Below are 144,179 nucleotides of genomic sequence, written 5' to 3'. Positions count from 1 at the left end.
GATCTGGATGATGTGGATCTATAAACCCTTTAGGTTGTTCAACATATACTTCTTCACTCAAATAGCCATTCAGAAAAGCACTCTTCACATCCATTTGATAAAGTCTGAACTTCAAGAGACAAGCAACACCTAACAAGAGTCTTATAGATTCCAGTCTAGCTACTGGAGCAAAGGTTTCATCAAAATCAACTCCTTCTATATGAGTATATCCTTGAGCCACTAGCCTTGCTTTATTCCTTGTGACTGTTCCAGTTTCATCTGATTTGTTCTTGAATATCCACTTAGTGCCAATGATGTTTACTTCTTCAGGCCTAGGCACTAACTCCCATACTTCATTTCTCCTGAACTGCTCTAGCTCCTCTTGCATAGCATTTATCCAGTATTCATCAGTGAGAGCTTCATTTACATTCTTGGGTTCTATCTTAGAGATGAAACAACTGTGAGCAATCATACTTCTGGATCTGATAGTCACCCCTTCTTGAAGATTCCCAATAATGTTTTCTTGAGGATGATTCTTCTGAACCCTGATTGATGGAGCTTTGTTTGATGTGATATCTTTGTCTTCCTTTTCATCAGCACTTGTTTCTGACTCATTGTCGAGGGCGGTTGCTGAAGCATCGGCTGGAACATCAGCACCATCATCATCTTCATTCAAAACTGTTTCTTCCTTCTTGCTTGGTTCATCATCCACAGTCACATTCACAGATTCCATAATAGTCCTTGTGCGAGAGTTAAAAACTCTATAAGCTTTGCTGTTCATAGAATACCCCATGAAAATTCCTTCATCACTTCTAGGATCAAGTTTCCTCTTAGGATCACGGTCTGCAAGGATATAACATTTACTTCCAAATATGTGAAAGTATTTTACAGACGGCTTTCTACCTTTCCATAGCTCATACTGTGTAGTGGATGTCCCTGCCCTGATGGTGACTCTATTATGTATGTAACAGGCAGTACTCATAGCTTCAGCCCAGAACTGGTGCGGAATCTTCTTAGCATGTAACATTACTCTAGCTGATTCCTGGAGAATTCTGTTTTTCCTTTCAACTATTCCATTCTGCTGTGGAGTGATGGGGGCAGAAAATTCATGACTAATACCTTCTGTTCCACAGAACTCCAAGAATTTTGAATTCTCAAACTCCCTTCCATGATCACTTCTGATTCTCACAATCACACAGTCCTTCTCATTCTGAAGTCTCATACATAGATTCTTGAATATTTCAAAAGTCTCTGATTTTTCTCTCATAAATTCAACCCATGTATACCTTGAAAAATCATCTACACAGACAAACACATACCTTTTTCCTCCCAAGCTTTCAACCTGCATGGGACCCATGAGATCCATGTGAAGCAATTCCAGAACCTTTGTCGTGGTCTGATGCTGGAGCATTTTGTGTGGCACCTTGGTTTGCTTACCAATCTGACATTCTCCACATAGTTTTCCTTCTCCCAAGCTCAAATTGGGCAATCCCCTTATTGCTTCATCTGCAAGAATCTTTTGCATGCTCCTGTAGTTGAGATGTCCTAGTCTTTGATGCCATACATTCACCTCATCTCCTTTAGTTAACAAACATCTGGAAACATGAGCTTTTTCTTCTGATGTCCACATATAACAATTGTCTTTTGATCTGACTCCTCTCATCACAACTCTCTCATCATCAGTGGTCACAACACATTCTATCTTATTGAACTTCACATCATATCCTTGATCACACAGTTGACTTATGCTGATTAGGTTGGCTGTTAAACCATTCACAAGTAACACATTGTTCAAGTTAGGAGATTCTGTGCTAACAAGTTTTCCTACTCCCTTGATCTTTCCTTTAGCTCCATCTCCAAAAGTAACATAGTTGGTGGAGTGACTTCTGATGTCTTGCAAGAAGCTCTTGTTTCCTGTCATGTGTTTTGAACAGCCACTATCAAAATACCAATCTTCCTTTGATGATGCTCTGAAGGACGTGTAGGCTACCTGACATCTGACTTCACCCTTGGGCTTCCATTGCTTCCTCATCTGAATAGACTTTTTCTCGTGCATCTGAGGATAACCATATAACCTGTAACAGTAGGGCTTTATATGACCATTCTTACCACAGTAGTGACACTTCCAAGGTACAGTTTTGTCAAGCTTAAGCTGGGGTTTCACATGCAGAGGTACATGTCGAGGCAATGAATCTGACAACTGATAATTTCTGGGCTTCTTGAATTCAGTTTGTTTTGCAGCAGACACAAATTTCTTTGAACCTTTCTGATTTCCTTTGTTTGCTGTTTTATAGTCAAAGCCAATTCCCTTCAGACTCCCTCCTTGCTTGCTAGTTTCTTTCAAATTTCGTCAAGCATATCAGAACCACTGTTCAACATTCTAACAGATTTGTGAGTAGCTTCAAGCTTTCTTGTCAGAGTTGCCACTTCCTCTTGAAGTCCTGCATTAATCAACACTAGATTAGCCTTTTCAACAACATCAGCATTATTGAACTTACTTTGCCATTCCTCCATATCTTCCTTCAGCTTTGTGCTGAGCTCTTTCAGCCTTTCATTTTGAGAGACAAGTTGATCTATCTCACTTTGCTTTTCTCTCACAAGTTTACATGCTTCTTCCCACTTGATGTGTAGCAGCTTGTAAGTCTCAGCCAATTCCTCATCTGTAATGTCCTCATCACTTGTATCAGACTCATAGATGGTTCCAGAGAAAGCATTGACTTTGTTTGCAGATATCTCCTCCTCATCTTCAGTGTCTTCATCTGACCAAGTTACCATCATACCTTTCTTCTGCTTCTTTAGATAGGTGGCGCATTCAGACCTGATATGACCATATCCTTCACATTCATGACACTGCACTCCTTTATTCTGACCAGATCTTTCTTCTTCTTTGGTCTTCCTCTGTGAATTAGAGAGCTTGGGTTTGTTATCGAACTTCATGTCCTGGACATTAGGCCTGGTTCTTTTGTCAATCTTTCTCAATGCTCTGTTGAATTTTCTTGCTAGCATGGCCAAAGCCTCAGAAAGATTTTCACCCTCACAATCTTCATCATCACCTTCATCAGTGTTTGACACAAAAGCAATACTCTTATTCTTCTTCTCAGATTTTCCACTAAGTTTCAACTCAAATGTCTGCAAAGAGCCAATAAGTTCATCAACCTTCATGTTCTCGATGTCTTGAGCCTCCTCAATTGCAGTGACTTTCATAGCAAACTTCTGAGGAAGAGATCTCAAGATCTTCCTTACAAGCTTCTCATCTGACATAGGTTCTCCCAAAGCAAATGAAGCATTAGACAAGTCACGGACACGCATGTGGAATTCTGAAATAGTCTCTTCTTCAGTCATCATCAAATTTTCAAATTGAGTAGTGAGCATCTGAAGCCTTGACATCCTTACTCGAGTAGTTCCTTCATGTGCAGTTTTCAGAATTTCCCAAGCATCCTTTGCCACAGTACACGTATTGATCAGCCTAAACATATTCTTGTCAACTCCATTAAAGATAGCATTTAGAGCCTTTGAATTTCCAAGAGCAGCTTCATCTTCAACACTGGTCCATTCTTCTTCAGGTTTTTCCACAACAGTAGTAGAGGTGCCTTCAACCTCAGCCTTAGTGGGGTGCTTCCAACCCCTGACAATAGCTTTCCAAGTCTTGTTGTCAATTGATTTGAGAAAGGCTGTCATGCGAACCTTCCAGTAGTCATAGTTAGTACCATCCAGAATGGGTGGCCTATTGACTGATCCTCCCTCCTTGTTATCCATGAGAACTTGAATAAAACTCCCTGGAGCTCACCCAACCAGAACAGGGTGCCTGCTCTGATGCCAATTGTAATTCAGGTTCCCTCTGAAACGATTGTCCTGCACGATGCTGGGACAAGAGGTTCGACAACCGCTTAACAGTAAAACAAAACTTAACAACAAAAACAATAACACACAGTAATTGTTAACCCAGTTTAGTGAAAACTTTCACCTACGTCTGGAGGGTTTGCACCCAAAGAAAGGAAATCCACTATCTCAAGATTCAGGAATTACAGACACTCATGAACAACTCAGTTCATAGTTCACTTCCTAATCTACCCAGTGTATTTCTACTTAGAATCTCAACCTAAGTATGAGAGCCCCTCTCACTTTCTCTCAATCACTGCCACAGTGATTGGTAAACACAATGAACAAGTAGAGTTTGAACGCAATCAAACACACAGAATCTCTCTTTGCTTTATAGAATCAGTGAGCAAAGACAGATTCACAACTAACAAAGGACAAAGCACAATAACAAATCCTAAAACACTCGATCTCTCTCTATCAGCTTCGACCGTCTTCATGTTTTAGGTCTTCATCCTTTTATAGACTTCAGCAGCGGTAGCATGGGCTTTAGGGTTGGCACGGGCTGAAGAAACAGATTACAGTAACAGCAATTCAAAACGCAATCTTGATAGATTCGGTTTCTTATTGCACAAGTAAAGATAGAAACCAATCTTTGAACAAAGATTGTTTCAACAAATAACAACCCAACAAATAAACCCTTCTGGAATAGCTACTTGCTCCTCAAGTAACTCAAAAACATATCATCAGTAAATCTTCAGAGGGCCCACAACAGAAACACAAACTGAGGACTGATGCCCTAGTTTCACGAGGTCAGAAGCCACGGCATCTGCTTCGACAATCGGTTGTTTTGACAAAATGCATGGCAACATGTTCCAACAAGATCCTTTGAGTTATGTCGCGTTGGGCCAACAAGGCCTAATCTCATGCACGTGAAGACCAACGCCTTACTAAGCTCTTTTCCACCTTCATGTGAAGTTTGATATATAAACCTTTAGAAGACTCATCACATAGGCAATGTGAGACTTTTGAAATACACAAAGTTTTTCCAACATAATTTCTCCCATATTTATCAATCGATCCCCTCGGTAATTCAATCATGTCGATATCGGATATGGGTAGTAAAAGAGATCACTTTGTGGTTGGGTTCCTACAACTGAAGCAACTACCACAACCACCATATAAATTTTAATTGGATTATTCTAATTTGGTGTATCAAAACCCAGCCACTAACATGGACGAAGGAGATTCTTCTTCTTTTTTTGTTGCTATTGTTACTACATCAGCACCAACACTAGCACTAGGTGGACCTTCAACGAAACCACCATTGAAGAGGAAGAGGAGAAAGCCTAGGAAATATGGCTCTGATGCGGTCATATCGCCAACCATGACCTCCATCACCACCACCCTTCTCGTTAGCCAGTCCGGTGGGCCATTTCCTCCTTTTGATGATCTTGTTACCCAGCCCGATGAGCCATTTTCTCATCCTTTATCACTAGCTTTTGCGTCCTCAGCTGGTGGTGCATTCGTGAAGAAGCCTAGAGGTAGACCTCGTGGCTCACTCAACAAGAAATGCTCCAAGTCTTCAAATGGCGGTAACTGTTATTTCCCTCCCCTTTTCTCTTATGATGCTAATGCCATACTTTTGTTTTAGTATTTGTTAATTTTGTTTCTTAAAGCTTTCAACTTTGGAGCATTTTTTAAAAATACGAAAAGGTAAAACATTGACGAATTCCGACCATAACATGTTTGTGTTTGTTTTGACCTGATGTCTGATGTCTGATTAAGTTTTTCGGACATGTCCAAATTTTGGATTCTCCATCTTGCAATTTAGGTCATTGATCATAGTCATATATAATGATACACAGCTTAAGCTTTAGTCTCAATGCGGATCACAATAAATTTTAAGTCGTTAGTACAATAGAAATGATGGATATTTGATATATTTAATCTATTTATTTGTTGGATCTAGAATTGTAGTGGACCTGATCCATCTAGATATCGATTACCTGATTTTTAAAATCACTCATTTCCCCATGGGACATGTATAAAATTTATTTTGATTATTTTTGTTTTAGCTCAAATTTTTTACATTCTTACATTAATATTACACAAAGCTAACATTACATAAAATGTATCAATAGAAATTGGTCTCATTTTATGTAATCTTACATATAATGTAACATTACCTTTATGTAATATTAGTGTAAGAATCTAAAACATTTGAGGGATACATTATATGTTATTACTTTAATATTATTGGTGAATCATATATGTAATGACATTTTCCCGGGCAAGGGAACAAAAGATACACAAAATAAATTGAGCAACACATGTCTCACCAGAAAAAGAGTGATAGGAAAAATCAGGGAATCGATATTCAGATGGATCAGGTCCACCAGAATTCAAGATACAGAAAATAATAGATTAAATATATTAAATACCCTTCATTTCGATTGCATTTAACAATTTAAAATTTGTAGTGACTTTCATTGAAACTGAAGCTTAAGCTCTGTATCATTATATATGACTCATCAGTGACACAAATTGCAGGATTGAAAATTCAAAATTCAAAATTTGGACATGTCTTAAAAAACTAAATCAGTCCCATACCAAGTTAAATCATACAGTAACATGTTTTTCAATTTCTTATAAGGTTTGACGTTTTAAAAAGGTCGGAATTCCATAGTTTTTTATCTTTTTATATTTTCAAGAATTTGCTCTAACGTTGAAAGCTTTAAGAAACAAAATTAACAAATACTCTATAAAACAAAAGCATGGCACAACAACATAAGATAAAAAGTGAGAAAGGTAAGGGAAATAACAGTTACCATCATCGAATGACTTAGAGAGTTTCATGTTTAGTGAGTCGCGAGTTTTGCCTTTGGGCTTTTTCACGGAAGCACCGTCAGCTAAGGTTGTAGAATCTAGTAATAGAGGATGAGGAAATGTCTCACCGAGCTTGGTCACAGGCCCACCAAATGGAGAAAACGACCCACTTGACTAGCTAACGGGAGAGGTAAGGATGTTGGTTCTGGTAGACGTAATGGTCGACGATGCGACCGCGTAGAAGCCATATGTCATGGGTCTTCCCTTCTTCTTCTTCAATGGTGGTTGTGATGAAAACCCACCTGGTGTTGTTGTTAGTGATGGTGTAGCAGCTGCAACAAAAAAGAAGAAGAAAAATCTCCTTCGTTCATCTTGGTGGCTAGGGTTTGATGCACTGGAGCATAATAATCCAATTGAAACTACTACGATGGATGTTGTTGCTGCAGTTGTTGAAACCCAATCATGAAGTTCTCTCTGTTTGTTACTACCCATATCAGATCCGGACATGGTTGAACCACTCAGAGGATCGAGTAATAGATATGGGACAAAGAACAATAATGGGGTTGGTTGCACTCACCATCTGGCTCTGAATTCAATCGGAGTTGTTGCGGTAGTTATGATTTTTGCTGCGGTTGATGAAACCCAACTGTGAAGGGTTCTTATTACTACCCATATCAGATCCAGACATGGTTGAATCACCGAGAGGATCGATTGATAGATATGGGACAAAGAACAAAAACAAGGTTGATTGTACTCATCACCTGGCTCTGAATTCCATGCCTATAAATACTAATCCAGAAACCCTAATCCTGAGATGATAACGAGTAACATAACCTTCCTTTTGTGCTCATCCTTATCATGCCACGCAATGATGAATGGGATTTCCTCTTTGTTCATCCAAATCCACGTTTGAAATTCAAATTTCAAATCTATCCATCAATTAAAGAAAAAACTGCGAATTCATTTTTTTTAGTTTCAAATTATGCATTCGCGCTCCCGGTTGAAAAGTTGACCTTTATTAAAAAATAAAATTGGTTAAATATGTTTTTCATTCAAGTAAAATAAGGGTGAATTAGATTTGATCCATCAAAAAAATATTCACTGTTTTTAGTCCCTCGTTATGGAATTGGTAAAATTACTACCTCGATTCATTTTGTGGCGGTTCAAAGTCATTGCAAATACATAAAAACCGCCCAAAAATTATGACAAAGACTAAAATCACATATTTCAATAAAACACATGCAACCCAAATAAGACAAAGATCATGTAGCCATGGACATATTACACTATTACCAAAACGACAATGCACTTGGATTGCCAAAAATATGTAATTTTCAATGCACATACAAGTTATTGAAGATAACACATATTAATATATGCATGAAAATAAATTATGAAATTACAAAAGAAATGAAATAAGTTATGAAATTACAAAAGAAATGAAAAATAGCATCACATGGATCATGTCGTGCTAACACGTTTAACTATGTCCTATATCGATGATCAACTTTTCGTTCCACTGCTCGAGCAAACTCTTGAGATTGTTGTAAAATGTACAGTGGGAACTCAATGACAGTACAATAACTACGCCAAAAAAGTTGTTCTACAACGCTTATTTTTTCCATTTTAAAGCGTATATAAAGCGATGTAGAATCCACCGCTTTAGTACTGTCCAGTGCTTATTTTACAAAGCGTTGTAAAACATGAGATATACTATAATATTGATTCTTAAAAGAGAGGTAGTATGCATGCATTCTACATCGCTTTCTTTAGAAAATCATTTTAGCATCTATGCATTCTACAACGCTTCTTTTAAAAATGTGTTGTAGCATGAATGCATTCTATAAGGCTTTCTTAAATAAAAGCGTTTTCGAATGAAACATTCTACAACGCATTCTGAAGAAAAAGCGTTGTAGCATGTACACATTCTATAGCCCTCTGAAAAGAAGCGCTTTACAGTGGCATTTCCTTTTAAAACAAATTTGTAGGTCAATCGACTATACCTAGGTTTATTGACGTGCACAATGCACGGGGGATATTCATTTTTGAGTTTTGTGTTTTTTTTTTGGGTTAAATCTGTTCTATTTATTAAATGTTTGTTATTGTTTTTTTGTGTTGTTGTTTTGTTTTTATCTTTTGACTTGTTGTTTTAAATGGTAGATTAATATTATTTTTGTATCTATGGATTAGTTTATCTCAGCTAGTTGAAGTAACATTGATGTGCTAAGAATAAGTTTTTTTTTTTTGCAATTGGCATTATTTCATTGAGAATAAAACTGAGAACGTAATATTTCACATTTTTTGTCATATTAGATTGCGAAATACTTATTTGTAAACTACATTTGAAGTACAATTAGAATTACTGCCATGACTATTGCAAATGAAGATTTTTAATCCTTTACGATGAGTGACTCTAGAGAATGCTACATATAACTGGCCATGTGAAAACACCGGTTTTGGCAAATATAACCCCACCATTTTTAGAGATTGTCGTTGACTTTTGTTTATTGACATGGTAAAAGAGAGTGCTATAGGGAATTGTCTACTTTGAAATTTAAAAGATATTCTCCTATCCAATGAGGTTAATGTTATCTGATGAGAGAATTAATTTGAAGTTGGAGTTTCTAAACAACTCATTTTCATTGGATATCACTATATCTTATTAGCTACCCTTTTAAACAAATTTATTTTTCACCTTGAAGTTATATTTTCAAGGAAAATATATGTCAAACCGGTGGTTTTAAAATATTGCATAAATTAAAAAATATATATAAAACAGTCCCTTTTGTGTTAATGTTGGACAATCAATATTTGATTGTAAGAGGTGATTTTAGGTCTTTTGAAACAGCCTATTTCTTTATTTTAATTAATCATTTAAATGTATTTATTGTTTATATGCGAATAGTAAGATGAGGCTAGATTGAAATCTAGATTGGGACATAAGAGAGATCAATCCACTCAAAATGCACCTTATGTTTTCATTTTCTTGGATTGTGATCTGTATGTCAATCATATTAATTCTATAAAAATAAATTTGATTGAACTTATGGAGTATGTGTTTTGAAAATTAAAATAGAAACTACCAATTGAAGGATTTGAATCGTTAATGACACTCATAAAAAAAATTAGAATCTTAATTATTTTCAGTTCCTTAAACAAAAGTTGAATAGGCTAATCGGTATTTAACAATTGAAGAATTTGAATGGCTAAAACCCATTGCTTCATAAAAAAATTCCATGAATCACATTTAATCTAGACCCGTGATAGTACCATCCTTGCTTCCTTAAACTCATTGCCCAGCTTGACATACCCCTCTGCCAGTTTCACGGAACCTATCTCCACATTGCCTTCCTCTTACCATCTCAGCTGAAAACCTTTACCCTCTGCTCATTCAGCCATAACCACCCATTTCAATAAATAGTAACCACAATCTCTTTGAAATAAGCCACTTGTCATAGACTGATTTTATTTCATTGCTCTAGACCATTTCAAAAATCCATATGTGAGACCTAAGTTTTTAAGCTTAGAATAAATTAGTGAAATCTCTTATTCACGAATAAATTCGATGTAACGTGAAGTAAGGAAACTGGATAAACGGTTACTAAATGGAATAAATGTATGGAGAAGATATTTCACGAGAAGGTTAAGGACAAGATCCGAATCGACGAAACTTATGACGCAAGTATTATTCGTTTACGCCTAGGACAAAAACCTTAGGAAAAGATTAATTTAACCCTTGGAACACTATAGGAATAAATTCCAAAAATCTTCAAGAGGAATATAAGAATTTCTCTTATTCCTTTCCATGACAAGCGTTTCGATACGAAACCCTGGAATGTACGAAGGTCAAATTCCAATACTCGGAAGTTTGCCGAAACTAAATCACTGATAGTTCAAGAAACTTAAAATCAACGGACGATGAAGACTTTTTCTATTCGGAGCTTCAAACGAAGATTCCACACGCGTATGCCTATTTCTCTTGATATTTCTAATCTTTCTTCAGAACGAAGTTTTCTCATCCGACATCAACTACAAAAAGCAACTTTTCGGGTAAAATCGATTTACACCGACTTTGGATCGTTTGATTTAATTCCAAGAAACCTGTTTTGAGTTCTGGAATTCTGTCGCCAGAACCTATCTTAGAATTCACGGAGGAACGCGCAGGAAAAATCAGAATCGCGAAATTTTCATTTTTCCGCATTTTTCAAAACCTATAAATAGCAAGAAAATGAAATTTTTTCAAAAACTCACCCCATTTGAACCCAAAACCCGCGAGCATAAAAGGAGGAGGAGGAGGAAGTGATTTTCGCCGTTTCTTGCCCGATTGCTGCACCGTTCGTTGCTATTCGAAGACTTCGAGGTATAAATACTATCTCTCACTTCTGATCGTCAATTATGTCGTTTTTCTCTATGTCTTTCTGTGCTCAAAGTTTTGAGCTTTTTGTAAAACTGTCCAAATAACTTGATTTTAGTGTCTAAACATATTCCCTACGTGCCCAATAGTACTTCTAGCGGATTACATTTTGCCGAATATCGCCGAAATGCCGCCGAATTCCAATTCTGCTTGAAAAACCCATTTTGAGGCAAAGTTTCGTTCTTTCGGTTTAAAACTCTCGACTTAGCTTAGCGCTAGTAGGATTAGTTGTCATAAACGTCGTTGGTAACGTCCCCATCCAATTTGTTTTTCGAAAATCCAGTTTTGAAATTCTGAGCTGGAAATATTGACCAAAATACCCCTGCGACAGTTTTCGATCCGAAAATTTTTCTGAGCTTAGATTCGTCTTAGTTACGACTAATGATAACCTAGGAACCAAGTTTGATCGAAGAAAAATCGGCGCACACAATTATGATGTGTGGCCGAGAGCTCCTCATTAGGGGGGGGGGGAATTTCGTTTTTCGAAAACTTGTCTTAACGCGTTAGATTGTCGTACTTCGAAGTTTATAATGCTTCGTGTAACCCTAGTACGTATTGTTTGCTGAGTTTCTGACTCATTGTGATTGATTTCTGTGAATTTGCTCTAAGGTTCGTTTGAGGAACTTTGTGGAGTCGGAGAGGAAGATTGTGAAGGAAAGTCTGAGGAACACCCTGGAGGAACTACAGGTGAGGGCTACTCACTGAATACTAGATAATGCTTTAGGTGTCGACGAATTCGACTTGATTTACTGTTTATGCACTTGATTGTGTTTGACTGGGAAAAATGTTTTCTGAGGCTACGGCTGACAATTGATAATCATTTATCGTTTGAAGTGTTTTTGAGATTGATTCACATGTTATGTGCTAAATGGTTAATCTAGGATGTGTTGATATTGATTCACATGCTATGTGCTAAATGGTTATTCTACAATGTGTTGATATATGTGCCAGGACTGTTGGATTGTGTTACTTTGATTATGCAAATACACATATATCTGTTGTTCGTCAGAGTGAGGATAACGGACAGTTATGCCAGAACTTATCATGAGACTTTGGGAAAGATTGACGGGACAGACCGAGGTTCGGGCCCTTAATGATATTTTAGTGGATCGAGACCTTCTCTGGGAATTAATTGGGATTATGGGATCTTTTCAACTCATAAGATTAGAGACGAAACTAAATGTAAACCATTTCATAAGGAAAATTCATAATACATTAAACAACCTCTGAACCCTTTAAATAATGATAACAACCTCAGATGAAAGCTTAGGGTTTGGATATTAGCTTTGGAAAATGAGAAGTGTCGCCGAATCAAAGATTTAGGAAAACTAATAAGTTTCTGAGTATTTTATACTCTTTGCTTGATGAGCAGTATATTAATTGGACTATCTAAATGATAAGTCAAGGAACTATAAGTTTCCAAGTACATTGTTACTCTTCGCGCGCTGAGCAGATTTGGACCATCGGATGGAGATGAGTCAGATGACTCGAGAAGTTATCATGAGTGATTACACTCTTTTTATATTTAATTGTCTTTTGTCGCAGAATCGACTTTTACCTTAGGGTATTCTTTTTAGAGACAATAAGTTAGCTAGAACATGTGACGACATGACGAGTGAGGTCGGAGACGTTGTTTGGCTAATCACGTTGCATTCATTCACACATTTTGAGGTATTAACACGGCAGAAAGTCAGACCTCGATGGATTCCAAAATGGTCCTAAGACCCGGATTTCCATATAAGAACACTACGGTGATTCTTAGTAGCAGACGGAAATGGCAGACCTACGGGTTCACTGCTGATCTGACTACATTTTGTTTGGTATAAGAGACGCCCGAGCAGAAATGGTCCCACCTTGGCCGGTGTTAGGGCTGACTCGATGGTGCCCATCCCTTCGAATTGCATCTTGTTCCTTAGCATTGCATTCATGCAACATGCATACTGACTTAGTTGTCGAGTGTGATTGATACTTGTTAAACTTACTTGATGCATGGTAATTGTTATTATTGTCATTCATATTCATTGGGAGATATACAATGTTATGACGCTATTGCTAACTATTAAGCCTAAGTAGCTATTCCTTAAACTTTATCTACTGGGTGTATTACTTATGTAATTCTTTGGAGTTGACCCTCGCGCCTTCTGTGTGTGTTTGGGCGGACTACGCCTTTTGTCAGATGTTTATGCCGGATTGGTTCGAGATGGTCGTCCCTTCGGGGGGGACTAGGTTCGAGATGTTGGATCAGGACACCCCTGGCTCATGGGTGGTCGGCCCCGCCGGTCACCAAGCTATCTATTCGGGGCGAATAATGGAGGACCGCGTCGGAAGAATGGGAAACTTGACGCATGGAGTTTTGAGACACTACACCATCAACTTCAACCTACCACCGGGCGTGCATTGTGGCCCTGGAGTTGTAGTACCACCACCACCGTCGCCTGAGGACGAGGAGGACCCTTCGGAGGAGTTTCCTGTAGGAGGGACTTCATCTGACTCTAGCTCACCCACCGTCGCGGCAGCTGTTGATTTGGGATCGGGTACGGTACCCGCAGGACCAGCTATGAGGACCGATGCAGTCATAGACCTGATCGTCTTGGATTCAGATTCAGACGACGACCATGGTGATGCGTAGCTGGGAGTGGTGTGTTGTGCTCCTCTAGTCAGGATTAGGGTAGGAGTAGCGTCGTGGCTCTGATCTTCAGTTTTCTTATTTTGGGGCAGGGTAGGTCCCCGACCTTTAGCTTTTTGTGTGGTTCTCTTTACAGGAGTCACAGGGAGTTGGTCGGACTAGGAGGTCTTCGGGCTGTTTTGGGCTGACCTACTTTCGTTGGAGGACTGTATTTCAGAATACTTGACCTTTTGTTTCAGTTTGTACATATTTGCCCACGGGCACTACTTTTCCGTCATTGGAGGTTACTCGTGACGTGACATGCTACTTACAGCGGGGGCTGTAAATATATCTGTACATTAGTTGTTTTTATTTTTCGTCGATAAGTTTTATTTCGTCAAGTCTTTATTTACTTAGAACAAATATCGAAAAAAAAATATTCACGTTTTTCCGTTTTATTTTCTTTTTGGTTACTAAAGTAACGCCACCGAAATCGGGGTGTTACACCATCAAAATTAAATTCTAATACATCATAGGTGGGTGGTAATACCCTTCAAAATTTCATGATATCATCTCTTGATTGTACATGCAGTCCATGCAAGATTTCCGCCATTAGAAGCTCAGGTACATGTGCAACATCATAAAAGCCAGCCTCCTCATCCCTTTTAGCACACCTTCAGCTTGTAAACATAGAAACTTTAAAAGAGATGTAATTCTATACACCTGCACAACAAAGTGTTTGAGAAGCATGTTTTTGGAACAGAATCTGTACACCCAACTGCTTGACTCTAAGAGATAAATAAAGCAGATAAGAAAGAAGTTCACCTCTCCAAAATTAGTAACCTATTTCCCTGTGTAAGATCGAAATCAGGGAACCTGTTGAAAATGAAAAGGTATTAAAACACTCATTATGAGGAGCCTTCAATACATTCGGTGGCTAGCCATAACTCCACAGCTAGCCTCCTTAGTCATTTTCACAGCTTCGGAACTTTCAGCTACACTGTTGATAAGTGCATAATTTACCTAATTTTCCATAGCAATTTAGGAACTTATCATGAGAAATTTCTATCAAATTGACTCTCCTTTAATTAGATTTGGTAAATATATAGTTCTTAGTTGTATGTAATATGTTTAATTTAGTTAGAATATGCTTTATAAGTGTTTTAATAGTGAGCTTTTGATGTAGGAAAAGACTTAGAGAAAATTCAAGCCAAGAAAATGGTATTTTGAAGAAGAGAATTTCGCTTAGCCATGAAATATATCGCTTAGCAAAGGAAGCAAACCTTCTCATGAAGGAAAAGGATTTCGCTTAGCGAGAATAAGACTCTCTAAGCGAAATTAAGGTGGTTCAAAGAAGATTTTCAGGATTTCGCTTAGCGATCAAATCCTTGCTAAGCAAAAATCCACGACTCTGGTTCATTTAAATAGCAAAAGCTCACCACGTTTTGGACAGATTGGAACTTCTTAGATAAAAACTTCAGAGGGAACGAAGAGGGAAGTTGTGCACAAGGATTCTTGACCCTCCGACGAGCTGGACCGGTTCACGGACGTCACGAATCATCACCGTCATCTTAGTTCTTCTTTTGTAAGCTTGAAGGAATCCATGAACATGGGTTTCTCAGTTTCTTTCGTTGGATTTGGATGTAGCCTTTAACTATGATGTGTTCCTCTTGATCTCTATATGTAATATAGTTTCTATCACATGATTCAATGGTTGACTCTTGTTCTTAATGCTATGTTTTAGTTTGCGCACCTAGAACATATCGCTTGATTCGGCGTAAGAGCGGAAGCTACGACGTCTAGAGTCCGACCTAGGATTAACCATCTAATAAACCTAATGTCTAGGATTGGAATTAGGCTTGTTAGTCATTTAAACACCTGAGTTTAAAGAAAACTTAGCTTTTCTATGCATGTGAGGAATCAATGTTTAGGAAAGTGAGTTATATATATCCACTCATGTGAGGAATCAATGAAGTAGGGTAGAACTGGTGAAGATGAATCATAGATAGGAATGAATTTGCATATAGAATCATGAGACACTAGTAGTTAAACGGTGAACTCCAATTCCAACAACTTTCTCATCTTGATATCCAATCGCTTTTTATTCTCACTTTTTTTAATTTACATGTGCATTTGTTCACTAAAAATCATCAACCTTTTGAAAATCTATTGCTTGAGTAACTTTACTAGAGAACGACATTTGTATTAGCAATTTCTTATAGATACGACAAAACCCTATACTATACTGCAATTGAATCTTGAGGATTTTAAAAGTAGTATCGGTGAAGAAAAATCTCTCAACAACTGCCAATTTGATTCATCTAATAGTAAAAAAATGAAAAATTTCTTCATCTAGTTAGTATAGATATTTCAGATTCAAAAAAGAGGAAGTTCTTTAAGAAGGAAGTTTTGACCCTCAAGCAAATAAAAAAAAGGCAAAAGATAATTTATGTCCTGTTTTATGGGAGTGAAAGGCTCATCAGTGGCAACCTCCATCTTTGCACTGGATTCTTTTGGTATTTCAACAACGAAGTTGAAGACACCCCTTCCTAACTGCAATGGATGCCAGGGAGAAACCTGCATAATTTAAAAAGAATCCACTTCACGCTCCCTTGTTCGTCGAGCAACGCCGCACCGCCCACCACTTCCCCTTTCTTTGAGTTGCTTCGTGCTCGTTCATCGGAGGTTGTATCGCGTCAATCGTTTAAAAAGTGCCAGATCTAATTCAATTTCTATGCAAACCCCTGCTCATATCCTCACGTGTGCTATTCTATTTTTCCACGTCTATAAAGATCAAATATGACCAGCATCCAAGTTGAATTGCAGTCCCTGTAACGTTGTGAGATCTTGTGTTTGTCTTCAATTTGAATTTGTGCCCCAAGGGATCTGAAATTACACAAATAAATGGGTAGAAAAGAAGAAAATGACACAAATAACTGGATAGATCTGAAATTGCTTTTATTTTCATGTCATGATGCTCCTCGAACAAGGGATGCATGCTTCCAGAAGCGGTGCTTGACAAGAACGTGAATGGGTTTTTTTCCCGAAGAAGGGGATTAGGAATAGCCGAACAGAGAATTAGGATTAGGAAAAAGGATAGAAAGCACCTGCACGTGACTCACTTAAATGAGTCATTTAATCAAATCCGTTTATTTTGATCTAATGACTCAAAATCTTTCTTATCATTCTCATATAAGAAAGACTTTCTCATATGATACATCCCTATATATATAACAAAAAAGGGAAAACACACAGACAAGAAACGTATCTATCAGCTTCTGAAGTGTATCAAGATCAAAATTAATCAACACCATACCAACACTATCTGATAGCAAATTAGCAAAAAAAGTGATGATTTTTCATTTCTTGAGCATTTGCTTGGTGTTCAAAACACAGAAACCATACACCACCCTCTTTCCATTGCAGTGACAATGATACAAAAAGAAAGAAACTTTGATGCCCCAACATCATAAAGATCTAGTTCTAAGCAAAACCCAGCAGCAGAATCCTAAAAAATCCCAAATTTTCGATGGCCATTTAATAGTGATATGCAAATTTTAACCCAATAAAAAGAAAGGAATGAGAAAAGTACCTCCTTGCCAGATTGATCGATGAAGAAAGCTCTGTAGATGGTAGTCCTGGAGCAAAACCTGAGGCTAGTTCTTCTTTTCTAATATATATTGATATTGATTCCAAAATATAAGTTGTTTTGCAAAACTAATGCATTTTTTCTTTCTTTCTTCCTTATATACCATCATTTAATATTATATCTCTTACCACCTTCAATTTTCTTCATTATATACCATCATTTAATATTATATCTTTTACCTATCTAGGGAAACGTTTGAATAACAATGTCTTAGTTAAAATGATAGACTAAATTTTTCCAGCTCGGAAAAATTATCTACATGAAATTTCTTAACAGACTTACAATTTTTTTCATTATCAAATAATTTAATTTTTTCTTACGAACTAAAGTTGAACTAAGTATAAGAAGTTTCACAGCCCTTACACTAAATCTTCTATTTAATTAAGATAGTCGCAATTCAACTACAGAATATTCTATTATGATGTTTCATATCTTCATCTTGTTTCTTATAACAATCATTCCTTAACAAGGGGATTTCAAGTTAGGAACTTCTACCTAATGAGCATGAAAAAATTATATAACACTCTAATAGTAGTTTAGAACCATTGTCTCTCAATTCTAAAAGAAAATATTAGTTGTTGACCCAAAGATTTAAAGCATTAACTATATCTTGAGAACGTTGGTGTAAGGTCCGACAAAGAGTATCATTAATTTCCAACATTTCTTTCATCACATGTAAAAAAAAATTTAAAAACTCATCAATTTAAGTGACGTTGCACTCTCGCATTTCTTAGTTGTGAAGAATTAGACCACATCTCTTAAAAGATAAATTTAATCAAATCTTATATGCACTTCAGATAGTTTTTTAATATTGAAGTTTCGTGATAATTGAGAGTTCGGATAAATTATGCTAATATATGGGTGGACAAACAAATTTTCTAGAAATTCTACAAAATCTTTGAGGGACTGGACTAAGAATAAACTTTTTATATATAAAAAGGGTTGTCTAAATGATCCTAGGTAAAAAATGGGTTATATAACCCAAGCCTAGGTGTTCCAATGATATTATTACATGTATCATTAAAAAAAATCTAACTCATCTTACATGTGTCATAATAGAATCCAACTCATTTCATTATTTTATTTTATCTTTTTTCAAATTTATACTTTTAACCCATCAATTAGGATAAATTACAGAACGAGCCTCTTTTCTAAAAAAAATCAATAACCCTAATCCCCAATTTTGAATATTCTGTTTCAATTTAGGATTAGAAATTCAACCTCTGGAAATTTTGAATGTTGTGTTTCATGGAAGTGGGTCTCGGAAAAAACACCTCCTTCTTGCACGATTGGAGGTTTGTTGAAATAAAACTAATAACCTATTTCCATGGACTTCTGGTTTGTTGACATATTTTTATCGTATTCTTATCCTTGTGCAGATAAATGATCAAGGCTTAAACCATAAACGGATGGTAGATTAACCACGCCAAGCAATCTTGGCAAAGGCACGATTCAAAACTCCACCACGATTGGAAGTATGTTGAAATAAAACCAATAATCTCTTTTTATGGACTTTTGATTCTAAATTGGAACAAAACAATGAAAATTTTGAAAATTGGAAATTAGGGTTCTTCATTTTTTTTGTTTTTGGGAAAAGAGGTTTGTTGTATAGTTTATCATAATTAATGGGTTCAATGTATAAGTAAATTATTTTTTGGTATGTAATAAAATGAATATGAAAAAATATATAAAAATATAATAATGAAATGAGTGGGATTCTATGATGACACATGTAAAATGAGTTTGATTTTTTTAAAGACACATGTAATAATATCATTGGAACACCTAGACTTGGGTTATTTAACCCATTTTTTACCTAGGGTCGTTTAGACAACCCCTTTAGTGATAGCTATCTTTTGTTAGCTTTGGAAATAACGAAATAATAGTGTTTCTAAGATTCGAAGCTCCAGATTCACCTCACAGTCACATTGCACCAACACACAACAACATTATGACTGGTTGACTGCAGTGGTCTAGCATTATGTGGATGGTAATTAGCTACGAAATTGTGTATCCCCAGCTCCAAGCAAGTGAAAGACTATCCCTAAGTGCCATGCCATGGCTTCCGCGAGTAAAGCACCCCCCCCCCCCCCACCGCAAATGAGTGGAATCCAAACAGTCTATTCCCTCCTTCATCACGGGCTACATTGTCACTGCCCATACAGTTTTTGGTGGCTCGTAAACTCCCATCACTATTGATTTTCACCATACCATTCCCTAGAGGTATCCAACGACCTAGCATGAAATCAAAACCACGTTCCAAACTTTAAGGATCAAGGAAGGTAGTAAATTCATCATGGTCATGGCAGATTCTCCTCCATGCTTCATGCATGGACCAAGACAGTGACTCAAAAACCATATTATTTCTCCACTTTCACACACCCCAAAGAGCCACAACAAATCGAATTATGTGGTTGCCCCAAGCATGCCTCATAATCCAACCTCTCACCTCCTGATACCCGAACCCTGGCCAAGCGACTGCACCTATCTTCCTCCAAATTTCCATGGAGTGAAGGCAATCTCGAAGACAATGGAGGATACTCTCTGATTCTTGGGAACACCGCGCACAGGCTTGATAAGGCGAAAAATTGCAAGCGAATCTATATCCCTTCACTTGAAGCGATTCATGCAAGATAATCCAGATGAATACCTAACTTTTTGACGAACTGACAATTTCCATACCCAAGACCAATTTACTGTCGTTTCACCTACCCTGCCCAGGGATTGAAGCCAAAGATAAGCCTCCCTCGTCCTGTAACATCCCTTCGCGTTGCTCTCCCAAATTCAAACGCTCTCTCTGTTCTCGCTGATCACAAGATTAATCTGAAGGAGTTTCTGTTTCACTGCTTCGGGGATCTGAGTATGTAACCTCTCCAACGCCCAACTCCCATCTCACACTAAGTTGTGGCGCAATGTCTGATTTTCCTATCACATCATTCATTATATCTAGGGGTGGCAAAATTGGCTTGGCCCGCTGGGCCAGTCCGTTTGGCCCACCTTTTTTGACGGGTTGGGTTGGGATTTTGAACCCAAATTTAAAAGTGGGTTAACCCAACCCAACCCGTATTTTGGCGGGTTAATGACGGGTTGGGTTGGGTTAGCCCGTCAACCCATTTTTCACTTTTTTTTTGAAATTTTTAAAAATTTCTTTCTATTTTTATTCTTTCATTAGATTATTTTAAGGTGCGCATATAATACGACAGACCTAAACTAAAAAAAAAAATTATTTTGAAAACTCTCTTCAATTGATTCACCTATATAAGTTGCTGCTCTTATTCGTAGGTTATGTTTTGTCTAAAACTTTCATGACTACTCGACATTATATTTTATAATTGTTGATTGACTATTATTGGCTAAAGTAAACTCTTGTTGCTAGTGAGGTTACAGTTTTACAACTTTTAATAACCACACATGATAAATAATTTTTTGTTATTGCTATTGGTGAGACTTTCTAGTTGAACTCATAACATTTAAAGATAAAGAACAAGTATAATTCTACTTTTTTCATGTGTTAACATATAAAAAGTGAAATATTGCTTAAAATTTCTCATTGCATTTCTTTTTTTATTTCACTACATTTTCTAAGTGGGTTAGCCCGTCAACCCGTTTTCCCGTCAAAATATGGGTTGGGTTGAGACTTTGAACCCAAATACCAAAAGTGGGCTAGCCCAACCCAACCTGCATTTCGAAGGGTTAGTGGCGGGTTGGGCCCAACCCGCCCCGCCAACCCATATTGCCACCCCTAATTATATCTCTCATTTTTCACTCTTTCCCGCTAGGCTTTTTAGAATTGTAAACTAAACTTTATTTATAACAAAAAAACACAATGGAAAAAAGTGAAGCAGCCACAATCAGCTGGCAAAACCGCAAAAGCTGCATGCACCCACCGACGCTGCTCCATTAAACAAGGCCTTATATGGTTCCTTGAAGGAGTGAAAAGCAAAATCAATTAATTAGTTGACTAAACTACAATAAACGTAAATAATTTATTTATTTAAAAATAATAAAGTGTGTCTTGCATTGCATATCGTTTTAAGTTATGTTTGGTTGGCGCCTATAAGGTTGAGGAGGACCAGCGGTGACCAACGCTATTGTCACAGCTCACACAGATTGGACCGTTGCGTTGCGTTGTCGGGTCGTTTTTCCAAACCCGCGTTTGGGGGTTTCTGATTCGACCACCGACGAATCTCAATTTTGTCTTCAGGTCAGTGATTTCTACAATGTAGCTGGTGTTTGGTGTGATTTTCAATTCTGGATTATGCTGCTGTTCCTATTTGAATTCGTGTTTTCTGAATTACCATGATTTGAATTTCGGTGTTTGTGTAATTGAATTGTTGTTTAATGTAATAATAAGAATCTCAAATTGGTGTTCAATGTATGTTGTTAATAATTTTTGTCTACTAGTCAGATCTGTTGATGGTGTAGTGTCATTTATATGTTGCTGGTTTTGATGTTGCGTGTGTGTGTTGAATAATCAGTTTGCCTATTCAGTACTTTTATGCATGTTTGGATTAGCATTGTTAGAATTGAGTTCGGTAAAATTGATTATGGTAAAAGTGAGTTGAAAGTGAAGAGAATTGTGATTGAATATATTGATATGGAAAAATGATTTCTGTAGGATAATCTTGAAATCCCATACAATTGATTATGATTCACCACACAAGCTAGTTTTGTAGCTTCATCCTAAAAATTGATTTTGAAGCTAGAATTAATTGTGAAAGGAAACTTGTGAACACCAAAAAATTGATTTTGACTGTTGAGAATCGATTCATAGATTTGTGATAGATACTCACGGTTAGAGGTTGGTTAGTTTAGAAGTGTTAGTGAGTTTGTTAGTTGGTTAGAAGGTTAATAAGGCTTGTTGCCTATAAATAAGAGGAAGTGAGTGAGGGTGGGTATCTTTGTATTCATTTTGGAATTAGGGTTTAGGGAGAGTGTTGGGTCACTCTCTTGGTTGGTTAGGGAGAGTGTTTGGTATCTCTCTCTTGTTACCTGCTAGGGTTTTCATCAATAATATTTCCATATATTTTGGGTTCTAGCATTGGTATCAGAGTGCTTTTAAATTCAACCTTTTGGGGCATGTGGGGTAAAAGTTATTGAAAAAAATTACTGCTGCAATTTGTGGGGCAGTGTATGAGATTAGAGGGTGCAAGTTTGGTATTCAGCACTGTCTTTAAGCACAATCAGTCAAAAGCTTTATTTTAAAATGTTGATAAAAATACATCAAGCTCATGTTAAAGTTAATCAGACTCAAGTTTTTGTTTGATGTGTGTTTGTTGGCAGAGTAAGCAATGTAACAAAAGGTGACTGTTTGCAATTAGTGAATTACTGTTATTTTACTGATTTCTTTCCTTAGTAGTGATTCCAAGCCTTTTCCGGATCTGTAGCGTATTAGGTTCTATAATGCAGAATTAGCGCATGACCCTTTACTTTGAACGCTACCTAAATGGAAATTTGTTGTTATAAAACCTATGTAGGAAATAGTAGGTTTAAACTTTTTTTTTGGCTAGCTAACTAGTTTCCTTAGAGGGCTTTTGAAAATAATTAATGATTATTTTTTAAAATTAAGCAGTAATGTTTGTTTGAATATAACACCATTTCGGATCAATCTTCTGCAGGAATGAACCGTTTTTGTCATTCTCATTAAACGCTAGTATTGATATATAGCTGGATTTTTGTCTGTGTTTTCAGATCCGGCTAAACCTTACGTCTTAGTTCTACCTTCCTTACGTCTGTGTTTGATCTTTCTGTTGCTTGTTATGGATGAATGTTAAGCTTTCGGGGACTTATGCATTAAGCTTCTTTGACAGAATTTTTATCTGTATTTTCTTTTGAAGTTACCATATTTATCCGAATCCGTGTCGCACTCTTCGAATTAACTGCCAGCTGCAGCGCAAATTCTTTGCCAGTTGTTTTATTTTTACAAATGTCACTAAATTGTTTCTTGCAAGTTCTTTCTTCTTCCTCGGCATTCGCATATTTATAGGAAGCAGTGGAATTCATTTTCTCATATCTTGCATTGTGTTCTCTGCTGGCCATTCTTGATCTTCTTCTAAATTTTTAGTTTACAGGAAAAGCAAAGGGTGTATCACCATGAAGGCTCTAATTCTTGTTGGAGGGTTTGGAACAAGGTTGAGGCCATTGACACTAAGTGTTCCTAAGCCTCTTGTTGATTTTGCTAACAAACCCATGATTCTGCATCAGGTAAGGCTTTTTGATGCCTATTTTCTTGAACTCTTAGATCTTCTATGCTACATGAGTACATTAGGGATAGGCTTTGTTTTTTAAATAGCCTCTATGTTATATTTTGTTCTAGATATCGTGGATTAGTCAAAGTTCTGGGGAAATGCTGCATAGCCAGAACTTTTGACTGAATGAGTTGGCTTGTTTATTGACTCTTCTATTGATGAGTCATCTGCAAAATCATATCCAACAACCAACCTTGAATACAGCTGAATTCTGTCAAAATTCAGGCTATATTTTTTTGGGAATGAAACACTATTATCTATATATTTTACTAAAAAATGCAACTCCTCCTGTTACTTGAATCAGAATCCTGGTGCCAAAACTGGTTCTAAAACTCGATAAAATAATGAAGATCAATTATTAGATTCTCTTAGTTTGAGTTAATTTAGATTGCCTCCATTAGCTGTTTTCAGTTGATGGAGTGGGGTTTTATTTGTATCTATTTATTATAGATCTTTCCCTTTTAATTAAACAGTTGGGAAAAAAATTTCTTGCTTGCTTGAGAAGGTATTTGTATTTTGTTTTCCTAACCATCCTATCTCCATCTATGAATATGTGCCGGTTCATGACTTGAACATTGGTTTATGCGTGTCCTTTATGTATAGTCTTTATATGGCTTGATAATTGATATACCATCCTACCTACTTTCTTTCAATTTATACTTGTTGGACAGATAGAGGCTCTTAAGAACATTGGAGTTGATGAAGTGGTACTAGCTATCAATTACCAACCAGAGGTGAGGATTGTGCCTCTCCTTACCAAACCTTAGTTATTCTAAAAAAGATTTATGTAAACGAAGTCGTATTCGGAGTTTCTTAACTCTTCTTCTTGCAGGTGATGTTGAATTTCTTGAAGGATTTTGAGGTAAAGCTCGGCATCAAAATCACTTGTTCTCAAGAAACTGAACCGCTGGGGACTGCAGGACCCTTGGCTCTTGCCAGGGATAAGCTGATAGATGAATCTGGTGAGCCATTTTTTGTTCTCAACAGTGATGTTATCAGTGAGTACCCACTAAAAGAAATGATTGAATTCCACAAAGCTCATGGAGGCGAGGCTACCATAATGGTGACAAAGGTAATAGAATTGGAAAAGAAAAAAAACAAAAAAAACTATTACAAAATATTCAAAATGTTAATACTTCATCTACATGCGTAGGTCGACGAGCCTTCAAAATATGGCGTCGTTGTGATGGAGGAGACTACCGGGCAGGTTGAGAAATTTGTAGAGAAACCAAAGTTGTTTGTTGGTAACAAGATCAATGCTGGAATCTACTTATTGAACCCCTCAGTTTTGGATCGAATTGAGTTGAGGCCCACTTCTATTGAGAAAGAGGTGTTTCCAAGTATCGCTGCTGATAAAAAGCTGTATGCAATGGTCCTACCAGGATTCTGGATGGACATTGGACAACCAAGGGACTACATTACTGGCCTGAGACTCTACCTGGACTCACTGAGGAAAAAGTCTCCTTCTATGTTGGCCAGTGGCACTCACATTTTGGGGAATGTCATTGTGCATGAGACTGCCAAAATCGGTGAGGGATGTCTCATTGGACCTGATGTTGCAATTGGTCCTGGCTGTATTGTCGAGCCGGGCGTCAGGCTTTCCCGCTGCACTGTGATGCGCGGAGTTCGGATTAAGCAGCACGCTTGCATATCCAGCAGTATCATCGGGTGGCATTCCACTGTTGGGCAATGGGCTCGCGTGGAGAACATGACTATCCTTGGAGAAGATGTCCATGTGTGTGATGAAGTTTACAGCAATGGGGGTGTTGTTCTGCCCCACAAGGAGATCAAGTCAAGCATTCTGAAGCCAGAGATAGTGATGTGAGGTTATAATGTCGTTTGATTGGGAGGTAGCATGGTCTTGATTCTGAAATATGTTGGATCGTTTCATTTGTTTTACCTTTTTTTTTTTTCATTTCAATCCTTTAGTCGTACCTGCATGTTGTAAAAGTCAGTTTCATTTAGTGTGTCGTGCCATATTTTAAGATGTTTGAAGTCAGTGTCTTTTGTAAAGGGTAATATTTGGTCTTTCTGTTCCAAAAGTGTGTAATTTTAAGTGTTATGTTATGTATATATAAATTAATTATGAAGTTGTTCTCTCTAACTATTGGAGGTATATTATGCTACTAGGGCTATTCTGGATACCCATTGACGCTAATGTGCACAGACAAGCACTCTGAACTAAACTCTTCTTGTAGATCGGGATGAAAATTCGTTCACGTTACACTCAACTTATATTCAAAGACACTAAATAATTTGCGAATAGATGTGCATATGTTATGTTCTTTTTTGTTTGCATTCATATCAAACCCACCCTTTGTAGGAGCCTTAGAAAAATGAAGACTCCTTTATTGCTTTATTCCTCTATGAAGAAACAACTGGAAAAACTACTAGCCAAGAGGCCATAGAATCCAGAGTATATGTTTTTAAGGGTTGAATGAGTTTTGATTGTAAAGTTAAGAAATCATCGTTTAAAAAACACTCCAGTTTTATAGTCAGAGCTCTGACCACTCTGTAATGTGTTCGGCCAAAGCTTACTAGCATGCTAAGTGTAATTTTTATTAAATATTTAATTTACACGTGTATAATTATTAAGTAAATTATAATTTATTAATTAAAAAACAGGAACTACAAAAAAAAACATGTTAAACTCTCTAAACTCTGATTCCTAAATCATAATCATAATCTCATCTAATTCCTAATCCAAATCCCTCATCTTTTTTTCTTCGTCATTTCCAAAAAAAGATCCTTAATCATTTTCCATTCCCAAATTCAATCAGACCTTAAAACACAACATAAATCTCAACAAATGCAGAAGTTTAAACATTATTAATTTGTGTTTTTTTCTTTATTATAAGAGCAAGCGTACATTCATATCTTATTCGTTTCCTGTCTGAATAAACCACATGCATTCCAGCTAGACTCTGCTTCCTGATTGATGATATTCCCTGGTTCTTCTTGAATCCACATTATTTTGTTTAAACTTTCATAGACAAAAGTAAAAATCTGCGGGAAGCTATGTATAATAAATATATACTGCTCTCCTTAGTCCTGAGAAACTAAAGAACGTTAAAACCTCATGCTTGAGAACGAGGTTTCATCAGTAGTTGCTTGTTTGTGTGACAGTATATATAATAGAGCCTTGATACTATTCAATTGTGTAAGTTTCCTACTAAGCTTTAACCTGTTTAATTTAAGGAAATCGAAGTTAAGTATTACCATGAGCAAATTTGTTTTCTTCGTGCTGCTTTTGATCATCGCCTCTGCGGTGGTTACGGAATCGGTTCTTGAAAGAGATGGTCCTTGCGGCAAGTTCAGCATGCTGAGAATGTTGACGCATAAGCTGCGTCACTGTGAGAAAGCAGCACGAGACGTGAGAGCTCCAGTTTCTTCACAGTGCTGCAAGGATCTCGCGAAGGTCACCATCCCTTGCATCCATGCCGTCTTCTCTTCCGACTCCTTCAGGAAAGTAGGCATCAATCCTCAAATCGCAATCACAATTCCCAGGCGTTGCCATCACACCAACGTTCATGTCTAAAAACCATGCATCAGGTAGCTAATTTCTTCAACTTAATTTGGTAGAAATGAAGTTATGTGTTTATTATTTTTAATTTGTTTCATCCTATTATCTGCAGGGCTTATGGTGCTTGTGTTGTGCTGTGTCTGATGTAAGTGAATAATTTGAGCTCAGAATAGTAGCTCATAAATAAGTTCTACTGTAACAACTATCTTTTATATTGAATAAATATCAGACTCTGTTCCTTTTGAATAAAACAGGCATGCTTTTAGTCATTTTACTTGGTATTTAGGATAATAAACTTCAAAGCATTAATCTGATATTTAGTTAAACTCTTGTACTTGCTAACTAGTATAATAAATTTTAGAGAATTAATCTGAACATCTACCTATATTTGTCCATACAAGCCATTGGCTGAGACTTAAGATTCATGGCAGCAATATATATTTATATATATATATATATATATATATATATCAAATAGCATAAGCAATTACATGGCAGCAATAAAAAAAATTGATCATTTACTTTTTAGCGGTGGAGAAGTTTTTCATTTGCGTAACTGTAGTATCTGACATCACTTAAAAAAAAGTTCCTGCACAATGGATATCAATTTCCTAATGTAGGGAAGGTAGGAATTCTCTTGTAAAATACCATTGAATGGAAAAATAACAGCTATCACTTACGGGTAAGATAAATACCCATCTCTTTACTGAATTGTACAATATTAACCCTCTCAAAACCAGTGTTATCACATATCCTCCATGGTGCGGCTGGTGTAATCTCATGGCCGCCATTAACAACATTGCTCAGAACAAAAGAAAAGGCTAAAGAAAAATAAAACACAGCCAAGTGACTTTCCCTGCCCTCCCCCTCCTTTCAGGAAGAGTTAAGAGCAAGGTCTCTGTGGGTGTAGCTAACTGCTTTATCACCATCTACTACCTGTCCACTTCCTTTGAGAATCCTGCACACACAAAAGAATAGTTGTTAGTGTAAGTTATAGCTCTTCTAGTAAGCCTCTTATCAGCTTTACAACAACAACAAAAGCCTATCCCAAGTTAAGTTGACTATATGAATCATCCGACTCCATTGCACTGGTCAAAACCCAAATTTTGTGGGATATTATTGACGTTTATGAGGTCGCTTTTAATAATATACTCTAACGTCTTTTTTAATACCCTTTACCCCTCTTTACAGAGTAAGAACCATGTTATCAACTCAAACCACCTGAACCAAATTATTGTCATCTTAACCGAATTATTGTCATCTTCTCCATATTATCGCTTTAGGTCCACTCAAATCAATTCTCCTTATTAGAAGTTAGTAGGAGAAGCATCTCCAGAGCTTCAATCAAAATAAATTCTGGTTTGAAGTAGAAACAAGTTAGTTCTCCAAACATGCACTACTACTACATTGGTTATTCATAAGAGAGAAATCAGTTTCACACAAATCATGTGATTGTGACTAGTTAATGTTATTCAAAATGAATACATCCTAACTAAATAAGAGACTAAAAGAAGTTGCTACTTGCATAACAGTATAAGAAACTAAAAGGTTTCTAAAGTACTAAAACCATTAGCTCATACCATCTGGTTGTTAATAATCCATCAACTCCTACTGGACCCCGAGCATGAATCCTGCTTGTACTTATTCCGACCTATTAAAGACCATATGAGAGTTATGAATTAAATCAACAACATTAGCATGAGCATTGATCAAAACGCAATGCAAACAGTACCATACCTCCGCGCCTAGTCCAAATCGTGCCCCATCACTGAATCTTGTACTCGCATTGTGAAAAACAGCAGCACTGCCAATACAAAAAACAATATTTACATAACTTCCACTGCGCAATGAGCCATAATCTTTTAAAGGGTTAATTGCTTAGAAGAAAAAAAGGATTTCTGTGATTATTAACACATAACTTTGTCAAAAACAGGAAATTCAATTGCACAAAATAATGAAATGAATCAAAGGAAAATTTGACTACAAAAAATTGTTATATTTCAAATGTTACCTGTCTACTCGGCGTAGAAATACATCCGCTACTTCATGATCTTCTGTGACAATCGAATCCGTGTGTGCACTGCCACAAAGAGAAAATATGATGAATTTCCATCTAAGCTCACTGCACAACTATACATGTAAATTGAAATATAGCAGAGAGAGGTCAATGAAAGGAAAATATGCTTCAACAAATTTCTTATCCAGAAATATTAGAGTAACATGCCTTCCATATTGATTTATATGATCAATAGCTGCATAAACATCATCCACAATTTCAACAGTGCAAGCCAACGAACTGTACTCATGATGAAATGAACCAGCCAGTGGAATATTTAACAGAGAACTTGCCTTGGGTCCTCCATATAATGTAACGCCTACATAAATTTTAAAGCATTTAACCATTCACTAAACTTGATAATCAGCAATAGTAGTTCATTTTACTTCAAGAAACCACTCTTCAATCTAAGAACAGAAACAAGACAGATAATAGACCAGTTAGAACTCTTTGCCAAAGTCATACCTTCTATCCGTAGGTCAACAATAATATTGTTGAGCCAACCTTTCTCTATTAAGTCCTTATGAACAAGAAGAGTTTCCTAACATTGAAATTAAATTAGCATATAAGTTATTTGTGGTAGTGAAAAGTAAGAAAAACAAGCCAGCAAACAAAGCTTGCATTGTCATCCAGTACATATAAATTTACCATGGCATTGCAGCCTGCTGGGTAATCTATTTTTGCATCCAGCACGATCTGCTTCGCCATCTCCAAATTCGCAGATTTATCAACATAGACATGACAAATTCCATCTGGTTTCGCAAAAATGTGGTTTATTATGATATTCACGGTTAAATTCTTAAAAAATGATTTAACATACCGACTCAAGCACCGGTTGCATGTTAAGCAGAAAGGTCTTACCAGCATGACCCAGAACAGGAATTTTAGTGGAACTCTTGATCTGAGACACAAGTTTGTTGCTTCCTCTTGGAATCACCAGATCAATTACATCATCCAGCTGAAAGATAAATTGAACTCAGATTCTATCTTTAGCTAAGGGTGCCAAGCTTAAAAGTGAGCATTTTTTATGAATCAGGAATTAACTTCTACTGTTATATTCACCTTAAGTAGCTCAGGAATTTCTTCTCTTGACGTCACAAGTCCAATAAGTTTTGAACCAACAGTATCTGGTATAGCTTCAGTAATTACCTGAAATTTTAGATGTGATAAATTACCTAGAAAAGTGTTCACTGTTGAGTTTCAGACTGCCAAACCAAATATAAACTAAAAAGAAAAGGGTTCACAAATCATCATTTAATTTGAAACCAGACTTTGTGCAAAATTGCATTTGATCGCTTAGCCTCCTTGCCTCCTTTCAAGAGAAGCCCATTGCCACTTCGGATTGCCAAAGAAGCTATCTGTTCAGATTACATGAAACCACTGGCTTAGAATGCAGATGAAAAGCATGTAATTCATAGACAAACAATCTAGAATTTTTTTCAACTGCAATGTAGACAATTTTCAAATCTAAATAAGTTCATTGGTACAGGAAGAATGAATTCATTTTATTATTTTTAAGGCAAGGCCTAATCCAAAGCTTAGTAGATAAAGTCAAAGGTGGCCAAGCATGTCATCTAGACAGGTAACTACTATATATATATATAGACACACACACACACAGCAGATGTTTGATTTGAGTGTTACTTGTATCTGAAAGTGAGTGGAGAAAACCTTGACTACTAGATTTATCAATAAATGGTCATGATTTAGACATAAAGACTTGTGACTTTTTTAAAATGTAACACGACCATAAAACAACTTTTAATCTTGACCAACCATCCATGTATGACCTATAGTCAAAATTTAATATTCTCAAATAGGTCTTAAAAAAAGGAAAACAATATAAAAAGTTGAATTTACCTGTACTAGTGCATCGGGGCGGGACTCAAACACAATTAGGAGAACTCCCAAAGGAGCTGATGTTTTCTCCAAAATTAGCCCCTCTGCGAGCTAATAAAAAGATAGCTGTCAGAAATGTTAAAGTTCAATAACTAATATTAAAAATTCAGTACAATCAGACTATCAGAGTGAGTATGATAGAAACTGGATCAGATGGAAGTAGATGAAAAGAAAGGACAGAGGAGAGGAAGTATTTCTCTAATTGAAGAATGAATTTGATTACACACACTAGCATTCGAGAAGCTAGTTTCTCCCTAAACTGATTCCATTCCAGAATGATCTCTCTAACTACCTCCCCATTCCTCTAATAGGAATGCTAGCTAACTAATTGTTACAACAGCCTAACTAACTATTACAATGGCCTATTAATTCAGGCCCAAACCCATTATCTTCTAATTTCTTATATCATTTATAAAACACTTTATTAATAGGTGATCTAAGTCTAATTCTATCAGAGCCCATGATAAAGATGTACAGAACATCATAAACAATGTACTCTATGACTAAGAAACAATTGCACTCACATATTTTGGAGTTTGGATCCTATACAAAATTGGATGTAGTACAAGTCATTTCCTTCTACTTACTGGTATGTTGTAAAACTAGAATCTGTAATAAGTACAATAAGTGAAAGGGAAATTAACTCAACCTAGACAGTGGCCTCACCTACTGTTATTTTAAGACTACAACGATCAATAATATATAAACAGTCAGAATAAATTTTTCATTACCTCCGTTCGTTTTAATACTCGACCAATTGGATCTTCCATGTTTGCAATAATTCGTATGTTGTTGGCAATGCTTGCAAGCTGTCAGTTATCACAATTTATTATTTTATCATCAAAAATTTGCAGCTAGTTAAAAATAATACTAGTTTCTTCTTTAGGTGAACTCTTGCCTTTTCATTCTTTAAAACCAGCCTAGCAACTAAGGATTTTTCATATCCTGCTTGTTGTGCAGCAGCAACATCAGCTTCATTTTCAACCCTGATCTCCTTTTGATGTGCCTCCAGGGCATCAGCAATTTTTAGCAAAATTTGTTTCCTGTCTTCCGAAGATAACGCCTGTAATCATGTAAGATTAGGATTTAGGATATTAGCATGTGTGAAGTAGGAATGATCCGCCACACATTCTAAAAGTTTTAAGGTATAAAGAGACCTGAAGCCGTCTGGAACAGTCCCTAGCTGCTACTGCCATCTCACGAGCATCAACCCCTTTTACTGGGGCCCACATATGCGCATCTCTGTGGAAAAGGGTTCCAATACGTTGTCCTTGGAGGACTTTCATTATATTTTCAGCTGCATAACCACTGAAAGGAGAGAGAGAAAATGTACCAGAAGCAACATGAGACTCAAATAAAGCTGGTTGCACAGATAATGGACTTCATTGTATACTTGAATTTATAATTTCTAACTAGTATAGCAACAATGGAAAAGGAATAAAAAGAACATGGGTGGTTTCATAGGCTGTTAAATTTAATGACTAACTGCATGCAATTATATAGATCTAGCTTTTTAATTTAGATTTCTCAAAATTGCTTGTGGATTAGCAAAAATAGTGAGTTCATGTGTCGCAGCCTAAACAAAAAATTTCCAACTGAAAACAGTTATGCGGAAAACAGGTTTAAATAAATTCTAAAAGAGGGGATATCAAAATGCCTTCAACAATGGTGCTTTTGAAAATGGCAATAATAAAGCTACATTTTCAATCTTAATCTTTCTTGGTAACATAATATAATAGAGCACCTGGTAATGACAACAGGAATGCCAGCGTCAGCTGCATGAACTGAAGCTTTTACTTTGGCAGTCATTCCCCCTCTTCCTACCCTAGACTTGTCTCCAAAGGTAATTTCACTTTGATGCTGTTCCTTAATGTATGTATGAATAAGCTTAGAATGTGGGTCACTTGGAGGGCCACTATAAAGACCATCTACATCACTCAACAAAATCAGAAGATCAGCTTTTAATTCTAAGGCCAACAAAGCTGATAAACTGTCATTATCCCAAAATATGCCAGAAGAATCCTGCAAAAATTGAGTTGGCGAAACTTTAAATTCATAAATAGTTAGAAATGGAAAGAATAAGTAATCAGTCAAGGAAGTAAACTCCCAAGTCTAAACTCTCAACTTTCAAGCTGAAAACACAAGTTGATGTTCAAATAAAATTATCAGAGAATCCTACAGCCAACTCCAACCAAACAACTAAGAAAGATCATATATAAATATATATATATATATATATATGTAAACTGAAGCTGACCTATAAGTAAACATCTACTTGTACTTTTTTAGTCTATTCTCAATTTCTCATACCTGCTCTTTTGGCAAAATCAAACATTGAAACACCATTTATATAACACAAGTTTAAAGGAAGAGTTTTAACAAATGCCGGGAATTCTGTACAGGCAAAGGAGAATCTTTTACAAGGATACAAGCAGTCAAATTTACTTAAGTAGGTTGAGTTAGATGATGTATGTTAGAAATATAATATAAAATCATTCATGTGTCTTCACCCAACAGCTTAAACTTTTGGGATAGTTGGTTCATAACTTGGTATCAAAGTCTATCATAGATCTTTTAATCGGGTCACCCATAATTGAGCTACCCGCAGATGTCCACCCCTGAGCATGAGCGGGGAGTGTTAAGGTCTCACATTGACTAGAGATATGGCTAAATAAGTCCATATAAATGGTACAGCAGTCTTGATCTCATAGTTAACTTTTGTGACAGAGTTAGGCCTAACCTGAATTCCTAATATGGTATTGGAGCCTCTATGACCAAGTGGTCTAAAGTTTGATCCTTGTTGCCCCCATTATTCTAATAAAAATTTGAATTTCAGCACAAGGTAGGTTTGACCTTGTCCATTGTCCACGCTTCAAACCCAATGTTGCGTGATGGGGCGTGTTAGAAGAATAATATAAAATCATTCATGTGTCTTCACCCAACAGCTAAGGATTTTTGGGAGAGTTGGTACATAATAATGGACAAAATAATAAATATTTTTTTACCGCATACAGATCAGTCTAAAGAAAACCTGTGATAGAGTTAAAGTTTGGAAAATTTATCAAAAGAAATAATACATTTAAACTTATTGCCACTATTTTTTAATATAGGAGCGTAGCTTGAAGAAATCAGCTTCAATATTAAGTTCAGTTTTGTTAGGAAAGTAAAATAACAAACCTCATATGGAGCTTTCCTAGTACTGACTGCATCATTCTCATTAAATATAGGAATAACTTTTAGAGCTAGCAGTGATTTCACAGTTTCACTGAGTTGTTTCCTGAACTCTCTGTCTCTAAAATCATTGTCTGTCACAAGAAGCTGAGCAGATGTCACATCTAGCTGCAGGGCATGTAGAGAAAACAGTTACTACATCAATGTCAACTATCCTAAAATAAGAAAATAACAGAAAGTGGTCTTGACATGAAGGGTAGAACAAAAGTCTAGACAAGAAACAATTTCGATTAAGAGCTAGCATGAATTGCTACTTCAGACATCAACATCAAATATATCAACAACAATTACCTGACTAAACAAAGAATCATAAAGAGCCATAAGGCTGCTTTGTCCAACAGCAGCACAAGCCTTGCCATCAAGTTCAACTTGTGGCTTCTGAAGGTCAGCAAAGCTGCAAGTAACAACCCCAATTAAAATTTTCATTGATGTTTTATTCTCTCTAAAACAAACTACAACAAGTGATAAATAGTAAGAAAAGGGTTAGCAATAAGAGATATGATGTGTGATGTGATAGGAAAAGCAGAGACAGTTAGAAAGAGAATGTAAGTGGAATTGAGATGGAAGAGAAAGTGAACTGTGAATAAATTTTACAACCCGCTTCAAAAAAAAAAAAAGCCTAGTATTGTGCCAATAACACTTTGAAGAGTATGTTTGTATAATGAAAGTAACAAAACAAATTAAGGTTCACACAAGCATAATCACATACACCTTACCTGCTGTTAATCAATTTCCTATATCTAAGCCTTTGGCGACCAAGGCCAACAGCACCAGAAGACACCAAAATAACCTCATAGCCCAGAGAATTCAGCTCCTTAATCTGGCATTAATTTTTAAAAGGGGTATATATTCCAAATTCAAAATCTCATTTTTATCTCTCAAAAAATCAAAAACCAGAACCACAATATATATATACAGAGTCAAACCTGCTCACAGAGTGCCCCTAATTTTCCAACAGCAACTCTTCCATCTTTACCAGTGACTACAGCAGTGCCAACCTTGATATAAAAAACGAATCAAACAAACCTTAGCCATTTGCATTGCAGGCCAAAACAACTATACACAACAAACACACAAATGAAACACAAAGTAATCAAAAAGAAGATATTGTTTTGTGAGAGAGGAGAGAACCTTGATGATGATGCGCTTCACGTCTTTGATGAAATCTCTACAAGGATCTGCGTTCTCCATTTTCAGGCCAATGGAGTGTGTGTGTGTGTGTGTGTGTGTGTGTGTTTGCAGCTTCGTTCGCTGTGTGAAATGGTGGGTGAAGAAAGAGAAAACCCGTGTAGCCGTCAGCCAGTAATGCAGTGCACTATATCTTATAAATTATAATCACGTGTGAGTAAAAAGGATATTGTGAAAAATCAAAACTTTTCACGACAAATTAATATTAGAACATGTTTTGTGTATTTCATTCAAGGCTTAATCCTCAAATTAGTCCCTGTCTTTGTCTCGCCGTCTGATCTAAGTCCCTCGCCGGAAAAATTTGTGCAAAAGGTCCTCATCATTGCAAAATGTATGGAGCCGGTCCTCGCCGGAGCCCGGAGCTCCGACGAGTGATGATATGACCTGCTGACTGTGTTAATAAAACTTACATGGATTTAAAATAAAAAATAAAAAATACCACATCAGAAAATTAAATTAATTTAACAAAAAATAAAATAAATTAAGAATCTAACCCTAAATTAATTAACAAAATCAAATCCATCTTCTTCTTTCATCTTTCCAGAACCTACTTTTCTTCTTCCTTCTTCCAAAACCCATCATCATCTCTTAACACCAAACCAAAGCCTTCTCCACCGCCGGCCAAACCACCCCCCATGGCAACCTTAAGAACTCGAAATAGCATGGTTCGATTCGTGTTCATTTGGTCTTGATCTGGGTTCGGGTAAGACTGGGTCTTGCTTCAGTTTGGGCTTGGGTGGTTGTTAGGCTTCAAGAGGTCGATATGGGTTTTTCTTTGTTCGTCGGCGGCTCTGGGTTCTTCTGGTTTTGTTCCCTTAATTCTTCTTCTTCTTCTTCTTAACTGATGGAAGCACAGTGGTCATGGTGATAGACTCTGTTGACGGCGACGAGAAAGCTTGAGGGAGGGCTTCGATTTGTTCCTGAGACAGAACAGTGGAAACGGTGGCATCGATTTGTTCCTGAGGTTTGGGTTGTTTGTAAATTGGGGATTAGGGTTTATTTGATTTTGATGTCCTGGATGTTTTGCTCTGGAAATTCTGGGTTGAAATTGGGGGTGGGGTTGGTGCTGGATAGGAGATCGAAAATGAGCGAACAACTTGAAGAGATGGCCAAGTCGAAGAATCACACCGCCACACTTCCACCAAAGGGTACTCTTTTTATTCTCTGATTTATCAAATTTAAAATGATTCATGTGATTTTGGTTAATGATTTATTGCTTTCAATTCTTGTAGATGGATCCAAATATTTTGAGGAATTAGAGTTACGCTAGGAAGCATAACAAGAAGAGTGCTGAATCTGCCACCGAGAAGAATAAATTGCTTGTCACTAATGGAGCTATTCTCAACTTAAATTTCCTATTTAGGCTTTATATGTTTTGTTTCAAACCTATCTCTGTATTATAGTCATTTTCATGGTTAGTTCTGAATTCAGACAGAATGGTTGCTTTGATCTGTTTCATTGAAGGCATTAAATTTTTTCTGGGTAGTTCATATTTTTCTGTTCTTTTTCTGATTTTCTGGATTTTGGGGGTTTTGTTTTGTGGGTTGGATGTTGTTTTGGAATAAGGTTAATTTGTGGGTAAATTTTCTGAGTTTGGGGGAGGGGTTGATCTTGACTTTCATGTTTCTGGGGCTAGTTGTTGGTTCAAGAACATGAAGAGTGTGAGGAAGATGATTAGTTTTTCTGGGTTCAAGTTTGGTTGAGGAAGATTTTTTCCTGGGTTGGAGATCATGAAGGGAAGAACATTGATGATGCTCATGAATTTTGTGTGTGTGTTTATTTAGGATTAATATTTCTGAAATTAGAAATTAAAGATTTTGTAATTAATAATTTTGATTTAATTAATTTAATAATTAAATATGTGTCATTTAAAATGACGTGGATAAAGCCACATCAGCATTCACATGCCACTCAGCAAGCTCGCCGGAGCTTCGGGCTCCGGTGAGGACCGGCTCCATACATTTTGCAATGATGAGGAACTTTTGCACAAATTTTTCCGGTGAGGGACTTATATCAGACGGCGAGATAAAGACAGAGACTAATTTGAGGATTAAGCCTTCATTCAATGTGTCTTTTTTTTCGCAAAAATATCTTTTTATTTTCAAAGATTTATTAAAAACAAATGTAAAAGACAAAAGCTTTTTTGGTGAGTGAAAATAAGATTTTCCCACCCCATCACCCCAAATCGTACCTCTGTAATTAATTCATTTTTTTAGAAAATAAAATCGTGTATTAATCTCAGTTTTGAGAAAAAAGTTTCTCAAAGGTAAAAAGGAGGCAAAAGGGTGATTAGTAACAACAAAAGTTAATTATTCACAAGGAAGACGGTCTGCAAAAGAAACCAACTCATAAAGTTATACAACATTCAAGAACCTCAGAACCAACCAAAAACAAAGGAAACCCAACACAACAAAAACTAACCCAAAAGCTAATAGACCAAAGCTAAAGACGGGAAGAACATGACAACCCACCACACTATCACCAAGGGAAAAAGCAACTGACTTCGATTAGAAACCCCAACCCACCAACCACCGCCTCTACGGAGGCCTGTGCTCATGAAACTGGACCACAATTCCTATGGTATCCTCAATTTTTTTTTGGAAGTTCAAATATACTAATAAAGAGGGGAGAGACTAACTCAGGAGTAGGACAATGAGGATAACAAAAACAAAAACCTCAACTATCCACAATAATACACGATTTCCTAACCACCCCGTCAAGAGAAAACAACAAAAACCATCATGAAAAAAAGATGAATTAATTTTTTAGGGCTTCTTCCCCTCAAGCAGGTTCTTTTGCGGTTGTAACTGGGTGCAGTTCTGGTGTTGCGTCTACTGGGTTTGTGCTTGGCAAAGGGGACAGTGATAAAGATGAAGCAAATGGTGTCGATCAAGACGATCTTGATGATTCTAGGAGGGTTGGTGATATCTTTCCCTAGGATTGTGTCACTCTTTTCATCGACGATATCTCTAAAATTGTAGGATACAACCAAATCTAGGACCTGTTTTCGTAACATGGAAAGTTGGAGAAGGGGTTTGTCCAACGCCGAGAAGAAGAAAGGACAATAATGTCATTTCGGGTTTGTTCGATTGGCGTCCCTGGCTTATGCGAATATTGCGATTAAGTTTTTGGACTAGTTCAAGGCTGATAGTGATTTTTTGGCAATGAAGCGGGCAAGGTTCCCTTTCTCGGGCGCTTCCAGTACGGCTCCAACGGAGTTGGTTGCTGGCTCTCGGTTTTGGGAAAAAGGGGCGGGGGGATGCTGGGTTTTAGGGAAGGAAAGTGAAGGGCCTTGGTTCATTGCTTTTGTCCTGGAGGGATATTTTGGTTGGGAAGTTGTCGGTCCCTCGTGAGGCCTTATCTTCGTCGATCGAGGAGAGGTTGATTGAGGTTAATTTTGTTTTTTGTAGATTTGGAGTCAAGGGTTCTTGTGGAGACTCTCTTCCCCGGAAACCTCCTTTTGGGGTTTTAGAGATCTTGTTCGGGTGGATGAAGATTGTATTGCAGATGGCGACCTAGCAGAGAAAGGGCTCAGTTCAGTCAGTTGAGATGCTTTGGCGGTGGTGTAGAGAAGCTCAAAGGTTTTGGGGCTTCTTGTGTCATCTTTGGTTTTTGAAGGAATTTTACTAAAGCTAAAAATTCGTGGCTTCTTGGAAAAGTTTTGGGTATTGTATACCCCGAAAATGACCTAGAAGCCATTTGCGGGTTGGAGGAAGAATTTAGGATGATGTTCTCTTCATAGTGGTGTCGATATAAGTGCTTTATGGCTATTGAGAGTCCTTTTTTGTGTAGTTTGTATATTTTTTTTAGGCCAGGCTGTGGATGTTGATTGGAGGGCTTTTGTTTTATGTTCTTGGTGGTTTTGGGCTCTTTTTTTCTTTTTGGTTGGGATTTTTTGTCGGGTTGCCTCCTTGTCTCGTCCTTTGATGGAGTTTCTCTAGTTGACAAAAAAAAACTAATTTTACTTCCAGAAAAATAGTTATAATTTGGTCTGTACGATTACAAAATTATTTGGTTTTACTTCTTGCATAAGAATGAGCTACTTGCATGTCTGTGAGACTAAATGTGACATGATACACGCGTTTAAGTAAGCTTACTTGTCTCTTGCTCGTGTTTAAGTCACTTAAACATCACAATTAAAATCTTTAATCCTACAATTAAATTAAAAAATCCTTATTCATTTTAAAAAATAAATTGACCTACATATTTCCCTAACCAATTTTGGCATGTAAAAGTTACTAATATAAACTTCTCATAAAAATTGACTTTTCATTTTAGAATCAATTGTAGAAGGATTTCCAAACATGTCTTTTATAAGTTTAACTAACAAACAAAAAGAATAATACTCTCTTTGTCCTTATTTATAAGTCATGTTTACCTAATTCTCTATGATTAGAAAAGTAGTTATTTTTTCAATAAATTTGTAAAAAAACTGTATTAACTTTCCAAGTTACTCATGAATTTATGTCTCCAAGTTGAAAACTTTACAAAATCACACTATCTCTTTCATATTAAATATGCGAATAATTTTAGAAAAATATATAATGATTCATTGATATTATAGAGTGACTTATATTTAGAGGAAAAAAACTCTTTAAAAATGGCTTATAAATTTGGATAGAGAGAGAGAGAGAGTCGAATGGAAACATGGTTTTTTGATGGAAAAAAAATTAAGTTTTTCATATTCCCAAGAAATTAATTAAGTCGTGATTAAAATGACTTTGTATTTGTTATGCTATGAGTGTCACTTATGAATTTCAATTTCTTGGTGCAAGAAATGGAGTCAAGAAAAGAGTGAAGAAATGGAGGCTTGGTCGGTGAAAAGTAAAAGAAATTAAAAGAAATGTCTGAGCCCGGGTTCGAACCGGGGACCTCTAGTGTGTGAGACTAGCGTGATAACCGACTACACCACCCAGACCTTTTGTTGAACTTTTCACCGTTTTATTATTATAACCATGATCTAAATATTCTTCTGTTTTAAACTTTCTCTTGTCTTTGCTTTTTTTCATGATTTAAAAATTTCCTGTTCTTTTTTAGTTTCATCATTTGAAATTGTTCTTCAGTATTTTCTTTTTTTAGTTTTCATCATTTAATTTTTTCCTTCTGTTTTTGTTTTTTCATAATCTAAAATTCTCTCTCTTTTTTAGTTTCTCATCATCATCATTTCCTCTCATTTTCGTTTCTAGCTTCTCATTCTAAAGGTTTTTTTCAACTTAACAAATATCAAAGAGTTTACACAATTTTAAATGATGAAGCAAATCGGCACAAAAACTAAATGACTTAAAGGTGAGAAAATACGAGAAACAAGAGTGAATAATATAGGTAAATGTTATGGTGAACTTCAAAAATGTTTGAGGAGTTAAATTACAAATATAACACTCCCTCATCTCCTCCCCTGTCATTCTGTCAAGTGTCCATCTCAATGCATGTTTGCATACACGTTAGAAAATCTAGGTAAGTCAAAATAGAAGTAATTTCCCTTACTTTATATAGTTGTCTACTGTAATTTTGTCCTCACCATGTTTCCAAACATGCACTTATTCTTCAACCTTCATTCACCATAACCCTCTCCCTTGATGCTCTTCTCACCAGCAATTTCACATCATGGTCCAAATTTTGTCTCAGTGAGCTCAAACTCAATGAAGGCTCAGTTATCACACGTCTACACCATCTTGGTCTCCTTATCACTCAAACCTCCATCCTGTTCATGTTCCCACAAGGTGCCTGGATTCTTGCCCTCACCGCCGTGAGCTTCTTGAGTCACCATAATGTCAATGTTGTTGACAGTAATACCATGCATCATGGATGACTAGGTCTTAGAGGGAAGCAAGCTCTTGGGTAACAGCCCGAACTTAGAATCTGTTTGGTTTATTGTTCGAAAATATGAAAAAGGAAAAAGAACACTAAGGATTTTTTTCTTTTGAAGTGCTACTTAAAAAAGTGCAAAATCCAAACACAGATTGTAATTTTGTGAACAGCTGTCCGTATTATATACCCCACCTCAGTGGATCGTCCTTTATTCATCTCACGCTAAGCAAATAAAATTGTGTTCTACAATCAAATGAAAATTGAAAGGTGTACCAACAAAATTAATTTTTTTGACCAAAAAACAAAATTAAAATTGAAACACCCACCAAAACCAATGAACTATGTGTGTCAAAAAATGTCAAGGATGTTGTTGTGTTGATTGCACTGCTAACAGTATGCGATCCAAGTGAAATAGCACTTTAAATCTTCTGAGTGACAGAGATCTCTTGGGATAACGTCAGCTAACTGAGAAATCAGAAAGGAAGATCTTTCCATTTAGTCGAATGAATCACTTCTTGATTAATTTCAACACGTCGCCAACAAGATGTAAAGAACCAGTGACAAGGACCTGATGCATCACCAACCACATAAAATTTGCAGTCAAATCCTATACATGGCGGCATATATCAAAGAGGTAAAGAGTTCCAAAGAAGCTAATTCTGAACATCCATGTAATGTTGAATCAGGTAAAGATTATCTTCTTTCACTTCATATGTTCTTAGGTAAGTGGCAAAGAGCAAATATTGTCAACACATGCTTCATGAATTCCAAGAATCAAAGGAACTTAATGGTTAAGATTATTTTCTTTCACTTCATATGCTCTTGTAAAATAGGCAAACAAGGCGCAGACCACGACAACACAACCACAACAACAACAATGATTTGTATCAAGCTCACATTGTATTCTGGCATGGCTTTATTTACAAATAAAAAAAGCTTGGATTGCATTACCTAAAGATTTTAAGAGAGAGAGAGAGAGAGATGGATCCTAGAGATGTAAGTTTTCTGAGTCAGTGAAGAATCTTATAGTGTAAATTATAACTCTCAATCACTTCTAAAGCATAGTTAAAAAATAAACTCACATTTTGACAATTCTCCAGTGTAGTTATTAAGTAATGTTACCTGAAAGCGTGTTGACTGGTTTTGTTGCACACTGTCCCTAAGCCATTTGATAACTAGCGGCAATGAGGAAAAAACTGCACTGTGTTCCCAATTTCTGGCACTCATTTCCAGATCATTTAATTCTTCAGAAGCAGCACCAATAGTACTCTTGCCTGCTAGCCAAGTTACCCCAAACAGATTATGGTCAGATCATTGTCCATCACTCCAAATTAATAAAAAAACGGGAGGGCAAAAACAATGAGTAGAAATAGATTTAACTGAGAAATCTCAAGTAGGAACTAGGCACTGCCAGTCCTAAGCACTCAAAAATCAAACAAGTATAATGATATGAGAGCCACATTAGAAATGTATATATCTCTTTTTTGAGAAGTCCCACACAGACTAAAGATTTGGCCAAATAAGTGTTTATGAGTGGTTGAGCAACCCTCACCTCTGAGCTAGCTTTTGAGGTAGAGTTAGGCCTAACCCAAATTCTAACTCACATCAACCTGTTAATTAGATGGCCCGTGGTAGGCAATGCTTACCAAAGAATTTCTTATGAATTCCTCCAAAGTGAAAATAATATATAATAATAATAATAATAATAATAATAATAATAATAATAATGGTCCGGGATCAAATTTAGGGAATCAACTCAGGCTAGAGAGGGCTTCGTTGTAGAAAAACTTGTAAAAGAAGAGAAAAAAAGCATAAAATATTCAAATTGATGAATCTGAATTCTGAAAACATAATTTGCATATGATCAAACTATACCTTTGTTCCCTATCATGAGATTTTCCCACACTCTTTGTAGAGTGAACTGCCACGTCAGGTCAACATTAGAATCAGTCGTCGTTGGAGCATGGGATCCAACTTTGTGATACACTGATAAACCAGGTACAAAGAACGCCTTCTTGAAGTAGACACCTACAGTTTCAAACTACTTGTTTATTTATTGTTCAGAAAAAAAAAATATATATTTGGCATTACTTTTCTCCTGATAGACCTGAACTAACACAGAATTAATTAAGGACAAGGTCACTTGCTTCTAAATAGGTACTAGTATTAGTATATGTTCTTTTAATTATAATTGGTTTAAGGCGTTATAAAGTAACCATGTTGTAGCAAAGTTCAGAGATTATTCACCATGATCAGCACATGTTTTCAACAAATGGGGAAGAAGCAACTGAGGATCACGTACAGACATACAATTGAACAGCAAAATCTGCAAAAAAATTGGACTTAGGCTAAATAATTCCACAAAAAAAAATCATAATTGATAAGCACATTAGCAGTTCCATACTGTCTTACCCAAATTTAATAATTTTTTAAATCATTCTGTACATGAGTCATGTGAATAATTTCCAAGAGCTTATATTCTGACTTTCATTCAATGAACAAGATCAATAGACATTTTGTATCAGAGGTAATGCACCTAGTTAACTATATTATATCATTCTATATATATACAACTTTGACTGCTAACTTCTCCAGTTTAACAACAGCTAATTGTTCTACCTGTGCTGATTTTTTCTGTGCTGTTTCATCTAGGTGTGTCTTCATTTCAATTTTAGAATTATCAGGCTTCTGATTAATCAGGGTCTGGTCCTGATCTTTAATAGCATGGGAAAACCACCTTGCACATGCTTGCATGCTTTCAGGACTATGAGCTCCATCTAAAAAGAAGACAAGTTCACTTGAGATTTCTTTGTTGATGAATTGATCAGGAACAATGTGAGCCCTTCCTTGCAGACTTGCAGTTGCTAACCCTTTTATGAATTGCTCTGGCAAAGTGCACTGCTTCATGCAGACGTGAGTCACTTCAGCAGCATGACAAAAACAAAAAATAGACACAAAGAAAAGGTCATAAAAGAACTTCTCACATTTAGAACTCACCATCTGTTTCAAATGAGCATATTCAGAATGCCCATTCATTCGCAGCCATATATAGCATAATGCAACGGCAAGACCAGCATTTATATTTTGGTGGTCACCTTCAAGCCCTAGCCTTAAACCATTTAGCAATTTGGTCTCTAATGGGGTTGCCACATGAAGAGGTACCTACAGTTAGAAAGTGCTGCTATGCTGATTGAATATGAAAACCAAAGATTAACCTCCTCCAGGGAGGGAAGCCCAGAAAGTTATCTGGATTTTATGTTATGGATATCCAAACTTTGTAAAGATCATTGACAAATGCAAAGTGAAAAGTATGAAGAAACAACTTGATTGAATGTAGTATGAGTATGGGTAAGCATGTTCAATCTAATTGAATAAAATCTTCTGTTTACAAGACAATCCACAAATTTGCATTTATGAAGTTTGCATGATATATCATCCTTTTGACAGAGTAAATAGATGCATTTATAGAATCACACATTGGACAGATGCACGTATAAGAAGATAGTTGAACACTTAGCACGTAGCTAATAAGTTATAACCATAATAAATTTGAATTCTTATTGCAAAATAAACATGAGCAGCTTGTACCCTCCTATCAGGCATGGCAATTTTATATTAGAATGCCAAGTTATGAATTGTTCAAGTAAAATCTAAAGAAGTAAGCACATAAAAGAATGTCTTTACATTTAACTGATAAGCCTTCTCTCTGAGTACATACATTGCTTCATCAGGCTGAGGCACCGTAAATGCTGGAACTCGATGCTATGTGAAATCAAAATATAAAATCAATAAATGAATTGAGTAAAACAATACTTTTATATACAAAATAACATTTGGTGTTACAACGGAAGACGGGAAATTTTAAATACAAAATAACATTGGTGTTACAAAATAACATTTGGTACCAAATTTTAAGATGGTATAATCAGAGCGGTATCATCCTCCATAATCTTTCCCATCATTATTTCGCTTATGAGTTCCCCAAAGTTTGGAACTCTATTAATAATCTCATTCTCCCCCCAAAACAAGCAATTTGGTTAGCCCTCGTTATCCTGATTTTTCAAGGTTCTCAGATTTTGTTTGTATTCCTATTTTGGGGTTCCAGCTTATTAGAGTAATATAGTTACTGTTATAATAAGCATTACTGTTAGTTAATGCTGACTGTGTTCTGTACAGTCAGCATGTGCTTAGCTGGCAAGTTTGTTAGAGTGTTGTTAGAAGTTAGTTAAAAGCTTAGCTGTCAAAAGCTTAGCTGGCAAAGTTTGTTACATTCAGCTTCCTCTGCAAGCTAACAAATCTTAGAGTATAAATACTGTAATCACTCTTGTATTCATCAAGTTTTACAATCAATGAAATTCAGTTGAAGATTTTCAACATGGTATCAAGAGCAGGGTACGATCCTGTGGATTTTTCTCTCTGATTTCTCTCCTTCCTCTTCTTCATCGCCATGGCTGATGTAGCTTCTGGAACTCCAACTGCGATTCCAGATCCAGTTTCTGTTGCTCAACCGCCATTGAGCTCTTCCACACTGGTTCACAAGCTTACGTTGAAGCTTGATGATTCCAATTTCCTTTCCTGGAAGCAGCATGTTGAAGGCATCGTTCGCACACACCGATTGCAAGGTTTTCTCGTTCGTCCTGAGATTCCTCCACGTTTTCTCACAGAAGAAGATCGTGTGAATGCAGTGGAGAATCCTGCATATCAGGTGTGGGAGCAACAAGATTCTGCTTTGTTCACCTGGCTCCTCTCATCGTTGTCTCCCTCAGTGCTTCCAACGGTTGTTAATTGCACTCAATCCTGGCAAATCTGGGAAGCAGTGCTTGATTTCTTCCAAGCACAATCGATTGCGCAATCGACTCAACTGAGATCGGAATTGCGAACCATAACCAAGGGATCGAAGTCCACTTCTGAGTTCCTCAAGTGAATCAAGGCTATCGTTAATGCTCTGATCTCGATTGGAGATCCAGTAACGTTTCGCAAGCATCTTGAGGCGATTTTTGACGGTCTTCCAGATGAGTATGGTCATCTCATGACAATTATCTACAGTCGCGAGTTTCCGTGCACGATCTCGCAAGCGGAGGCTATGGTGATTGCGCATGAAGCGCGTCTTGAGCGCTCTCACACGCGCCAGTTGAGTTAAAAACCTCCGTCGGCTCTTCTCTCTCAAGCAGCGCCACCGGCGGCGCCGCCGGTGTCGTCGACTGCTTCATCAGAGTCGTCGTCTTCGACTTCTGAAGCTAATTACGCTTCTGGCTCTTCGGATAGCAACTATGATGATCGATCCTATGATAATCGCAACAGTTATGGTGATTCGCGGTCTCGCAGTGGCTATGGAGGTCGCAACGGCGGCAATGGCGGTCGCAATTACTCTCGTGGTGGACGCGGCGGCAACCGGAGTGTTCAGTGTCAGATTTGTAACAAATATGGACACGATGCTAGCATCTGCTATCATCGTGGTTCATCCTCCTCTGGTTCTCCTGCTATGTTTGGCATGCAACCAACTGGTTTTGGTATGCCACTGCCTATGCATCCTCAGATGCTTCCTCAGTTTGGATTCACTCCATTTTCTAGTCTTCCACAGTTTGGTGCACCTTCTCAGTTTGGGAACTCTCAATTTGGGAATGTTCCTAACATGTTTGGTGGCTTAGGCATGGGAAACTTTGCTCAGCAGTTTGGATTTTTACCTCCTGGTTATTCACAGTGGAACCCCACTCATCCTTCTCAGTTTACTGGCAACAGCTCAAGGCCAGGCAATTCACAGGTAAGAGCACCACAGGCCATGCTTACTGGTCCTGCATCCTCTTCTTCTGGATCTACCACTACTGCTGCAGCAAATCTTAGCTCTTGGTTTCCAGATTCTGGAGCTACGCATCATGTTACTAATGATGCATCAGTTGTTTCAGACAGTGTGTCACTGAATGGTACTGATCACATTTTCATGGTAATGGACAAGGTTTGCCCATTCTTTCTGTTGGACATGCCTCTTTTCCTTCTCCCTATCACAAAAACACAATCCTTACTATGAATAATCTGCTTTTAGTTCCCAATATCACAAAGAATTTAGTTAGTGTAAGCAAGTTTGCTCGTGATAACAATGTCTTTTTTGAATTTCACTCATCTTATTGTGTTGTCAAATGTCAGGAAACTTCTAGAGTCTTACTCAAGGGAACTGTTGGTCCTGATGGTCTTTACAATTTTGAAGGGATGCATGTTCCAACTCTTCTTCCAGCTTCATCTGTTCCAGCCTCATCTGTTTCATCTTCCTCTGTTTCTCCTGTAGCTGCACCCACTGTCTTTTCTGTTTCAGCACCTTTATCCAATGTATCTAGTACTAGTTCATCTACTGTTAATAATGTAGATCCTACTGCCTATGACCTGTGGCATTGTAGGTTAGGACATCCTCACCATGAGGCTTTACATTCTGCTTTGTCTGTTTGTAATATACACATCCCTAATAAAGCAAAATTTTCCAAGTGTTCAGCTTGTTGTGTGGCAAAATCACACAAATTACCTTCCTCTACTTCTACTACTGTTTATAATACACCTTTAGAACTTGTTTTTGCTGACTTATGGGGTCCAGCCTCCATTGAGTCTTCTTGTGGTTACCTTTATTTCTTAACTTGTGTGGATGCATACTCTCGCTTCACATGGATTTATCCTCTTAGGCACAAATCAGAAACTTCTTCTGTCTTTCTTCAATTCCAAGCCATGGTAGAATTAAAATTTAACCTGAAAATTAAGGCTGTCCAAACGGATAATGGCACTGAATTCAAACCTTTACATTCTCATTTTGCCAAGCTTGGCATTGTACATAGGTTGACATGCCCTTACACACACCATCAAAATGGTAGTGTTGAAAGGAAGCATCGCCATATTATAGAAACTGGTTTATCTCTTCTTGCATTTGCTAACATGCCCTCCCAATACTGGGATCATGCTTTCTTAGCAGCTGTCTTTCTCATTAATAGACTTCCAACTGCTGTTTTGGGACAAGAGAGTCCTTATTTCAAGTTGTTTAAGACTCTCCCTGATTTCAAGATCCTTAGGGTGTTTGGCTGTGCTTGTTATCCTCATTTGAGGCCTTATACACATTCTAAACTCTCCTTGAGGTCTAAGGAGTGTGTCTTTGTTGGCTACTCTTCTTCTCATCAAGGGTACAAATGTATGGATAGTGATGGCAGAATATTTGTGTCAAAGGATGTCATATTTGATGAAGTCAAATTTCCCTATCAAACCTTGTTTGAAATTACTGGAAACACTTCTTCTGCTCAAGGTATTCCATCTGATATACCTCTCATTGCACCACCAGTTACTGCTCAACATCAGAATTCCACTCAAGGTTCAGATCAGGTTTCTTCCCCATCTATTGGCAGTGTGTCTCAAGATCAGGCTTCTGTTCAGCAACTCTCACAACCTACTCCAGTAGCTTCTGAATTGGCTTCATCTAGTTCTTCATCCTCTGCTCATACTCCTCAGCCAGTGGGAAATGTGCACCCCATGCAAACCAGGGCAAAATCTGGCATAGTCATGCCAAGGTTGTTTCCCACCTTGCTCCTCACACAAACTGAGCCAGCTACCACTAAACAAGCTCTCAAAGATCCTAAGTGGTTAGCTGCAATGAAGGCAGAGTATGATGCATTGCTTGCCAACAATACATGGACATTGGTTCCTCTTCCAAAGGATAGGGTACCAATAGGATGTAAATGGGTTTTTCGAGTCAAGGAAAATGCAGATGGCTCTATCAATAGATATAAAGCCTGTCTTGTAGCAAAAGGTTATCATCAAGTTAAGGGGTTTGATTATTCAGAAACCTTTTCCCCTGTGGTGAAGCCTATAACTATTAGGTTAATCCCCTCTCTAGCTATCACTAAGAAGTGGCATATTCACCAACTTGATGTGAATAATGCATTTCTCAATGGAGCTCTTCAAGAGGAGGTTTACATGCAACAACCAACTGGTTTTCAGCATGAAGATAGGTCTCTTGTTTGCAGACTTAATAAAGCACTTTATGGCCTAAAACAGGCCCCAAGAGCATGGTTTGAGAGGTTGAAGTCAGCTCTTGTGAAGTATGGCTTCAAACCAAGTAAATGTGATCCTTCTCTTTTCACATTTTATACTGCTACTTGCTGTATCTACATACTTGTATATGTAGATGACATCATTATCATAGGCAATTCCTTGCCTCTTGTGGAGAAAGTGGTGCAGAACCTCAACTCTGAATTTTCCTTGAAGCAATTAGGCCAACTTGATTATTTTCATGGTGTTCAAGTGCACCATCTTCAGGACAGATCTTTACTTTTGACTCAAACCAAGTACATCACTGATCTCCTTGAAAAAGCTGAGATGGGAGAGGCCAAAGGGATCTCTACTCCCATGACTAGTGGTGCAAAACTCAGTAAGTATGGGGCAGACTACTTTGCTGACCCCACACTTTATAGGTCGATAGTTGGAGCACTCCAATATGCTACTTTGACTAGACCTGAGATTAGTTTTGCTGTTAACAAGGTTTGTCAATTCCTGAGTCAGCCACTTGAAGAGCATTGGAAGGCTGTTAAAAGAATTTTAAGGTATCTTAAAGGTACTCTCTACCATGGGCTGCATCTCAAGCCTTGTAATTTGCACACTCCAGTCCCTCTTGTGGCCTTTTGTGATGCAGATTGGGGATCAGATCCTGATGACAGGAGATCCACCTCAGGCTCATGTGTCTTTTTTGGGCCAAATCTTGTCTCATGGAGCTCCAAGAAGCAAACTTCGGTGGCTCGTTCTAGCAGAGGCAGAGTATCGTAGCCTGGCTAATACTTCTGCAGAATTGTTGTGGGTTCAATCTCTCTTGCAAGAATTGCAGATTCCATTTTCGCCTCCCAGGATATTTTGTGACAACATGGGAGCTGTTGCCTTGACCCATAATCCAGTCCTCCACACCCGTACCAAGCATATGGAGCTTGACATTTTCTTTGTCCGGGAAAAGTCTTGAATCACTCATTGTTTGTGCATCACATTCCTTCTGTAGATCAGTTGGCTGATCTATTCACAAAGGCTCTTTCACCTCTTCGCTTTGAAGCTCTTCGTTCCAAACTCAATGTGATTGAGAAGTTTCCTTCTCACCCACCTTGAGTTTGAGGGGACATATTAGAGTAATATAGTTACTGTTATAATAAGCATTACTGTTAGTTAATGCTGACTGTGTTCTGTACAGTCAGCATGTGCTTAGCTGGCAAGTTTGTTAGAGTGTTGTTAGAAGTTAGTTAAAAGCTTAGCTGTCAAAAGCTTAGCTGGCAAAGTTTGTTACATTCAGCTTCCTCTGCAAGCTAACAAATCTTAGAGTATAAATACTGTAATCACTCTTGTATTCATCAAGTTTTACAATCAATGAAATTCAGTTGAAGATTTTCAACACAGCTGCTATCACGTTGACCCACCATACATTCCGCCACGAGTTTTAATCCCATTTTTGTTATTTGGCTTTAAGGCTTCTCTGCTGTCAGCACTGACCTGCTCTATAGTCATCATGCGTTGAAGGTGACACACTAACCTGTCTCAGAAGGCACTAATTAGACAACCCTTGGTGTGCGCAGTTGTTCCCATCATTTGTTTTTGGAGCATGAGCTTCTGTACGTGCTGGCTCACTTTTAGCATATGTCGAAGGTCGCACCATTGTCCATCTTAGAACCCATGGATCGACCGATCCCCCAAGTACATCTACTTAATAGACTAGCTTTCATTGTCATCGTCACTTCTTCTGATATGGTTGTTGGCTCGTCCTCATTTTGTTTTTTTTATTGTGGTTGCTTCTGTTGCAGCCTTACTTTGTTTTTTGGGGAGTATTTTTGCTGGTTTTACCCCTATCCATTGTCTACTTTTGTTCACTGAAACAATTGGGCCAGCAACAAACATAGAGAATCAGTTTGGCCTTGCAAGATAGGCAGTAAAACCCCTTTTCTTTTTCTAAAGGGCACACTTGTAACAAGCTTAATGCTAAGTAAGCTTTGGCTTGAGGGGGAGTGTTAATATAAAAAGATACTTTATAATATTAAATATCTTGATCATACCTTGAAGTATCTTACAATATCTTAATCATAACTTAAAGGAATTTAATGTAACTTGGGTTATATTTTAGACTTTGTTTCTTTATTCCTTATTTACATAGATTTGTTTCCTTATTTAATTAGGATTAGGAGCTTAATTAGTTTCCTTATTTGATTAGAATTGGGAGACTAGCCTAGATCCGTTTATTGGGGCCACTTGTAGAGGTCCAGTCCTACAAACTTCACGCTTCAAATGTTCAACCATGGGCGTGGAGAGGTGTGTTACAATCCAATTGACTATAGATATGACAACAGTAGTCCTTATAAAGAGTATAGATGTAATAACTTACTGCAGATCTAGCTTTTAGGGTAGAGTTAGGCCTAACCCAAATTCTAAGAGTTGAGAACTTCAAACAAAGTTTTTGTACTCTTGAATTAAAGAAAAAGAAAAAAAAAAGAATTTGGCACAGGTCATTTGTTAGGTCATGGGTGTGAGACACAAAATTCTCATTCAATGTAGAGGCTATTTCCCGCTCATGGCCTGGCTTGTAGTAGGCTCTCCTCTACATCAGAAAATACAAATAAAATATTTTACTCCAAAAATCACCTTGAAGATACCAGCCTTCTCACCAGCAATTTCTCCAAGAGTATTCCCTGTAAGTAGAATCCAAGAGGTGGTGGTAAATCCAACTGGTTAAACAAATTACAACACAATGAAGTTTAACACACTTTGTACATTTGATCAGCCAAGAAAGAAGTCCCACCATTCACCTATTAATTATTCATCAAGATTCATGAGTTACATATCTCCTAGTATTACATTGTGAAAAATTAGATCAGCGGCTGTTTTGTTTTATTATTCTTACTGTATGGGAAACACACATAGTATCACATATAAATTGTTTTATTTTTCTTTTTTATAATTTCATGATTTTCATCAACAATAGATATGCATCAAATTAGAAGTTACCCAGAAAAAAAGAGTTAAGTACTAACCAAGGATCTCCATGTGGTCATATCCGAGGGAAGTTATACCACACACAGAAGGTGCTTTCACCTGAGATATCAAATCATCTACATGAGCTTCTAATTTATTAAATTTGTAGAAAATATTGATACTTAAGCAGTCTTATAGAGGTAATCTACTAAAGACAAACACTACACATTTGTGTTGAAATGACAACGATGTATACCACATTTGTTGCATCGTATTTGCCACCTAATCCAACCTCTATTACAGAAACATCTACCTGTATAACAAATGAAAATAAGGCGACTCTTATTCATTGGCAATAGAATATACAAAAATTAGTATCAGTATTGAACAAGTTTATACAGGAATTTAAAGCACTGGGATCAAACCTGCTCTGCTGAAAATATCTTGAAGGCAAGTAAAGCAAGAAAGTGAAAAAAGGTAGGCATTGGAACATTGTCATCAGTTTGTTCCTGTTCTCCGCAAAAATAAGAAACCACTTAAAAGCAAGCACGATAAACCACATAAGTTTTAAAAAATTCTGCAAACACCACTTTGAACTAATTTCATGATAATCAGCCAAATATGAATTTAACGTGGTATATACTGTTATGCTACACCAAAATAGTAATTATTACTACATAACATCTTGTTCGAGCACAAAAAAGAAGTTGATTGTGCTAGAACAACTAGGTAGCGTTTGGCAGTGAAGCGGAACAGAACATAACATGATGGAACGAAACAGAACAGGACGTAACAGGACAAAAATGTTATGTGCAGTGTGTTTGGTAGACACATATTAGACAGAACACTACTATAGAGTTAATTACGTATATACCCATATAAAATAGAAGATGATTGTTTGTCAGGAAAAGGAACCCATCGTTTTTTGCCCAGCGGCTGAACCCTGATTTAAAGAGGGTTTGTAGATTTTTCCATGGTGAATAATTGAAAGACGAATCCATTGTCGTAGGTGAATTCCTTATTTCATTTTGATGTCTACTAGTATTTGCTGCCACGTACAAGACAGTGATGAGATCGTTAATTTGTGCCAAAAAAATCATTATACATGTTCGTTGCAGGCAATTGGTGATGCGAAGTAATTTATGAGAATGATGTGTGTTGGATTGGGAAAAAAATGAGAATGATGTTTTGCGCATACAACTGATCATACCTCGTAGAAATTGATTTGCCTAGAAAATTGATCTTATCTCAAATTTATTTTATTTTCTCATCTCCTGTAATTGAAACTATTGAGATAGATCTTATCACAAAATTCATGCTTTGCGCAGAATGTAGTCGCAGAAAAGATAGCTTGGGAGAGATCAAAGAATAAATTCAAGGATAATTTTGTCAGTTTAAAATATTTAAAAGTGTGTTGCGTTCCGTTCCCTTCCGTTCCACCCTTTTCTATGGAACCAAAATGTCCCGTTCTTAGACCCATATGTTCCGTTCCGTTCCGTCTTAAAAACACGACAAACACATAACATAACTCATATGTCCCGTTCCGTTCCGTTCTTACATGTCTACCAAACGCTACCCTAGAGTACGAATTGAAACCATTGTTTTTACCGTTCCAGATAACACTCAATTGATAAAAATCAATAATCTTCAGAATCCATGCAATAATTCAAAAAGGAAGAAAAATAAAATAGATTCAAAACTTCAACATAATTAGCAGAAAATATCCATCTTGTCACTTTTAACTGTAACAGGTAAACTAGTTCTCAGACCTGTAAAGCTAAGATGAAAAGAAGTTAACAGAAGTTAAAAGTATTAGGAATGTGATCAAGATGCAGTTCAGAATAAGATAACCAGCCCTTACGAAAATAAATGTATAGCTAAGTGGTTATTAACAGAAATATACCTTTAGTCTACCATAACACCACCAGAAATAGGCTAAAAATTTCTCTTCACATATTTCCACACTGCAGAAGCAACAAGAATACTGCTAATAAATCAGAGCATACTAGCTAAGCTGCAAAGATAAATTAAATGACAGTGTATAACCTATTTTATTAGGTCTGTGACATTAGGTAAAATATAGAAGCACATGATGTTACAGTAGCTACAAGTATGAAGATTAATTTGTTACAAAACCTCTCCTGTGTTGAGCAAATAATTGCAATTCATGCTTGATTTTATGGTGTGTGCGCACCCATGACAAAGCAAAGGAGACAGAAACATAATAGAGATTTTAAGAATCAATGGCCTATTAAAAACAGAGAATGAGCGCAAATGCAAAAATAACTCAGGTTTACTACTTAACAGTATATCTGGAAAAAAAAAACCAATCCATACATCAAGACACTCACCCATCTATACGAAACCTTTCACGGATATCAATTAGGTGAGGAGAAGTGAAAAGCCCAGTGTGAAGTCCACAGTTGCGTAATATAGATTCTGTGAAGGTGCAAGTAGATCCCTATGGAAGCACAGTGCAAAAGCAAAATTTGCGTCATAACGAATTCAAGACTAAAAATACAGTTGAAAATCCCTGAATATAAACACGAAACTAGGAATCCATAGCTATTACTCTGTCTAAGAAACCACAAACTACCAAGACCAGCCACTCAGTCATCTCAAAAGTTTAAACCTCCCATTGAACAGTATGTAACATAAATCCAGATAAGACATGAAGTTAGTTTCCAAAGGAATTAAGTTAATGGCTTAAACATGATTAACTAAAAAAGTGAACAGCAAGCGAAAAATTCAAGAGCTCTTAACCAGGCTTGTTAATAGCGCACTATAGCGGCGCAAAAGCCTATAGCGTAGTGCCCTAGGGGTTCACCGCTACTCCACTATTCACCGCTATTTGCCGCTATAGCGCTCGAAATAGCGTTTTTTGGGCTTGCCGCTACACTACGTTATCCCGCCATTAACAACCCTGCTCTTAACTAGGCTTAACCATCCAAGTTTCATGAACATACCTTCCCTTTGGTGCCAGCAACATGGATAATCTTCATATTCGAAATCGCCTCGTCCAAATCAAGCATCTAAGCAATCAAGCCACAACATTGTTAACATCACAAAACAACTAGTCTTTTTTTAACCCAACAAACTAACCAAACAAATTCAAAACAAATTCACAAACATTTTGTACCTTAATATACTCAAACAGCACGTTGAATCGCTCCTCCAAATTGACATCACCAACACGAGTGCGTTTAGTGATCAATGATGACAATGCATCCAATGCTTCTTCATACGATGTCATTGATGAAGTCTTTGGTGACCCATTATCACCTTCTACACAATAAGAGGAAAAAGAAGGTAAAGATTTAAATTTTGAGTTGAAGCACAATGTACAAAACTGAAAAAGAAACACCCCATGAAATGGTTCGATTAAAACAACCCAAATCATGAATTTGACAAGATATATAGAGATGAAAGTAAATACCTTCAGACATGCTTGTTGTATATCTGAATCAAACAGCAACAAAAAATGATTTTTTTTTATTCAGTGAATTGTGAAGCTGAGAGATGCAGACGAGAGTTACAAAATGGAAGGTGGGATTGGGATTGAAGGGTTGAAAGGACTGACTTTTTTAGGAATGGAAATACACATAGTGCGTGTGTGTTTGTTTCTCAATTTTCATGTAATTCTTGCACTTTTATCTGGTGAATTCTTGCACTAAAAATAATTCTTGAATGGATTAGAAATATTGAGTCTATTTCTCTTTACGAATAGTTTAAGGGTCACATATTGAATTCATATGAAAAGATATAGATGCAAAAACCTTACACGAGAGCACTTACACTTTGTTTGGTAGTGGGAGGTTTGGATAGAGAGAGATGGAGAAGAGAGAGTTAGGGGGAAGTATGTGTGTTTGGTAGGTGAGAGGAGGGAGATAGAGGGGAGAAAAAGTGGTAGGTCCCACTACTTTTTTTTGTCTCTCCAAATTGAAGAGAGATGAGTGAAGGCTTGATTTACACTATGTTTGGGGTCTCTCTCTTCTCTATCTCTCTTCTCTTTAAATCTACTCTATTTCTCACCTATTTCTCTCTACTCAACTTCTCTCTTCTCTACTCTTTCTTCTCTATCTCTCTCTTCTCTACCAAACAGAGTGTTAAAGAGAAGAGAGATAGAGAAGAGAGAGACCCCAAACATAGTGTAAATCAAGCCTTCACTCATCTCTCTTCAATTTGGAGAGACCAAAAAAGTGGTGGGACCTACCAATTTTTCTCCCCTCTATCTCCCTCCTCTCACCTACCAAACACACATACTTCCCCCTAACTCTCTCTTCTCCATCTCTCTCTATCCAAACCTCCCTCTACCAAACAAAGTGTTAAGTCGCATCAGAGGTTATTACTGTTCATTTGTTCATTTTTTTTATAACATGGAGGGGCATGGCCCCGAAAGCGAAAAGCTAAACCACAGGAAGTTAGGAACACTAAGAGAGGCTAGAGCCTCATCCCTATACTGAACGAGAAGGCTACGACATGGATGAGTACAAACCCAGAATGGCGACCTTTGAGGTTCTGGATGAGTACAAACCCAACTTTCGTTTGAGATAGACTCACACTTGAGGGGGGGATTGTTGGGAATTTTCAAGTGTGAGTAAGTCCCACATTGGAAGCTAAGGATAAGTTTGAGTGGCTTATAAGTGTGAAGACTCATACACCCGTTGTCTTAAGGTTTTGGGTGAAATATGTGGTGTCTGGTCCACCTATGGTTTGGCATCAGAGCAAAGATCTCTGCGCATCTGATTTGCAGCCATGGCTGACAGTTCCTCAACCACAAGCGATGATCAGAATACATAGGAGATTGTGGTTCCCAAAGTCTCGCAGCCTCCAAGGCAGGAGCAGCGAATACTGTTGATCCACAGTATGTTGTTTGGGACGCTGAAAACTCCATGGTGATGACATGGTTGGTAAACTCCATGGAGGAGGACATTAGTAACAATTACATGTGTTATTCCACAGCCAAAGAGATATGGGATAGTGTCATGGAAATGTATTCATATCTTGAGAACAAATCTCAGATCTATGAACTCACCTTGAAAGTTGATGTGCAAAACTGCAAGTGTACAGTTTCATCCGGGGTTTTAATTTATCGAACCTCAAGGATTGTGATAGTTTACTTCTTAATGTTACCAAATTCTCGTTGTAAGGACGAAAAGAGAAATTAAAAGAGGGTTTAGTTGGTTGATAGAACGAAGTAACAAGAAAACGTGGAAAAAATAATTACTTATTTGAAATCACTTAGAGAAAAGCGCACCAGGGAATTGATTTCGTTTACCCTTGCTATGTTTCTACCCGCTACAATTATATATGAAATTAGTTAAATCTGTTCATGGTGCTAAGCCTATATCTTTACTTGCTAATCTCTTAGTCAAGCACCCCTTCTAGTTAATTAGTGATAGCTAATTCCTTAGTACCTAATCCTAATTAACTAGAGATTCAATTTCATGTTCAGGAAAACACAAATAAATTGCTACCCTTATCCCTAAGGCGTAGAGACCCTTATTCAATTTCTTCCTAGATCCCTATCATCTACCAATTTCCCAATTGTGCAAACGATAGCATGAAACCCTTTCGCGATTGGATTCAATAAAAGTAAAGAAGAAATTCATGAACTAAATCAACCATTCATATATAACTGAAACGTATCAAAACATAGTTTAGAGAAAACTACATCATATCCCAAGTACAAGAGAGGATTAGTTCCTCATAGTCATAGGAAACAATTCAAGAAAAAGGTAGCAAAACATCAAAATTACAATAGAAATATGTAAGGGATCCTAAAGAACTCGGAGCTCTGCCTCCAAAGGTCCCTCCAAATGTTTCAACGTGAAAAGATTCATAAAATAGGTTAAAAACGCACTTAAATAGAGTCTGGTTGTTATTTCGCGCAAATGCGAGAATTTTGTGAAGGATCTCGCGCAAAACTGGCGCAAAATATTTCAGAAGCTAATTCCTTCGCGTAAATGCGCGAGATGCAAGAGGAAATTGACGCAAAACCGGCGCAAAGAAATCCAGATTGCTCCAGACTTCAAGATTCTTGGCTCTCTCCCTTGATTTGCTCATTGATTCAACATCTTCTCCTAAAATAACAATAATAATAAATGAAAATAATTAAAAACCAATAATAGAAATTAACTAGAAGATAGAGTAAGATACCGAATTCAAATAACTTGATTAAATCCTAATGAAATCTATAAAAATAACATAAAAAATATAGAAAAAATACTAAAACTAAATGAAAACATTAAAATGCATGAACTAAGCCTAAAGTATCTTAAAATGACCGAAATATCCTAAAAACTATATTAAACTACATGCAAATAAACTATGAAAATAGCCTTAAATCCCGGGTCATCACACCCCTATACTCAACGGCAGCTTGTCCTCAAGCGGAAACTTAGGAAAGCTTGTCCTCAAGCACATAATAAATCAATTCCAAATCAATTTCCAGCACTTTTAAAACACAAGATACACATCCAACAAATAAAGATCAATTCATAAGCATACTAGTTAAGAGAAATAAGGAATCAAGTCCAGAGAAAATGAAATCAATAGGACAATGAGACTCAGAGTTCACATCAAAACTCACAAATTTAATCATCAATCATCAATTATTTAGTGCATCTGACAGTACAAACACTATGCTTCGGTTCTGATAATCAATCAAATCAATATCAGACAGTGTCATGCTATGTAACAAGGAAAAGATTCTCACATGTTGTAACTTGGCCAAGGTGTAACTTTAGGTAGGATAAGAAAAGGATAATACAAGTTTACACTCACAGATAGTTAAGTGATCTATTTCTTTTTTCAATTCAGAGCATTCATTTAAAGCACTCAAGGTTCTTTCTCTCTACTCTCCACTTTTTATTTTGCAAATTTTGCTCTTTTTTTTTCATTTATTTTTTCCAAGCATTTTGCTTCATTTTCATGCACACTAGGAGAGAGAGAGGGAACCAACACGCTAGGGCTGAGCAGGTTTATTCGACCCGACCCAAACCCGACTTAACCGAGCCCAAAACAGCATGAACGGGCGGGTCGGGTCGGATACATTGTAACGGGTCAACCTGTCAAGGTTCCAGTTGGGTATAAACGGTCGGGTTCGGGTTGATTTTTTAAAACCCGTCGAAACCCAACCCGACCCGTATTATTGGAGAAAAGCATGTGCAGTGGCAGAGTAGTTCACGTCTCACTCCATCCACACTTTATATACTCTATAAAAAAAGGAAAACCCTAACACTCCTCACTTTCTCAGTTCCTCTCTCTTGTGCGGCGCATCTCACTCAAAGACACAAAGAGAAAACCTACAATTTCTCCTTCCTCCTTCTTGATTTTTCCTTCTTGTTCCTTCTCTTCCACCAAGCTGTAGCGCCCTTTCACTCATTTTTGGTCCATATTTTCTCGTTCCTCTCTTGAAGTTTTAGAAGTCTGCAAAGTTTTCTTTCACTATGCATGTGAAAGCTCATACCTTTCTCCCTTTTCCCCCAAAAGATCCCTCATTTTTAAGCAACAACAAGAAAGTTTGGTTTTCTTACTACTATATTTGCTATCTTGTTTTAAAGATTGTTTCTTTTCATTGTGAGCACTGAGCACCTCTTTCTGACTTTGCTTCTCTAAAGCTTTTAACTTTCTTTGATTTGGTTTTGGTTTTGATTTGATCAGAGTGGAGATGATAGCAGATCTGATTCTTCTTTGATTTATGTAAAAAAAAGAGATTTTATTTTTATGTGTCTGTTGTTTGAAGTGTTCAAGTGTTGTTTTTGATTGCTTTTAGTCTATCATCTTTGTTGCTTATTGTTATGTAAATATCATTTGCACATTTTTCTTTGCTGATCTATTAATGTTCATTTTCCAGAGCTAACTCAACAATGAAGCCAATGACCACATTCAGCATACAGGTTCGTATTTTTTTTCCTTCAAACATGTAAAGGTTGGATTTTTATTAGTTGATTGTGCATGATAATGTGTAAGACCATGATTTTTTTATGTAAACAACTAAAGGTTGAATCTTTCATTGAAATTTCTTCTATTCTTTGTAAAGGTGTAATCTTTCATTGAATTTTTTTGACATTGTTGTTCCATATTTAAATATGTGGAAGTAATAGATCTGTTGACCTCTGTATGTTCTTGACTGATCTGAACTAAACTGACTTGATCTATAAGCTGAATCTATTTGTAAATTTGTTCTTAGATGGAAGTTTCTTTTTGTGCTGTGTATTTGTCTATTCGTTGTTCAAGCTTGAATTGATCTTACATTATTTTAACTCACTAATATTCTGTTTTTTTTTTTTTCATTTTCAGTGTAGAAAAGAAAGAGGAGATCGAAAATCTTGCCAAACAAGTTTGAAAGGAGCTTGAAGCCAGAAACTTAATGGGATGATGATGTTATGCTTGTTTCAACTTGTAAAATGATTATTAATTTGTATTTGATTGGGATTATTATTTTATGTGATTTTTGTAAGTTCAAAATTGTTGTGCAGTCAAATGAAGTAATTTTATTCGGCATTTTTGGATAAATGTACCATTAGTTTTTTAGTAACTGATTCAGATTTCAAAAATAATAAAGCCAAAATAGTCCTAAACTATAAATTGGATCACGGGCTGTCAAAAGTTGCAGCCCACTATACTTTTTATCCTTAAAAAAAGTTTTTTTTTGTAGAAAAACGCGTTTTTGAAAAAAAAAGGCAAAAAACTTCCTTTGGGCCCAATCCGTTGCAACCCGCCCGAATAAACCGGCTACCCGCCCAAACCGAACCCGGCAAACCCGTTGTTGTCTACGGTCGGTAATGGGCCAGTATATGAGCAAGTCGGTTTTGGTCGGTTGGGCCAAAATGGGCCCGAATCCGACCGAACCCGCCCGATGCTCAGCCCTACGACACGCTAATATTCTTTTTTATTTGCTCAATTCACAATTGAGATCACTTAACAACTCATGAATATTTCCAAAGTTAGGGACCAAGAAAATTCACATTTAGGCTCAACTTGGGCAACTAAGGAATAACTGAAACAAAGTCTGAAGGCCATCAAAAATGCCTTATAATCTCTTAACAAATCACAAGCATAACACTATCGAACCGATATGCATGTCAAAGCAGAACCAAGCAAGTGCAAGCAAGTCAGGAATCATCAGAGATCACTCATCACTCAGCAGAAAACAAGGGGTAAAGAGATGAACCCCAGTGAACTCCTATCAACACTATCTATTGAAAACATCACTCAGTCCTAAAATTCACTTACTTCTATCAAAAGCATGTCATGTCCAATACATTAGTTGCACATGTGTATCACAATTTCCATAAAAACAAGGCATAGATTCATAATTGAAATCACTTGAGTAGTCAAATACAAAGGCAGATAACTCGGGGTAAAAGCATGTGCATAACTAGTGTGTGCAACAAAATGTAAAATGCATGATCATGCAATTACTTGAGAGATAATTGGTTAAGAAAAACTCCCTGTACTCAATTTGGGTGCAAACAGTGATAGCACCAGGACTCTGTCACCTGGACCCTCCAGCTCAATTCTGAACATGTAAATCACTTAATCCTTGTAAAAATGAACACACAAATTAAAAATACCACAATTATAACTCAAATAACTCATGAGAACACTTAGACTCAACAGAAAATAAAGACTCAACTAAAAAGGATATATTTTTGTTTTTGTTTTTCTCATTTTTTCAAAACTAACACTACGAAACCGTAAATAAAAAAAATCATTAAAACTAAGAAAGCAAAGCGAAAATTAAATTAGAACTAAAATTACCGTTTGGGTTGTCTCCCAAGAAGCATAATTTTATAGTCTTTGTTAGACTTCACCGGACTAAGAATTCTATCCGGGGTTTACCCCATAGTGCGTTGCACTTCCGGGTTCCTTAAACTCAGCACACATTTTCACCATGTTCTTGCAAGCAATCTCAAAAGCATGAACACAGTTATTCAATTTAGAGTTAAAAGGGATAGGAGGTTTATCATCTTTCTTATGTTTTGGCTTCCATATGAAGGATTCTCCTTTCGCTTTCTCCTCTTTCCGCTCCATGTTGGCCACAACGCTTTCAAGATGAACTGGTTCAGCTTGATTTCTCAGGTTCTCCTCCTTCTGCTCTGAGTTGACAATCATGCTCATTGAGTAGACTTTCTCAGTTTGGTCGCTCTGCGTGTTCTTCTTTTTCTTCTTATTTGATGCTCCAGCTTTTTCTTTAAGGAAGAACTGCTTCAACTTCTCATCACTCCACTCGTCCATCATCTCCACCAAGAATGCATCATTCTTCTCAATTTTCTTTGGCTTCAGGTCAAATATGGTGAAAGTAATTTTCTCATCAGCTACCCTTAAAGATATTGTTCCTTTTCCCACATTTATTTTCGCTTGTGAAGTGGCTAGGAACGGTCTTCCCAGAATCAATGGTATTTTAGAGTCCTCGTCCATATCAATTATCACAAAATTCACCAGAAACTCAAACTCTCCTACTCTCACTAGCACATCTTCAAAAACTCCCCAAGGAGTCACCATGGAGCGGTCTGCTAGTTGAAGCATCATCATTGTTGGCTTCAGCTCTCCAACATTAAGTCGCTCGAACATTGATAGGGGCATTAAGTTGACGCTTGCCCCTAAATCACATAAAGCTCTCACTTCCTTTGAAGCCCCAAAGTTAACAGGTAGAGTGAAACTACCTGGATCCTTTCGTTTGGGTGGAAGCTTCCTTTGCAAAATAGCGCTACACTCCTCAGTCAGCTCAACGATATCATTCTCTTCACTCAAGCTCCTTTTCTTAGATAGTATCTCCTTCATGAACTTGGCATATTGAGGCATCTTTTCTAAAACTTCAGAGAATGGGAGGTCTACACGTAACTTTTTAAACATAGAAATAAACTTGGAGAATTGCTTCTCCAACCTCCTCTTTGCTATGTTAGTGGGGAAAGGGGGAAAATGAACTTTTGTAAACTTATTATTTTCTAAATCTACTTTTCTCTCTTTCACTAACCTATCTTCACTCTGTTCTTTTTCCTTACTTATTACTTCAAATTCACTTTTATTTCCAGCTTCAATTTCATGCATAACTTTTCCACTTCTTAGAGTAACAGCAGAAATATTCTCCCTAGGACTAGGCACAGTGTTACTAGAAAACATACCTGGAGGTCTCTCAGATAATTGTTTGCAAATTTGACCGACCTGATTCTCCAGATTTTTGATTGAAGCCTCCTGGTTTTTGAAGTTATTTCTAGACTCATTTATGAAGCTATCTGTGGACACCTGAAGCTTGCTAGTAGCTTGGGCCAGTTCTCCCACAATTTCTTCTAGGCTCTTCTTCCCACTTCCTTGCTCTTGAGAGGGTTGAGGTTTTTGATCTTGACCATAACTCCTTTGATTAGAGTACTCCCTTGCTGCAAGTTACAACTGGCCTTTACATCAATTGGATGTAAAAAATGCTTTCCTGAATGGGGAGGAAGAAGTGTTTATGAGTCTTCCCCCCGGATTTGAAGAAGAACTTGGAAGAAATAAGGTGTGTAGACTAAAGAAGTCATTATATGGGCTGAAGCGATCTCCAAGAGCATGGTTTGAGAGGTTTAGAACAGTGGTAAAAGGGCTTGGATATATCCAAAGCCAAGCTGATCACACATTGTTCTATAAACATTTAGCATATAAGAAGGTTGCTATCTTGATTGTATATGTTAATGATATTATTATGACAGGTGATGATAGCTTGGAACTCAAAAATCCGAGGGAGAAACTTGCTAAAGTTTTTGAAATCAAGGACCTTGGCCCATTGAAATACTTCCTTAAAAAATTGAGTTTGCAAGATCAAAGGAAGGTATCTTTATGATCCAGCGAAAGTATATTCTGAATCTTTTAAAAGAAACAGGATTACCTGGATGCAAAGCCGTAGAAACACCCATGGAGCCCAACTTAAAGCTGCAACCAGTTGAAACAGAAAATATGGTGGACAAAGGAAGGTATCAGCGACTAACGGGAAGGCTAATATACCTATCTTACACCCGTCCAGACATTGCCTTTGCTGTAAGCATGGTAAGCCAGTTATGCATGCACCGGGTCATAAACACTTGGAGGTAGTTTTCAGAATCCTAAGATATTTGAAGGGATCACCTGGGAAGGGGCTTCTTTATAAAAATCGTGGACACCTTCAGGTAGAAGCCTACACTAATGCATACTGGGCAAGGAGTGTGACAGACCGAAGATCAACATCAGGCTATTGCACCTTCGTTGGAGGAAACTTGGTTAGTTGGAGAAGTAAAAAACAAACCGTTGTAGCAAGGAGTAGTGCAGAAGCTGAATTTAGAGCAGTTGCTCATGGAATTTGCGAGGCATTATGGGTGGAAAAGCTTCTACAAGAATTAAAGGTTTTCAATTCTCCTCCAATAAAGCTTTATTGTGACAACAAGTCTGCAATATCTATTGCACACAACCCGATCCTACATGTTAGGACCAAGCATGTAGAAGTTGATAAACACTTCATCAGTGAGAAGATAGAAAGTGGGCAGATTTGTATTACATATGTTCCCACTGCAGAGCAATCGGAAAACATCCTAACCAAAGGATTACCCAAGAAATACTTTGACAACATAACTAGCAAGCTTTCTATGGAGGATATATTTAGGCCAGCTTGAGGGGGAGTGTCAACAAACTATGAAATAGAGCATTTAATGCTCTTAACTAGCAGTTATATTTTTGTCTGTATATAATTATGTTGTTTCTTGTTTGTACTTAGTTTATTTTAGGTAGTTTCTTATTTTCATTCATTCTCCTTAATTCTCTCTTTAGTCAAGGATTTCCTTCTTTGACTTTAACCAATCACATTATGTAATTCCCTCTATAAGAAGAGGAATACCTGTACAATTTTTCATATCAATAATATTACCAAATAGTTCAACTTGGTATCAGTGCCGATGGTTGTTTGACCATGACCATTCCAAAATAAATCAAAAGAGGCAGCCCTAGAAAACATAAACCCACTTATTGGGGTGGGTTTGTTTGAGATGATTCACACACTCCTCAATGACCTCTTCGTCATTTCCATCTCAACCTAGATCCAACTCTTTAGCAACCATCTACACCTCACGAGCTCGCGCATAAACACGACCCCGGGGCTGAGAAGCTTGCATGACCTGAGGGTCCACCCTACAGACGTAGTGCCTGACACATCCGGTGCCTCCAAGTCACCAAAAACAACTTGTAACCCCTGTTTTTTTTTTCTATTCTTAGTGACTTTCTTAGGCCGATCTCTTTTTCTCCTAATAGAAAAATCTGGGCTCTGAGGGGCTCATTCTCCACATGAGAAAGAGGTTCAAGCATTGAGAAAATCACATCGAGGGGAACCTCTAAAGTAACGAGATATTTCGATACTAAATATTGCTCGAGCAAAGCTCCCAAATCATCTAGCGCAACACCGTCAGAACTCAGAACCACCATGGCCTTGAACCAAAAAAGAACCCGAACCCATACCAGCACTCAACCGTGCATCCAAGCTCAACCTAGGAGAACCACAACCATGAATTGATCCATCCTCGCCTCAAAATCATTTAGCACGACATAAGTAGCCAAAACCATAAGTAGTCCAATCCATTTTCAAGCCCAACAAGAAACTTAACCTCACCATTAATAACACACTGATAAGAAGCACCTTCACCTCGTAACAAACGCAAATCGACATGAGACTTCTCAAACAAATCCAAGTAAGAAGTTGTAAGATCAAGTTTTGATCTAGTAGTACAACTCTATGTTTTGATGATTACAAGTTAACCTTTTGATATGAACAATTGTGGTACTCTAACGTGTTTTTCTGAGTGTGCTATTTACAGGCTCTGACCTCAACTCAATCTCACACAAATTAGAAGCACTGTGTATAAAGAGTGACCCAAGCAACGCTTTCGCATTCACCATGTTCAGTATGAACAGTGGAAAAGCTTCAGAAGTTCTGAAGTTATACAAACTCTGATGAGGACTCAGTCACTAGAAGCTCTGAAGATCCAGAAGTTCTGATAACCAAGAAACACTGAAGGTTCAGATGTTCTGATGGTGTAGAAGACTCTGAAGATCCAGAAGCTGAATAGTGGAAACTCTGAAGTCCAGAAGCAAGAAACTCTGAAGGCCATGTTCTTCCCTCTGAGTTCAGAATCAGAAGAAACAATGGTCAGAGGATCTGTGCTTTCCCTCTGACTCTGATTAACCGGCTTCACAAGTTCCAATACGAAGCATTCCTCTGATCAGAAGTCTCCTAGGTTAAAAGGTCAAGTCGCTATCCAAGTACAAAAGCAAGTGTACCTTCCTGACGACCTACCTAACGTTCTCAGCCACAGCAGAAGCTGGATTTTCCAGAACTGCCCTCCAACGGTAGCATTTCCCATGCATTGCTCAACCCTAATCCTTGGAGTATATATAGAGGCTGAAGATTGAAAGAAGCGGCAAAAAGAAGCAATACATACGCGCAAGACATATTCAAATTATTCTAAGCTTTCTTTCATCTGAAATTCATTGAGTTTACTATTAGCTTTTTAGAAGCAAATCTCTTGTAAACAATTCTTTGATAAACAGTTTGTTTAGTTCCTTTAGGAGATCAAGGTTGATCGGATCCTAGAGAAGACTAAGAGAGTGAATCTTAGTGTGAGCTAAGTCAGTGTAATTGTTAGTCACTTGTAGGTTTCAAGTGCAGTTGTAACTCTTACCTGATTAGTGGATTGCCTTCATTCTAAGAAGGAAGAAATCACCTTAACGGGTGGACTGGAGTAGCTTGAGTGATTTATCAAGTGAACCAGGATAAAATCCTTGTGTGCTTTTCTATCTCTTATCTTTTGCACTTAAGTTCTCGAAAGATTTGTCAAAATCTTTAAGGTGGAAGTTTTGTACTGAAAACGTTATTCAAACCCCCCCTTTCTACCGTTTTTCATACCTTCAGAAGTAACCTCGTCCTCACCCATCAAAGAGCCTCCATCCACGTCAAACAACTCTAAAACCGCACGCCTAGGAACCTTAAGAGCATCTACACTTGCACAAACTTATAGAAATAAAACAACATCCGAAATCCGCTCCTCTGGAGCCCAAGGCTTAGCCACCGAGAACACAACATCATCACCATCATGGACCAAAGAAGAAACAACATCAAACCCGGTCAACATCCCACTCAAAGAACCAGACACGATCCTTGCAACTAGCGCATCCAAAGTACCATGCTTTGTTGCGTTCTCCTCCTCCATCAGACCATATTTGAAGGCTTGCTCATGCTGCCCCTTACAAGGAAAACGAACCAACGACACAACAATATGAACACCATCCATGGTCCTCCCATTCATCACCGAAAGCGCCTGCAAAACATGTTGAGAATTTGAAAACCGCACGAACCCGAACCTCGTAGTCATTCCTCTCTTTGGTTGTTGTTGAATGTGAACATAAGTCAGTCTCCCATAACAAGAAAACACAACACTTACCCGATTAAATGTCACCGATGCTAAAATCTCGTCAAGATACAACATGGATGAGCAGCAAAGCTAGTTCTTGCTTTCGTCGCGAACAAAACCATCCAACTAGGGATGGAAGTAGGCTAGATTGCCTATAGGGGCCTATGCTTAGCATACATCAGTCACAAGCCAAATTAAAAAATAGAAAAGAGCAAGACTTTTTGAAAAGCCTTTTTAGTTAAAAGCTTTTTTAGTTAAAAAGGCTAGGCTTAGGGCACTCAGAAAGCCTTGTAAGCCTAATATGTCGGCCTATTTAAAACATATAAATTCATTTTATTATTTTTACATTAAATTTATATTATAATATCTAAAAATTATATACTTATTGATTTATTTATATGTTTAAGCATGTTAGACTATATATCTATTTAACCATATAAACTTCTATAGAACCTATTTACTTTGACTTAGACGATACCATATAATGATATTATTATATTTTTTCTTGTTTGCTATCAGTTTGCTAACATGTTTGTAAATAGATTTGTTGGTATACTTGATGTCATACAATACAACATGTCTTTAAATAAGCTATCGGGTCAAACCAGACTTTCAACATATTAAGGCTCAGGCCAAAATATATATATGGGTTTGCTAAGTGACTCTCACTTGAATTTCATGAAGGAGTAAATTAGCATTCAACACCTTTTTAATTTGACAAAGTTGCCCCAACTTCTCCTTTTGTTGTCAAATTATACTTAAGGCTATTTTTGTAATTTCTATTTTTTCAAATTTAAAAAGCCAATTTCTCTCTCATCTTTATGGCTTCCCTTTATTGAGTTCATTCTCATTCATTCTTCTAGAGCAGCAAATCAAACTTAAACTCTCTTCGATGGCAATGGCTCCCTCAAGCTTAAGACAACATAAAGCCCACAAATTTGAACCACCCAATAAATTTAAACAACTCAAAGATTTGCAAGGTGCAGATTAGGGGTGTCAATGCATAGATACGGGTGGATATGGGTAGTATACATCACCACCCGTTCCGTGATTAAAAATTCATACCTATACCCGCTTCATATCCATATTCATTAAATGAGTTTTAAACGGTTTTTATAATATTCGTGGATATCTATGGACACTCATGAACATATATGGATTCACATATAATTGTCCAAATGAAAGTAATATTAAAAGTTAAATTTAGTAGACTTCACGGTCCATACATGAAGGCAAATGTTTTTTTTTTCTTCACCTTTTTTGAGTCCAAGAGATTCTTTTTACCATTACCATTATACAAGTTTACTTGAAGGAGAACTATAATCCCAACACATAGTTATTAGAGATTAGATTTAATATAACACTTCTTATCTATATATATGATATTTTAATATATTATATATCGGGAGTATCTATGGGTATGGATACATCAATATCTGTACCCGCCTCGTTAATAAATGGATAGTAAAAATATCTATTAAATAAATCTGTGAATAGTGTATGTAATTTTACCTATAGCGGGTTTGTATCTGCGGGTATCCGTGAATCTGAGTAATTTTGATATCCTAGTGCAGTGCAGACATTATTTGAAAACATAATTTTATTATTCTTAGAATTGTAAAGAGCTACATATCTTCATTGTAGACATTATTCTCAACAGCTACTAAAAGTATAGAATAGGATTTGATTCCCACAAACAAAGGTATATAGAAGTGTTTGTACATTGTTCACACCCACCACCATGATCTCAATTTGAAACATATCTTGTAGAATTAAAAATCAAGTCATTTCATACCAGTTATGATGTGAAATTTAAGCTGATAAGAGTATTGGAAGGAGAATATTAAGTCTCTTTCGTGATTGGTAAGAAGAATAGCATATGGATATATGACATTATTATTCTTGACGAAGGAGGAAACTCTTGCATTTCTCTCTCTCTTCTTACCAGGCAAAATGCTTCCAAATTTAAACCACAAAAGCAATATAAAGAAGTTTCATGCACTAACTATATACGTCTTCAACTCCATGCGTGCAAACTCAGCACTACTCTTTTTACTTTTTTTCCGCGTGTTCTTTTTGCTTTATTAGCTTTCTCATTATCTACCTGGAATTTTGTTGTCTCCCAACATAAATTCCACTTTCGATTCTGTGCAATCCACCGTTGTTTATTGTTGTCTAAGAGATATGAGTTCCGGGCTAAAAAATAAGAGACTACTTTAAAAAGTAAACTAAGTCATTATAATCATCGATTAAGTTTCTTTAATTTTTTTGTTTTATAAGCAAGTTTCTTTAATTTTTAAAGTAAATAATTACTATTAATGATTGTGATGATTTATTTATTTTCTAAAGTGACTCTCACACATTAGAGGAGCCAAATCCACAAAGTATATGCTTCACGAGAGACAATTCTATTAGAGTTGATAACATCTCTCACAACACAATTAGAGTTTTTAATACACAATACTCGAAATTGAAATTTTACTTTGCGTTAAGAGAATCAACATGTGCCACTTAAACCAATCACACTATTTCAAATTGCTATAAGACTTAATTACACATTTGGTCTCTCATCTATTGTGATTGGGCATGCGATTTGCCCCACCTGATGTTTAAAATGTGCAATTTGTGAAAATTGAGTCATTGTATCTGACGACCTATGTCCAATTGATAACGAAGAGTGCCTATGTGACTCTTATTAATTGACGTAGACACCGACTTGTGTTCCACTTGAATGCCAATGTCATATTTGTTAACAAATTATAATTATTTATTTTTTCATTAGTGTGATTTAATTAATTAGTGTTCCATGACTGCACTACCACCACTAGCTCACACCACCGCATGGCTTTCATTAGTCGACGTGAACACTGACTTATTCCACCGACTTGTGTTCCATTTGGATGTCATGTCATATTTGTTAATAAATTATAATTATTTATAATTTCATTAGTGTGATGTAATTAATTAGTGTACCACCACAACAGTATCACCACTCACACCACCACCACTCTCTCCTGGGGGGGGGGGGGGATGGCATCGAAATTAAATAGCCTTTGCAACTGCCAAATCTCGTAATCACAAAATTGCGATAAAGAAGACCAAAAGCACATTAGACACCACGTCAACAATTTCCTTAGCATTTGGACAGAAAAATAATGGAAGAATTAAAAATTATGTTACTAAATTGCTTGTTTTAAATGTTAAAAGTCAAATCGCTCCACTGCGATAAATGAGGGATCAAAATTGTAATTAAAACTTTTTATTATTACTCTCTTATCTCCCCTGAGCAGAACCTATTTTCTCTTCAATGCTTTTGAAGCCAAGAATCTCCTGTCAAGGAAGTGGGTCGCACACTCGTGGAGTTACCATCCGCCGATGTCGGTGCTAATCAGGTTGGTGAATGTAGCGTCAGTCTCTAGCGTCTACTAGTTGTCCTCAGGTTCTTGGACGCTACATTGGCTGATAACTTTAATGTTTCTCATAACCAACACTAAATGTTGTAATGGCAACACTAATTAGCATCGGCCAAGTCGACACTAACTTTAAGTGAGGTTTTCTTTTCTTTTGTTGTTAGTGTCGGCTTTGCCTTAGCTTAGCGTTAATGTCATAGCTGACGCTAAATTTGGACGTTAAATCAACTCATTCTTACCGTCTCTCATGACACATAAGTGCCGCATTGCAAACTTGGAAGCCAAATAAGAACACCGAGCACAACATCAACAACTTTCGTAAGTAATTGGAAGAAAATTTGTAGAAGGATACAATTTTCACAAATAAAAAAGTTTAAAAACTAAAATTTACTGGTTTTAAACATCAGAAAGCTAAACTTAAAAAGTGACCGCCGCTAAACCACCGAGTTTTTGTAGTGCCAATACAAGTATAGAAAGAAAGATAAAAGCTAGATGGAACTACATTTACAATGTCACTTAGGTACATGAGGAACTAAAAATGAAAAATCTAGTTAAATCTTGTTTATTACTCCCCCCTAAGCAGGAACCTGTCTTTCTGCAATTGCCTACTTTCTCTTCAGTGGTTTCCAAGCCAAGAATCTCTCCCACCCTGTGTGCCACTTCCTCACAGATTCCTTTTGAACGATGTCTAATTACTCCGTGTTTTTCATCTCCTGCTCCTTTTCTCTCCAACCCCTTGTTTTTTCTCACCATCATTTTCAATTTTCCACCATCCTTTTTGCTTTCTCTGTGTCTCACATAACTAGATACAAAATCTATATATAAGTAGCTTCCCATCGTCATGGCTCCTCCTCCTTCAGATATCAATCATCTCTCTCACTCTTGCATATATGGTATTCTCTCTTGTCTTCTTAATTCTTCTTCTTCATCTGTTTTCAGTTTTTCACCATAAAAATTAAAGCTTCATGTACCTATAGCACTTGTTATCAATACATAGATTTTGCAAAACATTTAGAGTAACCCATGAAGCTATTGTTTTGAACTTTAAGTAATTCTTTCTTTTTGTTGATTTTAGTAAATGGGTATGGATGCTTGTTGTCCAAGTTTTCTCATTTTACTTTGCATATGATTTCAGAAGTATGTTATAACCGAGTTGATACACGAAAAATCGATTTGAAATGTGACTTGGAGCTTCCAAACTAACCATTTTTTTTGTGGGAAGCAAGGGATTTTGAATCTTCATACACAGAGAGAAAGTCTGGTTTTGTGAAATTGTTTGGCAAGATTTTCAAAATTTGGTCCAGTAGAGGAAAGGGTCGTGGTCATCATCTTCAGCAGCCTGCGGAGGAAAACATGGTTTGGCGAGTTCCAATTAGATCTTCGGTAAACACAATTACTCACTATGAGCTTGTTTGGAGGCCGATCAAAGAGCACTTATTGGAGTTTATGCAGTGTTTTTTTTTGAATAAATAGTTCCAAAAAGTGCTCTTTAGTCCTAATTCAAATGGAAATTATATTTTTCCTTTTAATTAAATGATATATCTATTGTTGCTGTCCTTGTAAAAAATATGGTTGTTACTTTTCTCACAAGAAAAATGTTAATGATTAGTCACAACATGTTACCCTAGTCCAAATCCAAGTTGACTTTATTTTTTGTCATTATTCATAAGTATAACTCAACTATGAATACTAGAAACTTGACTTCCTTTGTCTTGTTTGCTTAGTTGGACAGCATTACAAGTGAGACTCATTACTTTGGTCTGCAGTTTAAAGTACTGAGTTTTAAACACATTTTTTCTTTCCAAATATTTGCTTCTGCAATTTCAACCAGACTTGAATCCTAGCTGTGCTCTAGGAAATTAAAGCCATTCAAGTTGTGCTGCATCATTTACTGACTTACTGTTGAGTTATAGCTGCACTTTAAGATTAATTTTCTAAATTGTGGATTGTATAATCTATGAGTTGTTTGTACATAATGATGTTCTAGTTATTTACTTCCAATGTTTTGTGGGATTTCTTTCCTGAGTGCATTGTTCATGTTCTTTTCAAAAATACCTGTTTGGTGTGGAAAATTAAGGCCATTTAGTGATGTAGCAGCCAAAAATAGTTCATAACTTGATATGTAGTGATCATTTTGGGTTCCTTTTACCATCATAATTTCGATTTGGGAGTAAGATGTGTTGAATAATATTTTTGATGTCATTAGGGTAACCGTGCTAGATCTCAGAAGGAGGAAGAGGATCTGGACCGTGCAATAGCACTTTCTTTAGGTGAAGGTTTAAAGAAACCATCTGGTAAGTACTAAATTTTCAAGAAAGTATTCTAGCCATCATGATATTGGTAATCAGAAGATTAAAATTTTATTCCCATTTGTTCATCAAGGATATAGATGGCGGACAAGTACTGATGAAGATCACACAAAGGCACTTCAGGATCGAATGCACTCATCTGCATACCCTCCGTATGCCCCTTTACCTTTTTATCCTCGTGGATACAGGTAAAATTTCACACTCATCTTGTATCTGATATGTGAAGGCCAAACATAAAGTGTTTTACTATTTGATCAATCATGCATGATAATTGAAAATTGTTATTGGCTGCCATTATTCAAAATCACAAAACTCAACATGTCTCAGATATTGTGTATAATATATACTTGTGTTTGAAACAAAACTTTAAAATAGCTTCAGATTTCTCTGTTGATTTTACCATACATTACTCGCATGTGTGGAAATTCCTTAACAATTGATTGTAAAACTAGAATCAATTCTAGGGAGAAGCTTCTGTGAGTCTCTTATATGTAATTGATTTTATTCGGTTTCATTGTTCTGATGCCGATACATTATGATGGTTCTGCTTCATCATTTATCTACAATTGATTATGTGCAGCATGCCATCACATATCAGAATATGTGGAGGGTGCAACAAGGAAATACTCCATGGAAACTGTTTGGGAGTTGAGAATCGTTATTTTCATTCAGATTGCTTCAAGTGTCACTCTTGTCATCACCCCATTAAAGAGCGTGAGGTAGTTTGATCCTCTGGAGATATCATCTATTTTCCTTCAACAAACACATTCACACAGGCACAACATGCAGATGCACTCATTCGCGGCATAACTTCTATAATTCTATTCAATGTCTTCCCACAAATTCATGTGGTTAACACTTTCAAAGCTATGCCTGCATAAGCATTGATTTTAATATTTCTCTTTTATCCTCTCTCTCTCTCACTGCCTTGTTTTTTCTGTTGATCTCAGTTCTCTTTGTCAGGGAAGCATCCATATCACAAGTCCTGTTTTATAAATTTGACACACCCTAAATGTGAAGTTTGCCATCAACATGTAAGTTAGTATTCCCCTGTCTTTGCTTGTTCACATTGTTCTGCTTCCTAATTCTTAGTTTTCTTCAATAAATAGTTAGTTTCTGATGACTTAGCCAAATAGTATTACTAGTCTTCTCATGACAATTGAATTAATTTAAATTATAGTCATCTTTGATATCTTATTCATTTATAAGCCCTTGGCGGATTGTGGAAATTATGTTTTTTACATTAATCATGAGCTTTCCATTGACCAAATGCATGTTTGAAATTCTTGTACAATTGATTCTGAAGCCAGAATAATTTCTGATAAGAAACTTCTGTGAGTACTTTCTAGGTTACAGAATTGATTTCTGAAAAAAGCGAAGTTGATCAAAACATGCTATTATCATGACTCATGAGACTAGCCTAGGAAAAATATAATCTCTGTGTGTCTATTACGATTGGCCTATATAATCTTCACAGTTGATTAAAAGCAATATTAACACTTGTGATAATTTATTTCACTTTCAGATACCTATAAATGCTGCTGGTTTGATTGAGTATAGGTGCCACCCCTATTGGAACCAAAAGTATTGTCCGTCTCATGAATATGATAATACATCTCGATGCTCTAGTTGTGAAAGATTAGAGGTACTGATTTAACTGGTACCTCAGAATGTTTCATTATTATTTTTTCAGAAGAGGAAATAATCTTTTGCTGTGTGTTTCTTTCCTTTATCTGACATATAAAGTCTCGGGGTGAAAGATACATTAGATTGGAAGATGGACGAGTTTTGTGCCTCGAGTGCATAGAATCTGCTATAACGGATACTGGAGAATGTCAACCTCTTTATCATGCTATCAGAGACTATTATGAAGGATTGAACATGAAAATTGATCAACAAGTACCCATGTTACTCGTTGGAAGAGAAGCACTCAATGATGCTATTGTTGGGGAGAAAAATGTAATGAGTCGTCCATTCTTTTGATTTTCATTCATAGAATTAACTCAACCCCTCTTACCCTTTTTGATTTATCACAGGGTTTCCATCACTTGCCAGAAACAAGGGGCTTATGCCTTTCAGAAGAACAGACTGTGACCAGTGTATGATTTGCAGAATCTTTTGTTTCATAGGATTAGAGAATGTTGAAGCGTTCATGAACCAACCATGTTACAAATTTTCTGAGGTACTTTCACTGATCTGATTTTCTGTTGGTTCAGGTGTATAGATGGCCAAAATTTGGAGGCCATCGATTAGTAGGAATGAGAACTCAACCTCAGAAACTGACTAGGAAATGTGAAGTTACAGCTATTCTTGTCCTCTATGGTCTTCCAAGGTAACCAATATTTAATACATAAGGAAACTTCGTTTTTCTTGTCCCTCTGATTCCATTTTGAATACTATTGAGTTCCTATAAATTTAATATAATAGTCTCTCAATAGCAGAACTACTGAAAGATTAGAGATATCAGATAAAATCATTCGTCCATCAGCTCAAGCTTTTGGGATAGTTTGGTTCATGACATTGTATGAGAGACTCTATGACCAAGTAGTTTAGAGATCGATCCATGTTGCCCCCAATTATTCTAATTAAAAGTTAAATTTAAGCACAAGGTAGGTGAGCCTGTGCATTGTCCACACTTCAAGCTCAATGGGCTCTTGCGTGATACTAATCCATGTTGTCCCCAATAATTCTAATTAAGAGTTAGAATTTAGCCGAAGGTAGGTGGATGCGTGCATTGTTGGCACTTCAAGCTCTATGCACTCTTGCATAAGGAGACATATTAGAACATAATATAAAATAACTCATGTGTCTTCAGTCTTAACCCAACCCTTCAGGCTTTTAGAATAGTAGTTCATGATATGAAAGTCAAATCTACTTTATGCTTGTGATGATGTTCAAACTTTATATTAAATGTTCTGATAAATTTATGGGATGCAGGTTACTCACAGGTGCCATCCTTGCCCACGAGTTGATGCATGCTTGGTTGCGCCTTAAAGGTTATATACATATATTGATCCTATCTTGGCATTCTACGCCTTAGTGCATGTTTGAAAATTGAATTGATTCTGGTTTTGGGGAAGAAACTTATATGAGTAGATTCTAGATGCCATAATTGATTCGGGGAATAAGAAGTTGATCCAAACATGCTTTTAGTGTGACATAATTTAACTTTCTTCTGATTTCTCTTAAACTAATTAGCAGGTTACCGCAACCTTACCCCTGAAGTAGAGGAAGGTATTTGCCAGGTTCTTTCTTACTTGTGGCTTGATGCAGAAGTGATGCCAGGCTCAAGAACTATGCCATCAACATCAATAGCATCTTCATCATCCTCCTCCTCCTCCTCATACTCATCAAAGAAAGGTGTGAGATCTAAAGTTGAAAATAAATTGGGAGAATTTTTCATGCACCAGATTGCCAATGATTCTTCCCCAGCTTATGGTGGAGGCTTTAGAGCAGCTAATGCAGCTGTTAATAAATATGGTTTACGTGCTACTCTGGATCATATTCGTTTAACTGGCCAGTTCCCACTGTAATAAGGGAAACCTTCTCTGAGGAGTAAATGTGTTCCTATAAGGATGTTCCAGTCCAAATTCACTAAAATTATGCATGCCTTGTTTTAGTTTTCTGAGCAGTTTCTTCTTATGCGATGCTTTTCCAAGAGATAATGATATGTGCACATTATTCTTTACATTACTGTCATTAGGTTTTAAAACCAAAATGTTTGGTGGACAGCTGCTTAGTGTTGTCTGCCACGTTAAGAACCGTCACAAAATTTGGTCTCTAAACGCGGTCGCTACAGTGTAGCTTAGCAGTTCACGTAAATGATACAATAAAAATCATTCATCATAACATATATTTATTGTCTTTTAGTTTTATATATTTATCAAACCATGAAGTATATATATTCACATTCACATACTGATATACCATATGAAATGTCTTAACAGAGCAAAAGCCTGAAGGAGTAAAATAACATTTACCAGTACATAAGGCAGTCACAATTACTAGGTTATCTTGACTGATTAGGTAATTATAGTTGAGAAAGCTCTTATCATGCCATCATTTCAACCTCATCACTCTTACAACCATCAGTTTCTGCAGCTCTTCTCTGTACAGTCTTATAAGTATACCTCTTTGCCAAGAAAAGATAGACACATAAATTCAAAGCATTGTAGATTGCTAACATCCAATAAAACCTATCCAAACGACTTGAATTTATATCCTTCCCAATCCAACTCTTGCCATTCTTCTTAGTAACATGGTCCACAATGGTGATTAGAAAGCTGCTCAAGAAGCTTCCAACTCCAATCACACTGAGAAATAAAGCCATTCCCAAGCTTCTCATTGAGTCAGGAACTTGGTCATAGAAAAGCTCTTGCAAGCCAACTAGAGAAAATAAATCCCCAAAGCCAAGGATCATGGATTGGGGCACCAACCAGAACACACTCATAGTCATTGGTTTTTCTTCCCCTACTAGTCTTAGTCTCTTTGCTTCGACTAAGGCAGCAACAACCATAAGCACAACTGAGAATGTCAACCCAATGCCAATCCTCCTAAGGATACTGATTCCTCTTTCATTACCGGTGAGTTTCCTCACAGCTGGAACAAATATCTTATCATATATAGGGACAGCTATTAAAGTAGCAATAGCTGCAACAGAGGCAACAGAAGCTGGTGGGATTTTGAAGTTGTTGCTTATGTTTAAGTTTATAGAAGCTGCTTGTTTGACAAAGAGTGTTGATCCTTGTGCTACACATACTCCAGTTGTTAATGAAGTTAACCATATGGGAACTATATTCAGAAGAAGCTTTGTCTCCTCCACTCTTGTAACTGTTGCTAACCTCCATGGATTGTCTTTCTGATCAGCATATCTCTCTTCAACTATTGCAGCCTTGTCAAGAAACCTATTAGTTTATTTCAATGAATATTAGTGTGTTGGTCACGGGATTTGGTCTCCATCAGTCTAGACAATTCTAAATTCATACAATCAAGAAATCTGAGCTGGTCGATCAAAATCAGACGCCTCCTATGTTTCATCCAAATCAGATTTCTTAACTGCGTGAATTTAAGATTTTCCTGATAACAAGGAATCTATATTCTTGGCAAAGTGGGTTAATTGATCCAACTTTTGAACTTGCCCAACCCAACCCGTTAACCCATAGATCCAATGTAGTCAGACTCGCGAGTTAACTCGCTGACTCGGTAGACTCGCGAGTCTACATAGGAAAAACGAGTCGACTCGCTGTCAGACTCGTTTTCTGGCAAGACTCGGTCTGACTCGGTCGACTCGCGAGTCATGACCGAGTCACTGAGTCAAGGTTTTTTTTTTATTTTTAAAAAATCCCAAATTTATTAAAAATCCCCAAAACTAAACCTAATTTCAGACCTCTATCGCGTTCCTTCTCCTCTCTCGCGTGTTCTTCTTCCACAGTCAAGAGTGTCGCCGCCGTCTCGCGCACCGCCGCCGTCTCGCGTCTCCTTCTTTCTCCATCCCTGTTCGTGGGTAAGCAAGCTTCTCTCCATCGTGTTCTTTCCCTGTCCCTGTTTGTTTTTTTTTTTTTCATTTCCTTCTTCCTTCCCGATTTGCTTTCATCTCCTTCTTCTTTGTTTTTGTTTGTTAATTTGCTTTGCTTAATTGCTTCTGTTCCCTATTCCCTGTTTGTTCATTTTCATCTCCTTCTGTTCGTGTACCTTCTATTTCTGTGAGTTCTTTTGTTTTTTTTTTCATTTCCCTGTTCTTTCATTTATGAGACAGTGAGCTGTGCTTGTGAGTGAGTAATTTGCTTCTGCTTTCTTACCTGCTATTTTTGTTTTCTGGGACAGTGAGTGAGTGCAATGTCAGGGGCTGGAAATTCACAAAACACTGGTCTTAGTAAATTTTCATTTCTGGTAGACTCGAGTCTCGTCGAGTCTACGAGTCGAGTCTACCTACCCAAAACGAGTCTGCTTAGACTCACAAGTCTGACAACCTTGCATAGACCAAGCATCAAATTGGGGTGGGCCAACCAGCAAGAAAATTTCTTATTAAAAAAAGTTTTGCTAATTTTTTAGGGCAGGTTTTGGCCCGCCAACCCGCATATCAACCCGCAAACCCTCCCTTATAATAACTTGAATTCTAAGTTCTAACTTCTAACAATAAAAAGTATTAGTCTCAATTCACAAGGAGCATGTATTACCTGAGCCTTGTGGTATGCCTTAGAAGCCTTCCTTGGGCCTTGTCTAACTTTGGAACTTCATACAATAAAGCAGGATTTGAAGGACAACTTAAATTCCTTTTCCTTATGGCTGCAATAATGACCTGTAATACTGGAGTTAAAGGGTTTCCTTCTGGCTTCCTGTACCTGTAAAAAGGCCTCCCCAAATAAAAAGCTATAACAGTGAGAGCCATAAGAATAGCTAGAATAAGTGTAGCAACTCCCCAGCTCACAAAGTCTTGAACATAAACAACCATTGTTACACTAAGCAGCAATGCAAAGCACAGTGCAAAGTTCCACCAGTTGAAGAAGGACATCTTCTTCTTCCTTTCTTCCTGGTGATCATCATCAAATTGATCAGCTCCAAAGCTTTGCAAGCATGGTTTTGTATCCTCCAGTACCCAAGGAGATGCAGTAAAGGGCAAGGAAGAAAAACACTTCATGAACCTTCCTAGGCCTCTGACATATCTTTGTCTTGATGCATGGCTTTAGACTCGGAATGTATTGAGTCATAATCAACAGGCTTAACCCCTGGTTTGGTGACAAGAAATGAGTCATATTTTTTATGGAAACAGTATATCAGTGCTTGCATTATATGTGATGTATAACAAGGAAATTGAAATTATATGCTAATCAAAGACAGGATATATATAAGATTATGAGGTGTAATGACATAGCTTTTCTTGCATTAAATGTGTAGTAAGTTTCTTTTCTAATACAGGTATTCTCCACAAGATCGTAATCCTCTTCGAGCCTACATCCACATATCCTCTTGTTCTGTTTTTTCCCTGTTTCCATTACCTCTGTTTGCCTTTTTTTTTTTTTTTCCAGTTTTGTAGTGATCTTTTGTAACTACCAAATTGGCTCAATTGTACAAGGTTGAAATACCCTTGGTATTTCTTGTTAATTAATTTTGGCTTATCTAAAAAAAAAACTTATCCTAGTGGGGTTAACTCTCCTAGAAGGGTTTTTCATCCACTGGCTCGAACACGAGACTTTGCTAAAAAAGAATCAAATATATACTACTTGAACCAAACACTCATTACTTAAAAATGTGTATTACTTAGATAAAACAGAAAAGATTTACCATCAAGTATACTAGGGAAGAAAATAGAACCATAGGAAACCGACCAGTGTAGGCATCAGCAAGAAATCCCCCTATGAGAGGCATAAGGGTTGTTGTTCCTGTCCAGTAGTTTACATTCTTGGCTGCTGTTTTGAGGTCTTCATCAATCACTTTAGTGAGGTAAGATATGAGATTACTGGCTATCCCAAAGAAGCTTACCCTTTCACTAAATTCAATAGCTGCTCAAATTGAAACAAACAAAAAGGGAAGTTACGTTGATATTAACCAAACTAATTTAATGCACACTTTTATGAATTGACATCTGCCGGGTAACAATTGCCTAAAAGCATCTTCAATGCTAGTTCTTAATTCTTACTCCCTCCGTTCCTATTTATCTGTCTACTTTAAGAAAAATAATTTGTTCATATTTAACTGTCCATTTAGCATTTCAAGAGAACATTAAATGATGTTTTTACAACTAATACCCTTATCAGAACAATAAATGAAGAAAGATAAAATGCTATCTAAAGAGTAAAAATGAAAAACAAATACTACTTTTATGAAAACCAACAAAATTAATTGCACTCTTTAATATGCGTGTTTCTTCTCTTCCTGGACAGTTAAATAGGAATAGAGGGAGTAGTTTTTAGCACTATTCATGTGGGCCCGTACTGCCACATGTGCTTAAGCAACTCTCAAACAATTTTGCTCCAACCATGAGTTCTTAATTCTTACTTTCTCTGTTCCTGATCTTTTGTTGTTTTAACTTTTGGCCTAAATTCCAAAACTTTTATTCTTTTACATACCCAATGCATTTTTTCTCAATTTATTTCATGTATACCCTCATTTAATACTACATCTCTCACATACCACCTCTTATCTTCACCAATCAAAATCATAGCAAGTTTCTTAACCAATAGCTATTAGTCTATCTCTTCACTTTATTTCAACATTAAATAGGAGTGTTTATGTCGACAAATATATCAATGATTGCACTCTTAAACAATGTGCATAATCTTAAACAACAAAAGATTAGGAACAGAGGGAGTAGTACTTAAGACTTCATTTGGTCTCACCAATCACATTATTTATACTTTTTATTTTCGTAAAGTAATAAAACAAAACTCATAAAGTAATAAAGTAATTTGGATGAGAGAAAAAAATATTTTTTATGCTAAGAACTCAAAAAGTAAAACTCTTTAGCATCTCCAATGCTAGTTCTTAATTCTTAGTTCTTAGCACTATTCATGTGAACCCGTACTGCCACATGTGCTTAAGCAACTCTCAAGCAATTTTACTCTAACCATGAGTTATTAGTTCTTAGCACTATTCATTTGGTCCCACCAACTACATTATTTATACTTTTTATTTTCATAAAGTAATAAAACAAACTCATAAGGTAATAAAGTAATTTGGATGAGAGAAAAAAATAATTTTTAATGCTAAGAACTAAAAAAGTAAAATTCCTTATATAAGAACCTAGTTCTTATTTTTAAGAACTAAGAACTCCACATCATCCCCTCCAATGGTTAAGAACTCAGTTCTTAGTTCTTAGCTCAAAAATAAGAACTAAGAACCTTGCATTGGAGATACTCTTATATACGAACCTAATTTGGACTGGGCGAGACCCCATGGTCCCTCGCCCAGGATGCTCACACTTAAGCACGAGACAGACCCAGGTCTTTTGGGCCTCGCACCCCGAGGCCCAACTGGCCCATCTAGGCAGATTAAAGGTGTATAGGCCCAACTCAGCTCCTATAAATAGGGGGAAGTACCAATTGAAAGAGACGCTTAGCTCATTTGGCAATAACAACATTGAAATTCAGTTATATTTTCTCTCTCTAAACAGTTAGGAGTTCATCTCTCTAAGATTTCCGATCACACTCCACACACTCTAGGCACCATGCCTTGATTCTATGTTCTAGACCGGAACATTGGCGCCGTCTGTGGGGATCGGTAGATTTCGATTCCCGGACCACATGGATCGCAATTTGGTTACGCGAAGCTCGTTACTCTGTTACGATTTCCTTTTCAGCTTTCTTGGAAGATCGTGATATAGACCCTGAGTGACTCGTAATTTGATTGGGAGAAGTTCAATTTTCTGTGGCAACCTGTGCGATTCAGGTACTTGCTAATGAATTCTCGGTTAGGCGGCGGAGCCTGATGGAGCCTTCTCGCCAGCAGCATTGCAAGGAGCCGGAGCGAGGCTACATTTCTTCCCCGCGCACTGCGAGATTGGATAGGCATCACCGTGCAGAGACACGCCGTGCTTTAAGCAGTGATTTACAGTTGCAAAATGAGTGCCTCCAGGAGCAATTGAGGTACTATCACCTTCGACAGTGGAATCAAGAAGAAGAGGAAGCTGAGGCCGCTGCTGAGGTCAAACCTTTCTCGGCGGCAGTGCGAGAGGTGACTGTGCCAGACGGTATGACACACCTCGCGTTGAGAACGAACGATGGGAACACTGATCCACAAGATCATTTGCTTCATTTTAATGTAGAGATGGCGATGAGCGCGGTCTCTGACGCAGTGAGATGTAAAATGTTTTCATCCACATTACGAGGAGTGGCTATGGACTGGTTTATGACCTTGCCTCAAGGATCCCTAGCCAAGTTCCGTGACTTCTCATCGAAATTCCTTAACCATTTCTCCGCAAGAACGGTTGATGACTTGTTTGATATTCGGCAGCGCGAGCGCGAAACCTTGAAGCAGTATATGAAGCAATACAGTGCCGCATCCGCGAGGTTCGAGGAACTGGAGCCACGCATGTGCGTGTGCGCTTTCAAAAGCGGTTTATCCCGAGGGAAGTTTAGTTGCGAATTACGTAGGGAGTGGGCGTGCTCAATGGCGGAAGTCCGAGCTCGAGCGGAAGGCTATATCCTGGAAGAAGAAACTGAAGTACACAGGAGGAAGCAAGAGAGGGCGACGAGGGTGACGCTGGCAAGAAAACAGATACAGGGTGAGGAAGCAAGCCACAAGCAGAAGGTTAGAAAAGCTGACCGACTTGTTAGGAATGGCGAGGAAGGGCAACCCAGTGCGGGGAGAGAAAATGTCGGATACCGGCGTTCTTGGCGAACAGCTAGAGTGGGCCGGCGAACGAGGCCGAGAGGGCGCTCAGATAAGGAATTGATGGAACAACTCTTGAAAGCAGGAATCAAAGACTTAGACAGGGAAGATGATCGCAACATGGACCCAGAGTGCAGGGTGGATGATCAATTCAAGTGGTGTGAATACCACAACTTAGAAGGCCACGACACCACCGACTGTTTTAGGCTTAAGGGTCAAATCAAGCAGCTAATCAGGGCGAGGCAACCGCAGGCGACGAGGAGGGAAAAGACTGAGGGGTCTGACAGCGAGAAGGACGAAGGAATGATGGAAACGGCTAACGTAATTGCTGTAGGATGCGAGGATGGCGACGACATATCAATAGCGGGACGAAGACAAGCGGGGAAGACAGCATCGATACAGGTGTACCCAGCGCAATTTGGGTGCCCACACCCGGATATAGTGGTATCAAGCGCAGATTTTGAGGGAATCAAGCCTCATGCAGATGATCCGCTGGTAGTAATGGTAAGAATTAACGGTTTCAATGTGCAGAAGGTGCTCCTGGATCAAGGCAGCTTGGCAGATATAATCTATGGGGATGCGTTCAAACAGTTAGGGTTAACAGACAAAGATTTGAAGCCATACACAGGACACTTGGCAGGCTTTTCGGGAAAGCAAGTTCGGGTACGCGGCTATGTGGAGTTGGACACCGTCTTTGGGATAGGCGAAGACGCCGAGCTTTTGAGGATAAGATACCTAGTCCTACAGGTTGTAGCAGCTTATAACGTCATCATAGTGCGAGGCACTTTGAATCGCCTGCAAGCAGTAATATCTACGGCCCACCTCGCGGTGAAGTACTCACTAATCTGCGGAAGGATAGGGAAAATAGAGATAGACCAAAGGAGGGCGAGGAAATGCCATGATCATTGCCGTACCTTGTATGGCAGGAGAGGGGCTGGCGATGGACACATGTGTCATGAGATCGGGATAATTGCAGGCAAACAGGAACGTCTGGCAACACGGAGCCAGAGTGACTCGGATAGACGAGGGGGACAAGTTGGTGAAAGCGGAAAAGGGGCGAAGTCCAGAAGGAGTCAGGGCGAGGGACCCCGGGAGGCGAAGAAGAGCGTGCCCGTTGCTCAAACGGATAGCGAGTGGCGCGGCGAGAAACGGGACACAAGTGCAACCACCAGAGGTCTATTGGCGATCGAGCCCAGGCTCACCGTGGAACAAGAGCGACGCTTAAACGAGTTGGTAGGGGAAAATGCCGACCTCTTTAATTGGTAACTAAGTGGGGAAATTTCCAGGGGGCTGTTCACGTCTCACCGGCCCTCTCGAAAAGCTAAGGGAAAGGACAAACAGAAGAAGAGTCGTCAAAGAAAGAGGAAATGCGAACACTTAACGGATGAGGGTAAGAGGCCAGCAAAGTTAGCCCGTTATACTGGACCAAAAGGCGAGCAGGCTCAAATCCCTTTCTACTACAGGATTGTTGATAGGGGCGGCGACGACAAAGTGCTGGGGGTGATACTCTGATTAAGGAAATAGCTACTGGGAGGGAAGCAAGACGAGAAGGCAATCAAAAAGCTAGGACTAAAAATAATGATGCACTCTTTTTCTCCGCCACAGGAGTTTTTTAACGAGGCATCCCTCGATGTAAAAATTCAAACAAATCAAATACAAAAGGATATTCTAAGCAATTCTCCTAGCTATCGAACCGAGACGGCAGCTTGGTGGGAAAAATTCTCTGAAGGTGGCGATCCCAACACGACCTTGATGTCTGGGGATTGCTCCGGGGAGTCTGGCGCTGACCGTAGCCCATGCAAGCGACGTGTGCGGATGAGCTTCCCGTCGCCACTTGTTGGCGGCGTGTGCGAATAAGCTCCTTATCCAAAGAACCTCCCCGAAATATGGGCGAGTCAAGTCTTCCTGAAACGCGGAAAGCATTTTTAACTAGGCTGAAAGTCTCGGGTAAACTCATATGGCCATTGGGCCCCGAGCAATTGTAAGTCCCCACCTAATATAGCAGGGGGGCCACACCTGATCTTACGAGAAATATGTCTGTGAACGAAAGCCTTGGTCAAATACCGAGCGAAAGTACTAGTTATACGCAGCACACTCTCGAACAACTACTCACAAAAAGCTCGCAATTGAGCACTGATAACACGTGCTAAACGACGAAAAACGAAAGGCAGAGATAAGTCGCGGGCCACTCGCCTCGCCCGCATAATTAATTTTTGTTCATTTAAATATTCATTTCTTCCTTCATTGATTTGTTTACGTCGTTATGATTTCCTAACTCAATTATTTGTTTGCTCGCATGACCTTATTAGTGCACGACAAAACAATTCGGGACACAAACTTTTATTCTCATACTCGACTTAGTACATTTAGAAGGGAGGGTCTCTCGTCATTCTCCTACATTCTTTGTGCTGCTCTGTTCTCTCGAGCTCCAACTGGTGTTGATTGTACCCCAAGTTACAGATTTTCCGGCTTAACTCCTCCTTCTCAGGACCTTCTTCTAGCGCCTCCAGAGCTGTTATCACCGTTTCCTTCTCCTCCAGCAGATCCAGCTCCTGCTGGCAGAGCTCTTGAATCTCTTCCACGAAAGAGAGAAAATCCCAGAGGATGGCGTCCATTTCAGGGCTCAGATCCATTCCCAACAGTTTGTTGGTCAAGTCGTAGACATTAGGATCTTTTGGATGCCTGACGTTGATGAAGAGATCTTCATCAAAAACTTTTTTCCTGAGCTTTTCCAAACAAGTGATGTAACATGCCATTTCCTGTGGCGTTTGATGTTTGAAAGAAAGATGGAGTTTGATGTTTCAGGAAGATGAGGAGATATGAGCTTTACTCGGCGGTTAGACTCCATTTATAGCTTCAGTTTTATCTCCGGAGAGTTAATAATGAAGCAGTTTTACGAGGAGTTTGCCTTGGAAGGAGGTGCAATTTGTGTTGAAAGGCTTAAATGCCCAAGGACGGTGGTTAGCGATAGACTGTTGGGATTTGAGGAACGTGTTTGATTTAAGGAACGTGTTCAAAGCAGTAAAAAAAAAGGAAGAGAGAAGAGCGCGAAAGATTCTCATTCAAAAAGTTAGAGGATGGGGCATTAATACAACAAAAGTTATTAACATTTTCATGGTCGTTCTACATCTTCGTTTGATAGGAAATGCTCGCCAGAGAAGCCTGGAGGGTCGAGATCCCCAATTAGCCCTGCAGGAGTAACCTTTTTGAACGCCCCCATCTGGCTTAGATCATGCCGAGGATGGAGATGCTCAATTTGAGCCTTGGCGAGGAAAAAACCTCGGCCGCGTTTGAAAAGGGCAGCGGTAACAGCTTCGGACCTGATTTTCGCTTCTAAAGCTTCTGCGTCGAAAGGGGCCAAGGGCTTCGCCAGGGACAAGGCCTCGTCTTTCTCTGCCAGTTCCTCGTCTTTCTTCGCCAGCTCATCACCTTTCCTCGCCAATTCATTGTCTTTACTTGCCAGTTCAGAGCGGAGATTCTCAAGGTTAGCGTCCATCGAAGCTAATAGATCGGCCCTCGCATTTGATTCCAGCCGCACCTCTTGCTGCAGTTCGGAAAGTTTCCTCTCCAATTCAGAAATCTTCCTATCACGGAACTCCAAGCTGACTTCAGCACGGGAGGACTGCTCGTTTAGCTCTTTGGAAAAGGAAGTCTCCTTGGCGAACAGCTGAGCAGTGAGTGGCTCACATTCCTTGGCAAGTTAGGCGTTGAGGGTGTGGAGGCGAGATACCTAAGATCGCAGCGCGTCAGCGTCTCGGGCGGAGTGACTATAGCAGTGAAAAGCGTGGAGAACCGTCGCCAACGCGCCTTCGGACACTCTGCCTAATCCGTGCTCTTGAACACTCTCATTCATCTTAGCCACCTAGGCAGGCGTAAGGGATATGAAGTATGGCAGCCCTCGACTCTCAGAGCTCGAAGAGGGAGCATTCGACGGCGGCGGAGGAGTTTCACCGGCCGATGTCGCGCCTTGACCAAGGGACGGCGGGACAACTGTTGGCTGGGAGCAGGCCCTATCCACGGATTTACTTTGAGAATTTGGAGGGGAAACCGGCATCACCCGCGAAGATTCGCCAGGGCGGGTTAAGCTGTTGGAAGGCTGTAGTTTTTTGAGGGAAGGGCGATGAGATTCCTCGCCAAGAGGTCGCTTCTCGCCCGCCTGGATTTTCGGCATGGATGCCTTGTCACCGTTCAGATTTACTCGGGGAGGAAAGGAAAATTTTTTGTGGGAAGGATGCATTAAGAGAAAAGCTGTAATCAAGTTGATTGGCTTGAATTCAAATTGACAGGTTCTGAAACGATCTGAAAAGGCATTTCAAAAAGTGACAGTTGAGATTCAGTAGATTTGCTGACTTAAGCATCACCTCAGGGCTCAACGCGTGGCGAACGCATGACAGTTGTCAAGGTATCATGATTCGAGGCACGTGCACAAGGCCGGCGAGGCGAGCGGGTCGGATGCCATCGCCGTGAGACTGCTCAATTTGCTTGAGGAGGAGATGGTGCAACGAAAAGTTTGAAATACGTATATTTTTGACTTTATTCTCTTGGCCATGTTGGCAACTACTTTTTCATTCTGTTAAGTTTTGGCATTGTTTAGCCTTTTATGGTCTTCGTCGTTGATTTTCCTGTTTAAAGACACACTCAGCTCTCATGCTTCGAGCTCGGTGTCTTGTGGACTTGTGGACTGGGCGAGACCCCATGGTCCCTCGCCCAGGATGCTCACACTTAAGCACGAGACAGACCCAGGTCTTTTGGGCCTCGCACCCCGAGGCCCAACTGGCCCATCTAGGCAGATTAAAGGCGTATAGGCCCAACTCAGCTCCTATAAATAGGGGGGAAGTACCAATTGTAAGGGACTCTTAGCTCATTTGGCAATAACAACATTGAAATTCAGTTATATTTTCTCTCTCTAAACAGTTAGGAGTTCATCTCTCTAAGATTTCCGATCACACTCCACACACTCTAGGCACCATGCCTTGATTCTATGTTCTAGACCAGAACATAATTCTTATTTTTAAGAACTAAGAACTCCACGTCATCCTCTCCAATGGTAAGATTGTGCAGTGACCAGGCTGAAATGAGGGGAGTTTGACTTTCTTCATGCCTACAACCATACTCATCTCCTCGAACCTCTTATGTTATGCCACATTTAATGGGTATGTCTCTCCAACAAATCATTTTCTAGAGACACGATCTAGACTGAGTGGAACTCTAATTAAACTTCCTCGAGGCTTTAAGATCACATTAAATGGGTAGGTATCTCTCACGAATCATTCTCTATAGACACCGTTCAAGAATATAACTCTGGACTAAATGCTTAAAGAACACACTTATACTATTTATTTTAACCTCTTAATTAATGGTAATAGTTTAAAACTAACTAAAAATACTTAAAACTAAAATCCTATGCTACTTGCCAAAATATTATTGGACACCTAAATTATGGCGATTTTTCTCAATATTTACAATTGAGTGATTTAAACAACCCCAACATACCTATACATTTCTCTACAAAATAAAAATTGTGACATTTTTAAATTTATACTTATTGGTTAGTTTAACAGTTAAATTATCATATAATTTAATAAGCTAATTCTACCAAGGTACAGATAAAATATAATTTATATATAGGATTTCAATAATTTTATTAAACATAAACTATATGTGTTATAACTCCCTTTTGCTAAAGGATGAAAAAATCCATTCACCACCCTTAGGAATAGAAGTACGTAGAAATTGATGTGATAAAAAAGGAAAAAAAAAATATTTAAAAAAGTGTGAAAATGGGTTGAAAAAGAAATTATGTGAATATATTAAAGTTGTCCGGTAAAGATTAAATTAGAGGTGTTTGTGGGACGAGTTGTTCCAGCCTCTTATTAGGCTCTACATATGATCGGGCGAGTTATAAAATCTGAACACATCCTAAATTCGAAGATATACAATGAAGTGAGAGTTTAATTATATTTGGCAATGAAAGAACGAGTTCAAACCGTCCGGAAGATCAACTAGAACCCACCCCAACCTGAAACCGGATTTTTAGTTGGATAAAAAATTCCATCCTTTCTACAAAAGCTGGCCGACCCGATGAACTCGGGCTATGAACGGAGTTTCATGTTGGCCCGAGCTTGTACACCCTATATTGGATGCTTAGATTCGCCATGCCATATTATGGGTAGCCAATAAAGAGGTGCTATTTGTTATATTTGACATGCATGCAGTTGATCACGTATTGTTAATTTATGATGAGAGTGGAGCTTAAAAATTAACAATAAAATGAATTTTCTTTTTACCGTGGCTGCAAAAACTTATAAAAAATGATGTTTAACAAAAAATACTGAAGTAAAAATGGTATCTTACTGAGGATAAAAAGTGAAGCTTTCCACACACCGGTGGAAGCACGTAGGGGAACTCTGCCTCTATAATCCACAGATGCATCATACACCCGTTTCTCTTCTTCAGTTTCTTCTCTTGTACCCAATTTTCTCTTCTCCATTTCTTGCTCCATCTTTTGTAATGGAAGATGCAGGTTCCTCAGTGGGATGGTATATAACTATATATGCTATGAAGACATAGGATACAGGAAGATTATAATTATCTTTGGTTGGTGGCGTCACTTATTATATACATTAATTTTTTGAAACGTGCAATAAAGATAATCATAATTTCAGAAGAGTCTACGACTCTACATGAATAGCTAGTTGGAAGAGAACCATCAAGAAAATGAGGTTTATGTTTTGTTAACCAAAGTTTTTCTGAGACGCAAAATCAGAAAGTGACAATTTATTCAAAATCATCAAATGATTGTTTGTATGCAGAAGTCAATTCAAATGCTGACGACACAATTAGCATGGTTAATGAATGATATGAATATGTACCTTTCCTACTTTGGGATTCATTCTCTCACAAGAATCACATAAAAAGCACTAATTAACGCTGGTTGAACGTTATTAGGATAATTCACAATTGCAGTAATTAGGAATGACATATTTCTCTCATATGAATATGGGATTCTGTATAGTATATATTTCAGCTCTATCTTCTAATTAGGGACAATATATTTTGTACATAATTAGCTCCTAATTTTAGGCAGTTGACTAGTGGAGTAAGTTGTATATAATCCCCTGAATATCATTGTGAATAACAAGTCATATTTCCATACTCTTTCTTTATGGTATCAAGAGCAGGAAATATACTCTCTTTGATATTACCTTGATATTTTTTTACGTTTCTTCTTCTGCTATCTCGTTTTCTTCTTTTTGCTGGTATCAAACAGATACCATGGCTGAAAAAGATGGCGACACCATCGTTGACGATGGCGGTGATAACGGAAAGAAGTCGAATTCCAGCAATGGTGAGAAGGAAAAGAAGCCGATCTCTCTCTCACCCTACTATTTGCACCCTTCTGATCATCCTGGCATGAATATTTGTCCAGTGATTTTGAGGGGAGATAATTATCAAGAATGGGAAACCAGTATGCGTAACGCATTCCGTGCAAAACACAAACTTGGATTCTTGGACGGATCTGTGACAGAACCTACTGCAGATTCAAGCGAAATTGAGGATTGGTGGAGCGTTAATTCCATGCTTGTTGCCCGGATCATTCAATCTATCGAACCCTCCCTTCGCTCTACTGTTACGTATTATGATACAGTAAAGGAGTTATGGGACGATCTCCATCAACGATTTTCTATTGGCAATGGACCTCGGATTTTTCAACTGAGGTCAGAACTGGCGCGTTGCGATCAACACGGGCAGAGTGTTGTTGCCTACTATGGGCATCTGAAGAAGATTTGGGATGAGTTGTCCACATATATAACAAAGAGATCTTGTACGTGTGGCAAATGTGTCTGCAAATGGGCTGCCGATCTAAGCAAGGAACGTGAAGATGAACGAGTTCATCAATTCTTGATGGGCTTGGATGATGATCTATATGGAACGCTTCATTCCAGTGTTATAGCTCAGGATCCGCTTCCTTCTTTGAATAAAGTATATGCACTGGTGGTGCAAGAAGAATGCCACAAAACCATGACGAAGGGGCGGGAAGCACGAACTGAGGCGGTTGCTTTTGCTGTTCAAGGAGGTTCTTCTAACAATGGTGCAACTAGAGGACGTTCTGAAAAAGGTGCTTGCACAAATTGTGGGAGGCAAGGACATGAGGTTACTTCTTGCTTCAAAATTATTGGTTATCTGGAATGGTGGACTTTTGGTCGTGGTAACGACAAGAGCAATGGGAAAGGAAAAGGTGGTGGTACCGCTGATTCTGTCATAGGGCGTGGTCGTGGCAAACCTCCTGTTCGTGCTGCTAATGCTGCTCAATTAGCCGCTTCATCTGCTTCTGGTACGCACACCCTGACATCCCAAGACAGAGATGCAGTTGGACCTGCTTTGACAGATGAACAATGGAGTACCATCTTGAATGTATTTAAATCCTTAAATACTAATTCTGCCTCCAGTGAAAAATTGATGGGTAAGTCTCTTTCTCCTTGGATATTGGATACAGGGGCATCTTATCACATGACCGGAGACAAACGCGTGCTTATGGATATCTCAGAAATTTTTCCTTCTCCTGTTGTGCTGCCTGATGGGACACATGCCAATGCTGTCCAAGAAGGGACAACAACCCTTGGTGTCAATGTTGCACTCCCACATGTTTTATATGTTCCTCGATTAACTTGCAATTTGATATCTTTTTCTCAGTTGATCAATAATATTTCAATTGTGTAGTCACATTAACCGACAAACTTTGTGTGATACAGGACCGCACTTCGAGGATGGTGATTGGAGTAGGTGAAGAGAAGGATGAGGTCTATTGGCTTCGCTCGATGGCACCGAAAGCTAGACTATGTCATGCAACTAATGCAGATTCTTATCAAATGTGGCATCGACGTCTTGGACATCCCTCTCCTAAAATAATTGGTTTTCTACCTGGTGTTTGCAACACAGATTCTCATAAAAATAAGGATGAACCTTGTGAAATTTGTTTTAAAGCCAAATAGGCTCGTGCACCTTTTCCTCTAAGTTCTAGCAATGCAGTTGAATTGTTTGATTTAATTCATTGTGATGTCTAGGGTCCATATAGTGTCCCTTCTTCCTGTGGCGCATCAAATTTTTTAACTATTGTTGATGATCACTCTCGAGGGGTTTGGATTTACTTAATGGCTAATAAGACCGAGGTTGCAAAACTTATTAAGAATTTTTGTGCAATGGCTCAAACTCAATTCAATAAAAGGGTGAAACGTATTCGTAGTGATAATGGGACATAATTTACATCCTTGGGAGATTATTTTGCTGCACATGTGATGACCCTAGTTTAGTAGTGTTTTTATGGTCATTTCTTTGTTTGTTTTGAGTCTTTTTGTTGAGTCTCATGTAGTGTTTCATGCATTCTCATGCATTTTTATCTTTTATTGAGTCTTTGCTTCGTTGTGGTAATTTTGTAGTTTTATAGGGAGTTCGTGCATTTTAAGTAAGTTTAGGACTTGCAATGTTTTATTGTTTTAATTGAAGGTTCTCCTTGCTAATTAACTCTTTGAAGCTTCTAGATATCTCTTTTACTTTGTGTCTAAGTTACCAGGTCTGAAATTGATGGATGAGGAAGGCCAAGAAGCTTGGAATTGAAGGAGGGCTTAAAGAGGCTTGAAGAGGAGTTACAAGGAGCTGAAAAGTCTGTTCCAGCGAAGCTTGAGCGCCTAGGCGCTGGGAATTGGCGCCTAGGCGCTAGTGCAATTTCCTAAAGCTTTTGGAATTGGCGCCTAGGCGCCGGGAATTGGCGCCTAGGTGCCAGACACCTCCAGAGAGCATGTTTCTGGGCTGGAATTGGCGCTCAGGCGCTCTGAATTGGCGCCTGAGCGCCCAGACTCGACTGTTTTGCCTATAAATTGGTTTTTAGACATTTCTCTTGGAACCTTTTGTCATTTTATCATATTTTCATAAGTTAGAAGAGAGGGTTTGAGTTCTGGAGCTTGAGGAGCTTTCTCTAAGCCCTATGTTTCAGGTTTCATCTTTATCTTCTTGTATGGATTTCATTGCCATGTTTGGCTAAATCCCTTTTGCTTTGGGTTCTTTGTAAGACTTAAGATGTTTTAACCTTAATTCATATTTCTATTCATGAATCTTCTGAGTAAACCCTTGAATCCCATATCCATGCTTTATGTTTCAAGTTAGAACATGTGCTAGCTTTATGCTTTTCTATAATAGAACGGAAGTTTGTTATAGATTAGGGACTTGTTGTGGGATTACCTCTTCTATACTTGCTACTAGGAATAGAGGAAGGGTTGGGGTTTGTTGGCCTGAATTGCATGCTTAATGCCTTTAGCAAATGTTTAGGTTATCAAGGAATTGTGCCTATCTTTTGGCTTGAGAGGATTGTCTATGCGAGGCATCGATAGATGATTGATTAGGCTAGAACATCAAGGAGAGACTCAGAGTTTTGTGGATAGAATAGGTTGATCAGAACTGAATTAGTCAAGCAAGAACCCAAGGCATGCTCACCATTTTCCTCACACAGTTATATTTCAATCTCTTGTTAATTAATCACCGAAACAATCAACCTTTAAAACTGAATTTTACTCGCTTTCTTACCGTGAACTCGAGGCTTAAACTGAATTCACATTCCAATTCCCTGTGGTTCGATAAATTAAAACCGGGTAGATATCTGTGCACTTGCAGATTGACCAACAAGTTTTTGGCGCCGTTGCCGGGGAATTGTTTGTGGTTTTTGGTTTAAGTTTTTAGTTTGTGGTTTTATTTTTTGTTTTTATCTTTGTCTAGAATTGGTGCTACTTATCTTTCTTTGTTTGAGTGTCACACTTTCAGGTTGCTCTCGAGAGAGACACCACCATGGGTGGCCAAATGACGGAGGAGGAGATGCAAGCCCATATCGAGGCAAGAATCCAAGAGGGGATCACCCTCCGATTATGTGAACAAGAAGTTGAGAATGCCAACCGGTCTCTTCGGGAACTCACTTCGGCTACCATGAGTTATGACTATCCCGGGAGCATTGTCTTTCCCGAGGGAGTGGGGAACTTTAAGTTGAGACCGGCATTCATCAACTTGGTGAGCCAAAACCAATATGGTGGAGGTACTTTGGAAGATCCACATGCTCACATGGAGAGGTTCATCTGGAATTGCAACACTTACCGTGTGAACAATGTTCCGACGGATGCAATTCGGTTGAGCTTGTTTCCATTTTCTTTGAAAGATGCAGCGGAGGAATGACTGAATTCACAACCTCAAGGGAGTATCATTACTTGGGAAGACCTAGCAGAAAAATTCACAACAAGGTTCTTCCCAAGAGCTCTTTTGAGGAAGCTGAAAAAAGACATTATGAATTTTGTGCAAACCACTGAGGAAAATCTCTATGAAGCTTGGGAGCGCTTCAAGAAGCTATTGAGGAAATGTCCTCAACACAATCTCACCCAAGCTGAATTGGTTGCAATATTTTATGATGGTCTACAATACTCTTGGAGGTTTGGCCTAGATGCGCTTCTAATGGGGAGTTCGATGCTCTTCCCCCACAAGCGGGGTATGACTTAATAGAAAAGATGGCAGCGAGAGCCATGAACTCTGAAAATGATTGCCAAACCCGAAGGAGTAAGCTTGAAGTGGAAGCTTACGACAAGCTCTTGGCCTCCAACAAGCAACTCTCCGAACGAATTGCAGAGATTCAAAATCACATAAAGGCGACCAATTTGGTCGGTGCTACAGCAGCCAAAGTGGAGTGTGTGACTATTGGAGGGCCCAATGTTAGTGAATTTTGCACCATTACTAGTCAGGGTTTCCAAGGTCAAAGCTCTAGACTTTCTCAACAAGTCCAAGAGCAAGTTGGTGAAAATGATGGTGGCAAGAAGAGCTTAGAGGAGCTATTGGAGAGCTGCATCAATCGCATGAAGAACAACTATAAGAACCAAAAGGTGGCTATAAAGAACTTGGAAAGTCAAATTGGCCAACTGGCCAAGCAAATGGCCGAGATACCTCAAGGTAAGTTTTCTCCCGATTCTTTAATTTTGTCTAAACAAGAAAATTCTGCTGTAGTTACCACTAGGAGTGGGAGAGTGTTACATGAGTCAAAAAAACAAGTTGAGGGAGAGAAAAATGAGAAAGTAGAGCAAAAAGATGAGGGTGTCATGGAGAAGAGAGTGAGTGAACCGGTGAAAGCTTGAGTTGTGAGTACTCCTTCTCCTGAACTCAGCAAGATTCCATTCCCCAAGGCTTTGGTTAAGAAAAATCTGGATAAACAATTTTCCAAGTTTTTGGAGGTTTTTAAGAAACTCCACATTAATATTCCTTTTTCTGAAGCCTTGGAGCAAATGCCAATCTACGCTAAGTTCATGAAGGATATCCTAAGTAAAAGAAGGAAGTTGAGTGAGGTAGATGAAACTATCATGATGACTGAGGAGTGTAGTGCCATTTTGCAAAGAAAAATGCCTAAGAAGAGAAGAGATCCCGGGAGTTTTACTATCCCAGTGGAGATTGAGGGGTTGACTGTTTTTGAAGCCTTGTGTGATTTGGGAGCGAGCATCAACTTGTTGCCGCTTAGCATGTTTAGAAGGCTGAACTTAGGAGAGGTCACCCCGACCATGCTCTCCTTACAAATGACAGACCGATCCCTAAAAACACCTTATGGGATCATTGAAGATGTGATGGTTAAGGTTGATAAGTATGTGTTCCCGGTTGATTTTGTGGTGCTAGACATGGAGGAGGATGCTAAGATTCCTCTCATTCTTGGCTGACCATTCTTAGCCACTGGCAGGGCGAAGATCGATGTTGATAAGGGTCAGCTCGTTCTCAGAGTTGGTGAGGACAAGGTAAGATTTTCGGTTTTCAATCCTAATTTACAAACTAACATTAATGATGGTTTTGTTTGTGATATGATCAAAAGCTTGTCCAGGTCTTCAAAGGAGACCCCCAAGGTAAGTGAAAAAGATGTTGAGCTTAATAAAGCTCTCATCAAGCTTGTTAGTGAAAACAAGTATGGGGGGTCTAAAGATGAGAATTTCCAAGCCCACATCGCCCGGTTCACACAAGCTAGTCACCTTGTCAAGATGGAAGGTGTGACTAGTGATGAGCTCAAGATTAAGCTCTTCCCTCACTCCTTGAAGGGGGGAGCCAGGATTTGGTATGATGGTTTAGATGAAACCCTCTCTTGGGAGGAATTGTTCCAAAGGTTTTGTGCAAGGTTCCTACCTTGCCCATGTGGTAAGAAGATTGATGGTAAGGAATTTCCTTCCTAACACCAAAGGAAGGAGAGTTCACCTAGGACTATAACTTAGGGCTGCTTGGGAGACAACCCAAGTCTTGTTTTATTTTGCTTGTTTGGTTGTTGCATGTTGCAGGGATTGAGAGCCTAAATTCTGGAGTAGGAGGTGGCTCTAAGGCCTCCATGGTAATTAGTAAAGAAGGTCAACTCTTCCCTTTAGTTTAGCTCATGCATTTTTACATATTTTTTCTTTTGTAGCTTTTATTTTTCTGTTTAATCATGCAGTGTTTTTTTTAGAGTTGTTTTTGGGTCTTTACTTCCCTATACTCACATGTTTTTGCCCGTAGTTATGCTCTCGTACTTGTGCTGGTTTTGAAAATGTTTTTGTGAATACTTGCTGCTGTTTTTGGGGATGAGTGATTGCATGTTTGGGGAAGAGAGGAGGAGACTTCGGTCTTCCGAATGTTTCTTGAGAAAGGAGTCGAGGTGAGTCCATTAAGGGTCTATCTTTGACCCTTCACCATAAAATTTCTCTGGAGGATCCTGACTCACTTGCAATTCTTGGTTCTGCATTAATTTCACTCATAGCATGCTTTGTGATTCTTGCTTTATTCTTGAGACTTGTAGGATTTCTTGAGATTCTGAATTAGTTGATTGAACATTGTCTTTAGTTGCCCCACTTGAGCCTTTTTGGAGATTTTATTGCAGCCAAGTGATTGGGGCGGATATTTGGTTGGAATATTGGGGAGTGATGGTCCTTGATTATATTTGTATGGAGCTGAAAAATTGTGAAATAGTCTCTTGCCCCGAAAAGAAAAAAAAATCATTGAAAAAAAAGAAAAAGAACTCCTGAACAAAAGCTGGAGTTGTAAAAGAAAAAAGTTGAAAAAAAGGGGGGGTACAAGAAACTTGTGCTAAAAAGTTTATTGTGAAAAGCTCCGGGGGGTTTTAGAATTGGACCACACTCAATGTGCTTGAAGCCTAGAATTTCCTTAGGGACCAACCACCATCATGTTCTACCTAGCCAATGTTTCAACCCGTTTTAAAGTCTCTTTGAATATTTGCATGTTTGATCTTTGTTGCTATTGAGTGAATGACATTCAAGACCTATGAACTTGCTTGTGTGCTCAGTGCACTAAATCAACATCTCATCCTAGGATTTTTAGTTCTATATGCTTCTCATGAATGGACTCTTCATTCTTCTCTTTTTAAAAGATGCATGAAGTAGGTTGTCAGGTCTTTCTCTTGGAACTAGCTGTGATTCCTTTGTCCCCCTGTTGTTTGTGAATTATTCCTTGTTCAGCACTTGTGTTGGGAGCATTTCTTGCGCTTGAGGGCAAGCGAGTGTTGTTTACGCTCGAGGGCGAGCTGTCGTTGAGTATAGTGGTGTGATGACCCTAGTTTAGTAGTGTTTTTATGGTCATTTCTTTGTTTGTTTTGAGTCTTTTTGTTGAGTCTCATGTAGTGTTTCATGCATTCTCATGCATTTTTATCTTTTATTGAGTCTTTGCTTCGTTGTGGTAATTTTGTAGTTTTATAGGGAGTTTTCGTGCATTTTAAGTAAGTTTAGGACTTGCAGTGTTTTATTGTTTTAATTGAAGGTTCTCCTTGCTAATTAACTCTTTGAAGCTTCTAGATATCTCTTTTACTTTGTGCCTAAGTTACTAGGTCTGAAACTGATGGATGAGGAAGGCCAAGAAGCTTGGAATTGAAGGAGGGCTTAAAGAGGCTTGAAGAGGAGTTACAAGGAGCTGAAAAGTCTGTTCCAGCGAAGCTTGAGCGCCTAGGCGCTGGGAATTGGCGCCTAGGCGCTAGTGCAATTTCCTAAAGCTTTTGGAATTGGCGCCTAGGCGCTGGGAATTGGCGCCTAGGCGCCAGACACCTCCAGAGAGCATGTTTCTGGGCTGGAATTGGCGCTCAGGCGCTCTGAATTGGCGCCTGAGCGCCCAGACTCGACTGTTTTGCCTATAAATTGGTTTTTAGACATTTCTCTTGGAACCTTTTGTCATTTTATCATATTTTCATAAGTTAGAAGAGAGGGTTTGAGTTCTGGAGCTTGAGGAGCTTTCTCTAAGCCCTATGTTTCAGGTTTCATCTTTATCTTCTTGTATGGATTTCATAGCCATGTTTGGCTAAATCCCTTTTGCTTTGGGTTCTTTGTAAGACTTAAGATGTTTTAACCTTAATTCCTATTTCTATTCATGAATCTTCTGAGTAAACCCTTGAATCCCTTATCCATGCTTTATGTTTCAAGTTAGAACATGTGCTAGCTTTATGCTTTTCTATAATAGAACGGAAGTTTGTTATAGATTAGGGACTTGTTGTGGGATTACCTCTTCTATACTTGCTACTAGGAACAGAGGAAGGGTTGAGGTTTGTTGGCCTGAATTGCATGCTTAATGCCTTTAGCAAATGTTTAGGTTATCAAGGAATTGTGCCTATCTTTTGGCTTGAGAGGATTGTCTATGCGAGGCATCGATAGATGATTGATTAGGCTAGAACATCAAGGAGAGACTCAGAGTTTTGTGGATAGAATAGGTTGATTAGAACTGAATTAGTCAAGCAAGAACCCATGGCATGCTCACCATTTTCCTCACACACTTATATTTCAATTTCTTGTTAATTAATCACCGAAACAATCAACCTTTAAAACTGAATTTTACTCGCTTTCTTACTGTGAACTCGAGGCTTAAACTGAATTCACATTCCAATTCCATGTGGTTCGATAAATTAAAACCGGGTAGATATCTGTGCACTTGCAGATTGACCAACAACATGGTATCTTATTTGAAACATCTTGTGTTGGTACCCCCCAACAAAATGGGCGAGCCGAACAGAAACACCGACATATTTTGAATGTGGCTCGTTCCTTCCGCTTTCAAGCTAACTTACTGATAAGTGCCAAATTTACCTGATTTTCTATATTAATTTGGGTACTTATCTGTTCTAAATGTGTAAGTTATCTTTCAAATTATCCCTCAAATAGGTTAATTTAGTAAGTAGATAGTTTATATATAGATATTATGTAAGATATGTTAGTTTTATCATTTAGACTCTTTGGTATTTATTGTAGGAGAAAAGTCAAGAAGATCCAACCATTTGAAGATCAAAAGGGCTAAAAATATTGAAGTTCGGTTAAGCCAAAAGTTGGCTCGCTTAAGCCAAGCTACATGACAGTAGCAGTGGTAGATATATTGAACTTCGCTTAAGCCAAATGTTGCCTCGCTTAAGCCAAATTACATGGCAGTAGCAGTGGTTCTGGAAGACAATTTGGCTTAAGCGAGAAATGGTCTCGCTTAAGCCAAAGACCTTACCTGAATGTGAAGAAACCTGCTCGCTTAAGCGACACCTTTATCAGCTTAAGCGAGATTGCTGTCCTGTTTTATAAAAAGCTCGACCAAATCAGAATTTAATGATCTTTTAACATATTTTGGACCTCTTGGAGAGAAAATTGCAGAGAGAAGGAAGAGAGAAACTTTGGGAGCTTTGATCCACCATCCATCGTGCTGGAGACACACCGAGGACGGCACGGGTCACCGCTTTCACCTTAGTTTCCTCTTGTAAGCTTTGTAAGCAATCCATGGATATGGGTTGCTTAGTTTCTTTGTTGGATTTGGATGTAGCCTTTAACTATGAGTTGTTCTTCTTGATTTCTATATAAAAATATTGTTTCTATTACATGATTCAATGGTTTTCTCTTGTTCTTAATGCTATGTTTTAGTTTGCGCACCTAGAACATATCGATTGATTCGGCGTAAGAGCGGAAGCTACGTCGTCTAGAGTCCGACCTAGAGTTAATCATCTAATAAATCTAATTGCTAGGAATAGAGTTAGGTTTGTTAGTCCCTTAAACATCTGAGCTTAAAGATAACTTAGCTTTTCTATGCATGTGAGGAATCAATGTTTAGGAAAGTAAGTTATAGATATCCACTCATGTGAGGAATCAATGAAGTAGGGTAGAAATGGTGTAGATGAATCATGGATAGGAATGAATATTCATATAGAATCATAGGACACTAATAGTTAAACGGTGAACTCCAATTCCAACAGCTTTCTCTCTTGATATCAATCGTTTTACTCTCGCTTTGTTTAATTTGAATGTGTTTTGGTCACCGAAACAATTATCAACCTTTTGAAAATCTATTGCTTGGGTAATTTTACTAAAGAACGGCATTTGTGTTAGCAATTCCCTGCGGATACGACAAAACCCTATGCTATACTACAATTGAATCTTGAGGATTTTGAAAGTAGTATTAGTGTAGAAAAAATCTTTCAACACTTACCTCTTCAGTTTTGGGGTGAATGTGTACTTACGACAACTTATCTTATTAATCGTACACCTACTCCTATTCTACAAGGGAAAACCCCATATCACATCATTTTTTGTCACAAACCTCTCTATGACCACATTAAAATCTTTGGGTGTTTATGCTTTGCTTCAAAGATTCCTCGTGATCGTAACAAGTTTGCTGCTCGAAGTCGGAAATGTATTTTTATTGGGTATCCTCATGGAAAGAAGGGATGGAGGCTATATGACATGGATACTAGGGAAATCTTTAACTCTCGGGACGTTGTGTTCTATGAGAATCACTTTCCCTATAGTCAACCTCCTTCTTCTAGTCCTTACTCTAGTAGTTCTACTCATCCTGCTGTTTATGAGATGGATGACAGGGGGAGTGATCCTATTGTGATGTCTTTTGCTGCACATATTGAACCAACTCATGATATGACTTCATCATCTAGTGGACCTCATGGTTTAGGTAATGGGCCTTTAGATGATAGGGGAGTGATCCTATTGAGCCGGAAGCACCTGATATTGCTTTGCTTGATGGTACAACAGATTTGTCTTCTAGTAATGTCCGACGCAGCTCAAGAGACCGTCAACCATCAGTTCGACTGCGTGACTATGTTTGTCATACAGCACAATGTCTAGACCCCCCTTCTTCAACATCTACTCAATCGCCATCTTCAGGTACACCTTATCCCATAGTTAATTATGTGACTTGCAATAGTTTTTCTACTTCCCATACTCGTTTTTTGGCAGCAATAACAGCAGGACATGAACCAACATGCTTCTCTGAAGCTGTTCGTTCTCCTTCATGGCGTGAGGCCATGCGCAAGGAGATTGAGGCTCTTGAAAATAATGGTACATGGACCCTTGAAGATTTGCCACCTGGAAAGAAAACTATTGGGTGTAAATGGGTGTACAAAATTAAATACAACTCTGATGGTACTATCGAACGACACAAAGCACGAATTGTCATTCTTGGCAACAATCAAGTTGAAGGTATTGACTTCCAGGAGACATTTGCTCTTGTTGCTAAGATGGTCTCCGTCTGTGTATTTCTTGCTGTAGCCGTTGTTCGTGGTTGGGAACTCCATCAAATGGATGTTCACAACGCTTTTCTTCATGGTGATCTTGATGAAGAAGTGTATATGTCTCTTCCCCCTGGATTTTCTGGTGCCTCTGCTGGGAAGGTTTGTCGATTGCGGAAATCTCTATATGATCTTCGTCAAGCTCCTCGTAATTGGTTTTCTAAACTTGCTTCAGCCTTGAAGTCATTTGGATTTTTTCAATCCTATGCAGATTATTCAGTGTTCTCTCTTCAACGACATGGTATTATTATGCATATTCTTGTGTATGTTGATGATTTGATTATAGCAGGGAATGATTCTGCAGCGATTGCTAATTTCAAAGCTTACCTTAGCACTTGTTTCCACATGAAAGATTTGGGAGCGTTGAAATATTTTCTTGGTATTGAGATTGCCCGTGGATCTGATGGATTATTTCTTTCTCAGCGTAAATATGCGCTTGATATTATTTCTGAAGCTGGTTTGCTTGGTGCAAAACCTTGCAATTTTCCCATGGACCAGAATCACCAATTGGCGCTTGCTACTGGTCCTGATTTTCCTCAACCTGATCGTTATCGACGACTGATTGGTCGCTTGATTTATCTCACCATCACTCGCCCAGAACTCTGCTATGTTGTTCACACTTTAGCTCAGTTTATGCAACGTCCCAAGGAAGCTCACTGGAATGTTGCTCTTCGAGTTCTTCATTACTTAAAAGGCCATCCTGGGCAAGGTCTTTTGCTGTCTAAGGACAGCGCCTTACACCTTAATGCTTATTGTGATTCTGATTGGGCCACTTGTCCTTTGACTCGTCGTTTTATTACTGGTTATTTTATTATGTTGGAAGACTAAGAAGCAGCCAACCGTCTCTCGCTCCTCTGCCGAGGCTGAATATCGCTCCATGGCTACTGCTAGTTGTGAGCTTACTTGGCTTAAGTCCTTGCTTAAGTCTCTTGGTGTTCATCATTGAGCCCATATGCGTCTCTTTTGCGATAGTCAAGCGGCTCTACACATTGCTGCGAATCCTGTTTTTCATGAGCGCACCAAACATATTGAGGTTGATTGCCATTTTGTACGAGATCAGATTCAAGCTGGTAACATCTCTACCTTTCATGTTCGTACAAACCTCCAGCTTGCAGATAATTTTACCAAGGCTCTTGGAAAGCAACAATTTCAATTTCTGTTGTGCAAGTTGGGCATTCGGAATCTTCATGCTCCAACTTGAGGGGGAGTAATAGGATAATTCACAATTGCAGTAATTAGGAATAGCATATTTCTCTCCTATGAATATGAGATTCTGTATAGTATATATCTCAGCTCTATCTTCTAATTAGGGACAATATATTCTGTACATGATTAGCTCCTAATTTTAGGCAGTTGACTAGTGGAGTAAGTTGTATATAATCCCCTGAATATCATTGTGAATAACAAGTCATATTTCCATACTCTTTCTTTAAACGCCAACGTCGAGACTCACGTTAAACGGCTTGAAACTACATTCTTTTGGTAAAGACACTCGATGTTATGCCGACACTATACAATTGATTAGATGACTGATGACCCGGGTTTATATGATGTTTTTAGGGTTTTTCCTTGTAGGTTTTGAGTCTTTTTCTTGTGTCTCATGTAGTGTTTCATGCATTCTCATGCATTTTTACTTTTATTTGTGCATTTGCATTAGTTTAGTAATTTTGTAGTTTTATAAGGGCTTTAGTTGCATTTGATTAGAGTTTAAGAGTCATAGGCAATTTCCACTTGTTTTGGAGCCTTTGTGCAAAACTAACCTCTGAATTTCTAGATATTTTCCTAGCTTTGTCATCAAGTTTTCAGGTTGTAACAGCTGAAGATGGAGTGTCTAGAGGTTTGGAGAATTGAAGAGAGGCTTAAAGAGGAGTAAAGAGGAGTTAAAATGAAGATCAAAAGGTTTTCCAGCGAGTCAGAGCGCCTAGGCGCCAATTGCTTTTTCCAGGGTTCTAGAATTGGCGCCTAGGCGTGCTTAATTGGTGCCTAGGCGCCAATTACCTTCCAGAGGCTCAGTTTCAGCATGGAATTGGCGCTCAGGCGCTCTGAATTGGCGCCTGAGAGCTAGGAACAGCCCAGACTCGTGATTTTTGCCTATAAATAGGAATCTAGTCATTTTCTCTTGTATCTTTTGATACTTTGTAAAATTCAGAGGTAGAGGATCATCTAGGAGAGTGAGAGAAGGCTTCCAAGCTTGTAATTCAGGTTCTTAGCCAAGCATGGCACTTGTCATGCTTGGCTAATCTCTCTTCTATTGCTTTGGTTTACTTTGTAAGACTTTTCATATTTGAGTTATAATCTTAAGTTCTTTCCCTCATGTTCTTCTTCTTTGCTTGAATCCCATTTTCTGAATATCAATCTAAGCTAGTATGCATGCTTGCTTTATGCTTTTCTATAATCAGAACAGAAGTTTGTTATAGATTAGGGAACCGAATTGGGATTACCCCTTCTACGCTTTCTACTAGGAATAGAGGAAGGGTTGGGGTTTGATGGCCTGAATTTGCATGATCTAAAACATCATATAAATGACTAAGTACACAAGGAATTGGGCTTAGCTTTTAGTATTTGAGAATTGCTTATATGAGGAATCAATAAGTCAGTAACTAGGCTATATCATCAAGGAGAGATTTATGAGTTCATGTGCTTAGAATGATGTGCTTGAATTGACTAGTTGAACAAGAACCCAAAGCATGTTATTTTCTGAGTTTATGTTTATTTTTCCTTTTTACTACTTCGACATTTCATCATCTCAATAAAACAAACCTTCAAACTCAAGGCTTAAGCTGAATTTAGTCACTCACAATCCCTGTGGTTCGATATTTAAAACCGGGTGGATTCGTACACTTGCGGATTTACCAACAAGTTTTTGGCGCCGTTGCCGGGGATTGTTTGTGATTTTTGGTTTGAGTTACGAGTTTGAAGTTTAGTCTACCTAAGACTATAACTTTGGGCTGAATGGGAGACAACCCATATTTTTTTTTCTGTTTTGTTCCTATGTATCAATTTAACTGATTCGTTCTTGTTCTTAGTGCTTGTTGTGACTTGATCAATTATAATATGATTTGAGGTTTGGAATTCCATGAACCTGACCTAGAGTGAATCAGCTAGTGAATTTAATTTTAATTAGATTCATTGGTCATGAGTTGATAAGTTGATACTTAGGATCTTCTTTTGCTGTTTTACGTTTTATGTTTAGTGTTTCAGGAAATAAAAAGGATACACACTTGGAGGCACTCAATCACTTTGAAGGAGGTTCTTTTTCTTACCCTGAGTTTTAGTCCAAGCATTTTTGCATATTTTTCTTTTATAGATTTTGTTTATCCAATTTTATCATGCATTGTTATATAGAGTCTTTTATACCTTGGTCTTTATTCCTTATACTCAAATGACATGTTCCCAAGTCTTGCTCACTCACATGATGCTGGTTTTGAAAATGTTTTTAAGTGGATACTTTGTGCTTTCTTTTGGGGAGTGATTGTATGTTTGGGAAAGAGAGGGAGAGACTTCGGTCTTCTAAGTGTTGTCTTGAGGATAAAGTTGATGTGAGTCCACAAGGGTCCATCTTTGACCCTTCACTATATAATTTCCCTGGAGGATCCTGACTCACTTGCATTTCTTGGTTCTGTGTTTCATTTCATGCGTCCTTGAGTGTAGCTTTAGGAGACTTGCATTCTTGAGACTGGTAGGTTTTCTTGTACTTCAGAAATTGTTTTATAACATCTTTGTCCCTAGTTGACCCTTTTGAGCCTTATGGATATTTCCTTGGTATCTATGTTTAATGGGCTGGTTGTTTGGAGGATTCAATGGGGAGTTGTGGTTCTTAACTCTTGATGGAGCTAGTTTACAAAAACTGCAATTGTCTCTTGCTCCAAAGAAAAAAATTGAAAAAAGTCAAAAGAGAAAATGAACTCCATGGTGTGGTGGAGTTCCAAAAAAAAAAAGGGAAAAATGATCTGAAATAACAAGGGGTTAAGAGACTTGAGTGCTAAGTATCGATAGCTTGAAAGCTCCGGAATTCCAAATTGGACCACACTCAAATTTTGTGCAGCCTTAGTCTTCCTTAGGGACCAACTACCTTGTGCTTTACCTAGCCAACATCGCAACCCTTTTGAAGTCTCAATGAATAATGCATTGTCAACTTTAGTTGCTCTTGAGGGAATGATTCTCAGAACCTATGAACTTGCTTGTGTGCTCAGTGCACTAAACAATTGTCTCATGCTAGGATGTTAGCTCTAAATGCTTCTCATAGTGGACTCTAATTCTTCTTTATCTAAGAGTAGCATGAAGTTGATTGTTGAATCTTTCTCTTGGAACTAACTGCATTTACTAGATCCCCCGGTTTTCTAAAAATGTATCCCTCTTTTGGCATGTGTGTTGGGAGCAATTCTTTGTGCTTGAGGGCAAGCTAATCTTAGTGACGCTCGAGGGCGAGCTGTCGTTGAGTATAGTGGTGTGATGACCCAGGTTTATATGATGTTTTTAGGGTTTTTCCTTGTAGGTTTTGAGTCTTTTTCTTGTGTCTCATGTAGTGTTTCATGCATTCTCATGCATTTTTACTTTTTATGTGCATTTGCATTAGTTTAGTAATTTTGTAGTTTTATAAGGGCTTTAGTTGCATTTGATTAGAGTTTAAGAGTCATAGGCAATTTCCACTTGTTTTGGAGCCTTTGTGCAAAACTAACCTCTGAATTTCTAGATATTTTCCTAGCTTTGTCATCAAGTTTTCAGGTTGTAACAGCTGAAGATAGAGTGTCTAGAGGTTTGGAGAATTGAAGAGAGGCTTAAAGAGGAGTAAAGAGGAGTTAAAATGAAGATCAAAAGGTTTTCCAGCGAGTCAGAGCGCCTAGGCGTGCTACATTGGCGCCTAGGCGCCAATTGCTTTTTCCAGGGTTCTGGAATTGGCGCCTAGGCGTGCTTAATTGGCGCCTAGGCGCCAATTACCTTCCAGAGGCTCAGTTTCAGCATGGAATTGGCGCTCTGAATTGGCGCCTGAGCGCTAGGAACATCCCAGACTCGTGATTTTTGCCTATAAATAGGATTCTAGTCATTTTCTCTTGTATCTTTTGATACTTTGAAAAATTCAGAGGTAGAGGATCATCTAGGAGAGTGAGAGAAGGCTTCCAAGCTTGTAATTCAGGTTCTTAGCCACTTGCCATGCTTGGCTAATCTCTCTTCTATTGCTTTGGTTTTCTTTGTAAGACTTTTCATATTTGAGTTATAATCTTAAGTTCTTTCCCACATGTTCTTCTTCTTTGCTTGAATCCCTTTTTCTGAATATCAATCTAAGCTTGTATGCATGCTTGCTTTATACTTTTCTATAATCAGAACGGAAGTTTGTTATTGATTAGGGAACCGATTTGAGATTACCCCTTCTACGCTTTCTACTAGGAATAGAGGAAGGGTTGGGGTTTGATGGCCTGAATTTGCATGATCTAAAACCTCATATAAATGACTAAGTACACAAGGAATTGGGCTTAGCTTTTAGTATGGGAGAATTGCTTATGTGAGGAATCAATAAGTGAGTAACTAGGCTATATCATCAAGGAGAGATTCATGAGTTCATGTGCTTAGAATGATGTGCTTGAATTGACTAGTTGAACAAGAACCCAAAGCATGTTATTTTCTGAGTTTATGTTTATTTTTCCTTTTTACTACTTCGACATTTCATCATCTTAATAAAACAAACCTTCAAACTCAAGGCTTAAGCTGAATTTAGTCACTCACAATCCATGTGGTTCGATATTTAAAACCCGGTGGATTCGTACACTTGCGGATTTACCAACAATGACCGACAGTAGCGTCTTTCAATTAGTGTTGGTAGTACAAGTTGACGCCCAACGACACATACAGTACTCCTAAATTGCACTACTTGGCTTGCATGGTTTGACCAGTATAGAGACCCTCAAACAGATAGCAAATGAAATAAGTGATGTTCAAATTTGCATTGACAACTAACAAGATAAATGTAATCTATATAGCATCAAGTAGATCAGTACATAATGCACATCGCATAATAAAGTATCATAACAATATTTTCAGCCAACGAAAAAATCTCAATATAAAGGTTTCGTGGGGTTATTATGTTATGGGTGCTCCTGATTTTAGCCCTCTTGAGACCAATGATTTTTGAATTTTCTGTTGAACTTGTTTGGAATCGTAGAATTAGGAAAATACTAATTTAGATGATGAGTTAGTCTTTATTTGTTAATTGAGTTACATACCACACAAAGGTTTTTCTCTTAAGCATACACCATAAATGCGACATGCACAACCTGGTTTAAGAATTGACCACCCCGGTCCAACTGGCAAAGTTTCCGAGCAGCCTTACAAATGGCCGAGATGAAACACTTAAAGCATGATGACACAAGCCAATTTGCGCTCGGAAACTCCACTTAAGGACTTCCCTTACACCTGTAGAGACATTGAACACAGATACGAACCTTATAAATACAGGTTTCATCGTTCGTTTACATAACATGCTATCAATTCTTAGCATTTCGCGTGTTCTTCTAAGACATATAAATACTCTCATTGCTCACACACTGACTTGAGCGTTGAAGTCTCTTTTGCAGGTACTCTCCCTAGGCCAACGCCACCATACTCTAAGGCCAACCGACGCTGAGCACCGCCCCAGAGTTCAAGGAGACCGACCAGTCCACATGTGGTGCCGTCTGTGTGAAGATCATTATGTATTTGTAAATGTTATTTTACTCGTGTAGACTCTTACTTTGTAAGACCTTTCATATGGTCTGTCGGTATATGTATATAGGCTTTTAAGCTATCAATGAAATGCTTGTTTTTAAGTAATTAACTAGCCTACCTGGTTATTGGGTGCACAATCAATCATCTAAAATAAACAGTTTCTAGCATCTCTTGTCAATATTAGCAAGTTCATATGAAGAATAAACTGGAAGATAAACGAGCAAAATAAGGGACAATGTACACTTACAATGCTTTAATTACAACTTCTAATCCATGACTGTACTAAGACCACACCATACTCTGAAATCCCATTGTCTGCATTTCAGAATCAGTATGCCAAAGCCAGAAACATAAATTGCATGTTAATGTTGTGCTTGTTGCATACAAGAAAACCTGGCAGAAGGTAGCATCCATTTCTCATGTCATTTGTGTTTTCAAATACAAAAAGAATTCCCTGAAAAACTTGCTCCTCCTAACCATTGCTACACAGTTTACCCTCTCAATTGGAGCAACATGTTTTCTTCTCCACATTACTTGACAAATTTGACACATTTATGGTAGTCCCATGAGGGAGGCTAGTAGTAGAAGCTGCCTCCTGTGCTGCCAATGCCTTTCTACTTATGATTTGGTATATATCAAACAAAATGGTTTGGAATGCCTTTTCAACATTCAACGCCTCCAATGCTGAAGTCTCTAGAAATGACAGACTCTCCTTCTCAGCCAAGTTTTGAGCATCTTCTGATGAGACTGCTCTCAGGTGATTCAGGTCCGACTTATTTCCGGCCATCATAATAACAATGTTGGCGTCGGCATGGTCCCTTAGCTCGCGAAGCCACCTCTGCACATTTTCAAATGTTTGCCTTTTTGTTATGTCGTACACCAACAAGGCACCAACAGCTCCTCTGTAGTATGCACTAGTAATAGCTCTGTACCTCTCTTGACCAGCAGTGTCCCATATTTGTGCCTTTACAGTCTTCCCCTCCACCTGTGTCCAACAAGCATGTACTCCAAGGAATTAATTCTTCATGTAGGAAACAGCATAAGTACTATATACCAAAACTGCGAGCAACAAGAAGCAAAATACTTTTTGCTGGGGAGACAAAAGAGCCCAAAGCAGGAGAGCATGCACCAATGGACCAACAGTGATGAAGACCATCAAAAGAATTGGACACCATATCTTTAGCTAAAATTTTAAGGCATTGGGTATGTGGGACTCAAATCTTAAATAGTCTTTATCTAGCTCATTCTTAAACAAGAGGACTCCAAACTAACACTTGAAAACCCAATACTTTTCCACTATTTAGGCTACATGGATCAAATGACACACAATGTCAACACCAAAACTGCAAGCGTTCTCATAATACATGAGCACTGGAAATTTAGTTACTCCTTATTCTTCAAACAGTACAAAATTACAATCATGAAACATGTAAGAGAAATCCAAAATAAAAAATATCTTGCTTGCTTCATTGTAACAAGTATTGTTCTCTTTTTCTTTTGCTAATAACACCTATCTTTCTGTTTGAAAAGTTTCTTCCAAGCTTATTCATCTTGGGATGATACTTCTTACACAGATCATTTTTTCAAATTAATTTTTTTTTATACAACTCTGGTCATCACCATTCATTCACTTGTTTCAATCTCTTTTGCACTTATATATTCATCAACTTCAATGGTGCACATTCTCTAAGATTATGTATACAAAGTCACACGCAACTAACATTTTCCTTCATCTTCTCTTGCTCTCGGACCTTTATTTCTCAGGTCCTTATGTCACGAATCAACTATTCTAAAAACATAAGTTGTTGGGTTGGGTGAAAATATATAAATATTTTTATACAATACTTTTAACACATTCCTTACACAATAGGCAATTGGACTTGAAGCATGAACAATGCACAGTTCTCACCTACCTTCATGAGAAATTCAACTTTTTTATGGCGTAACATATCATAAATCTACTTATATTATCCATAAGCTTAAACTATATTGGAATAAGAACATGAATAGTTCTATCTAATATTTCTAACACCTTCTCAACCTAATAGAGGGGCTAAGAAACAATAAAAAATCCCAATAAATATTGCAGAAATGTAAGTTTTTGAGCTACACCCACTATCTCTTACATGAAGATTAACAGAAAACTAGCAAATATTTCACAAAATTTCAGGGAATAAAAAACCAACCTGTAATGTTCTAGTTGCAAATTCGACCCCAATGGTAGACTTGGACTCCAAACAAAACTCATTTCGGGTAAACCTGGAGAGTATATTGGATTTCCCAACACCAGAGTCTCCAATGAGTACAATCTTGAAGAGATAATCGTATTCATGGTCCACTTTGTATGCCATTTTTCCAACACCCGACACCACCCGAGACCTGTCCCCATTATATTCAAGCAATCGTTAGAATTCAAATATGGCATAAGAAGAGAGAAAAGAATGAAGAACACTAACCATAAAAGGATGGTGAAAGCAAAGCGGGGTGGTGATGAAGGAGGAACACAATGCAGGGATGGGAGAGAAAGAGAGAAAAGAGAAGGGCATTTTGGTTTTGAGAGGCCAACAATGAGTGGGAGCACAAACAGAACAAACGAACGACAAGGCACTTAGAGCGGCCTTTCGTGTGGGAATACAATAAATACGCCAACCTCGATAGTGTTTTTTGTTCATTTCCAAATTTGATTTAAGTATTGTTTATGTTAGGTTTAAAAAAAAGTTGTCTAAATGACTCATGATAAAGTTTGGGTTAAATAACCCATCATCCAATCATATTGGAGATAAATGAGTTGGATATAAATTAATAAATAAAATATAGAAATTCTAACTCATTTATCTCCAATGTGATTGGATGATGAGTTATTTAACCCAAACTTTATCATGCGTCATTTAGACAACCCCTAAAAAAAGTTATTGTTCATGTTATGCATTGGATTCTCAACTCTTCTTATTGGAAAAAAAATTCTCATTGGTCATTTTCTATCATATAATATAATCGTGATGATTATTTTTACCAAATTTAAGTTAAATAGGCAACGAGAGCCATCACATCATTGTGGATTAAGTGAAGACCCCATTATAAGAGACTTCTTCCATCCAGACCCTAAGACCAGTGAAAAAGGCTAAATTACCCAAACAATCGACAATAGAGTTTCTTGTACGATGAACAAAAGAAAAAAAAAACAACATCAAAATGTGAAATACGACAGTCACGAATAATCGAGGTAAGGTAGGAAGCCCTTGAGAGGGATACTCCAAGCCTCAATTAACAACTGAAGACAATCTGTCTCAAAACAAACTGAACGAAAATACAAATCGATCGCCGTAGAAAACGCCCACCAAAACTCAAGAGCTTCAACCACCACCGAGGAAGGAGCCTCCAAGGGGGTCAAGGAAGCAGAAGCAAGTTGATCCTTCTATTTGAATTTTTATACATCGCTAACAAACCAGATAGTTATAATGTTATCTCCCCCATGTTTGAGGTGAACTAAGTAATGAATAATGATAGAATATGACATAAATTATACTCTCTTCGTTCCTATTTAACTGTCCACTTTGAGTGGAGGCACACATATTAAGGGTGTGATTAATTTTGTTGATTTTTAGAAAAAGTGAGGGTTATTTTTCTATTTTACCCTTTAAAGTATATGTTATCTCTCCTCATTTATTGTTCTGACAAGGACATTTATTGTAAAAACATCATTTAATGCTCTCTTGAAATGCTAACAGTTAAATAGGAACAAAAAAATTTCTTCAAAGTGGACAATTAAATAAAAACGAGGGAGTAATAAAATGATAAAATTCCCCTTAACTAGAATTATATATATATATATATATATAATTTTCCGATGCATAAAAAAAGAATTATATATATATATTACTATTTTTTAAATTAAAAATTATATGAGTAGTGAAATAAAAATTTATTGGTTAAGTAATTCTCAAAATAATGTATTGTTTAAAATTCGTTAGTTATAAAAATATAATTTTATGAAATAATATCATCAAAGTGTTATTTTGAACCTTAGCTACAAACACGTAATAGGGGTGACATACTGACATGGAGGCAATGCCGCACCAGCACTTCCCCTAAATATCTTCAATTTGGTTCAGAAATTTCCCCAAACAAGTTGTAGTCAAACATGTAAAAGTTCTTCATTTATTCATCTGGGTCCAGTTTGAGTGCAATCTCGAAGGAGGGAGCATTATGTGAGGGGCCGTGTACAGACATTTTGAGGCCTTAGGCGAAATTGTTAAATAGGTCTTTTTTTTACAGAACTTTTAAGAAAACTAACATAAAATATTAATTTTTATATTAATATTCTAGCTTTTTAGCTGCAAAATCATTTATCCGAGTTTTATTATCAAGCAATTCTAACATTTCACTTTCAATAGATAAAATAGATAACACATTCAATCTACCTTGTCACATTGTTAACCTTAGATATAATGATATATTGGCCTAACTTCCTTTTTTAGTTGGCTAATATTTAGGAAATAAATAATTCTAAATTTTTTATACTTTGGTTGTTTAAAAATTATTAATGATTAATAACTAATTTTTTTTGGGGCCTTAATTTTTTTGGGCCTTAAGCATTAGCTTATTTTTTTTAACGGTGTTCACGACCCTACATTATGTTGGAGGGTGAGTGGGAATGAGAGGGAGGTGGATGGTGGAACGGTGGCAAAGGGAGGTGGGAGGAAGAGAGAAGTGCGAGATGGGTAGTGGTGGGAAGGGGGGGGGGCATATCGAGGATAGAGGGATGGGTGAAGGGTGGTGGTGGTGGTGGGGGAGGAAGGGAGAGAGGTGGTGGTGGTTGTGGTGGAGAGGGAGAGAAGAGTGGTGGGGGTGATGGGAGAGAGAAATGTTGATCCTTTGAGTCTTGGGGAACCTCAGAAAATTATCAAATATCACAAAACTTCAAAATAAGCTCCCATGGTTTTTTCTATATAGGATTTTGATGCACATTACGAATAATTTGTCCACTCACATGGAGAACATGATGTGAAATTATGAGCACTTTTCAACATTAATTTAACAAAAACCAATGTTCGTCATTAGTTTTGAATACTCTGAACTTTGATATCATCCTATTTTCGTGTAAAATTTATCTTGGTAAAAAAATATGAAACTAATGTTCACTTTGAATTCAGGAAAGAAATAGATCTGAATTCCTTCTAAACTTGGTCTCTCTGAAGCTCATTACATGAAGAAGTGCATGTTAATGTGGGAGGACCGGGGGTGAGGGAATTAGGAAAGTTCAATCGGGCTTTATTAGAGAAGTGGAGTTGGACTTTTCTCACTGACTGTGGGAAATTCTGGTGTAGAGTAATTAAGGCAAAGTATAAGGGTCGGATTCCAGCTTCTGCCTCATGCTGGTATAAGGATTTGAATTTGGAATGCGGTGGGGAAGGAGATGGTAGTTGGTTTATTGAGGGTATGCGTATAAGGATTGGTGAGGGGAACGAGGTTCTCTTTTGGAAAGAAAATTGGATAGATGATGGTCATTTATTCTCAAAATATGGGATGTTGTTCTCAATATCATCTCAATCAAGGACATGGGTATGTGGTGTGGTGATCGCTGGGATTAGAGATTTGAGTGGCAGCGTAGTCTTGGTTCAGTTGAGGAGGACTTGTTAGCAGATTTAAGGAGGCTACTAGGCTCGTTCTCACCAATTCATGGGAGACCAGATTCATGGTGTTGGGTTTTGGATCCCTTAGGGGGGATGCACAGTAAAATCAGCATTCGAATTTTTATAATGACCGATTTATGATTCAGGGGACAAATTTTTTTTCAATTTTGTGGTCTTTGAAAGCTCCCTCTAATTCAATTTCTTTGGCATGGAGAGTGCTGCTGGAAAGGGTTCAGACTAAGGAAAATTTAAGAAGGAGAGGAGTTCCTTTTAATGATAATTCTGTGTGTTATGTTCTTTTTGTACAGGTGCAGTGGAAACTACTTCTCACTTATTTTTTGACTGCCCGTGTGTGTGGAAAGTATGGGTTGATATTCATGACTGGTGGGGTGTTACCTGTGTATTACCTTCTGATGGCAAAATTCATTTTATGCAACACTTGGAGTTTTGTGGCGGGGTGAAAAGAAGGAAGAGAGCATGGTTAGTTTGGGTTGCTGTTGTGGGTCGATGCATTTGGAATACTATAAATGCTGTTATTTTCAAGAATGGAGCTTTTGACAGGTCTGCAATTCTTGAGTTAATTAAGCATAAATCATGGAGCTGGCTCAAGGCTAAGGTGAGAGATTTTGGTTACTCTGCATATGAATGGTCCCTAAATCCTTTGGCTTGCTTGGATATTCTTTAACGTGGACCGCTGCACTATTTTGGCTGTCTAAATTGGGATCTTGTCTTGTGATGAAGGTTGGTTTTTTCTTGAAGCTTCGTGGTTTACAGGGAGTCAGACTATAGTCTACTTAATCATGGTTTCATTGCAAGTTTGTCGGTAGGCAGCTTGCTTTCTTTTCTCGTTTCTTGTTTTTATGCAGATTTAAAGCGACCAGTACTGTTCTCCATGTTGTATTTCCAATTCATGTGATAGTGTACATTGTTATGGATATCCTTTGGCTGGAAGCTCTTGGTAGTTATTTTGATGCTAATTGAGGAATGAAGAGCAATTGAGGGCAGCTTTGGTGGAGGGTGCGTTAATGTGAAAATTATGTTAAAATTGACTTCTTTGGAAGCAAAGGAATTTGGGACTTGTGGCTTTGTTTTGTCAGGATTGTTGGAATAGTCTCGCCGCTATTTTTTAGCAATTGCACTGCTCTGAAGACACTGGATTGGATTGGGGTTTTTTGTTTTAGTCTATGTGTTTCTTTTGTATAGTCCTCCTTGGAGATTCCTCTTGATTTCTGATTTCATGTACTCTTTTTCCTTCACCAGGTTTTCCTAAGGGGTTTTTCCTGTTAAGGTTTTAATGAGGTATTGTAACATCCTGACCTGACGACTGGCCTCACGGTAACAACACGAGTCTTTTCAGCGCGCTTTGTCCTCACTCGCGCGCTTCCCGGGAAAACTTCCCAGGAGGTCACCCATCATAATATTGCTCCAAGGCTAGCACATTTAACCATGGAGTTCTTATGAGTTGGGCTCCAGAAAAGAAGTTGCAACTTGTTGTTATGGGTAGTACAATCAAATCATATATGCCTTCCTCAACTGTATAGTCCATCCCTACACAGTCTCGGAATACCTCTTGTTCGGGTGTGGTGCGTCCCTCCACATAGAAGGCGATCAATCCTCGCCCTTCTCAGCTCAAGGCGTCACAGGTATGATCTCGTTAATCTTTCTCCAAGAAGGTGGTGGGTTTCTTACTAGTAGGTGGTTCATTGATGCTATCTTGTAAATTTTACTACTGTTAGTTTTCTTCTTCCTCTCTTCCTAGACTGGGCGAGGGCCCCAGGGGCCCTCGCCCAGGGGCGCTTGCCTCAGAGCGGTGCGCGAGCCAGGGAGTTGGGCCTCCCCCGAGAGGCCCAACTGACCCACTAAGGACGGTTATGGACATTAGGCCCAACCCCGAGCCTATAAGTACGGGCGGTCACTGAATGTAAGGGACTCTTAGCTCATTTGAGAAATAAGAAACTTGAAATTCAGTTACATTCTCTCTCTAAGCGGTTACACGCTCTCTCTCTCTAAATTCTCACATTGCAATCCCTTCACTCTAGATACCATACCTCATCTCTATGTTCTTGGATAGAACATTTGGCGCCGTCTGTGGGGATCGGTAGATTTCGAATCCCGGACTACGTGGATTGTGATTTCGTTGAGAGAAGTTCGATTTTCTGTGGGGTTGACTTTGATTTTCGTATTTCCGGTGGAATTCTAGGTTTGCGATTGGAATTTGATGGAGACACGTCGTCGACGACGCGACGGAGAGCTGGAGAACACGCGCGGTCCACCACCGTGTCGCATGCGGAGAAGGCCGCACAGCGAGGAGCAGGAGCCTCCATCGCTCTCGCTGGAGGTATCAGAAGGTGGATTGCCAACACCTCGGGCGCCGGTTGCTCATAGGGATTGGAGACGTTTAATCCGCGACGTTGACAGCCGTCTGGAGCAGCAGGGTGGGGAGATCCGGGAGGCGGAGGCTGTGACGGAACTTGAGCCGTTTAGGAGGAAAGACCTGTGGAAATCGTGACGCAAATGGTAACTTTCCCCTCGAGCAGGAAGGCCGATGTCCGTGAATAGCCCGGGCCAAACGGAAATCTTCCAAGTAATGCAGGCGACACGAATGATCGGCGAGCTAAGGGCACCCAGGCGACCAGGTGAATGGTGCGAGTACCACCGGGCAACGAGCCATGTTACAGAGGAATTCCGCGCTTTGCAGCGCGAGATCGAGAAGTTGGTGGCGGCGAGGAGGCCCATGAGTGCTCAGGGCGGTAAGGGTTCAACATCTAAAGAAGTGGGAACAATCGCAGGAGGGTTCGGAGGAGGTGGAGTCACAAATGCGGCGAGAAAACGATACGCTAGGGCAGTGAATGCGGTTACGGAGGTTTTTTTCGGTTTTCCGCATCCTGACATTATAATTTCATCTGCTGACTTTTTTGGAATAAAGCCACATCTTGATGACCCGATTGTAGTCCTGCTCCGTGTAAACCAGCTCAATGTACAGCGAGTGCTTTTGGACCAGGGGAGTTCGGCGGACATTATTTACGGCGACGCGTTTGATCGGCTCGGTTTGGACGAGAGAGACCTCACTCCCTACACAGGTTCTCTTGTGGGGTTTGTGGGCGAGCAGGTGTGGGTGAGGGGTGTCCTCGACCTTGATACTACATTTGGCGTGCTTGAGAACGTTAAGACGTTGAAGGTAAGATACTTAGTCCTAGGGGCGGTGGGATCTTACAACATGATAATCGGCAGAAACACTTTGAATCGGCTGTGTGTCGTGATCTCAACAGCACATCTGGCGGTCAAGTATTCGTTGGCGAGCGGGCGTATCGGGAGAATTAGTGTGGACCAGAAGATCGCAAGAGAATGCTACTGCAACGCGGTGGATCGGTAACGGACGGAAGAGTGCCTTGACAAGACACCGATGCCATGAGGTCGATGTGCCAGAAGAGAGCCTGGATCCGAGAGGCGAAGACCGCGTTAACAGGCCCACACCGATCGAGGAAACTAAGGAGCTGAAATTTGGAGACAGGGTCCTTAAAATCGGGACTAGGCTGACTGAGAGCCAAGAACAAAGGCTATCAAAATTGTTGGGTGAAAATCTGGATCTTTTCGCATGGAGCCACAAAGACATGCAGGGAATAGATCCAAACTTCATTTTCTATAAGCTAGCATTGGACCCCGGGATTAAGCCGGTAACCCAGACACACCGGCGCATGGGCGATGAAAAGGAGAAAGCAGTTCAACAAGAAGTAAACAAATTACTGGCGGCGAAATTTATCCGTGAAATCAAATGTCCTACATGGTTGGCGAACGTGGTGATGGTGAAGAAGGCAAACGGGAAATGACGCATGTGCGTGGACTACACAGATCTAAACAAGGCATGCCCAAAGGATTCTTACCCATTGCCGAGTATAGACAAACTGGTGGACGAAGCGTCCGACAATGAATTGCTAAGCCTAATGGATGTTTACTCAGGTTACCACCAAATCAAGATGCACCCGTCAGACGAGGACAAAACTGCCTTCATGACCGCCAGGGTGAATTACTGCTATCAGACAATGTCTTTTAGATTGAAGAATGTCGGGGCGACATATCAACGGCTGATGGATAGGGTCTTCGCAGATCAGGTAGGAAGAAACATGGAGGTCTACGTTGATGACATGATCGTAAAATCCGTTCTAGGAGCAAATCGTCATGAGGATTTGCTGGAAGCTTTTGGGAGGCTCCGAAAGCACAACATGAGACTCAATCTAGAAAGTGTTCTTTCGGGATACAAGGAGGAAAATTTCTAGGCTTCAAGATAACATCGAGAGGAATTGAGATCAACCCGGACAAGTGCAAAGCAATTCAGGAAATGAAGAGTCCAAGCAGTGTGAAAGAGGTGCAGCGTCTGACGGGGCGGATTGCGGCCCTTTCCAGATTCCTCCCTCCTTCGGGCGACAAGTCAGCTCCGTTTTCAAATGCCTTAAGAAAAATACGGCTTTTGAGTGGAGTCCAGAGTGCGAGGAAGCTTTCAATCGCCTCAAGGAACTTCTGTCCGCACCGCCAGTTCTGTCGAAACCTGTCCAAGGTCTCCCCTTACATTTTGTATTTCTCTATCAGCGACTATGTAATCAGCTCAGTAATTCTCCAAGAAGTGGAGGGCGAACAAAAAATAGTCTAGTTTGTGAGCCATACACTTCAGGGCGCAGAGATCAGGTACCAGAAGATTGAGAAGGCGGCGCTCGCCGTGCTCGTGACCGCCAGACGCCTAAGGCCTTACTTCCAGAGCTTTCACGTAAAGGTAAGAACTGATAACCTTTGAGGCAGGTGTTGCAGAAGCCAGACTGATCAAGAAGGCTCGTCGCGTGGTCAGTAGAACTGTCGGAGTATGGTTTGCAGTATGACAAGAGAGGAAAGGTAGGAGAGCAAGCTTTAGCGGATTTCGTGGTAGAATTAACACCGGAAGCCGGCGAGAGAGTAAGTACGCAATGGACGTTGTTCATCGATGGATCGTCGAATGAGAATGGAAGCGGAGCAGGGGTCACGCTGCAAGGACCTGGGGAATTAATACTAGAACAGTCTTTGAGATTTTAGTTCAAAGCAAGCAATAATCAGGCGGAGTACGAAGCGTTAATCGCGGGCTTGAAGTTGGCCTTCGAGGTTCAGATCGACAGTTTGCTGGTTAGAACAGATTCGTTGCTGGTAGCAAATCAGGTGAATGAGGTATTTCAGGTGAAAGAGCTTGCCTTGACAAAATATCTGGAGCGCGTGCGACTCCTAATGGGTCGACTGCAGGAGGTGGTAGTTGAGTTCGTGCCAAGGGCGAGGAATCAAAGGGCGGATGCCCTGGCAAAGCTAGCAAGTACCCGGAAGCCTGGGAATAATCGGAGTGTGATTCAGAAGACACAGGCCAATCCGAGTATAGAGGTGGAGCTGGTGGCCAGTGTCGAGCGCCAGGAAACTTGGATGGACCCCATCGTGGACATCTTGACAGGAGAGCCGGGCGAGGTAGTAAAGTACGCGAAGGAGCAAAGGCGAGAGGCGGGACACTACACGCTGATCGATGGCACGCTTTTTCGAAAAGGATTTAGCTCGCCCCTCCTAAGGTGTCTGCCGCCCGGAAAGTACGAGGTCGTCATGGCGGAGGTTCATGAGGGAGTCTGCGCTAGCCACATCGGGGGAAGGTCCTTGGCGTGCAAGGTCCTCAAGGCCGGTTTTTATTGGCCCACGATGAGGAAAGATTGCGCGGAATTTGTGAAGAGATGCGAAAAATGCCAGATGTTTGCGGACTTGCCTAAAGCCCCGCCAGAACAGTTGGCTACGATCAGCGGGCTGTGGCCCTTCGCCATGTGGGGAGTCGACCTGGTGGGACCCTTTCCAACCGCCAGATCACAGATGAAATTCATCCTCGTGGCGGTGGATTACTTCACAAAGTGGGTAGAAGATGAGCCCTTTGCGAGCATCACCGCAGGAAAGATCGTATGTTTCTACTGGAGAAGGATCGTGTGCCGGTTTAGGGTCCCGAGGGCGATCGCCTCGGACAATGGGACGCAGTTTGCAAGTAATCATGCAAGGGAGTTCTATGAGGAAATGGGCATACAACGAAGATTTTCTTCGGTAGAACACCCTCAGACCAATGGATAGGCGGAGTCAGCGAATAAAGTGATCTTGCGAGGTTTAAAGCGCCGACAGTCTGAGGCAAATGGATCCTAGCTGGACGAGCTCCCGGTTGTGATTTGGTCCTAAAACACGACGCCGCACTCAACCACAAAGGAAACTTTTTTCAGGATGACCTACGGGGCGGACGCCATGCTGCCCGTGGAAATAGACAACAGCTCTTGGCGGACAGCACCACAGTTTGAGGGCGAGAATTCTTTTAACATGGCTGTGGAACTAGACTTGCTGTCGGAAACACGGGATGAAGCTCGTGTCAGAGAGGCTGCGATGAAACAGCGGGCTGAGGCGAGGTATGACACGAAAGTCCGCCCTAGGGCGATGCAGGAGGAGATTTGGTTCTTAAGAAACGGAGCGGGAATGTGGGGAACAAGTTGAGTTCGATCTGGGAAGGCCCTTACAGAATCTTGAGAGCGTTGGGGAAAGGGGCCTACCACCTCGAGAGTTTGGATGGGAGGCGAGTGCTGCGATCTTGGAACGCATCAAGCCTGATGTACTACTACAGTTGACGATTGAGGAAGAGATCGGATTGGGACAGGGGCAATCGACTAAGTAAGACTCATGAAGATCGCGGGATTAAAAACAAAGACACGTTCTTGTTCTCCATCGCGGGAGTTTGTTGGCTAAAACGCCTAAATTGTAAAAAGAAAGACACATTCGTGTTCTCCATCTCGAGAGTTTGTTGACTATAATGTCTGATTGAAAATACAAAAATTGTATCAAGCGATTTCAATCACACTGAATTGCGGCAAGTGCTAGGTGGGAAAAATTCCCTGAAGGTGGCGATCCCAACACGACCTTGATGTCTGGGGATCGCTGCTGAAAAGCCGACGCTGCTCGCCGTCACCCGTTGGCAAAGTGTGCGGATAAGCTTCTTATCCAAATAGCCTCCCCGAAATTTGGGCGAGCGAACCTAACTAGGCTAAGTCTCGGGCAACCCACATGGACATTGGGACCCGAGCCACCGTAAGTCCTCGCCAAGCAAAACTGGCAAGGCCACATCTGATCTTACGGGAAAAGCGTGTGAACAAAGCCTCAGTTCAAAACTGAGAAAAAGTCCTAGTTAAACCCAGCACACCATCAATGTCGTCAAACGTAATTCAGACCCAAGGAGACTGAGAAGGAATCGCGGGAAAATTTCAGAAAAGCGTTAGACATAGGAAATAAAGGTGAACTTATTAACTTAGAATCGAAAGATACAATTGAAACAAATTCATGATTGAAAGGAAAAAGAAGTACTAGCATTACAATTATTAAAGATGGTTAACATTATATTTCTTTCTCTTGTTCCACATCATCCCCGAGGTCAACATGGGCAGCTTCTGGTGGATCTTCTGGACCCTTGATGACCCGGGATTTAAGGCTATTTTTCTAGTTTATTTGCATGCATTTTAATATATTATTTAAGATATTTTAGTCATTTTAGGACACTTTAGGTTTATTTCATGCATTTTAATGTTTTTATTTAGTTTTAGTATTTTTCTAAGTTTATATTATTTTCTAGATATTATTAGGATTTATTTCGTTTAATTTAGGATTATAAAAGTTTATTTTAAGTTGTTATCTTATTTTTATCTTTTATTTATTTCATGTTATTGTTATTTTAGGAAAAGATATGAGAAGAGAGAGAAAACCAGAAAAAAAAGGAAAAAGAAATAAAAATTCGTAGCTGGCAGGAGGTTTTATTCAGTGCATCGCTCACCGTGTGCCCGCTCAGTCGATCGCGCCACGTGTCCACTCCTGTGATCCCATGCGCCAGATACGTGAGAGTGTACAGACTTACGGTTCGCGCGACTGCACTCGATCATAAACATCATCAGAAAAAGACGAAAAACGCACTGAACACGAAATTCACTATAAAATCAGTTTTTAACCTATTTTTTGGGATCCTTTTCATCTTTCTTTTCTCCTAAACCAAATAAAAAACCTTTGGGAGACTTGGAGGCAATTTCTTGGTGGAGAGGAAGGCTAGGCCCTTGAGGGCCGGTGTCAGGGCCATGGAGGAGGTCACAGCTTCTCCGGATGTCCATGGCTCCGTTCTATTTTGGGTTTTGCTTTTCTCTTTACCTATTTTATTGTTTTGACTCTCTTTTAGTATTTGGGATGACTTAATTTGATTTTCTCTCTTTTTCAATATACTATTATACAATTATAATTATGGATTTTCATTATTTGGTGTTTTTCTATATGCTTAACGCTTCTATTGGTCGATTAATAATTTTAAGGGTTTATATTAATTCGTAAATAGATTGGGAAATTGATATGAGTTAATGTAGACTTAGTTCATATAAAGGGGAAAAATTCCTATGTCTTAGGTTATTAATTCTCTTTGCGCGTTCATGTATCTTTTACCAATGTGATGCTTTTTAGGATTTACATGACAATTGAGAAGTTGGTGAAAATTTATTTTATGAGAGGAACCACCCTTGCATCAGTCATCTTAATAAAGACATGTCTTAGGTTGGGTTAAGGTTTTCTAGGTGACAATAGGAGACATTAACTCTTAGGTATGAATATCATGAGTTGGAAAAGAGATCTATACCGAGTGACAAGTCGGGATACTCAGCTCTCTAGGATAGGATTATCTAGTAGGAACTATTAGGATTTCTTGAGTGACAGTCAGTGATTCTATCCACTAGGACATGAACCTCTTAGGTTAGGAACAGAGCTTGGGAATGTCTTATCGAGTAGGTATGTGCTATAATGCTCCTTTTATGATCACTAGGACTTAAGGAATTAAGGCTAGGTTCTTAATGGGTAGATTCATTTAGCTAAGAAATTAGTAGGTGAATAACTCTTATCGGCATCTTAAATGTTAATTTCATCTTATAAGAGTATATTAGTTGATAATAAGTAGTAAATCAAGTGAACTCATTTTCCAAATACACTTTCTTCTTTGTTTGCCTCCGTGAAACTTCTTTTATCGCTTTAATTATAGTTTTTCCTAAATTTAAATAAAACACATATCATGTTTAAACTGTTGAAACAATGTCTAGCTAGTGAAATTAATACGTAGCAACACAATCCCTGTGGAGACGACAAAACCCGATACTATACTACGATTGAATCTTGAAAGGGATTTGATAGTAGTTAGTGGAGGAAAACCTCTTCATTAAATATCCTTTCATCAAAATGGCGCCGTTGCCGGGGATTGTGCTTCCGCTTCTATTAGTTAAACTAGTCGGGTGTTGTTTAGAACATTATCATAGTATGCATTTTTTTATGTTATGCTTCTTATATGTCAATTCAATTGATTTGTTCTTGTGCTGAATGCTTGTTGTGGCCTGATCAACTATAACATGATATGAGGTTTGGAATTCTGTGAACCTGACTTAGAATGAATTAGCTAGTGGATTTAATGAGAATTAAGTTCATTAGTCATGAATTGATGTTTTGATGCATATGATTTTGAGTCATAGTCTCTCATTAAATTATTTGAGTTATGTTGTGGTGTTTTAATTTGTGTGCTCGTTTTTGCAAGGACTAAGTGATTTTACAGGAATTAATCTGAGTTAGAGGGCCCAACTGACCATGTCCTCGTGCTTTCAAGTTTGCACCTAATTTGAGTACAGGGAGTTTTTCTGAACCACTCATCTCTCATTTAATTTCATGATCATGCATTTAGCATTAGTTATTTAGATTGCACACACTAGTATGCACATGCCTTGGATTCTTGGTATTCACACTTTTGTGCTTGAATAATGCTTGTTGTTATTTTTAATATATGTTCTAAGTTTGATGCTAGTTGTTATAATAAAATGAGCTTGATGCATGGGTGTGAGTGAAACGTGTGGAACATGTGGAGAGTTAGGTGATAGAGACTTGAGTGAGTTTTGGGAAAGTGCAGTAAGGTTATTAAGATGCCAGGTTAGTGGGGATAATGCATAAAATATGTAGTTTTCCTTTTAATCTTTATATTGGGTCTACACTCTTTTTTGCTGTGAGGTTACAAAAGGGGCACACATGTGAAAGTAAAGATAAAGTGCTAAAGATGCAAACAAATTGGAAAGGATGTGAGTAAGGGAATGGGAAGTATTTGCACCACTGAGCATACCCCCAATCATATTCTGACCTTGTTAAATAAAAGAAAAGAATTTCGCCCTGAGTTGGTAATAACTGTGAAGGGTTGGGAAAAAGCTAAATTCAAATGAAAATAACATGTGTGTGCTCAAAATAAAATAAAACTGTTGGCCATCATTAGTGGATTCTCAATATGGGGTTGGGGAAATAGGAATGAAATGTGAAACCCCACATCTTGGTATTTTCTATAATACTTGTTTGCACTTACTAAAGGTTACTCGGTTTTTAAAGCTTTATTCTTTGCATGAACTATTTTGAGGAACTCGTCCCATGTATCTTTTGTGAAAATATGTATATTAGCATCTTACTTTGAACTATTTTTTTGAGCTTGAGGACAAGCAACCTTAAGTTTACGCTTGAGGATAAGCTGCCGTTGAGTATAGGGGTATGATGACCCGGGATTTAAGGCTATTTTTCTAGTTTATTTGCATGCATTTTAATATATTATGTAAGATATTTTAGTCATTTTAGGACACTTTAGGTTTATTTCATGCATTTTAATGTTTATATTTAGTTTTAGTATTTTTCTAAGTTTATATTATTTTCTAGATATTTTTAGGATTTATTTCGTTTAATTTAGGATTAGAAAAGTTTATTTTAAGTTGTTATCTTATTTTTATCTTTTATTTATTTCATGTTATTGTTATTTTATGAGAAGATATGAGAAGAGGGAGAAAATCAGAAAAAAAAAGGAAAAAGAAATAAAAATTCGTAGCTGGCAGGAGGTTTTATTGAGTGCATGGCGGACACAGAAGCTTATCGTGTGCCCGCTCAGTAAATCGCGCCACGTGTCCACTCCTGTGATCCCATGCGCCAGATGCGAGTGCACAGACTTACGGTGCGCGCGACTGCACTCGATCATAAACAGCATCAGAAAAAGACGAAAAACGCACAGAACACGAAATTCACTTTAAAATCAGTTTTTAACCTATTTTTTGGGATCTTTTCATCTTTCTTTTCTCCTAAACCAAATAAAAAACCTTTGGGAGACTTGGAGGTAATTTCTTGGTGGAGAGGAAGGCTAGGCCCTTGAGGGACGGTGTCAGGGCCATGGAAGAGGTGACAACTTCTCCGGATGTCCATGGCTCCGTTCTATTTTGAGTTTTATTTTTCTCTTTACCTATTTTATTGTTTTGACTCTCTTTTAGTATTTGGGATGACTTAATTTGATTTTCTCTCTTATTTAATATACTATTATACAATTATAATTATGGATTTTCATTATTTGGTGTTTTTCTATATGCTTAACGCTTCTATTGGTCGATTGATAATTTTAAGGGTTTATATTAATTCGTAAATAGATTGGGAAATTGATATGAGTTAATGTAGACTTAGTTCATATAAAGGGGAAAAATTCCTATGTCTTAGGTTATTAATTCTCTTTGCGCGTTCATGTATCTTTTACCAATGTGATGCTTTTTAGGATTTACATGACAATTGAGAAGTTGGTGTAAATTTATTTTATGAGAGGAACCACCCTTGCATCAGTCATCTTAAGAAAGACATGTCTTAGGTAGGGTTAAAGTTTTCTAGGTGACAATAGGAGACATTAACTTTTAGGTATGTATATCATGAGTTGGAAAAGAGATCTATACCGAGTGATAAGTCGGGATACTCACCTCTCTAGGATAGGATTATCTAGTAGGAACTATTATGATTTCTTGAGTGACAGTCAGGGATTCTATCCACTAGGACATGAACTTCTTAGGTTAGGAACAGAGCTTGGGAATGTCTTATCGAGTAGGTATGTGCTATAATGCTCCTTTTATGATCACTAGGACTTAAGGAATTAAGGCTAAGTTCTTAATGGGTAGATTCACTTAGCTAAGAAATTAGTAGGTGAATAACTCTTATCGGCATCTTAAATGTTAATTTCATCTTATAAGAGTATATTGGTTGATAATAAGTAGTAAATCAAGTGAACTCATTTTCCAAATACACTTTCTTCTTTGTTTGCCTCCGTGAAACTTCTTTTATCGCTTTAATTATAGTTTTTCCTAAATTTAAATAAAACACATATCATGTTTAAACTGTTGAAACAATGTCTAGCTAGTGAAATTAATACGTAGCAACACAATCCCTGTGGAGACGACAAAACCCGATACTATACTACGATTGAATCTTGAAAGAGATTTGATAGTAGTTAGTGGAGGAAAACCTCTTCATTAAATATCCTTTCATCAACCCTCCAGCCCGATTGGGGTGACCTTTTTAAAGATTCCCAAGGAGTCAAGTTTAACAGAAGGATGGAGGTGTTTGACTTGGGCCTTGGCGATGAGGAAGCCGTGAACGCGCTCTTTGGCCGCCGCCTGGGCAGCTTCCTCTCTTATTTCCTCTTCTAGAGCCTTGGCTTGGGCGTCCTTTTCAGCCGCGAGCTTGCACTTAGACGCCAGATCCGCCTTGGCCTCGGCGAGTGCCTTACCCTTACTCGCCAGTTCCTCACGCAAGGTGATGATCTCTTTATCTTTGGCGGCCAGGGTTTCCTCATGTAAGGCAGCAATGATCTCTTTGGCGTTAAGGTCCCGTTGGAGCTCCTCAATCCGGGTCTCGAGTCCTTCCCCTTTCTCGTTTTCCGTTATCAGCGCTAGCCTCGCCTCCTTGAGCTTTTGCAGCATCTTTTGAACCTTGCCCTCCTCTACTATCAATTGATTGGACAATTTAGAGCAAGTATCATTGGCCCGAAGGTTGTCGGAACGCAGCTTCTCCACCTCCTGGCGGAGCTCGGCAACTCCTGCAAGAGGCCGTGCTCGCTGGGCCACTTGGGCGAACAAGCACCCGGCGCGGAGGAGGTTAGACACGGCTTCCCGGGCGACATCCTACGGGTCCTGGCTGGAAGCCTCCCTCAATTTCTCAAGATAGGGGTGAGGAAGGAGGAACACAAAGGGATCTTGGGATGAGCTGCTGGAAGGACTCTTCGGGCGGTCCGCAGGAAGATTCCCTCCTTCACCACCAGCCCCGGGAAAGTTGGGGGTTAATGGGTCAAAGGTAGTCTGGTCGGGCGAGGAAGACGGTGGGTGGACAGAGGAATGTGATTTTTGCCCTTCCAATGGGGTCACGGTGGGAGGGGCGTCTGGAGGCTGAGAAGTTCCCGTCTCACCATGATGAGTAGACACCAGTGGGCCGCGAGCGCCGTTCGCGGGGGACCCACGGCGGCAGATTCAGGTGCGACGGGTCCTCCATCTATGCTGATCAAAGGGGTAGCTTGGGGGTTTGGCTCACCCAAATTTCTTCTCTTGGGCGAGCAGGCGCTCACCGGCGAGCATTTCCTTTTTTCCCCAACCTGGGCTGAGGAAGACACCTTGGCATTCCCAGAGGTGAAAGCCTTCAGGAGCTCGGTAGTGGAGAACTTCATATTCCCTGAAAAAAACAAAAGGGAAAGTTGTTAGCAACGAAAAGGTCAAGGGGAGACATGAAAGAACATTTAAAGGGGGAACCTAATCGCGGGAGTAGTTTGGAGCCCGTAGGAGCGCCGAGTAACTCAGCACAACTAAGGTGGGGAAGTCGGGAGAGGATCCCGAGGGAAAAATTTTTCTCGCAGACAGGAATGCTTTAGAAGGGTCGGCTACGGGTTTAGGGCACTTGGTCCAGTAAAACGGGAAGAGTGCTTTCCCTTCTCTTTGTGTAAATGACGAAGGGTAAGCTGGGTGATCGACGACCCGGAAGTACCGGCGAGCTAGACGGGGTTCAGGGTCACCCTGGTAAGGGATGAGTCGTTCCCGGCCCAAGCGGGGCGCCAGTACAACCCAGCCATGGGATCCTAGGGATCGGGAATCCACTTCAAAGAAAAAGAAGAAGAGGGCAGTTGAAGGATTTACATAGACACTGTTGCAGAGAATTTCAAAACACCTCAAGTAAGCCCAGGCGTGGGGATGAAGTTGGCAAGGGGAAACGTTAACGTCACTCAGCACCTGGCTAAGAAATGGGGAGAAAGGGAGTTTGATGCCAAGGTCAAGGAACAGATATTCATATATGAAAAAGAAATGGGAGTACTTGGGGTTCTTGAGTGCGCGGTGTTGCCACGGGCGGTCTTGGCCCCGACAACCTGTGGTGCGAAGGAGGTTTTCTAACAACGGGGTGCTACAGAGACCGCCAACCCTGCGAACAAGGTCGGAAATAGAGTCATCAGTGGCAAGTTCCGAGGGTTGGTCAAGGATCCCTTGGTCAGGAGCGTTCTGGACTGGAGAAGGGAGAGTGGCGAAGGTTTCCAAGCGGTGAGCTTTGATTTCCTCCACAGAAGAAAGGGCTCCTGTTGAAGGCATTGCGAAGAAAAAAGGAAAGAGTAAAAACAGAGACGAGAAAACTAACCAAAAAGAAGCTGTGTAGAAAGGAGCAGGAAAGGAGGGATGAGTTAATGAAGAAAGAAGAAAGGGAATGTTTACAGTTAAGTATGGAATCGTGACCTATAATGGCAAGGTGAAATGATTACTGGAGGAAAGGACGCGTATTTTGGGGAGTGAGAGTGGCGCATTAAATAAAAATCATGATGGTTGATTGGTTTAAATTCAAATTGGCATGCTTTATTACGGTTCGAGGGGACGTTTCAAGGGCAGCGGTTGGGATTCTGTAGATTCGCTGACCTTTGCATTTCTTCAGTACGTTACATGTGGCTTACACGCGTCAAGCCACCATGATTCACGACGATCACAGCTGGAGCTGGGCGAGAGAACCAAGCACCGTCGCCACAAGCCTACCTGTGGACTCGTGGACTCGGGGAAACTCGTGAAGAGAGTCAGAAATTAGCTATAGCTTTACTTACTATGCCATGTTGGCAATCATTCTTGATCACTAGGCTTTGGCATTAGTTAGTTTTTCTCATTTTTGTTGCCTCGATTATAAAGACACTCTTAGCTCTCATGCTTCGAGTTCGGTGTCTTGTGGACTTGTGGACTGGGCGAGACCCCAGAGGCGCTTGCCTCAGGGCGGTGCGCGAGCCAGGGAGTTGGGCCTCCCCCGAGAGGCCCAACTGGCCCACTAAGGACAGTTAGGAACATTAGGCCCAACCCCGAGCCTATAAGTAAGGGCCGGGGCGGTCACTGAATGTAAGGGACTCTTAGCTCATTTGAAAAATAACAAACTTGAAATTCAGTTATATTCTCTCTCTAAGCGGTTACACGCTCTCTCTCTCTCTCTAAATTCTCACATTGCAATCCCTTCACTCTAGGTACCACACCTCATCTCTATGTTTTTGGATAGAACACTTTCTACTTGTATTGTGTTGAAGTACCCTTGTACTTTTCTTCAATATATTTCTTTGGCCAATAAAAAAAATGTGTTTAAATAATCAAAGTTTATATTTTTGCCTTTTTGTGGTTTAAGTACGTTTGGCAACATAGAAAAAAACCAAGTTAGAGGAACAAAGAAAACAACTTGAAGATGGTGAACAAAACACTCAAATGAGTGTTTCAGAAAGCGAAATTAAAAGCTTTTAATAAAAAAGAAATTGCTTCAAAATAAAGAAAACTCAAAGGCGCACGATGCTAAAAATATAAAATCAAGAAAATAACGTTGAAATTGAAATACATTACTTGTTACCTGCAGAAACCAATATTGTCATAATGTCTAGAAAACTTGAGATTTTAGTAATAAGGAATCCAAACCTTTTATTCAAATTAAAAACTACTATTTATAGTACATGGAAAAAGTAACTACCATCTAATCTACTCCTAATAACAGATCGAATTCACACTTGAAAATAATTTCCTAACCTAATTAAAGGCATTTGACATAACTATTTTTTTTACAAGCCAAAAGAATTGCATTTTAAGAGAGTACAAGGATACTCCAACCCATAATACATGAGGGGTTCAAAACAAAAAAGCAAAAAGAAACATAAGTACAAGACTCATAATAATACAGAGAAAAACACCCTATAACACGCGTAATATAATATCTGCCATGAACTTCCTTAAGTGGCATCTTGATCTTTACACTTTAAATCCTCGAACCTTTTCAACGACCTCTTGAAAAGACTCTATAAGAAGTCATCAATCAAAGTTTTCAAATTCCTCCTTATCTATCTTCAAGCAAGACCTTCGATCTAAATCCTTAAGTTAAGCACTTGGAATTTGTTCTTGAATTGGGAACTTCACTTTTCCTCTTCTAATAGTACTCAGACCATGTCTTTGAATAGAGAATCATTTTACTTCTATCATGGTTTTTCATCTAGACTCAACTCTTGGTTTGGGTTTGAAATAAACATACTTTGAACTTCTTTTAACCATCGATTCAAGCTTTAATAAATAAATGAAAACCTTTATTATTTTATAACTTAGTCATTTTTCCATTTTCTTAGTGCTTCTCAAACTATTTGAGTAGCCAATATCAATTCTTTCACAACACTTATTTTTACATTTTAGTATTAACAGATGGCTTCAAAAAATATTATTTGTTGAAGAAAGTTAGAAAAATAAAATTTTCCAATAAAACTCAAGCTCAAATTTGAATTGACAATTCCAAAATACATTTCATGAGGCGGCTTTTACCTTCAAAGTAGGAATGGTTAAAACATAGCTTTAATACCTTATCATGATAAGAAATAGTTGATTTTGCATCAAAATTTAGTATCAACCCCAATGCTAACGTTAAAAAATAATGTTTTCAAATAAGAATTTATTTTAACTAACCGTTAGGGTTTGTTTGGATTGGGGGAGGGGGAAGGAGTGGAGTGGAGGGGAGGATGGAGAAAAGGATCCATTGTTTGTTTTATTTAAAATATGATTGAAGGGAGTGGTAAGTAATGGTTCAAGGTCCATCATGCTCCATTGCTTTCCTTCAAATTTGCTCCCCCAAAATTGGGTGGAAAGGAATGGAAAGAAAAACTGATCATATAATTAATCATAAAAATACTATTTTACCCTTGGTAACTTCTCCCTCCTTCCATGACTCAACCGCTGTGAATCTTCTCCCTTCTAACCTTTATGTGTGTTCTTTTACATTGTTTTTCAATTACTATGCGTATTTATTCCATTATTCTCGTGCTTGAATGCTTTTTTCTTCCATTTTTTGTTCTTTTTCGATTATTTTGTTCTCTGCAACTCCATTTTTTAAGTGTGTTCCATTGTTGATTGAAACTTATTATTCAATTGTTCTTCTTTCTCATTTTTTTGGAAAATATCTTTCTCATTCTTGTTTGTCAATGGTTACGTTCATGTGTTTCAATTGTACTACAACTCTGACTAAATTAAAAGAAATAAAAAAAATATAAGAGGAAAATTGAAGAAGATGAAGTGGGGTGTATAAATTGAGAACTATATTTGAGAGATCATAAGAATTAAAAAAATCAAAAGGGTAATTTAGGAATAAAAAAGTTACTAATCATTCCGCTCCGTTCATTATTCAAACAATAGAGTGGTAAATTTGTTCCGCTCCATCGTAAAATACCCAAACAATAGAATGTAATTTTTGTTCCATTCCATTCCGCTCCATTCCATTCCATTATATTCCGTTCCGTTCCGCTCCGTTATGTTCCATCAATCCAAACATAGCCTTAGTGTCAGCTAAGCCCATTTAAATGGCTGACGCTACTTGCTTTATAACTTTGCGTGAGTCAGGCCATTGACAATGTCACAACCCATTTAATTAGCCTAAATTAGAGTCGGCCTAGTGCAATGTTAATGTTCAAGATGTATGTATTAGGGTTCAATCATTACTAACTTTCACCACTCATTTTAATAGTCACTTTCGCTTTCATTCTCTTCCCATATATATTATCCACTACACCGCTGTCGTGAGTCGTCGCACCTGGCCCTTGCCGTTACACACCTCTCCTTTCTTCCCTAGTCAAAAGAAGTTGCATCTCTGCACGATTACTGTCGAATCCAGCCCTCTATTCCTGTCCTCGCATTTGTTGCCGCGAGCCAGTCCAGTTGCCGCCGCGTTAATTGTTGGGCTCACTACTGCGATTCCATCCAGCTCGTATCAAAACAGTATGGAACTTATCCGTTGAATCAGTTATTAGTCAATTGTGATAGACCAATGTTCAGGATCGAAAGAGGCATGGAAAAGTTTTGCTGACATTTTACGCATCGTTGTGTATGGCACACAAAGCAAACTCTTGATGTAACTTATTGGTATCTATGGGGTTTGAATTGTTTTACTCGTCGCTTCATCTTTTTATTCCATGACAGCATCATGTTGGATTTATAGTGTTAGTCGCTTCATCTTATTCCATGACAATTTGAATTATAGTATTTTATAATATATTTATCATATCTTAAATTTTCTTTTCATATCTTGAGTTTTTTTTAGGTAATTAACTAAAATTATTTCTTAGATTGATTAATTTTTTTTTTAATTAAGATTAGGAATGGAAATTAAGAATAGGATCAGGATTCTACTCATTAGAATAAATCTGAGTAGCTATTTTATCTTTTAATTAAAATTCAATCATAAAATAAATTCTGAATACTTTGTGAAGTGATCAAGGTCTAAGTGGGCGGCTGGGGAGTTTTGCAGCTTTGAACTCCCTAGAATAGATGGGGATATGATTTAGTCTTACATGAACCATATTAAGAAGAACCCAACCAGAGAGATATGAGGCGTCTCAATCTCAGGGATCTGGTTGAATTGATGGTTTTGGTCATGCGGGTTGATTTTTTATTGATTGTTTTTGTTCTTTTTGCTTTGGATCATCATTTTGTTTTTGGGGAAGTTTGGGTTTTTTGTTTCATTTTTTATATTTCGTTATTTTGTGAGAGTGTTGCATTTGTCATTTAATTTGTCAAGATAACTTGTTTTTTGACCTCATTTTTAATTCAATAATTTCTTTCTTTTGAAAACGAAAATCATAGTGCATTTCATTTCCTCACATCTTTCTCTTTTCTTTACGTTACTTTTGGTACCCATAAACACTGAGGGAAGAGTTATCAATTTGATTGATTTAAGACTTCAAAGTTTTATTGTACATTACTGAATTTAGATAAGTATCAAAACTTTTAATTTGAAAAAAAAAAAACTAAAACCTGATAAATTACAGTTATTGATCGTTATATTAAAATTTGAAAAAACTAATTAAAATTTAAATGGTTCTTATATTCTTATATTTTTTAAGAATATTTTTTTCCCATTAAAAATTAATTTTCTAAAAAATACACATTGCTATTCAATATTTTTGATAAAGTAACATATAGAGTTGGCAACGGGCCCCGTGGGTGCGAGTTTGACCATTTCCACACCCGAACCCGAACTTAACACCAAACCCAAACCCAAACCCAATATGGATGTAAAAGTTAAACCCAAACCCCTGGGTTTCGGTTACCCAAACTCAAACCCAAAACCCGATGTGGGTTACTGAACCCGTAAAAAAAATCTAAAAATCAGACCCGGAAACAACTTGTACATAAGAGAACAACATGAACATAAGCTGATTAAACCTTATCATCTTTCCAATACAAAGGAAAAAATATAGTTCATGAACATAAGTTGATAAACAACATAATTTATGGATTTTCTACGTCAAAGAAAACCTACTTACTAACTTTAATAATATATAAGAGCTGGTAATTACATGCATAAGGATTTGGGTTTGGTTGGTTTAATCAATCCTACACCGAACCCAAATAGATTTTAAAATTCGGGTGAAACCCAAACCCCAAGAAATCGGGTTTCGTCCAAAATTTTGGGTTGGGTTCGGATCGGGGCCCCACAGGTATGAGTTTTCTTGCCATCTCTAGTAACAAAATATAATTTGTCAAAAAAATGAATTTTGTATGATTGAATTTGAATCGAATCGGTACATAATTTGTGGTAATGCTAGCTACTGGTTGGGGTGGTAAGGAATTTAGTTTGCTCCTTATAATTAAGCAAGTTTATCCGATTAAACTCGGGAGCAATGCAATTGAGATTTGAAAGTTCTATCAAAACTAAAGAATAATAGAACATACTTTTTTTTTACAGCGACGAAAAGAAAACAAAAACTAAGGCCTCACAAAGGAGACAACATCCTGAAAGTTAATATTTTTATTTTAAAGCATTTGATATTATTGATTGAGGAAAGATTTATTTCTAAAACAAGAAAGAAAAAAGTCATTCTTAGAGCTATTTCAAATTGACAAGGCCGGAGGAAATAAGTCTTCGTTTCCTCCTTGACTTAGGAAGACAAAATGATTTTCTTCTTTATCAAAAACTTGAGAGTATCAAAATGAATTTTCTTAAGTGTAAAAAAGCTTGAGAGTTTTCGGGCTACCCTCCCAATAACCAAAAAAAAATTTGAGAGTATCAAATTTCATTATCTCACTATTGACTTTATTTTATTTTATTTCTTTATTTATTATGTTCATAAAAGTTAATGATCAATGAGATCGTAAAACTTAATGCCTTGCACTGTTGGTAAATATATAGTTTGATTCTTTAAGTATGATATTCAATCGTTGGTTGTGTGTATGAAAAATATTTTATTGGGCGACACAAAACTCATTTTTCTTGATCTCTATCGATTTTCAAAGGGAATTGTTATTCAGACCCCCCCAACCCCTATTCAGACCCCTGAAAAAGTGCAAAAATACTTAAATACCTTTAATGAAAAAAAAAATATAAAAAAAACCCACCCCCTCCTCACTTTCTCTCTCCTCTCTCCTTACCTCTTTCCTCTTACTCTCACCCCCCCAACACCACCACCACCACCACCACCCACAACCAACGCCACCCCTATGGCCGCCGCCACCACTGCCACCGCCGCCGCCACCACCACCACGAGCTCCATCTTATGTCGTTTTTTAAAATTGTAACTGTCGTTTTTAATTTTTTTTCTGCAAATAAAACGCACATATAACGTGCGACGTAAACGCACTTTTAAAGGGAGAATTGCTGTAAATTTGTACAGAACTAATGTCAGATGATTTTTAAAAATTATGAGACTCCACAGTAAATCAAGTTAGAATATTTGGAGATTTATGGTGGAATAAAAAATGTTTGAAATTAAAAAAAAATACCAGATGAAGGAATTTGGCTAAAATACACAAATCTTACGACCTTCGAGGAAGGTGTTAAGTTATGATCGTTTGATTTTTCTCTTCAACTTTGCAGTTGGTCGACTTCGCATCCGAGATAAAAAATTGTCCAATTTTCCAAACCGCACCGCTCCTGATTCTAAAGCGACTGTTACAAGGTGTCAGAATATGGAGATTCTGACTGCATATTTGAGCTCAAAATGGTCCTATTACCTTAATTAAGATATGTCAGTCCTAAATTTCTTCCATAAATTAAACAGGAAAAAAAAAGAAATCAGTTCGTTTATCTCGCACTGTGAAAAGTGCGACCAAAACGCACGTTGAAAGTGCGTGATGGACGCACCTTCCAAGTGCGTTTTGGTCGCACTTTCACAGCGCGAGCGAAATTTTTTCATAAAGGGTTTTTTTGGATTTTAAGAATTTAACAGGGTCTGAATAGGGGTGGGGGGTCTGAATAACAATTACCATTTTCAAATGGATTAGTGTACGTCTATGACTGTCAGACAAAAAACTGTTTCTAGAGGCAAGAATAATTCCATTTTCAATTATTCTTTTCTCAAGTTGATGGAGGAATTCTGAACTATAATGCATGTGAAGAACCCATGGATTGGGGCAATTTCCGTCAAAATTCTCAGGTATGTATCGTATTCCTATTCCAATAACAGTGGAATATTCCCCTTCTAGTCATCTTATTTTATAGGCATTTTAAGCATGGATGAAAACGAAAAGCGATTTCTCATTATCTTGTAAGGTAAGCACAAGCCCACCATTTTTACTCTTGCCAAGGCCAATCTTCTTTTATTTTCAAAGTTATATATATCCTTTCAAAAAGTTATGAATATAGGGGTGTATGTGATGACTTATGAAAAATGTGTTTTATATAAGAACATAAAAATAAATCGCAACTGTTAGATATAATCATGAATGATTAAAATTAAAACATTAAGTTATATGTCTTTTTAAAATAGTCACATATTATGATTGAATCATACGATCTTGATTTATATATATATATATATATATATATATATATATATATATATATATATATATATACACTACTAGAAAATACGGGATTTAGCGGCAGATGCTTAGCGGCAGTTGCATATAACCGCCGCTAAAATATAAACTTTGCGTCGGTTGCTGAACCGATGTTAGATTACTTGCGGGTTTGTGTTATTTCTGGCGGTGTTAAACCCCAGGAAACTACAACCGTGCGAAAATGATTTCATTCCCTCCGTCTCTTTCGCGCTCATTGTTCTCAGAATTTTTCAGATAGCCTCACTGTTTTCATCCTCTCTCCCAATGTACCATCACCTAAGAAACATTCACCATTTTCATTCAACCCAAGTCAATAACCTAACTCAAACACCCCAAATCTGATGTTATTGAGAATTTAAGTGTGAGTTTCAGAAAAAAAGGGCGAGGTCAAGACTTTATACAAGATGCGAGTCACAAACCCAATATCTTATAGATTTGGGTAACTAAAAATGTAAAATCAAGTTCTTTTAGTGTTTGTTTTCTTGGCCCATTGGTGCATGGTGTCGTGGCTTAAACCAGTCGGTCACCCCAACAATGTGAGATAAGGTAATGTATCAAAACTCATTTGATACTGGTTTAAACCACAGCACCATGTTATAATGTATCAAGACTCATTTGACATTTTAAACATCATAATTGATTTTTATTAGTATGAACAGGGGATGAGAGAGTCATGACTTTCAATGCCCTTGTTTCAATGCTCTTGAGCTGAATATTTGCGTGCTCTTGGGAGAATCAAAAACTTCTTCAACTTGAATGTCAACTTTCCTGCGGACCCCAAGTCGGTAACAAAGTCTGATAGAAGAGGAAGAAGATCCGCGAATGACAACAAACGCGTACGTGGCGCGTTGGCTATCATCAATTCTTGAAGTTCACTCTCCGCAGTTTTTCATTCACTCAACAACAGTATAAAAGAATCAGAATGTGCTCATCCCATTTTATAAAGAAACCCCCACCTTCAATTGTTCATTTTGTTCCCAGAGTTTTATCCTGTTTATTGTCCTTTTGTTTCTACTTGTAACTCACGCTGTGTTTCTCTGTTTTGCTCTTTAGAGTGTACGTGTGAAAGAAAATGCTCACCCCAAAGTGGTTTATGCTCTTGTTTGCTTGTCTCCTAATAATTGCTCTCAATAATCCAAATGGTGTCGAGGCCAGACATGTTCTAACCATCCACAAAAATGGTAATTCTTAAATGTGAATCTCTTTATTTTTAGATATATTTGCTTAATTGTTTGGTCAAAGTGCTCTTTATTGTTTGGTTCTTTATGTTTTGCTTCAAAATTTATGGAAAGGATATATACATAATACATGTAATTACAAAATGTATACTGAATAAATGTTTATAGGGTACCCAAAGCATGAAGCTTATTCGGCACTGGGGCTTGTGTGCAAATGCTGTGATGGTAAAGGTGGTGAATGTAGAAGAATTTGGGATGCTGCAGCTTGCTCCAACCTCAAGTGTCATCCATGGAAACATTAGGAATATGGAATAAAATTTCCACTTGCAGTTTCATAAATAAATTAGCAGGGATTATTATGCCTGATGCAATGATCATCATTACATTGAAGTACCAAGGCTCTGAGTTCTGATAATGTTATTTCAGAAGTCCTTTCTTAGTCAATAACTTTTGTTAATAACTTCGTGAATGATTGAGTGAAATCTATCATGTAAAGCGCGAAATATATCCATAGTGCAATATTTTAGGTGGTGAAATAGCAAGAAATAAGTTTCATATCGGTGGAGATAGTGTATATAAGTTGGAGAGCTGCACCTCCAATTACCTTAATTCATTTTGGACTACACTATTCCTCTAACTCGTTTAAGTCAATGTGCTCAATGGTCCACGATAAAAAAGAAAGAAGTCCAAGAAAAACTTGGTAAAAATATTATAAAAAAATTAAAATTCGTATTCACCTAGGACAGATGTGATACACAATGTTGCAACAATGTGTAACACAACAAAACACAATCAGAGTATCAAAAATAAACAAACAGTTAAACAAACGATCACAAGGAGTTGTTAACCCAGTTCGGTGAACATCACCTACAACTGGAGGGCTACAGCCCGAGAAAGATAATCCACTATAATAGTCAAGCACGTACAAAAGGTTCACCAAGAACAACCACAGTTCTAACTTTTCTACCTATTGCTACCAGTGGCTTAATACTTAAGTCTCCCCCTAAGTATGAGAACCCCTTCTCTCTTTCTCTCAATCACAGCCTCAGTAATCTCACTTGTCAAAAGCAATAACAAGTTTTGCTGAGACTAGCACTCAACTAAACATATCAACTTAGTACATGCAATAGCACAGGAAGCACTAAGTTGTTACAATACTCACAACAGGACTCAAATAATAAACCCTAAGATCAGTATATCACGCTCAGAATCCCTATTTTGCTAGGGTTTATAAACTCCTTTATATAGACGTTCACGTGAGGCTTGGATCTTCAATGGGCCGAACGTCATAGAGTCCACAACAGCACTTCTAGAAAGAATCTTCAAGGAATCAAATCTTACCATAATAAAATAACAGAACCAAGTAAATTGAAATTCAAACTTTGAGATAGACTTGGTTCACACGTTATCAATCTTGTTACTTCAGCCAAGATTAAAACAAACATGTCTTCAGAAGATAAAACGCACAACATAGGATAAATCTTCTGAATCCCCTTACAGTCAGCAGCCCAACAAACAACCTGATTTCAGCGATTGAACTACCAACATACGTAAACGCAACATGTTGCTCCAGATGTTAGAACATATGGTTGCACATCATGCTTTGAACAAAATGCAGCCAATCAAAAGAACTACAAAAATGGGTTCAATTTTAAAAAATAACAATTATAATACTTAAAGTAAATTCCCTTAAGGTATTTTGGGCTACGCTTCTCCTCTAATTCGTTTAAGTCACTTTTTTGAACCACTAGCTGCATTTTTGGCTTACCCAACTTAGTAAGTGATACCTGAGCACATGATCTAAAAAAAAGGGCCATAAAAAGTTAATTCAAACAAAAAGTACTCGTAAAAGAGGCATTAGACTCACATAGAATGATGATAAGCCAACGCAACAACCTTTCAGATTTCGTTTGATTACAAACTCAGGTAGAGCAAGTTAATTCGACTACTCTAATTAAATTTGGAGAGAGCGATGAAACAATAGAAAATAAGTTTCATATCACTGTCGGCGAAATAGAGATAAAATGTAAGTGTTTATATGTTGGAGAGCTGAGAGCTAGGCTTCTTCTCCGATTCGCTTTAAGCAATTAAGCCACTCTCCTAAAACACCAGCCTATTTTGGATGAAGTTACAAAATACTGTAATTGAGAATGTCACACTTTGGATTTTTTGTATACTACCAATCTAAACACATAAATTACTCTCAACTTTTGGACAAAATTCAAGTACTTTGTCAAAATTTATTAATGATTGTTGGACAATTTAAGATAGTGAAACTACTCCTGCGTACAAATTGCTTAACAACCAACAAACTTCTGATAAGAAAAATCTGATTGTTGGTATGAAATGAAAAAAATAACACATTTTCATATTTTCTAATTATAAACCAAACCGACTCAAAGTCGATCTAGAACAAAAGAGAAACATCAACAGTCACATTGATTAATTATATTCATCACGGCCGCCCACGATTTGTCCATCAAACATTGGAAATTAGACCTTAAACATTGGAAATTAGACCTTTGCAATGTTTTTCCCTTCCGTTACGTTCGAAGGATCATTTTCATAATGTCAAAGAGTCAAAGACGGTTCTTTAAGTCAAACAGTGTCTAAAATCTGGGTTTTATTCTACGTTTTTTTTTTTTTATAGGCGGTTTTATTCTACGTGTAGCGTAACAAAATAAATACATATCTAGAATAAACATAAATTGAATTAAGTGAGGAACCCCCACATCTATTTAAATCCGTTTAAAGTGCAAAAAGACTAAAATTCCCTTATTAAAAAATACCCCCTCCGTTCCTATTTAAAAGAACCAAACTAACATTTCACGCCTCTTAAAAAAGTGGTTTGTAGTATTAAATTTGTTCAAATTTATCTCAACTTTCCAAAACTACCCGAACTTATTTTTTTTAATTTCTATTTATCATTAATGAGAATGAGTTGCAACTATAGTGGAAAGAAAGAGAAACCCCTATTAAATGAGGGGGTATTGTTGCCAAAAAATAATTAATGCATCTTGAAATTTGAATTGGTTCTTATAAAAATAACCAAGTTACACCCTTCATTTGGTTCTTATAAATAGAAATGGAGGGAGTATAAAAAATCCACACCTTCATCCTCACATTCTCTCTCATCTCTCCTTACCTCTTTCCTCTTTCTTCCCTCACCACCACCACCACCTACCACCAACCACCCACCACCAACATCTTATGTCGTTTTTGTAATTTCTAACTCTAAGGAGTTTTTTCTGTCTTTTTTTATTTTTTTTGCAACTAAACGTACTTTAGAGGTGCGTGACTCACGCACTTTAAAAGTGCTTAGTGAACGCACTTTTAACGTGCGAAGTGAACGCACTTTTAAGGTGCGTTTTGCTGCAAATTTGTACATAACTGATATTAGATGATTTTTAAAATTCATGAGACAACTAGAATGTGTAGAAATAAGGAGATTCTGACTCCATATTTGAGCTCAGAATGATCCTATTACCTTAAGTAAGAAGTGACAGTCCAAAATTCTTTCTAGAATTTAAACAGAATTATAGCACTTTCAAAGTGCTATAGTAACGCACTTTAAAAGTGAGGGCGAAAAAAATTATGAGGGCTTTTTTAGATTTTACGAATTAATCAGGGTACGAATAAATGTGGGAGGGTGGGGGGAGAGGGTCTGAATAACAACTCAAAAAAAAATGGAATTAATTTATAATGACTTATTTTATCCTATAAAGGTATATCATGCATTAATACATAATACACAGAGTAAATTACAAAACTACCTACAACTTTGTTTATATGACACTACACTTTATTCTTCTCTAAAATTTATACTTCATCCGCTCTTCATTCAACTTTTGTGATGAAATATCAAAATCATTTAATTTACGAAATTCTTGGCCAAAATTCTTCCCTGAAAAATAGGGATGAAATTAAGTGACCTATTTTAAAGATAGATTTTTCTATCACAAATTTTGTCATTTAGAATTGGCTAATATTGTTAAAAGGTCAATATTAGCAGTGAATTTTATTTCTAGCTCTAAAACTCATCGCTATTATTATATGTCAAAATTTATATGTATTAGTGACGAATTTTTTAGATGGAAAAACTCATCGCCTAAATACAAATATAAACTAGTGACGATATTGACAAATGAAAATATCCATTCATAAAATCTGCCGCTAATTTCATGTCTATTATTGATTGACTAAGGCTCTTGTGATAAATTCTAATATTTTGTTGCAAAAGTTAAAATAGATGGGACGAAGTGTAAATTTTATAGAAGAATGAAGTTTAATGTCATATGAACAAATTTGGAGATAGTGGAGTATAGTATACTCTAATACACTACCATTTTGTGGAGACAAAACTGCTACAAACTTTAGGTATTAATCCCTCCATAAAATCGGCCACCGATTTCGTCTCTATTATTGATTGACCAAGGATCTTGTGATGAATTCTAATATTTTGTTGCAAAAGTTAAAATCGATGGGGCAAAGTGAAAATTTTACAGAATAATGAAGTTTAGTGTCATATGAACAAATTTGGAGATACTGGAGTATAATATACTCTAATACACTACCATTTTGTGGAGACAAAATTGCTACAAACTTTAGGTATTACCTAGTATATGTGCCATAAAAAGTAAGCCCAACTTTTTTCAAGTTCTGCAATTTCCTTGTCCTCTTCGACTAATTGTTATCCAAACTTACTTGTTTTATGACAAATCGTATATTCCTAGAATGATATTGCCTTAAATGGGGGAATTAGATGGTGTCGTACACATTGAAGGCACGGACCACAGATGGGGCCTTAACGTGCTTGCACATGAGACAAGAGTGTCGTACTTGTCTGAAGAGTTGCCTCAGATGAAAGACTTAGAGATGGTGTTGTGCGCATCAAAGGCTTGCTCCTCAAACTGGACCTTTACGTGCATGAATGTCGAATAGATTTGTTGCACTCATCAGAAGTGTTGCCTCGAGTGGGAGACTTAGATGGTGTTATGCGCATCGAAGGCTTGTGCCTTGGACATGGGCCTTCACATGCTTGTGCGCCGATTAGAGGCGTCGCGCTTATCAGATGTGTCGCCTTAAATGGGAGACTTAGATGGTATCGCACGCAATAGAGGCTTTTGCCTCAAATATGGGCCTTTACGTATCTCTGCGTCAAACAATCAGATAATTGGTGATTGGTTCCGTGACCTATCCTCTATATCCTTCGTTTAGTAGGGCTTCAGGTTTATGAGCTTACACTTTTCGCCCTTTCTTTAAAAAGTCTATGTTCATATTGGTTTGCTTAAGTACATACATCATCCATTACACAATCAGAAAATTTGTTTATGAAAAAATGCTAAATGTTCAAAATTTAGAAGCAACTTAAGTGTTACAAACAATTCTCGAAAATTAAATGGAAAATGATGATTCAAAGAAAGGATTTAGGGTTTATTGGCATTCATATTAGTTGGTGATCATAAGTGTCTTGAAGGTGCTACCAATGATGAGATTTGGACTTAGCATCTCAAATTTGGGCAAAAGCTTGATTTCTTTGAAGTGTCAAGTAATGATGAATGGTTGCTCCGCAATTAAACCTCTAATATGTATGTTCAAATGGATTTCTATATATTGGACAAAAAAGAATGGATTTCTATGTTATCAACATGAACATGATGAACAATTTTGTTCTAACTTAGAAATTTTCTTTTGTTTTGGGTGAGGGTTAGTCATTTAATTTTTGTGATCCGCCTATAGTAGTCCATATCAAACTAGACTTCAATACGAGCTCTAGAATCTCTGCAGCATTAAATAAACAAATCCCTTGAACTAGAACTAGAGGTGGGTAAAAGTAAACCTCCACATTATGAAGATGGGCGGAGGAGGCGAATTCCGGCGGCGAAGTACATATGGAAAGGTTAATGGTGGTGCTTCATCTTCACAAGAATGAAGGCGTATTGAGGCAACCACTACTGATAGGCCGGAAATAGAGTTGACTCTCTTCATTGATGGCCTTGGTGAACAAACGACATATAATCAAATCAAACAAATGTTTTCAAAAGTAGGCAAAGTGGTGGGTATCTTCGTACAAAGAACAAAGAAAAGGCATTGAGACTATAAGTTTGGTTTTGTAAGATTCTCTTCAAAGGCAGAGGCCTCTTCTGCCATCAAGATGCTGAATGGGAAGAGGGTTTTTGGCTCACATTTGAAGGTCTCCTTAGCGAGGTCCCCTTTCAAATTTCCAGGGGA

General features: G+C 38.2%; 6 protein-coding genes, 1 long non-coding RNA gene, 2 other non-coding genes and 1 pseudogene across 16 annotated transcripts; 3 read left to right on the top strand and 7 right to left on the bottom strand.

Moving 5' to 3' along the window:
• The first annotated feature begins 21,319 nt into the window (after positions 1-21,319).
• Positions 21,320-25,644, top strand: LOC130722145 (mannose-1-phosphate guanylyltransferase 1-like). 2 transcript variants are annotated; one of them, XM_057572789.1, is made up of 5 exons: positions 21,320-21,496; positions 23,364-23,496; positions 24,212-24,274; positions 24,373-24,612; positions 24,694-25,644. In XM_057572789.1, the coding sequence occupies exons 2-5, from the start codon at positions 23,386-23,388 to the stop codon at positions 25,363-25,365; spliced, it is 1,086 nt and encodes a 361-aa protein (XP_057428772.1). In that variant the 5' UTR covers positions 21,320-21,496; positions 23,364-23,385; the 3' UTR covers positions 25,366-25,644. The 2 variants fall into 2 exon arrangements, with proteins under 2 accessions (XP_057428772.1, XP_057428770.1); XM_057572787.1 differs by having other exon boundaries at positions 23,357-23,496.
• Positions 25,645-27,638: 1,994 nt separating this feature from the next.
• LOC130722142 (delta-1-pyrroline-5-carboxylate synthase-like) lies at positions 27,639-35,561 on the bottom strand. The gene is made up of 20 exons (XM_057572783.1): positions 35,381-35,561; positions 35,176-35,247; positions 34,966-35,069; positions 34,541-34,643; positions 34,196-34,357; positions 32,763-33,040; positions 32,176-32,326; positions 31,917-32,081; positions 31,750-31,827; positions 30,980-31,069; positions 30,391-30,477; positions 30,182-30,268; positions 29,981-30,077; positions 29,768-29,871; positions 29,585-29,660; positions 29,288-29,438; positions 29,075-29,143; positions 28,801-28,867; positions 28,644-28,714; positions 27,639-28,021 (listed from the first exon to the last, which is right to left on the bottom strand). The coding sequence occupies exons 1-20, from the start codon at positions 35,438-35,440 to the stop codon at positions 27,937-27,939; spliced, it is 2,157 nt and encodes a 718-aa protein (XP_057428766.1). The 5' UTR covers positions 35,441-35,561; the 3' UTR covers positions 27,639-27,936.
• A 122-nt stretch (positions 35,562-35,683) lies between these two features.
• On the top strand, positions 35,684-36,922 carry LOC130722146 (uncharacterized). The gene is made up of 2 exons (XR_009013792.1): positions 35,684-36,585; positions 36,670-36,922. It is a non-coding gene; the product is annotated as an uncharacterized LOC130722146 (long non-coding RNA).
• Positions 36,923-40,281: 3,359 nt separating this feature from the next.
• Positions 40,282-40,355, bottom strand: TRNAV-CAC (transfer RNA valine (anticodon CAC)). Its single transcript has one exon. It is a non-coding gene; the product is annotated as a tRNA-Val (tRNA).
• A 981-nt stretch (positions 40,356-41,336) lies between these two features.
• Positions 41,337-55,959, bottom strand: LOC130722144 (folylpolyglutamate synthase-like). 3 transcript variants are annotated; one of them, XM_057572786.1, is made up of 16 exons: positions 55,644-55,959; positions 55,347-55,489; positions 55,174-55,239; positions 54,559-54,668; positions 54,111-54,171; positions 52,633-52,716; positions 52,464-52,520; positions 52,267-52,327; positions 51,878-51,924; positions 44,930-45,007; positions 44,243-44,407; positions 43,865-44,146; positions 43,493-43,571; positions 43,121-43,273; positions 42,368-42,519; positions 41,337-41,813 (listed from the first exon to the last, which is right to left on the bottom strand). In XM_057572786.1, exons 1-16 carry the CDS (start codon positions 55,651-55,653, stop codon positions 41,754-41,756), a joined length of 1,608 nt encoding a protein of 535 aa, XP_057428769.1. In that variant the 5' UTR covers positions 55,654-55,959; the 3' UTR covers positions 41,337-41,753. The 3 variants fall into 3 exon arrangements, with proteins under 3 accessions (XP_057428769.1, XP_057428767.1, XP_057428768.1); XM_057572784.1 differs by having other exon boundaries at positions 55,347-55,492; positions 55,644-55,957; XM_057572785.1 differs by having other exon boundaries at positions 43,865-44,143; positions 55,347-55,492; positions 55,644-55,950.
• A 6,082-nt stretch (positions 55,960-62,041) lies between these two features.
• Positions 62,042-64,104, bottom strand: LOC130724923 (uncharacterized). Its single transcript, XM_057576188.1, has 3 exons — positions 64,077-64,104; positions 63,220-63,591; positions 62,042-63,048 (listed from the first exon to the last, which is right to left on the bottom strand). Exons 1-3 carry the CDS (start codon positions 64,102-64,104, stop codon positions 62,042-62,044), a joined length of 1,407 nt encoding a protein of 468 aa, XP_057432171.1.
• A 7,468-nt stretch (positions 64,105-71,572) lies between these two features.
• Positions 71,573-76,961, top strand: LOC130724234 (protein DA1-related 2-like). 4 transcript variants are annotated; one of them, XM_057575420.1, is made up of 12 exons: positions 71,573-71,920; positions 72,250-72,410; positions 73,234-73,321; positions 73,410-73,524; positions 73,917-74,055; positions 74,287-74,370; positions 74,862-74,981; positions 75,083-75,295; positions 75,373-75,435; positions 75,553-75,668; positions 76,274-76,332; positions 76,535-76,961. In XM_057575420.1, exons 1-12 carry the CDS (start codon positions 71,869-71,871, stop codon positions 76,867-76,869), a joined length of 1,545 nt encoding a protein of 514 aa, XP_057431403.1. In that variant the 5' UTR covers positions 71,573-71,868; the 3' UTR covers positions 76,870-76,961. The 4 variants fall into 4 exon arrangements, with proteins under 4 accessions (XP_057431403.1, XP_057431406.1, XP_057431405.1 ...); XM_057575423.1 differs by having other exon boundaries at positions 71,578-71,920; positions 72,254-72,410; XM_057575422.1 differs by having other exon boundaries at positions 71,578-71,920; positions 72,163-72,410.
• Positions 76,962-77,037: 76 nt separating this feature from the next.
• LOC130724235 (protein NRT1/ PTR FAMILY 5.6-like) lies at positions 77,038-90,188 on the bottom strand (annotated as a pseudogene).
• A 4,778-nt stretch (positions 90,189-94,966) lies between these two features.
• LOC130727048 (small nucleolar RNA R71) lies at positions 94,967-95,073 on the bottom strand. Its single transcript, XR_009015090.1, has one exon. It is a non-coding gene; the product is annotated as a small nucleolar RNA R71 (small nucleolar RNA).
• A 13,609-nt stretch (positions 95,074-108,682) lies between these two features.
• LOC130726663 (ras-related protein Rab2BV-like) lies at positions 108,683-111,546 on the bottom strand. 2 transcript variants are annotated; one of them, XR_009014936.1, is made up of 4 exons: positions 111,389-111,546; positions 111,119-111,311; positions 109,180-109,917; positions 108,683-108,901 (listed from the first exon to the last, which is right to left on the bottom strand). XR_009014936.1 is itself a non-coding variant. In XM_057577966.1 (3 exons), the coding sequence occupies exons 2-3, from the start codon at positions 111,281-111,283 to the stop codon at positions 109,432-109,434; spliced, it is 651 nt and encodes a 216-aa protein (XP_057433949.1). In that variant the 5' UTR covers positions 111,284-111,311; positions 111,389-111,546; the 3' UTR covers positions 109,104-109,431. The 2 variants fall into 2 exon arrangements, 1 of the variants encoding a protein (XP_057433949.1); XM_057577966.1 differs by lacking the exon at positions 108,683-108,901 and having other exon boundaries at positions 109,104-109,917.
• Positions 111,547-144,179: the final 32,633 nt, after the last annotated feature.

The sequence above is a fragment of the Lotus japonicus genome, chromosome 6, assembly GCF_012489685.1.
Source record: "Lotus japonicus ecotype B-129 chromosome 6, LjGifu_v1.2".
Classification (NCBI taxonomy): domain Eukaryota; kingdom Viridiplantae; phylum Streptophyta; class Magnoliopsida; order Fabales; family Fabaceae; genus Lotus; species Lotus japonicus.
Note: the sequence above shows the minus strand (reverse complement) of the source record. Positions and strands in the feature narration are given on the sequence as shown.

Coding starts and splice junctions, on each gene's coding strand:
- LOC130722144 (XM_057572784.1), bottom strand. Junction 54,172..54,558: donor GAAAGGTTTCGTATAGATGG/GTGAGTGTCTTG, acceptor TTGCTTCTGCAG/TGTGGAAATATGTGAAGAGA. Junction 41,814..42,367: donor ACCAGTCAACACGCTTTCAG/GTAACATTACTT, acceptor GTGATGCATCAG/GTCCTTGTCACTGGTTCTTT.
- LOC130724923 (XM_057576188.1), bottom strand. CDS start 64,104: ATGGGTGTTTCTACGGCTTTGCATCCAG. Junction 63,592..64,076: donor TTCTACGGCTTTGCATCCAG/GTAATCCTGTTT, acceptor TGTAACTTGCAG/CAAGGGAGTACTCTAATCAA. Junction 63,049..63,219: donor AAGTGAATTTGAAGTAATAA/GTAAGGAAAAAG, acceptor AGTTACGTGTAG/ACCTCCCATTCTCTGAAGTT.
- LOC130722145 (XM_057572789.1), top strand. CDS start 23,386: ATGAAGGCTCTAATTCTTGTTGGAGGGTTTGGAACAAGGTTGAGGCCA. Junction 23,497..24,211: donor AACCCATGATTCTGCATCAG/GTAAGGCTTTTT, acceptor CTTGTTGGACAG/ATAGAGGCTCTTAAGAACAT. Junction 24,613..24,693: donor CTACCATAATGGTGACAAAG/GTAATAGAATTG, acceptor CTACATGCGTAG/GTCGACGAGCCTTCAAAATA.
- LOC130722142 (XM_057572783.1), bottom strand. CDS start 35,440: ATGGAGAACGCAGATCCTTGTAGAGATTTCATCAAAGACGTGAAGCGC. Junction 30,269..30,390: donor CAAATGCAATTTTGCACAAA/GTCTGGTTTCAA, acceptor CTAAAATTTCAG/GTAATTACTGAAGCTATACC. Junction 30,078..30,181: donor AAATTCCTGAGCTACTTAAG/GTGAATATAACA, acceptor TTTATCTTTCAG/CTGGATGATGTAATTGATCT.
- LOC130724234 (XM_057575420.1), top strand. CDS start 71,869: ATGGCTCCTCCTCCTTCAGATATCAATCATCTCTCTCACTCTTGCATA. Junction 72,411..73,233: donor GAGTTCCAATTAGATCTTCG/GTAAACACAATT, acceptor TGATGTCATTAG/GGTAACCGTGCTAGATCTCA. Junction 75,296..75,372: donor CTATTGTTGGGGAGAAAAAT/GTAATGAGTCGT, acceptor GATTTATCACAG/GGTTTCCATCACTTGCCAGA.
- LOC130726663 (XM_057577966.1), bottom strand. CDS start 111,283: ATGGCATACAAAGTGGACCATGAATACGATTATCTCTTCAAGATTGTA. Junction 109,918..111,118: donor TTGCAACTAGAACATTACAG/GTTGGTTTTTTA, acceptor TGTTGGACACAG/GTGGAGGGGAAGACTGTAAA.